Genomic DNA, 144,179 nt, shown 5'->3' with positions numbered 1-144,179 from the left:
ACTGTGTTGAGCTGTTTGGAGAGTGTCCTGCAGTATATGTTAACAACTACATTCTGGTTAGTAGCCCATGGCTTCTCGGAACCAAAGGTGACGGTGAGCGTTCGAACTGTGGGGAAGACTCAGTAGGGCTCTGCCAACTGCAGTTGTAGAAATGTTGTATAGTATGGAAAAAAAACAACTCCATAGAGGACAGCTGGACAGCTCTGAGGTAGGCCGCAGCATATTTTCAGAACTGCCCCCAGGTAGTAGCTGGCTTCTCGGAGCCATGCTGACGGTGAGTGTTTGAACTGGGGGGAAGACTCAGTCGCGCTCTTGAGTCCTGCCAGTGTTAGCTCGCTGTGTGGGGCAAGCCGCAGGCTGCCGTCAGCAGAGTGTAAAGATGGTCGGCCAGTTTTCAGTGCTACCTGGGGGCAGGAAGTCTTTGTGCCAGTCTGCCTCAGAGCTCACTTCAAGCTTCCCGTGGGTCTGATGTAGGATGCTGTGGTAAGATACTTGCACCAAACTCCTGTCGTGTAAACCAGTAGCATATCTGACCTGTAACTTTGGATTCAGAATAGACTTTGAGTGCTACCACTTTTTGTTATTTGGCTAAGGATGTTTGGTGCCACCATACTGATTTTAGGATTACCAAATCCCTCCTTGAATATCAAATTGTTCACATTGATTATTTACTTAGTAGAATAAAAAAGAGCTTAGCTTACAGGACAGAAAGGGAAATGTAGACATCTTTATTTAAAAAATATAATGAAATTAAATGTATTATAGTCGTCATTATATACATATGAAATTCAATTTCTGCATTTAACCAATCCCTAGCATATTGGGAGCAGTGGGCTGGGTTTAGTGTCTTGCTCAGGTATACTTTGGCACAGGACATGTAGCAGCCAAGGATGAAACCGCCGGCCTTGCGGTTACCGGACGACCCTCTCTACCCAATGAGCCGCGGTATTTATAATCACACAGTTGTAGAAATGTTGTATAGTATGGAAAAAAAACAACTCCATAGAGGACAGCTGGACAGCTCTGAGGTAGGCCGCAGCATATTTTCAGAACTGACCCCAGGTAGTAGCTGGCTTCTCGGAGCCATGCTGACGGTGAGTGTTTGAACTGGGGGGAAGACTCAGTCGCGCTCTTGAGTCCTGCCAGTGTTAGCTCGCTGTGTGGGGCAAGCCGCAGGCTGCCGTCAGCAGAGTGTAAAGATGGTCGGCCAGTTTTCAGTGCTACCTGGGGGCAGGAAGTCTTTGTGCCAGTCTGCCTCAGAGCTCACTTCAAGCTTCCCGTGGGTCTGATGTAGGATGCTGTGGTAAGATACTTGCACCAAACTCCTGTCGTGTAAACCAGTAGCATATCTGACCTGTAACTTTGGATTCAGAATAGACTTTGAGTGCTACCACTTTTTGTTATTTGGCTAAGGATGTTTGGTGCCACCATACTGATTTTAGGATTACCAAATCCCTCCTTGAATATCAAATTGTTCACATTGATTATTTACTTAGTAGAATAAAAAAGAGCTTAGCTTACAGGACAGAAAGGGAAATGTAGACATCTTTATTTAAAAAATATAATGAAATTAAATGTATTATAGTCGTCATTATATACATATGAAATTCAATTTCTGCATTTAACCAATCCCTAGCATATTGGGAGCAGTGGGCTGGGTTTAGTGTCTTGCTCAGGTATACTTTGGCACAGGACATGTAGCAGCCAAGGATGAAACCGCCGGCCTTGCGGTTACCGGACGACCCTCTCTACCCAATGAGCCGCGGTATTTATAATCACACAGTTGTAGAAATGTTGTATAGTATGGAAAAAAAACAACTCCATAGAGGACAGCTGGACAGCTCTGAGGTAGGCCGCAGCATATTTTCAGAACTGACCCCAGGTAGTAGCTGGCTTCTCGGAGCCATGCTGACGGTGAGTGTTTGAACTGGGGGGAAGACTCAGTCGCGCTCTTGAGTCCTGCCAGTGTTAGCTCGCTGTGTGGGGCAAGCCGCAGGCTGCCGTCAGCAGAGTGTAAAGATGGTCGGCCAGTTTTCAGTGCTACCTGGGGGCAGGAAGTCTTTGTGCCAGTCTGCCTCAGAGCTCACTTCAAGCTTCCCGTGGGTCTGATGTAGGATGCTGTGGTAAGATACTTGCACCAAACTCCTGTCGTGTAAACCAGTAGCATATCTGACCTGTAACTTTGGATTCAGAATAGACTTTGAGTGCTACCACTTTTTGTTATTTGGCTAAGGATGTTTGGTGCCACCATACTGATTTTAGGATTACCAAATCCCTCCTTGAATATCAAATTGTTCACATTGATTATTTACTTAGTAGAATAAAAAAGAGCTTAGCTTACAGGACAGAAAGGGAAATGTAGACATCTTTATTTAAAAAATATAATGAAATTAAATGTATTATAGTCGTCATTATATACATATGAAATTCAATTTCTGCATTTAACCAATCCCTAGCATATTGGGAGCAGTGGGCTGGGTTTAGTGTCTTGCTCAGGTATACTTTGGCACAGGACATGTAGCAGCCAAGGATGAAACCGCCGGCCTTGCGGTTACCGGACGACCCTCTCTACCCAATGAGCCACGGTATTTATAATCACACAGTTGTAGAAATGTTGTATAGTATGGAAAAAAAACAACTCCATAGAGGACAGCTGGACAGCTCTGAGGTAGGCCGCAGCATATTTTCAGAACTGCCCCCAGGTAGTAGCTGGCTTCTCGGAGCCATGCTGACGGTGAGTGTTTGAACTGGGGGGAAGACTCAGTCGCGCTCTTGAGTCCTGCCAGTGTTAACTCGCTGTGTGGGGCAAGCCGCAGGCTGCCGTCAGCAGAGTGTAAAGATGGTCGGCCAGTTTTCAGTGCTACCTGGGGGCAGGAAGTCTTTGTGCCAGTCTGCCTCAGAGCTCACTTCAAGCTTCCCGTGGGTCTGATGTAGGATGCTGTGGTAAGATACTTGCACCAAACTCCCGTCGTGTAAACCAGTAGCATATCTGACCTGTAACTTTGGATTCAGAATAGACTTTGAGTGCTACCACTTTTTGTTATTTGGCTCAGGATGTTTGGTGCCACCATACTGATTTTAGGATTACCAAATCCCTCCTTGAATATCAAATTGTTCACATTGATTATTTACTTAGTAGAATAAAAAAGAGCTTAGCTTACAGGACAGAAAGGGAAATGTAGACATCTTTATTTAAAAAATATAATGAAATTAAATGTATTATAGTCGTCATTATATACATATGAAATTCAATTTCTGCATTTAACCAATCCCTAGCATATTGGGAGCAGTAGGCTGGGTTTAGTGTCTTGCTCAGGTATACTTTGGCACAGGACATGTAGCAGCCAAGGATGAAACCGCCGGCCTTGCGGTTACCGGACGACCCTCTCTACCCAATGAGCCACGGTATTTATAATCACACAGTTGTAGAAATGTTGTATAGTATGGAAAAAAAACAACTCCATAGAGGACAGCTGGACAGCTCTGAGGTAGGCCGCAGCATATTTTCAGAACTGCCCCCAGGTAGTAGCTGGCTTCTCGGAGCCATGCTGACGGTGAGTGTTTGAACTGGGGGGAAGACTCAGTCGCGCTCTTGAGTCCTGCCAGTGATAGGTCACTGTGTGGGGCAAGCCGCAGGCTGCCGTCAGCAGAGTGTAAAGATGGTCGGCCAGTTTTCAGTGCTACCTGGGGGCAGGAAGTCTTTGTGCCAGTCTGCCTCAGAGCTCACTTCAAGCTTCCCGTGGGTCTGATGTAGGATGCTGTGGTAAGATACTTGCACCAAACTCCTGTCGTGTAAACCAGTAGCATATCTGACCTGTAACTTTGGATTCAGAATAGACTTTGAGTGCTACCACTTTTTGTTATTTGGCTCAGGATGTTTGGTGCCACCATACTGATTTTAGGATTACCAAATCCCTCCTTGAATATCAAATTGTTCACATTGATTATTTACTTAGTAGAATAAAAAAGAGCTTAGCTTACAGGAGAGAAAGGGAAATGTAGACATCTTTATTTAAAAAATATAATGAAATTAAATGTATTATAGTCGTCATTATATACATATGAAATTCAAGCTCTGCATTTAACCAATCCTTAGCATATTGGGAGCAGTGGGCTGGGTTTAGTGTCTTGCTCAGGTATACTTTGGCACAGGACATGTAGCAGCCAAGGATGAAAACGCCGGCCTTGCAGTTACCGGACGACCCTCTCTACCCAATGAGCCACGGTATTTATAATCACACAGTTGTAGAAATGTTGTATAGTATGGAAAAAAAACAACTCCATAGAGGACAGCTGGACAGCTCTGAGGTAGGCCGCAGCATATTTTCAGAACTGCCCCCAGGTAGTAGCTGGCTTCTCGGAGCCATGCTGACGGTGAGTGTTTGAACTGGGGGGAAGACTCAGTCGCGCTCTTGAGTCCTGCCAGTGTTAACTCACTGTGTGGGGCAAGCCGCAGGCTGCCGTCAGCAGAGTGTAAAGATGGTCGGCCAGTTTTCAGTGCTACCTGGGGGCAGGAAGTCTTTGTGCCAGTCTGCCTCAGAGCTCACTTCAAGCTTCCCGTGGGTCTGATGTAGGATGCTGTGGTAAGATACTTGCACCAAACTCCTGTCGTGTAAACCAGTAGCATATCTGACCTGTAACTTTGGATTCAGAATAGACTTTGAGTGCTACCACTATTTGTTATTTGGCTAAGGATGTTTGGTGCCACCATACTGATTTTAGGATTACCAAATCCCTCCTTGAATATCAAATTGTTCACATTGATTATTTACTTAGTAGAATAAAAAAGAGCTTAGCTTACAGGACAGAAAGGGAAATGTAGACATCTTTATTTAAAAAATATAATGAAATTAAATGTATTATAGTCATCATTATATACATATGAAATTCAATTTCTGCATTTAACCAATCCCTAGCATATTGGGAGCAGTGGGCTGGGTTTAGTGTCTTGCTCAGGTATACTTTGGCACAGGACATGTAGCAGCCAAGGATGAAACCGCCGGCCTTGCGGTTACCGGACGACCCTCTCTACCCAATGAGCCACGGTATTTATAATCACACAGTTGTAGAAATGTTGTATAGTATGGAAAAAAAACAACTCCATAGAGGACAGCTGGACAGCTCTGAGGTAGGCCGCAGCATATTTTCAGAACCGCCCCCAGGTAGTAGCTGGCTTCTCGGAGCCATGCTGACGGTGAGTGTTTGAACTGGGGGGAAGACTCAGTCGCGCTCTTGAGTCCTGCCAGTGTTAGCTCGCTGTGTGGGGCAAGCCGCAGGCTGCCGTCAGCAGAGTGTAAAGATGGTCGGCCAGTTTTCAGTGCTACCTGGGGGCAGGAAGTCTTTGTGCCAGTCTGCCTCAGAGCTCACTTCAAGCTTCCCGTGGGTCTGATGTAGGATGCTGTGGTAAGATACTTGGACCAAACTCCTGTCGTGTAAACCAGTAGCATATCTGACCTGTAACTTTGGATTCAGAATAGACTTTGAGTGCTACCACTTTTTGTTATTTGGCTCAGGATGCCTTGATTTTTGTACAATTACACTTGTTTTAACTTATATTCAGGAGGTTTTCATGTCACATAAACATGAGCAGCCTCCCCTCTCCAACCCAAACACATTAACCAATGTACCTGTAGTGTTACCTCAACAATTATGGATATAATAGAATAAAAATAAATACAATGAAATAAATGAAAGGAAATAAAGGAAAAAAGAGAGTTCTGTCATCGCCTATATTAATAGAGAGCTGGCCAACCAGATTTTAACTTGAGTTTTGTTCACAAGGCAAATTATTATTTCACTTTTGTTATGACTGCGAGTCATAATATAGGATTTTATATGCTGTGTGCCTCCCTGCCTGAGGTTGGGGCTGTGTAGTGTGACAGTTTTTTGTGTATCCTGTAGGTGACCGGTGATTGGACGGGGGACTCATGAGGCGGGACATAAGAAGGCACCTGTGGAGGCCGGCCGTCTCTCTCTCTTCTCTCCGACTCCCAACCGGACCGTGCTGCATCGGATACAGATCGGGGCGACCGCCCTAGTACATTCTATAAACAGTCCCTGTAGTGGTAGGGGTGAGCCGCTCTTTTGTTTACTCTGTTTTCTCCTGTTTTGGGTAGGGAGTTAGGGAAGCTGCCTGTCTTTTCTTTTGTTCAGTTTGGGTAGGTTAGATAGTTGATTAACGAAGCTTGTTTTGTTTATTATTTTGGGCCAGGCTCACCCTGACGTATATCGCTACCAATGGCGTCACTAATAAATATCATGGACTGAACATTGGGATAACTGGTCGTTCTTGGGAGTGGGAGAGAGAGAGGAAGTCCTTATACTGTGTTGCGTCCAGGTTCCCCTAGACCGGGCGTAACACTTTTCACAATAAAATGAACGAATGTGAAAAGCAAATTCCTTCTTTAAGCTGAAAAGGACAATTTGTCCGAAGAAGAATGTAATAGATTTCTTTTTTTCTGCATTGTAACATAAATGTACATTATTTCTGCTCTTGAGAAACATTTTAAGAACTCCAATATGTTGATACTCTTTGAAAAAAACCTGCTTTTTGTGTGCTGCCAACCTAAAGTCCTCACGTGAAGTCATTCGATCAGAGGAAACGCTTCGTCAGGCTTCACGTGACGAGTATGTTGTTTGAAATTCTGCCTCAAGTTAGTGTGTGTTTGTGTGTGTGTGTGTGTGTGTGTGTGTGTGTGTGTGTGATTGTGTGTGTGATTGTGTGTGTGTGTGAGAGTGTGTGTGAGAGTGTGTGTGTGTGTGTGTGCGTGTGTGTGTTCGTGTGTGATTGTGTGTGTGTGTGAGAGTGTGTGTGAGAGTGTGTGTGTGTGTGTTCGTGTGTGATTGTGTGTGTGTGTGAGTGTCAGTGTGTGTGTATGTGTGTGTGATTGTGTGTGTGATTGTGTGTGTGTGAGTGTGTGTGTGTGTGTGTGTGTATAGTTCTGCATTGCTATGTATTTAAATCAAGGAAATTATCATTAAACTGGTTATTGTGCTTTAGCCTACATAATAATGGTAGTATAAAACAACAGCAATAATATGTAAATATTATATGAGGCATACTTATGTATATATGTATATTATCTCTGTCAGGATCGTGCGATCGGTTGTGTGTGTGCGTGCGTCCCCATGTCTGTCCTCGGGTTTATCTCCCATTCTGCTGCAGCATAGTATTTTGGGCTTAGGGTTGTGGTGACTCACACTTTGTCAAAATATTTTGTGTTGCCATTGACTGCCTGTTGACTCCTCACTCACCACTCTACCTGGCCCCGTCCGGTAGGGGCCACTAATTATTACTAGTAGTGTACACGGCTGAGTGCATCACCAACCTACTCTGCCCGGACACAGTGGGGGACACAGTTTGCACACTTTCAGTGTGTTTGGCTAACAGCTAACGGAAGTACCAGTCCAAAAATCTGCTGAGTACCACACGGCCGCTGCTCTGCAGCGGGACACAGCGGTGAACAACAGTTTGCTCCCTTTTATTGTTTTGGAAGATGTACGCACCCTGCTGAGTACATAACCACCACTCAATTGCTGCTACTCTATGCGGGCAGACGGCTTAGGGGTTGAATTTTGTTCTTGGCAATATTGTAGGATGTGTCCCAAATAAAAAGACGATTTTGGACGGATTGCATGCATGCAAAACTGCTTGTTTTTAAGTTTGAATTAAGTTTGTGGTCGCTGCCGACACACCTGGCGGAGATCTGCACTCTACTGAGTGCACCCTTTAAATTTTAGTCATAATGCCCCAACGACCTTCACCTGTTAGGCGGACAGAGCAGCCTGTATATTGCTTTAGAGGATAAACCCCGGGCACAAGAAGTCCCGACGGGTTTGTTGTTGTTGTGTGATTTGATGAAGCCCAAGTTTATGTTAGACTATACGCTGTGTAAGTGTAATAACCAGCAGGGATGAAGGTCTTCACTGCCTAAGGACAGGTGCTTTAATATAAAATGGCACTACAGCTGCTTGGCATTCTGGTGGATGCTGGTATCCAAAGCTTATTTAGTGCCATTGGTATATATACAGTATTACTGTCATGACACACTCAGCCCTCAGTCCTCAGTGGATGACTACACTTTCCCCAATGTGAGTTTGCACTAAAGAGAGGATCCAAACAAGCAGATAAGCAGAAGCCTCCGTGGGAGTTGAGTTTCTTTTTTTCTGCCCATTCACAGTGCTAGGATTTTCACAACAAAAGCCCAGGGCCATCAGTCAGTGGGGATTGGAAACCAATTCCACTGTGTCCAATAGCTTGACACCCACAACTTTTCCTCCAGGGTTTCAACTCCTCCAACATTGGGGAGGATGGCATTGCACTCCCCAGTGGTTCATGCATGGACAGCTTTTACTCCTGTTGTTTTAAAATCATCAATCTTGTGGCAGTGGCCCAGGAGAAAAAGCATCACACAACAGGGGTTTGTAAGGTTAGAAAAGATGAAACTGCCTACAATCAATCAATGATGCTGGTGTTATGGATTTACAATTACATGTAGTAGAATGTAGAACCTAATGCCCTGACTCGGTTATCATATACAAGTTTAGTCTCCGATCTTTTAATGCCTCAGATAGAAGTTTAAAATAGCAACTCGTCACTTTTTTTTTTTTTTAAGTACCCCAAGCGGAATGCATCAAAAGTATTTTTGTCTCAAATCATTAGTCAAGGAGTGTTATGGTGCACTCTGTGATCTCATTTACCTGATATTAGCATGCACCTTGGTTGATTGTGTTGTAACCAGAAAGCACTTAACCAAAAGGAGCAAATGCACTCAAGACTCATTGAGATTGGAGACTCATACTGTTGCCCAAACCATTTCAGAAGATGATCAGGGATGTATAGTAGACCATGTTAACACTCAAATTTAAAAGCTCTGTTTCATCAGTCCGCATAGTGGAGCACCTTAAACGAGCTGGTCAGAACAAAGGTTTGTTTGTCGGGATATTTCTGAATAGAGTACAAGAGAGACAGGGTTTTGACAACAATGGTTAATGGGATCACAAACTGCTGAGGGAAGGGTTGATTCCAGGGAAACTATGACGTTACAATACAAAAGTATGACAATATTTCTCAATTAATAAAAAAATAGACAAACAAATGAAGAAATAACTTAAATAATGCAAAGTTGTATTTAATGACCTGCATGCTACTGTGGAATGACACGCTTCAATGTTGTAGTATTCAAGATCGGTCTTGACTTTTTGAACATGTTGGTGTCATCTCAGAATCGACCACATGTTGACCTGCTCTTGTCTCGTTCTCAGACAAAGAGGACTCTGGATTTAACTTCAAGACCGATCTACACCACAACTTTAGGGGTGTTAATATACTTCCTGTGCATTGGCTTATTTATTTGTTAACATCATTCCCTGCGACTTTGCACGCAACCGCACCACGTCTTAAATTCACTTTGTGTTCTGTTTGAACATATTCTTAAAGCACTATTATTAAAAATGCACAAATAAGATACAAGTGTTACTGATAAAAACATGGCTGAAATATTTTCAGTTTTGTGAACTAACAATAATCAATTGACAAAAAACAGTAATCTATCCTATATTTTCATCAAAAGACTAAAATAATCACTGTAAATCAGATTCAGGTATTAAACTAACACGATCATGGTTTGATACCTTCATATATATCTTGAGTTTTTTTGTGTATTATTATTAATGCACCCTATATCAAATAACTTGATTTGAACTACAGCCCCTCTTTCGATTATTTCAGTCAGACTCTCCTGATTGAACTGAATTGCCTCTTCTTAAGTCCCAAAACATTACTTAGATCTGCAGATCTATTATGACAAGAAAAAAGTTACTGCTAAAAATATCAATGCCAAAAATACAGTAGCTGCAGCTGTAATTGTCGTCACAAGATGAAATAAAGAAGTTAAAAGCTTTCTCGGCCTCACAACCATTAGAGATACTTCCAGCAGACTAGAAACAAGACTGACTGAAAGAGAAAAAACAAAACACTAAAACACTGCCCTGCTCTCAGTGTAAATGATCTTTCTTCTCTTCGCTGTAGTAAATCTCACTAACTGTATTGATCTCCCTTCCACCTGGAAATAAATGGCTTAGGTGAGAGAGCCTCCACCATGTTGTTGTGCTCTCACATCAGGCCGTGTTTGTCTGTTGGCTGCTTACAGCGGCAGCAATAATGTGAATGTGATGGACCGCTCTTGGCCACGTTGGCCTCATTCCCCAGTGGATGGACTTTATTATGATTATAGCCCCCCGAGGGCATCTGAGACTAAGGTCTGCTCTGCCGACATGAAAGAATATCGACGACAACAGATTCGAGGGGGATGGAAAGAAAGTCTTGAGAGTGCACAGGCATGGATCCGTAAGAGCAGAACCAGATTTGAGAGTGTAATCCAGATCAACGTTTGGCCGTTGCTCAGCAAGATGTTGCTTGCTGATCATTTTTGACTTTTTTATGCCTTTTATTTTACCCTACATAAAAAAAAAGAAAAGAAAAAACAACACTTGTCTCAAACTTCGGTCTTCTGGTTGCAATTCCTGTTTGTTTGACCCATCCACCTCTCTTCCAACCAACACAACTACGTCTCTTGTTCAGAGCGTAGCATGTTCTAAGCGGCCTTAGGCTTTCTCCGTATCATATTACGCCACACCGGGAAATGAGCGTTGTTAGGTTCAGGAAAAACATCATGGTTGGGTTTAAAATAAGTTTGTAAAGTAGGTCAAATGTAAGTACGAACTTCAAAATAACTCAACAACCGGTCTCCTGTTTGCAAGCCCTGTTTGTTTGACCCGTCCATCTCCTCTATTTCTCACTACTTCCCTTGCTCTGAGTGTAGCATATTCCCACGTATGCGTTTACATTGCAGTCGCTACAGACCACATGTCATAAGATGACAGACAAAAAGCAAGAATGGCATTTTGTCGTTGCATGATAAATTGTCGTGTCATTCTTACACAGACCGGGCTGGTCACCTGGTTTATTCAGTTCAGTGTGTCGGATTTGCGCCAAGCCTATTCTGAATTTTTGCCCTCTGCACTCTCACAAGGTTGACTCGCAGACTGAGTATAGCGCTCCGATTTGTTTCGGGCTTTTTCCTCAATGTTACAACTTCTCAAGAGCACTTAAAAGAGGAAGGGAAAATCAGTGACTACTGTCAGAGTACTGCAATTTACCGACCAACAATAAGATGCCTGTAACCCAATACCCTTTGACTCTTAAGCGTAAGGCATTCAGTGGTTCTTAAAGGCGAGCATCACTCTAAAAGCCAAAAGGCCTGACTGGTAACAACATGCCAGCGGGACAGCGGACTTGTCCTTGGAAGGTTGACAAAATAGATGCCAGCCCTTAATCACACTGGGCAACTGGAGCCCAGTGTGATCCTTTCAAATTGTGGCTTTGCTAATTACTCACATCAAACCGTGGGACACATCGTGCACCCTCCCTATCATCAGTAGAAGCTGACGAGCATTATCATCAATTCAGTATGCCAGTGTGGATGTTATCCTTTCTGCATCCGCTGCCCAAATGGGTTAGCCAGAGTCAGGGGATTTTTACAGGCAGTAAGAAGATAACACAAAACTCACATCAAAGCCGGGCTGCAAATATTGTTTGCCATCCATGAGTTCACTTTCATGGTTAAATCCACAGCATTTGAGAGAAACTGAGAGAAACTGCTCCTACAAGGCCTCTGCTGTCACACTTGTCTTCACTGAGAGGGGGGCTTCACTCTCTTGGTGTACCTCCAATTGGTGTAATGAAATACCCCTAAATACCCCCAATCTTTTGAACATGCACCACCTGCCAGGCCATGAAAAGTTGGTAGATGGCAGTAGTTGGCTTGGATTCAGTTGCGATAGATTCCAACTGCGACCCAAAAGTGCAACATAAGAGCAACGGAACATTAATAGAAACTTCTCGAGCCACTCCGAATCCACTTTGTCCTCTGTTGATCCTCATCAAGACACTCTCTGTTTCTATGGTCTCTTCGTAGCTGTGAAGTAATTTATTAGCCAAGAAAAATATAAAATAGCTGGACATACAGAATCTCATGTAATACTATTACAGTTGAGTCACAGAGCTAACCATTGGTTTGAAAATTACATGTTGATCAATGGAAAACCAGAATGCAGTTTGACAACAACTGACCGGCAATGACTTCTTGCTCTTTATGTAAGATAACAGCCCAGTATCATGGCAGGAGGTGAAATGGTTACGAGTTGTAATCTATTGTCTTGTCTTGTTTTGTTTTGCTAACTGTGCACAAAAAATAATTTTTCATGGAGGACACACAAATTCCCATCCCATGTGACCATTCAACACACAGAACAAGTGAAATAGTATATTATGGTTCAATGGTTCAATGAACAGGAATTTCAACCATGAGACCGGTAATCGACACCACAAAGTGACACATTTGTTGCAGTGTTCCTAAACCTTACTAAGTGGTTTTGTTGCCTAAACCTAACTGTAAGTAGTTATGTTAGGCCCAACCATGATGTTTATTTTCAATACCTAGCTCAGAGGTTGAACCTAACTTTGGTGTCGTAGCGTAATGTGGTCCCAAACAAAGAAGTCCTGCTAAGCGACACAAAGAAAGGGCCGAATCTTGTCGCTCGGCACAAAACCAATTGATTGCATTTTGACTAAAATACAATCAATTTGATTGCCTGTTGCTATTTTGTATGAAAATATAAAATATTAGAAAGACGCATATACCAGTTTGACTGAAACTGTTTCATGTCGTGCTAATTTATTTTTCGGAAAATCCGATGCTTGGCTCTGCGCCTCCAAAGTAATGGTTACACATGAGAGGCACAAACGGGCAGATTGATCAAAAGATAAGATGCTGCAGAAGTGGTTTGAGAACTTTCTATGGATGTTTTGATGTTTTTTCCACTAATGCTTCAGTCCCCAGCTCTCAAATCTCAGACTGGAGCTTCTTCAGGGAAGTATTCTCTTCCAAAATGCATATAATCTATAAAAAGGCATCCCGTACAGGCCTATTCTCTTAGGGAAGATAGCAATTGTCCAGGACGCCTTGGAGGGATGATACATTAGTGCACAGCGGTTGTAGATGGTGTTCGGAAGGCTGTGGGGGTTGAAGAGCAGTCCACTGGCTTCATCCATTAGACTAATGTGTTCTTTTCCACTCAATAGCCGATCCCTCCAATGCCCCAATGACTGCTTTTGTTATGTGCTCTTCTCTATTCAACTCTCTGTTGTGTTTGGGAAGATGAGACGGGACATATTGCAATGTAATGAGTTATGCCTCCTCTAACAGACAATAATGAGTCATACTCCTTTGTATCATTCCCTATTTTCCATGCTCTGTACTCTGATTAGGAAGATAAAAGATTACATGAAAGCCAGCTGTCTCATTGCGCCTAGAAAATGGATATGCATGTATCTGTTGCAGGTTTATCATTTTACTCTCTGAAGCCTGGTCCACACTAGAGGATTTGAAAAAACGTGGGAGACCACAGACACAGTGACAGAATAAACTGCTTTCTAATATTTTAATTGTAAGAATGCAAACACCAGGAGGTTAAACGATTTCAGAAAGCAAATTCAGAGAGGCGATTCCAGAGACTTTGGATCTCACAGAAACTTGACTTGATCAAACGTGACATTAGTAAACAAACAAACAAGGAGGCGGAAACTTCAATAAGAAATATGTGGCAGGTGATTGGATGAACCATCTGTCAGTCAAACTCTTGCTGAAAGCGGCAGAGAAGCGGAAAACGTATTTTCAATAAACGGACATTACCATATTTGGAATGCGGAGGAGTGATGTTGAGAAGCCGTATGCGGCTCTGATAGCAGCAGCAACCTGTCAATAACAATAAGCCCGCCCTAAAGCATACTCTGCTTTATAGTCTATTTGACTCTAAATGGACCATCATTTACTAAATGAACATCATGCTGTGTTGAAGAAGACTTGAAACTAGAGATTGAGACCATAAACTAATGTTACAATGTTTACTGAGGTAATAAATCAAGAGAGAAGTAGAGTCATTTTCTCATAGACTTCTATACAACCAGAGGAGTCGCCCCCTGCTGGTGAGTAGAGGGAACGCATTGGCTTCACTTGGCAGTACCGGAGGTTGCCGCCTGGTTGGGACACAAACGCATGACTTGAAGCCTGACAAGATGGATTGTGATCGCACATTTCTCGCGTGATGTCGCGAGAATCCAGCTGCCGTGCAAGGTAAATGTTTTGCACGGGGGAAAAAAAATGATACGGATAAAGTCATGACTGAGAAGACGGAAACAGCATGACCTTTTTTGTGCATTTTGCAGCGCAAGCTTTGGAAGAGTTGTTAGTTATTTTTATACCTTCTCTGACCTTCCACTGGGGCTTGCACGACGGTACCTGTCACTTGCTGGGGTAGAAAGACATCATGTGCACCATGCGCTCTTTCAGCGTCTATTCTGTTGCTGTACATCTTTCGCGAGACGTTACACAAGCTCTCATACATCCTCAATGCTGTCCTCCTTTTCTTCTGTCCACCTGGCTCAGGAGACAAATAGTGCTGTTGGCAGCCATATTTCTGTCCTGCACAAGTACGCAACTCGTTCTCATTGGCTGTTACTACATGTCCTCCGACACTACAGCATTTCAAGAATCACGATTCAAAGTCAGACAGACTCCAATCCAGTCGGTAACATTAGGATCATATCTGTAAAGCCATCACACTGCAGGATAATTAGGGCTAATAATCTGTTCAAATCGGGAACACCCCTGCGATTGTCGGGAAGGGAAAATCTGACCCCAAATCTGCCAAACTATCCTTGAGTATGTGGCACGCATTACTTGCACCACAAATATACTATTCCACACTGAAAGTATTTTGTTCAAATGAAAATGAAAGCAAAGTAAACAGAATCCCAGCACACGTAAGCGGTTCAATGAGAGACATGAATGAGGCAGGTGCTGGAGGAATGCAAATTTTGAAATGCATTTGCTGCAAACCAAAATCAATGTGAACGGAGAGTGGAAAAATATCAAATGAGATGAGCCGTTACAGATATTCAAGGCCAAAACAGCAAAAAAAAAAACGATCATAATTTACAGCTGCTTATTATGTTTGATCCCACAGCTTAGTTTGCTGTGAGTAATATAATTCTGCATTGGTTCATAATCCAGTGGAAGTGTCCTCGCCATCTCACAGCATCCAGCGGATGCGTCCGTGGCATCTGGCGCAGCAGCATATGCCTCACAGCTGTCAGTGCCGCTGAAAGATCCAGAGCTCAGTGCTCCAGGTTTTAAAATATGCAAACATGTGGTGATTAGCCGCGTAAAGCAGAGAAGTCGCACACGCAATGATGTCCGTGAGAAAATATCCAGCCTGCTCTTGGTTTCACAGGGAAAACGTGCGATGGAACATGCATGAATATGACAGATAACGTTGCTCTGAAAATAAAATAAAGAACTAAAAAAAAATAAAAAAGGCAATTTGGTGACAGCTGGAGAAATACTGTCATCGACATTTTACATCGTTGTAAAACTGGCAATGAAAGCAGATTGTACATGTTACTTTCCAATCAGGATTTGAAAAAGCACATCAAGACACACACACACACACACACACACACACACACACACACAGACAGTACTGCCAGGAAGTGCTCTGCCTGAAAATAACAAGTGCCCGGTTTAGTGCCCAGTTCAGCTCACCATATTTGAATCTCATCAGGGATTTCATTCTCAGGAACCTCAGGGTTTTGTACCATTTCAGCAAGCCAATTTTTGGGAGCATTGAGGTGAGGAGGACTTTCCTTGACTGAGCATCAAAGGTTGTTGTGCTGCTGTAGGCAGATGTACGGGACAGCGCTACGGATATGAGAAGCTGGAACACACCACCAGCTACTTCAATTCGTCTGTTGATCGTGAGGCTTATTCAACTTTTTGTCTTGAACCGCTCTCTTTGTCACATCTAAATGAATGTTATTTGTATTTGGTCGGCGGTGGGGGGGTTATATTAACTGAGATATTGCTGCCTTATGTGCTCCAGGCAGTGGAGAGGCATCTGATGTGCGCTTGTGTGTGTGCGTGTGTTTGTGTGTTCGGGAAGCCGTCGATCTCGCGAGCCAAGAAAAATATTCTCCCGGAGAAGAAGAAGGAACAGCTGAGACTAATTTGTCGGATTACCTGGCAGCTTGGGGAAAAGTAACACGGCAAATAACCCAAGAGTTTTGCTGTGTAACTTCATTTGCAATTCATATCTGTGTGTGTGTGTTTGTGTGTGTATGTGGAGTGTGGGGCCCTGTATTTCACAGGTGTGGTTGTTGGTTGCAAAAAACAGGACGTGCTTTTCTTTCAGGGCACTTCTCTTCACATTGCACATTACATTCAGGAGTTTTCTGTCAGTACGACGGACAGAAATCGAATCGATCGTATTCGACAACACGCAGTGAGGTAAAAGGTTGAATCTGCTTTTCTTCTTCTGACAAAAACATTCCTTTCAGTTACCCAAAGAGTAAAATAGGCGTTTTGAACAGATTTCACAGGTGGAAATGAGATTTTTTGGGGGATATTTGGAGATATTATTAGGCATAATCAGAAGCTATTCCAACAGTTTTCAATCATCGAGCATGACCACCAACTTTTCACCCTTCATAAATATTTTGTGGATATGACATACATACAAATTCAGAAATATGTGTAGAACTTGTAAAATGATCCAATAAAATTGTTTTTTAAATTCCACCAAAAACAAAGGTCTGGGTTGTATTTATCGGCATGATTCTTTTCATTAAAGCTACTACAAGGAACTCACGTATTGTTGATTTTGGTGGACTAGAACAGTAGTGTTTCCTGCCCCGCTCAGTCCTGGTCCATTCCCTCCGAAGCTCCGCTCCTTGGTGGAGCAGGAGCTGCCGCTGCTGCAGATTTCCAACTAGGTGGCACCGATGACAACCATCAAAAATAGCTATTTCGAAACAGCAAATTTTGGTCACGTTTACTTAATGGATTCAAACAGAGATCTCTCTCAAACCAAATGTAGTCTACTTGTACTGTAAACAGTGCAAACCACTGCAGTATGATATGACATTTGTCCCTTGATGCACATGCAAAAACATAAAATCTATAAAACTGAATTAGTCATACACCATCTGAACACTGCCTCTAATGTTATTATAGTAATGGAGTCAAAGTGAAGTCAGCTCCCACTTGATTTACAATACGATACAATATTGAAAAATATATCTACAGGTGTAATAGGAGTTCAGTGTTTGCGTCGACACACCAGGCTGCTTTTTCTCGTCCTCTCTCTCTTGTCTCTCACCCCCACATCAGACGGCCTGGAGTCTGCTGCACGCCTCCATCTCATGCATAAACATTTCGACAGCGGGACAGTCAGTCGGTCAGCCCACTCAGTGGTCTGGCAGATAAGTGAGATGGCCGCGACCTCTTCACAGCACATTGCGCGGTGGCGGCACTCACACTTCGCCAACCTCGACAGCTCTGGGACCTTAGAGTTTCAAAGACATGGTTTCCTGCATTCGGGAAAAATAATCAATACTCTGCAACATCATTTTAAATAGCCTAAATTGACACCCTTGTGGGAATCTCTGGTATAAAGTAATATTCATCCATCTTCTTTCATTCATTTATTGTTTTGCCCCTGCTTTAGTATGTACGTCTCTCAGTATTCCTCAGTTCTCTCTCTGAAGACTCTTTCAGCTCTTTAACTCAATACTGACACTTTGTCACGCCCCTACAGTATGGCCTTTTAAGTAACTAGAATGTAAACTCATCTGCATGGTTTCTCAGAGAAAAATGCTCAGAGAGTGTGATTACTTCTTGTAAAGACTGAAAAACAGCCACATGGGGGCGTTTGGTCCGGCAGGTCTGGCTGGTTTTGTCAGCCGTGGGCGGTGATCGTCTCAAAGTCCGCTGCACTTAATCCAATCCACACGCTTCCTTTTTCCGATGTTGATGAATGTATTGTGCCATTAGTGCTCCAGTAATAAACACGGAAAGAAACAAAACAAATTAAGACAAAGAAAGGTAGCGAAATTCATGGGAGCACCTGTCTAAGGTGCCAAAACAACATTTTGAACACATTACATGTCCCCACTACTTAATGTGCTGTTAAGAGGTCATGGCCATTTCATATTCATATACATATATATAAGCACATGGTTAACGTTGTGAATTCAAACAAAAAACTGAAAAAAACCATCAAGGTTGGCCTTGAAATAAATACATGAACTTTGGTTTAGCCCACGAAACCACTTGGGTTTAGCAAAAACATGATGGTTGGGCTGCGCAGACTATGTAAAAACATGAGCAACTCACAAAAGTGTGGAAAACACGTCATTAACGTAACTTCAAAATAACTCGACATCACTTTGAGACACGAACGTCTCAAACTCTAGTCTCTTGGTTGAAGGACTTGTGTTGTTTGACATGTTCCTAAAACCCGAATAAAATCAACACATCCAGAGTCTTACTTGGGAAATGCTGACTCGGAATACCATGCTGTTTAGATGGCCTGTATCAATTTAGAAATATTGCCATATTGGGAACAACAGAGGAATATTACACCGTCTGACTCATTTCATACTGTACTGAGACAGATATTTCTACTGAAAACCAAAGTTGTCCCGAGATTGTTTGTACCATTCATCCGTGTTTTCTCTGCTGACAGGCTGCCAATCACTAATCAGTTCACAGGTGATCCCCCCTGAGAAGCCTGCCATTCCCTCCCTGTGCTGAGCCAGTCCTCAGTGCACACCTGCTACCAATTCTCTAATCAGCTCCGCAGTATTTATAGCCCCTGTAGCTTCAGCTCTGTGGTGAACATCCAAGCTGTAGCCTCTTCGGTTCTGGGCTGGTCTGTTTAACCATCGTCTGTCCGCTTGGCTTTGTGTCTCCTTCTTTATGCCCTTTTGGACTTGACTGCTCTGACTGTGAGCCCTTTTGCTGACCTCAGCATTTTTTTATTTGTTTTTATTGAGTAAACTTTTCCTCCACCCTACTCACTCTGTGTTACTGAGCTAAAACAGCAGAACCATGACAATGATTTACTTTTGAAAATGTGTTAAATGCATTTATGTATGTTTTAATAATCTACTGTAACACAGTAGGGCTAAGGCTACCTTAAAGGAAATGCGTCATTGTGGTTTAAATGTATTTATTTATTTATTTTGTCCTGGATAAATACATTATTGTAATAATTGACTTAATGCATAGATCAACTGCTAATTCATCTCCATAAAGCCTCACCCGGCCTTCTAGATTTCCTCTAATCCATGCTGCAGCTCAACACTTCAAATCCAAATTCAGACACTTCTGTCCGCACCAAAGGAAGCAAGCAAAACAGCGAGTCAAATGCTGGATTCTGTTTGAAGGTGGAAGCTGCTTTGATATCACCCAGGGCACGCTGTCTGACCAGCATGTGTGTTTGTTTGGAGGAGCACAAGAGTACTGAATCTTTTGACTCCTATGGAGCATACCTCAGGCTCTAAAACGCATTCCTCATGAGCAAGTCCAGTTAGAAAATAACTTGGATAATGTGTGATACCACCACGAAGAGGACCTCAGGAGAGTTGAATGTGCTGTCTGATGTTTGTCAGTCCGTTTGATCAAATCTAACACAAAATTGCCACACCATTGCGTTAAATACCGATGCTTGTTCAATTCTCCTAAGCTTCAAGCTACGACGCTCTACGTTAACCTCTGGCGGTAGTTTTGTCAGGGACGGCGTGTCAATTTCATTCACTATATACATAGCGTCTATCCAAAATCAACTTCTGTCTTCACAGGAAGTTGGGTTTAGGCAACAATATCACCTAGTTAGGTTTGGGTAAAGAGCGTGGTTGACGTTAAATTGACCTGACTAGCGAGTAATGAAAGTCCTGTTTGTTTGACCCATCCTCCTCCTCTTCCGCCCGACCTATGTGGACTACCTCGCACTATATGCTACTTCAGTTGCTCCGGCCGTAATGCCGCAGGTGGCTGCGTTGTGTCTGTCGTCATCCATTTGTTTGTGGACTTTTGTCTGTCACCATCTTTGTTTTTTGCAACCAGTGAACTGAAGTGACCATATTTGGACCGGGGGTCAGGAGTGAGGCCGTGATAGAGACACCACATACGGCTACGGTAGCGACCGGTCAATCACATGGTATCCCCGCCCTAAAGCATACCCTGCTTTATGGTGTTTTTAATCTAAATGGACCATAATTTACTAAATGACCATCATGCTGTATTGAAGAAGACTTTAAACTAGAGATTGAGACCATAAACTCATGTTTACAATGTTTACTGAGGTAATAAATCAAGAGAGAAGTCATTTTCTCATAGACTTCTATACAATCTGACTTCATTTTGCAACCAGAGGAGTCGCCCCCTGATGGCCGTTAGAAAGAATGCAGGTTTAACAAACTTCCACATTTGCTTCACTTTTCAGAACAGGATGTTACCGCCTGGTTGGTAGGGAGAACCGGTTGAAATGTCATAGAGCGAAAAAATGGGAAATGAAAAAACACAATTTAGAAATTAATTATTCTTAGAAATGAAAAATATGCCCTAAAATTTGTTTTCAAAATGATTTTAAAAGCGGAACTAGCTGAAGTGTTTTGTTTGCTAAGGGAAATCGTTTCAATGTTATAAGTGTACTTTCATGACTTTTCCGACACTAATGCGGCCTGATGCAGTAAACCCAGTCTGTGCATCCCGCTGGTGTATTAGACAGGGAGGCCGTGTTTCAGCAACTTGACCTTTTGACGTCTTGTCCTCAGGGAGTTTAATAGAAAATCACTCAGTCACTATAATGCCAGCATCTGATCTATCTGGGGCTTTCTTCCGCTCCAGAGCATCAGCGGTGAAGTGAAATCATCTCAGCTGTGCATTTAGGAGTTCTTTGTAGGATCCTCTCAGCTCTGTGACATTTTTTTTAAAGAGAAGAAATTAGGGCACAGACTGAGATTTCCCACAAGCTCGAAAACTTTTACCAGCTTTCAAAAGCAGTACCGAAAACACTCTTTCTTTAATATCGACAGGAAAAAAACAAACTGTAGGAGGAGATCGCTATCTTATCACAGCAATTACCTCTCTTTCACACTTCAAAACGCCTACAAGCCATTTCTTCTCCAAGGACTGAAATAATAGCCACTCTCCCAATCTTAAACATTATTTTCTTTTTCTCTATTGTGTGTCTGTTTTCTGTCTGGTGTCTGTTTTTCTTCCGGTTCAACATGTCATCCTCCTCGATACTGCACAGAACAATTCATGATAAAAATTAGTGATAACAAAGCATAAATGTCCCAGAGAGTTCACTGGACAGAGAGGTGAGAATATGTCCGCTTACGCACAAACTGTGCCGCACGGCTTTCAACTCTCACGATGGGAGCTGTCTTGATGCCTGACAGCCAGAGGTTTTCACAGCGTGTGTGTGTATATGTGTGTGTGTGTGTGTGGTGCCAACTGGGTGAAAGAACAGGATTAGTATACTCTTTTCCTGCCTGCCATCTGTGTTTGCCGTCCTTAACATGAAATTCACACTGCATTAGCATCCTGTCTTTGGCATCCTATTGGAGCCTCATACTACTAACATGTAAAGCACGAGCATAGCCTTCTTGCTCCATCATGCTTACAGTGTTTGATTTAAAAACATTAATAATATATCAAACGTATTTCATTTTGTGTCTGTTTGGTAGGGACAAAACCAATATTTTATCACTGCTGATTTCCAATGCTCGTCCCTATAAACTATAATCACTTGTTATTAGTAGAGTGCTGTATTTACAGATGCTGAAGATGCAGAGCCACATTTAGAACGGGTCATTTTTCCTCAGTTCCCGATTTTTGGGCCTCCTCGGGTTCCTTTTTCCTCCTCGCATTGCGCCTTAGTCCCGCCCACGGGAGATGCGAGCAGAGGAGGCGAGGAAGAGAAGCTGGGAGTCGAGGCAACGGGCATTTTAACGGATGAGACGGAAATTATTTCAAAGACGAGTCAATTATATATGACGTGTGGCTCAGCTGCATCAACTGTCCGTCGTTTTGTCATAACGCTTTGTTTAATATTCTGTCAGATCACAGTGTACATGACAGTACGTGTGTGTGTGTATATGTGTGTGTGTGTGTGTGTGTGTGTGTGTATATGTATATATATATATGTATATATGTATATGTATATGTATATGTATATGTATATGTATATATATATATATATATATATATATATATATATATATATATATATATATATATATATATATATATATATATATATATATATATATATATATATGCAGCCTTTAAATATTTATTGTGTGAAGCACTAGGCCTACATGTTTAAAAATAGACCCATTATATAGATACATGATTGAGTGATATATATTATATACACAGTCTTGTAGATCTATACAACGACATGAAACGCAGCAAATTAGTGCTGAATGCAAGAGATTGAGTTTTATAAACTTAGTTCAGGAACAAGGATCACGCACAGAACACAGCTCATTTCCGCCGCGCAGGTATTTAAGCTCAACGAACCTGTTCACTCCCTCTTTGACTCAGTTTCCACATGACGTGCCATTCCCGAGCCCGAAACCACGTACCCCACTTCATGGACCCGGAGATCACCCTCACTCCTTCCGACAACGACTTGTTCGAAGACGATACTCCAGAAGTCCCGGAGATGGCACCTTCTCCCATTATCTCTCGCCGCCAGCAATCTCGGCTGAGATCAACCATCCACGACCCCCACGGCTCCCGAAATCTATCCTCGAACAATTTCCGAAAAAACTTGCAATCCGCAAGTTCCCATATTCAGAATCAGTCCAATCGGCATCGCTACTAGGAAATATTCAGGAAGAAAGAGACTCATCATAGACCTCTCTTCCCCCCACGGCTCCACCGTCCCAAGCATCAACAGCCTAATCCCCAGCCTGGACTACTCCATGCAGTACACCACAATAGATCACGCCGCATCCCTCATCCGCCTCGCAGGTCCAGGAGCCTGGTTGGCTAAAGCAGACATCACTAGCGCCTTTAAAGTACTGCCCATCCACCCTGACTACTGGCCCCTTTTCGGTGTCCTCTGGAAAGATGCTTACTACTTCGCGGTGCGCCTGACCTTAGGGTGCAAGAGCAGACCAAAACATTTTCATTACCTATCAGAAGCACTCTGCTGGATCCTGATAAACACAAACTCCCGTACGTCATCCACCTCCTGGATGACTTCCTCGCCGTCACACCACATTCCTCTCCCCCAGCACTCGGCCTCCACACTCTAACTTCCGCGTTCCAGGAACTTGGCGTTCCCCTCTCAGCAGAGAAAACCGCAGGTCCCAGTGCATTCCTGGAATTCCTCGGCATCACCCTCGACTCCGTCTCACTCCAAGCATCCCTACCTCCTTCTTCCTCAATCTCCGAAATGTATCCAATAGTCGTAGCAGCCATTCTTTGGGGGCATGAATGGTCCAAAAAGACCATTGCCGTCTACTCAGACAACAGCGCCGTCGTAGACATCATGAATAAAGGACGGTCTTGTCTAGAAATAATGCTGTTCATGCGGAGACTAACCTTGGTTTCAGCACAGCACCAGTTCATCATCCGAGCCTCCCACATTCCAGGTCACTACAACTCCATCGCTGATTCAATTTCCCATTTCTCATTCCAGAAATTCAGACGATTAGCACCAACCTCAGATCCCCTGCCGACTCCGGTCCCACCGTTTTCAGCCACCATCTTCATCTGACCCCTCAACTGGAACACCCAATCTCCGCCTCTCAAGATGCCATCCTCAACAGCGTTGCCCCTCAAACACTCATCGTACTGCCACCGGATGGAACCGCTTCAATGCTTTCCACGCCTCCTTTAACCTTCCTTTCCCATTACTCAACATTCTTACCCTCACGACCTTCATTACATTCACCCGTTCCCTCCTTAAGATAAAGTCCTCCACCATATGGGTATGGGTGTCTAAACTGTCTCAAAGGTCTCCGTAAAGCCGAACCACGTCCCGTACATAAACGTCTGCCCCTCACTTCGCACCTCCTCACCCGCTGCATCCGTACACTCCACTCAGGCTACCTTTCTCCCTTCATAGACAAAGCACTCGAGTCCATGTTCTTGCTGGCTTTCTTCGGCTTCCTTCGTTGCTCTGAGTTCACCGCCTCGAACTCTGACCGCAATCCGTCACTACATGCCACAATGTCCGATATCTCAATCCATCCTCCCGACACCGTCATATATCATCTCAAACGCAGCAAGACCAAACAATACGGACCGCCTCAGCCTATCTACCGCTTCCGACTAGATACGTACCTTAGCCTGTACGAACCGATCCGCGATTACTTAATCTCAAGATCAGTCTGCCAGACTTCTCCGTAAGATCCCCTTTTCTACTTTTTCATCACAGAGACGGGCAAAGGGGCCACGCTGTCCTGGTTTCACCACCACTTCCGCCACATATTGGCCAGATCCGGAATAACCCCCGAGTTTTACTCGGGTCATTCATCCGCATTGGCGCCACCTCCACCGCTTCGAGCCAAGGCATTCCCGACCCCGTCATTGAGATCCTCGGTCGTCGGTCTTCCACCGTGTACCTCTCCTACATCCACTCCAACCCGAACGACATTAGAAATGCTCACCGGCACCTGCCCTCGTGGGGCTATCTTTTTGGGGACTTTGCACCACCAGAGCTCCAAAGAGACGGGCCCCACCCAACAGTCTCCACCCCTCCGTTCCTGCCGGCCACGGCCACCGTCGGCCCGCCATTCGATTCACCCAACCTTCTTCCTACAACCCTCTCTTCCCTTGTTTCCTCATCCCTATCCAATCTTCTTAAATAACTACGACTTCTACGAATATAAAAAGGAACTGTTACATATGGTAGGGTCCTGCCAGCTGTGCGTCGCATGTCTTTTATATGTCATTGGGAGCCGAAAGCATGTATTTGAGGAATCGGGATGTCTTCAAGACAGAGCGCTGAGATCCATTCAGGGGTCACTAGCCGGAGGGGCGAGGAATAGAGGGGGCACAAAATCGTGACATGGGAAAGACCGAATGTGTCCACTATGATTGGTCTGCACCAACTTGTGCGGAAGACAGTGGACTCGTTAACTACTAAATGCCCCCCTTGTCAAGCGCAGCTTTAAATAACCTTTTTGACTCTCACATCCTTCCTTTTTCCTTGCTATTCACAGACTTATTATAGTTGTATTACAATCCCATTCTTGTACATTTGATTCCAACTTTCTGATCCAGAGCCAGGGAGGGGAAGATTTCTTTTTGAACTTCTTCTCCCGGGCTTTCTTGTGCTTTCAGGGCTTTCAGGGCTTACAGTTTTGCTGTCCTGTCAAAGATATTTTCAGTATGAAGGCTGAACCCTGTGACATATTCTTCAGGATTTCCTAACTGCCATTTAGAACTTTTGACTTGCAAAGTTGTCACATTTTTTACAGCGCGCCACTACCTGTCTCTGAAAAAAAAGGCAACTCGGAGCGTTCAAGCAACAAATTGTCTCCCAGCGTGGATACACACATGTCAGTTAGAAAATGAATATCTCCCCTTGGCTGTGCACGTCACTGAGGCAGAGCTCACCTGCAGCACAGACGGGGGCCGAAGCTAACAGCAGTGCAGTCGTGTGTGAACACATGGTAGGTTCTGCTGTAGCTCGTGTGCGTGCGTGCGTGTGTGTGCGTGCGTGTGTGTGTGTGTGTGTCTTTGAGGTGTTTGTGTGCTCTGTTGCTGTGAGCCAGCTGAAAATCCCTTCAAGCATAAAACTCGCTTTTTCTACCAATTGTATGTAAGACCAGACCAAGAACCCTCAACTGGAATATGTCCAGTTTGATTCATGCAAGTACAGTATGACAGTATGACACACACAGAGTGTGTGTGTGTGTGTGTGTGTGTGTGTGTGTGTGTGTGTGTGTGTGTGTGTGTGTGTGTGTGTGTGTGTGTGTGTGTGTGTGTGTGTGTGTGTGTGTGTGTGTGTGTGTGTGTGTGTGTGTGTGTGTATTTACAGTCTAGAGATTATCATATTCGTAGATTGGTAATGGGGGCCTTCGTGCATAAAGAAGTATTTCCTCTCCCCTTATCTGCGGTCGTGGATTTTATTTCCATCATTGCAACTTTTTATCTCTATAAATTAATGTTGGTTCCACAGTATGTACATACATGTTTGATTCCATTTATCATTTATTTATTATTACAGTTACAGCTATTATGAATATTAAAAGAATGCCTTTTCTGTTATGATTTTATTTTTAAAGCACCTCACAGTGAAATAAGTAGTCGCCGTAGTTGTTTGAAAACGCTAGTGTGTGTGTGTGTGTGTGTGTGTGTGTGTGTGTGTGTGTGTGTGTGTGTGTGTGTGTGTGTGTGTGTGTGTGTGTGTGTGTGTGTGTGTGTGTGTGTGTGTGTGTGTGTGTGTGTGTGAACATTATCAGGATAGTAGCCGGTCCACATAGTCATATTATGGTTTCACACTCACTCGGCCATTAGTGGACAACAAATGTATCTCCAAAAGGTGAATGGTTCATTTCAGGATTCTGACTTGGTTTCAATGTTAAAACTTGAATTAAGTTTACGTTAAGGGCTGGGGTTAGGCCTGTAGCAGACCAGGGAAAGGTTAAGGTAAGAATTTTGAATGCGGGCCATGTATCGTCACAAGGTGTGATATCATCTCTGAGAGCAAATCCAATTAAAGTGCGTGAAATTGAATTCAACAAACACCCCTGTGAACTCACAGCTTATCTGGTAAATGTAGAAATACGTATTAATTGTCTCCTTATCACTGGAAGCTCCAGCTAGAAACATACTATTCCCGTTTTTTAAAAAGACATTGCTGAGTAAAATGTCTCTTCAAAGGTTTTTTTTTTCTTTTTACCAGAGCAGAGTGCATTGCATTGTTATTCAGGCAGAATACAGAGTGGTGTTAAAATGACCCCTGGACGAAGCTGAAATAACTGCAGCTTAACTGAGAACATACCCAATATGAGCCACTGAAGAACACTCCTCACCGCACAACTTTAGATTTTATACAGTGTCTTGTGTGTTCTTATGCTATGGTTTTAGTATATATACATATTATATTTGTATTCATATTTTGTTTGTTAATTTGACCTTTTTTTATTCAGTGTTGTATTTTTTTGATTTTATTCTTTGATTTGGTGTTCATCAGTCTCTCCATCTTGGTCTCGTTTTCATCTCGTCAATCATTCAAAGTAAAGCACTTTGAATTGCATTTGATTTGTTTTGAAAGGTGCAACGTGAATAAAACTTGATTCATTGATTGACTGACAGGATTTACCGACATTCTGTCTTCTGCTCTACGCTGGACTCACTATCTCAAGATTCCTCTGAGTGGCTGCTCTGATCTCAGTCACACAAAAAAAAGATGCGAGTGACAGATTTCTGTTTGTATACTGTTTGAGCTGAATCGCCCAGTGACAGAGATCTGTACTGAACACAGGGTTTGCTGTGTTGAGTAAAGTTACACACTTAAACCCTGCAGATAATGAGGAGAGTACAATGTGTACAATGTGACATTATTGGGTTACACATCTATTCATGTTAAAATAGGTCAAACAGTTGTGTCTCTAATCACAATTCAAACGGCCTGCTGACTTCAAGCATGTTTATTAATAACCCAGTCATTTATTTTCAGATACACATGTGATTGTACAGCATTTCTTCTCTCTCATTAACACCAATTCAAAGAAGACGTCAGTCACCATTAGCCGACAGATTCTTTTTTGAAGTTATAAGCTTTAAGATTTTCATGAATTCAAACCTTGTTGTTTATACAATTTACGGCCTGTATTTTTCAGCGAGGGCAATTCAATGTATCTACATTCTGTAATTGCCTCTCTACGTGGTGGTTTTCTTTGCTGGTGGCGGAGTCCGCCATTCCGCGCTGGATTTCACGAGCAAAAGGGATTCAACGGAAACAATGCATGCGTTGCAATCTGATGCCATTAATATCAGCTTCACAGATCACTGTGCTACTGCACAATTCAGAACAGAATGGGGAGGTTGATTGCTTGTGAAAAAATATTACTTGTAGGAGAAAGACTTATTATTTATTTAATTAAAACGTATACAGTCTTGCAAAATCTTAAGATAATTACTTCAGCCACATAAAAAAATGTATATTTCCAATTTCTTCTTTTCGGGAAAACAAAAAAAGAAAAGTGTTTTTAATGATTTTCACTCGTGTGCCTACATTTCACTGGAAAAAACTTGATTTCTTTTTCATTTAGTAACATTTTGAATGTTGTACTTCCCTCTTGGTATCGCCTCTACACAAGTAAACAACTCACTTCCTATTTACAACAACTACCTTTTGCAACACCAAGTTTCTGCCTTTTTTACAGATCCTGTATCTGAGCCTCGGTTAAGTGGCGTGCCGGCTGAATCCGCACACTCACATTCTCTCTCGTCGGAGGAGCTCCACAAAGCGATGGATGATATCATCAAAACTGTTTTTTACATCGTTCTCGAGAGTGCAAAACATCAGAGGGCAGCCGGATGATTTTTCCCATCGCCATAACACAAAATTGGTCTGACTTTAATAGTCGATGCAAGCAGCAAAGCCGGGGTTTGTTGTCCAAAGGGCATGTTCATCTGATAATGATGAGCAATTAGAGGAGCGCTGATGCTTCGAATGAAAGCTGTTCCACGGCTTCGCGGGTCGTAATGGTGTTCCACATCCCAAATAATAAGACATCCAAAGCTTCAAAGAGCGGCGTGATGTTTTTTCTCTAGTTGATTTATTTGGCTTGAACCAATTATTGCTAAAACACACCAAACTGGTGCAAAGAGAAACTTTTTTTGTACTCGATACAACATAACAACACAAACGCAGCATTTCTAATGAACCTCTGACCCAAGTCTTAATGGCTGAAGTGATTCCTTCCAACATGTCTTTGTTTTTAAGCTTCGGCCTTGAGAATGGTTACAGTAGATAGCTCAGTTTTCCCTGTTACGCTACAACTGGAACCATTCTCACAGCGAGCTTTTTGTGGTGGAATCCATCCAAGCATTCTCACTCCCGACTCGTCAAAAAGCTACGCTGGATTGGCGGCCCTAAGCTTTGAACTATGACGCTCTACGTACTTGTCTATGGTGAGTTTTGGACATGTCGGAAACGGCACGTAAGTGTCCACTTGTTAAATGCATTGGTGTGAAGAGGAGGTCGGGTGGCAGAGCTGTGGGAGGAAGAGCAGGAAGTGGGAGGGGCCTGGCCTGATTAGAGCCGCTATAAAGAGATTGAATTCAGGTGTTCAGGTTTTAGGCAACAAAATAACTTTGTTAGGTTTGAGGAAAAAGAGCGTAGTCGACGTTCTAACGACTCACGTGACTAATGGCTGACCTGAGAAGATGTTAACGTTTACTTTTTTAGTTTCGCACGGGACACGAACCAGCCCCCAGGTAGAGCCCTGGGCTTTAATGCACATTTTACAAAGAGGCCAACAGGGTGGAATTACAATTGTCACGTGATGTCGTTCGGACTAAAGAATACTTCATCCCCCTGCTGACGTCTGTAACTCAGAGGACATTTGTTTTTTCACATCAATCAACTTCCCACTACCAACACTTGAATAACCCTTTTTTAAATCTTTAGCTCCTAAAAGTTGTCAAATGCACTGATAGCAGAGTCCAGAGTTATTGTCCTTCTCTCTGTGGACATGGGACCAATTGAGACCTGGTTATTTGCATCACTGTAAAGATTTAGTTTTCTGTGTTTGGCATGAATATCCTCCAGCAAAAAGAACAATACGATTTTTCTCCTCAGTTATGAAAAAGTTTGTTCAGATCACACTCTTCAAATGGCTGTAACTAAACAGTCATTTACCGGAAAAGGGGAGCGGTTTTCTTCAAAACGTCTAAGTTCAGCCATCCTGTTGATGCTCTGGCACCCTCTTCTAGCGCAAATGATAACTGCAAGATGTAAAAATACACTTGTTTGAATATAGATTTATTGAATTCATTCATACTGTTTTTTTATCATGAATAATGATGAAATTCATGTAAAAAAAACATCCCACCCACACAGTACCCCGTCATCCCATTCTCTCCAGGCAACTGGACACTTGAGCCCATTGTGATTGTCTCCGGTGGATAAGAGACAGGCGATGAGTAGACATAAAGGTTTCCAGCAACAGTGAGATTTTCACATCACGGGTAATATATCTGGTGGTTTAAAAGGCCTGTTGATTCATTTCCACCGACTCTGTTGTTGCTGCTTTCATTTCACATTTATTTATTTGTCTTTTTCTCCGTCCCACAGGCCTGTTGAGGCCTCTGCAAATCCCTGAGGTGTTGAGTCAACATCCAAACTGTCCAGTTAGCATGCAGCGGCGACGGTCCAATGGTATTCTGTCATTTGCATTTATCAATCTGAAAGCAGAGCATTGGTTTTTATGGATGTGTATTATTTCCCTCCCGTTTACGCCGTCTTCAGCAAACCTCTGAACTGCAACTCTTCCAAATATCACCGCTTTCATTTGAACAAAGTCCATGTATTGTTAGGAACTGATGAGTCAATAATGTCAGAATACTCGTATCTTAAAAATTCATACCACAGGTCAAATACTTATTTGTAGTGTTTGTCTACATTCAGTCAGGAATAGGTAGCACTAAGTTCCAAACAGACGCTGTAATATTACAACTGTGGGCCTCAGAGGGTAAATACACAGATGTCTAACTAAACTCCTTGCCTCGGTCATTTTTATCACGAGTTCACAACCAGGTTACAGGCAGGCTGAGGCAACAGGAAATGTCTTGAATATGACCTTTGACCTTTGCCCATTCGTAGAAGTGAGATGTTTGACAACTTCCAGACTTATGGGAAGCGGAAATGTGGAAGAGCTCCGGTGAATAATGAATGAAGCACCGTGACTGATGGGCAGTAAAAAGTTATGGCAGCACCGTCTCCTCCATCAAGTCCTCGGATCAATAAACTAAACATTAAATACCACTTTTGAGCACCGTATCAAATAGTTTGTGCTGCAACAATAAATAAAGTTGAAACAGGGAATGCACCACGGGGATCTGGAGATGTATCGGAATCATGGTGAGGCCAAGACGTCACGTAAAAAAGTTTTATTACATTTCTTTTTTTACAGAATGAAAAACTTAAAAATCAGATATTAATATATTAAACATTTTAAAACAGGAAAAAGTGCCCCGTCATCACTACAGCATTCTAACGGACCAGTCGCTCCCGTACAACCATCAGTACGATTGCTTTGGAGCTCATTTAACATCATGCATTAGCTAACGAGCTGCAGCTGCTGACCACAGCTGCACGGCGGACATGGACTCAGACCTCCCGCACAAATAAATCAACTGCCGGCATTTCTGGGATTTAATAATGTCAACGTAATGACATCATAGAGGGGGAAAATAAAAGGCATCGGTCAAAGCTCGGCACCTATTCCAGACAAAAGATGTACGAGGCCTATAAGATACAACTTTCATTTGAGATTTAGTTATTTTTTTAAACGCATCTTTAGTGATTAAAAGAATCTGAATTATAGAAAGAATAAGAACAGATAAAGAACCCAAAACTGTAATACAAATAAAATAAATAAAGGTTCACAGCAATACTATGTGAATTGGTAGTAACCAGATGTTATTTCAACATCTTGAAAATACAAAAAGTACAAAAACAAAAAGAATGGAATTTTCTCCAGCACTTGGGATGGATTTCACCAAATGGAGCAGATCTGCTTACAAATAGATCATGAAGCAGCTCCAGACGTCGGGTGGTCATTTTATTTATTTATTATTTATTCATTTTCTCTTAATATTCGACTTGCAACAGGCCAATCTTTGTTTAAAGGCTGTTGCTCTCCAGCTGTGCCAGTTATGTAAGTAGTATACACTGCTTTCTGTATGTTTCTAGAGAAGCTCTTTTGGCTGCTGCACTGTGACCCACTTGCAAGTCTGTCTGGCCTCGAAAGGTTTCCTCCAAGTTCAGAAAACAAGAGTTGAGGAGAGACATTCAGAAACTGCTGTTCCTTCTCCGACTGCGTTAAATAAAAACCTTCAACCTCATGAGCCGGGTGAGCCGGTCTACAAGCTTATCGTCTTATATCTGTAAAAACATCTTCAATGTGACTCAGGATGCAGTCAGTCTGAGACTTGATCCTCTGGCTGAAGAGGAGGCGGGGTCAGTAATGCACGACATAACCCTCAACGGAGCTACAATAAGTGGCAACCTCCCGTGATCCTAGACACAGATGGCAATGTTTCCTTATTGTGTTGTGAAGGATCCAAGTAAAAAGTGACACCGCCGTGTCCGTTTTCTCTGTGGCACAGTGAGCTCTGGTGGGGATCCGTGGTGCAGCAGCAGCAGCAGCAGCAGCAGCAGCGCCGTCGCTACCTGGAGGCGTCGGGGATAAGTCTCTTAAACCAGCGGCTCACGGCCACGTCCACTCGCAGCACTAGTGCGACGCCGATCAGCAGAGATGCGCTGCTCACCAGGAACCCCGAGGCCTCAAACATTAACCTGGAAGGAGAAAACAGACGGCTCTGTAGCACCAAAATTCAACTTAAAAGTCCAACTCTGTTTTCAAACATAATGTTCTGTAATCATCTCCCAACGGGCTGTGCAGTACAGCGCTGTAACAATATGACATTTCAAAAAGTAGCTATAACTCCAAACATATATTTCTCAATGTTTCTACAAGCAAAATACCATGATTAAGAATAAATAAATACAAAAAGCTAGGAATTCCACCTTTTAAGATAAGCAGGTGTAAATATGTATATCTTACAGTGGTGGTCTACGGTAAAGTAGACCCTCGCTAATGTGCATTTCCTGTGTTAGCGGTTGCACCGTGTCCACATCCTGAAAAAGCCTTTTCCTGTTAGTGAGCCTGTGTGAGCCGTAAAGTCCATTGGGGCACTTACTTGGGCGCGAAAACCTTCCACACCATTAGGTGTCTCCTGAGGATAGCAGCTGCACAGACTGACGCAAAGACCTGAGAAGAGATGCGGGAAACAATGACTCTCACAATGTGATTAGGACACGGAATGGAACGGGGCCGACTGAGCGGAGGAAAGGCGTACCTGTGCTCCGAGAATAAAGAGGTAGCGAGTGGAGAGCTGCAGGAGGGCCGAGCTGAACTGCTGGGGGTGTTCTCTGAGCCTCATCTCCATCGCGGCGTCCTCCCCCTCCTCACCGCAGGCTCTTCCTGCCCTGCTCCCACGCACCTCACACACCAGAGGCCAGAACAGCAGCAACGGGCAACCGGCTGACGGCAACAAGACGTGGACACAAATGGGAATCAGCGGGGCGCACGTTCAGTTTCATGTCCTGCACTGAGACCACGACTCTATATCATAGGATACCTTTTTTAGATCAATTCTAATTTGCTCTAAGTTTTTTGATTTCTTAAACATATTATTATTACAAATATTTAAAATGTTGTCATAAAAAGTATGCATTAGCCTTCATGTAGTCAGAATAAGAAACTTTAGTTTTTTTAGCTTTTGTACTTAATTAATAAAAGATTTCACAGTGAAAATTGTGTTTTTGAACTGTATACAACACACTTTTAGAACACTGTATTGTATGCATTTTGAATCGTATTCATATTTATCTAAAATATTCTTGAATCTTATTGTTTATAATGTAGCTTGCCTTTTGTCCAGCTCAGTCCGATTACTTTTGCAGGTGCAACAGTTGATTTGTTTTTGTAAATCAGAATAAACTCACACGTGTTGCTGCTTCTCTTTTTATATCTACCTGAGAACAAGATGTGTGAGGCGAAGGTGTTGAGGGTGACCAGGGAGGCGGGCAGCACGGTGCCCGTGTGTCCGTCGGGGAATCCCACGAAGGCGGCGCCCCACTGGATGGAGGGGAAGGTGGGGAGGTGACCCGTGGCGTGGAAGAACTGGGTGGCAGCCAGCGACCACAGCACCACTGGAGTCCAGGGCACATTGAAGCCACCTGAGGGAAACGAATCAGATCAGAGATGATCAGGACGTGTCATGATGGACGAACAAAGCACAGAACGAAAAAGATGGTGAGAATCTCACCGGGACACGTTCCGTGCAGACCACTGAGGGTGGTGGAGGAGGCGTGAATGTGCAGCAGAGCCCCCATCTCCAGCAGCAGCAGAAGGAAAGACAGAGCCATGGCCTCCGGGTGCAGCAGCAGCAGACCCAGCCCCAGCAGGCCACAGAACAGCAGCAGAGGGGCGGAGTAGACCGTCCCCAGTCCGTAGGCCTCCACGGCGGGCCTGCCGTCCGCCTCCACGGCCACGCTCGCCTCTCCGTCGTCCAGGGAGCGACGCATGCGCTGGTAGATCTGCGGGATGAGGTGGTGCAGCTCGGCTTGGGGGCTGATGCCCGTGCTGGCTCGGTAGCGCGGAGGGGGCAGGGACGCGCTGCGGGCTGAGGCCGAGGCCGCGGCCCTGGTCTTCGCGAACACGGTGAGGGGGTCGAGCCAGATCAGGGACAGCCCCAGTCCCAGGAGGCAGAAGGCGACCCTGGGGAGGGCCAGCTGGGCCAGGCCGATCAGCTCGGCCAGATTCCTGAAGCTGTCCTCTGGGGTGGCACTGACGGCCCAGTAGAGCGCTAGGCACACGGACAGCAGCAGGAGGACCCAGCGGGCCGTGAACACCGTCCCGCTTGCGGAGTTGAGGTTGCCGTAATGGCGGAGAAAGCGTCGCAGCAGATACGTCCACAGGCCCAGGGCGAAGACGGAGAGGACGTAGTGGAGGTTCTTCAGCCGGCTGTCCTGCAACCGGGAGAGGGGCGAGAGGAACGGGGACGGCTGGCAGGAGCCCTGCTCCTCCCGACAGGCGTGGAAGGAGAGGGAGAGGTAGAGGCTGCCGACGAGAAGCCCCAAGCAGGCTAGGAGGGTGCCGCTTTCCTTCCTCACGGTCGACGGGGACAGGGCCGGGGAGGGCAGGAGCCCCGCCGCCTTCAGGGGGTCGTGGCTGGGGGGCAGGAGCAGGCCGTCCCAGTTGAGACGGATGGGAATATAGAGAGCCAGGGAGAACACCAGAAAGGTCACCGCGCGGCCCTCTGCGATCACGTAGCTGTCCGAGAGCAGGGAGGCACAGCGGAGGAGCGGCACCAGGAGAGGAGGAGCGAGGAGGCGCCGCGGGGTCAGCCAGCTGGCTCTAGGTCCGTTCATTTCCGCGGCGGCGGTTCCGCATCGGCGCGCTCTCCAGAGGAAGAGCAGTTCCGAGCTGAGGGCGGCGGCAGCCAGGCACCACGACACCTCGACGTAGCCCCGCGAGCTCAGCTGACCGACGGCCGCGCACACCCCCGCCATCAGCGCCGCGACGACTGGGGCCCGCAGCCCGGGACCGTCCTCCCTGATCAGCGCGAGGGACAGCTCGGACAGGACGAAACACGTCAGGCAGGCGAACGCCAGGATGGCCAGACCTGCTGCCATCTTGAGCGGGTTGAAGCGAGCCCAGGTGGCTCGGCAGGTGTCCCTGACCGAGGTGAGGTAGGCCTGCAGCGAGGTGGCCAGCTGGGGGGAGGGGGGCCGACCCTGTCGCACCGTGGAGAGGTACTCGGAGGAGAGGCGGGAGAACTCGGCCTTCAGCTGAGAGAGGCTCTCCCTTGGGATGTCTTTGGCCATGCCGGAGTACGTCTCCAGGAAACGGTTGACCTTCAGAAACAGAACCGTCACAAAAGGTGAAATTACACACACGTACACACACACACACACACACACACACACAAGTAACATGTGAAGTCTGATGGTGTTTCCTGTGTTGGAGGCTCTTTTTAACTGAGCATTCTACCTGTTTTGCATTGATCCACAGCGCCTCCAGCTGGGTGAGACCTCCAACTGTGTCTCCCGTCTGCCCATGAGGAGGGAACACGGGCAGGAGAACCTGCCCCACACTGCTGTACGGGATGGGGACCCCCAGCAGCAGAGCCAGGGTGGGGACCAGGTCCGTCTGGGGCACCACGTCCGGTTCACTCTACAAACACGAGGAAAGAAAAAAGAAAAAGGTCTGTTATTATCAGAGATCCGTAATGTGACAGGAATACATGCATTAACTTAAAAGTAAGGAAATTCAAACTTCAGCAGCGATGAGGTGGGAAGTTACATCGACCGTCTAGTCAGATTCTTTGATCAGTTTCAAATGAAGCACAAATCATTTAAAAAGTTGAATTCATAAGAAATAAATCTAATCATTGCATTCAGGACTTAAGTCCCTGCAGCCTCACCTGGTCTGCTGTGACTAGCAGCTCATGGTGGCTAATGTTAGCAAACATGAGATAGAAGTCTGTATTACTGACATAAATGTTGTGTTGCGTTCACTGACTTTATGATTTATTTGTTTTCTCTACATATCAGCAGCTGATTTAAGAGAATCTTGGGAATTTAAGGAAAATTGTATTTACCATTATCTTCTGCAATTACCACTTGTGGCCACATGGGGGAGCTGTTCAGCTAAAGGCACAAAGCATTGGCAAAGTTCTTGTTGCTGCTGGTGACCCAGCCTTAGTTAAGAGAACAATAAATAAATATCAATTCATCATCAGCAGCAGCAGAATATTTTTCTTCCCATAAGACTTTTTTTTGTGTTTAACTGAGCAACTTTTTGTACAGTTTCTAAATTGAGAATGTTTTTTTTTTTTGCAGGCAAAGTTTATCTCTTTACTCTGAAAGATGTAATTATAGACTAAACAGCCTATAATTACAATACTTGCAAGCACAGAGAAACCTCCCAGAGACCTTTGTGAGCGACTGCACAGATCTCCCAAAGGTCAGTGGGCTCCTTTAACTGCGAGCAGTTCATGACCAGATAACCGTTAACTCAAGCGGTCACCTCCCACTGCAGCGGCTCTTAATAGAGGGGTCGTGGATTTTCCGAGGAGGCGGAGACCACCTGCCAGCATCAAATGAACGGATTTGTGGAAGTGCCCGTCCAGCCGTGAAAAGAAATGATCGTTGGTTTGACGTTTCATAATTGTACGGCAAACGCTGCCGTTCGGCAGTATTTCATGTCCGGGAGTCAAAGCTTTCTTTCTGCCAGTTATTCACAGAATATAATGACTTTGTTGTGTAAACTCTCAGCAGTCTGACACCGTGCTCATGTCTCTCACTGCAGGTTACCGGAACGTGGCATTTAGGAGCGACAGGAACAGGAAATCGGCTAAATCGGTCTAACTGAGCCGAGACTGGCGCTGTCATCACATGGTGTTTATTATAATTCTGTTCCTAGTCGTTCATAGAACGGCTACGCTTTTGCAAGACAGTGTGGTTATTATTAATGAAGACTTAACAGACCTGGTTATAAACCCTTCTTAAGTGTCAGTATATTATTTTACTCAATTAAAAAGTGGGCCAGAAGTGGAATTTAATTAGGCTGATTCTTGTTTTCTTTTATGGATACTGTACCTGGGATTCATTTTGACTACTAGCATTGTTTTTTGTACCTTTGACACTTTGTTTCCTGTGCATGTCCCTCCTTCGCACTGACTTCACCACTCACCTCACGTTCAAACCCCCCTGTGGAGAAGGCTGCTACTCTACCACTGACCTGGGACGGCGGAGCGGAAAACAGAGGGGAGGGACTGTAGAGGAAGATGGCGGCGTCCGTCTCCTTCTGACTTTCTCCGCCGTGGTCTCCGGTGTCCGTCATCCCGTGATCCCCCATCACCACCAGCAGGGTGTCGTTCTGCAGGCGGTCCATCACAGACCTGGAGGGGAATAAACATGAAGGTGGTCAGAGAAAATCTTTGTGGGGCTCCTGCTATAAAGACTCACAATGTCTCGGATGTGGAACCCAATCAGCTGCAGCCATTGTTAGATTCCCTCCTTGATAACTCAATGATGACTGCCAGATGAGAGGGGGGGGGGGGCTGGGAAAACAAGCCTGCGGTCTGACCTGATGACGCCATCCATCTGGGTGAGCTTGTCGGCCATGGCTGGGTGGTCGGGGCCGAACCTGTGGCCGCAGTGGTCCACTCCGAGGAAATGGGCGACCAGGACGTCCCAGTCGTCCCCCACCACTGTCAAAAACCAACAGACGGAGAGGTGTGAGGCGCGAGCAGAGCACGAGGACAAGGCAGAGGTAAAGGTGTGAACACGTACTGGTGGTGTAGAGGTGCTGGAGGATCCCGTTGTCCACCGTGTGCAGGTCCTTCACGTTGAAGGAAGGGAAGGGCAGAGAGCGGTGGAACTTCTTCGGGAAAAGGTTCTCCCACGTGTCGTCGCCCATGAACACCACGCGTTTGCCTGTGAACAAATCCAGACGACGTCGCTATGACTCTGTATACGTCCAACAACATCTTTAAGCTTAAATTATAAACTGGACTTATGGAAGATGTTGAGTGTGAAATTAAGTTCGATGCAAGCAGAAAGAAATCCCGTCTGTATGGGCATAGAAATAACAAGTGACAACAGTGAGATATTGAGATTTCTTTTTTTTTATGCTCATCTTTAATACTGTTTGTTTTTAATTTAGCCTTGTTTCTTGTGTGTTTTAATTAATTATCCTGTATGAAACTTGCTAAATAAATGTAATTAAATTAATTAAAGAGGTGCAGTCTTTTTTTCCTCACTCATATTTTAAACCATGGACTACTCGGGCACTTCATCTAAAATGTCGCGGACACACTGTGTCACTACTCACCCACTTGCCCGAACTGGTGGATGAGGTTGTCCTCCAGGATGGCGCTGGACGCGAAGTTATTGCCCACGTCCACAAAGGTGGGCAGGGAGCCGGTGGTGAAGCCCTTGATCCTCTGCATGGTGGTCGTGGGCGGGTCCGCGCGGAACGGGTACAGGCGGCTGTGGGCGGGCCTGGACGAGACCGTCTCCTCCAGCACGGGCAGCTTGTTCTCGTAGGCTCGTGGCGCCGCGTTGTCGGGGTCGAACCAGGCGAAGTCGATCTTGAGGGCGTCGACGATGAGGAGGACGGCCCTGCGGAAACGCGGCCGCACGCGGCAGAAGTCTGCCGGCTCCTCTCCGGGCTGCAGCACGTCCCCGCAGGTGCTGGTCCTGTTCACCTCCAGCCTCACCAGCAGGAAGCCGCCGACGAACAGGTAGATGCCCACGGCGTACACCGCGCACATCCAGAGGAGCAGCCACAGCACCGGGAGCCTCTTCATTCTGGACACGCACAGAGGTGACAGAAGTACAGGTCACACACAAAAAAACAAGCACACTTGTTTCACACAAGGTAAAGAAAAGTCAAACGAACTGTGTGTAACACCTGCTACACGAGATGCTAGCACCAGTAACGTGTAAATTGACAGAAACCTTAAATTTCCACTTAGACCAAAAAACACTAGGCACGCGCTGTTGGGACGTGACAGGTGGTGTTAACCGTGTCCTCCTCTTCACGTTAGCTTGTTAATAAGTTCACGTTTGTTAGCCGCGGCTAGCTTTGTCTCGCTCTCGTCACTGACCTTGTAGCGGTCGGGTTCTCGTCCTCTCGCGGCCGGAGGGCGGGAGTGTGTGTGCTAACAACACAGCGGGCACAGGTATCTCAGGTAAACGGAGAACTGCGCGACGCCTCCCTCACCTTCATATGGACTCCGGTACAATGAGATTAGGTGGCTGGTGACAGCTAGGAACCTCAGTGCGTATGCAAACCGGCAGAAAAACGGGGCGGGCGGTTTTCGATGTAACACCAAAGAGTATAATGTTTTGTGTGCCCTGAACTCGGACTTTCAGTCACAAATTGATAATGGATGAAAACCTAAAACCTAGCTGGCGTTTACCGGAAATTGGTCAATCCCTTTCTAAAACAACAGACTGCATAAAAGAAGTCTAAAACAGGAGGTTTTCAGCTGCTCTCTAAACCGCGGTCATTAATGTCTGTTTTCTTTCACAGTTCACATGTCTTAACTGACATTTAAATAATTGAGTGACGGAATTGTACTAATGATATTTGATACATTTCTTCTATTCGTAAAATGAATATATCGATTTAGAACGCAATAAAAAGCTACACGTGTCAATACCATCTGTGAGGCAAAGAAGAGGGCTGAAAGAGCCCGGGTCAAGAGGGAGAAAGCAAGCAAAGATGTGTCACTCTGTCATTATGTCAAGGAACCAACAAATCATCCAGTATTCAAAAGATTGTCGGCTTTTAAATACAAAGTTGTCATAAGCGACATTTCCCACGGACAACTTTTTAAAAGGTTATTTTTACTAATGCATGAAGGCATGCTGGCACAGTTCAGGCCATCACATGATTACGAATAAAAATATTTGACTGCTTCTGTACATTTGGGGATGTAACAAAAAATATATATATACATTTGTTCTGTAGGCCATTTTTTTATATATGTATTTGACACACAGACCTTACCAACTTTTAAATTTTTTTAAATTTTATGGTAAGTTAACATTGCTGAAACCCGAACTGACCCAAAACATGGAGGTCAACTTTAACATCCATCTGAGTCTTTCTTTAACAAAATTAAAGATTATTCCAGACATTACATTTGAGGACGTCCAGCTGTTTCTGATGAATTGAACACTTCTTCCTCTCATTTTATTTTTTCATTCAAGTTCATAACATCCCGTTCCACCATGTCGTAAACCTACCGAAGCACTCAACTTCATGAGAGCCTCAAATGACATACATGTGCCAAAACCTGTTAGCACTGAAGCCAATGAAATGACAAACTTGCTGTATTTGCAGATAATCATGGTATTTAATAAATATATTCCATAATAAGACATAAGGGGTGAATACAAATTTGAAGAGGAAAGGAACATTTGTCCCGAGGCATGTCCTTGTATACCAGCTAGTTATCTAGAAAAAAAAAAGTTGAATATTAGAAAATAACATTTCTTAATTAAATACGTGACCAGGGAGATATTCAATCGAACAGGCCAAATTGTGAATTAACTAAACTTTGGGACACAGCCCATCATTAAGAGGCATCCAATCAGACATCACATGTAGCGACTGAAGCTGGTCCCAACGATGCTGAAGACAGAAGAATCTTCACTGGTGTCTGTAAACAAGCCGTTTATAAACGTGTAATTACCCTGCTATTACTAATGTACCCACAGAACCTGTTAAACAGGTCGCAAGATGAAGAAAAAAGAAAACATTCAACACAATCTTACGTTGCACTTAAAGCAACAGTGTGTAAGATTTATTGGCAGAAATTGAATCTATTATTCACAACTATGTTTCTCATTAATGTAAAATGACCTGTGTTTTTTTTTTTGTTAGCATATAATGAGCCGTTTATAGCTACATAGTGAGCGGATCCTCTTAACGGAGTCCGCCATCTTGTTCTGCCGTGTATCTACAGTAGCCCGGAGCAGACAAACTGAACAATGGCTTTAGCGAGAGCCTCTTTTTCATTTGACGTTACCTGCGGGCCACCGTAGTTCTCAGACACGCCTGGAAAGGGAGGAGTGGGTGGAGGGGTATTCAGTTGGATGCAATCTGCAACTTCACCACTAGATGTCACTAAATCCTACACACTGCTCCTTTTAAAGTTTAACCCTTTACATCCAATTCAACCAGGGTCTGTGCAACAATACATACCTCAACAGATCCGATGCACGATATAAATCGCCCACAAATAATAAACGTATTATCAAAAATCGCATATTTTCTAGCATTCAATTTCTCCATTTTATCAGCCTGCCAGAGTCACCGGTGTGTGAGTATATTTGGCTGAAGCCTGCTGTCAATTTCCCAAATCTGACAATAACTGAGCATATAGAACAGTCAGCGAAGATTAAAACTCCTCTTACAAAAGATGGGATTTTTTCCCCAACACTCCCAGGGCAAAAGATCCCAGAAGTTTATGAAGTTTGCAGTTTATTCTCCTTCTGTCCTGTCGGCAGAAGGTATGTGAGACTTTACACACACACAGCGACGCCTCGGGGCCAAAGACTGCTGCTGCTGCTTCTTCTTCTTCTGCTGCTTCTGTGTCATTCTACTGTTTGGAGTTCATCCACCGAGTCCTCCGCTACTGAGACGATTGGTGCCCAAACTTGTTGCTCTTCTCTGCCGCTTTCGGGCTCGGCTTTGCCAACGCGCCGTAAATTGTCATAGCCTGAGTGCCGGGAGAGTTCCAGATGTTACCATATAGATTCAACAACAAACTTACAACAAAATACCCCGAAACATGAATAGAACTAAATGATGCGCGTGTGTAAATACCTGCGTGACCATTCCGCTGATGTCCCCGGTGTTGGAGGGCAGCAGGATGGTGTTGGAGTCTTTAGCGAGCTTGGAGAAGGCGGACACGTACTGCTCGGCCACACTTAGCGAGGCTGCCGCGTCTCCATTCTGTACGGTGCACGATTACATTTTTTTTTTTTAGATAATCAAAATTCACTTTTACGAAATAGTACTGCGATCATGGATATGTCATGAAAAAACACCCGAATCTCCTGTTCACCTGCTCAGCCAGAGCGTCCGACAGCATACGGATAGCCTTCGCTTTTGCCTCTGCTTTGGCCAAGATTGCTTGGGCCTCACCTGGAGGGAGCAAAGTAATCGATTAGTGGTGTACAACTCGTCTTCATTGGTCATTTCAGTATTTTTATTAGCCCTGCGACCTGAACTTAAAAGCTTCAAAGAAGATGCGTAAATAACCACAGAGCTAAAAAAACAACCCAGCCGGGTGTCTTAAAGTGCCACGCACCGGACGCATTGTTGATCTGCTCTGCTTTCTGGCCCTCCGAGGCCAGAATCTGAGCTTGTTTGTGACCCTCTGCGACGTTAATGTCCGCCTCCCTCGTCCCCTCGGACTCCAGCACCGTGGCTCTCTTCTTCCGCTCGGCCTCCACCTACACGGGGCGGAGTAAAAAATGTGTTAGGGAACTTTTGTTTTACGTTAAGACAAGACCTCCTCAGAAAACACATGTTTCTGGATGAAGGAGGTGACTCCCTTCTTTCATTCAGTGTTTCTGTTCGCCCCACCTGCATCTGCATGGACTCTTTGACGCGAGGTGGAACGTGGATGTCCTTGATTTCATAACGGAGGCAACGGATCCCCCACTCGTCCGACGCTTGGTTGATGGAGTGGACGATGTTGGAGTTGAGGGACTCTCTTTCCTTCAAAAAGAAATGTTAAAAAGTTAATATCCAAAGTGCTCATGACATCTTTCGTTACAAGCCTGCAGAGCAATGTGGGGGGGGAGGTTTGTCATTACCCGGAACACTTTGTCCAGTGTGAGTTTGCCCAGCTCCGACCGCATGGTGGTCTGCGCCAACTGCGTGACGGCATATTCTGGATCCTCGACGCCGTAGCTGGCCTGGAGGCCGAAACGTGGCAAATATGAAATCACTATTTCTATGATCGGACTAAAAACAACACACAGGGAGCGGACAATCATTCGGGCATGGCGTACCTTCAAAGGGTCGAGGATCCTTAAGTAAAGCACTCCGTCAATCTGTAGCGTCACATTGTCTGTAACAACAAGATGAAATGAACTGTATGTCGATTAACTCAGAATGTGATCCGATGTACTGATCCCTCACCTAGAGATACTGCCGACTGCTCCGGGACACTGATGACAATCTCTTTGAGACTCTGCACGTAGCGAATTCGGTCCAGTAGAGGTATGAGGAAATTTAAACCCTAAAAGAGAGAGAGGGGGGGGGGGAACAGGTTGTCAAGCTTTTGCTTTTTATTTCCCTCGGGAATATTTGCCCTTATTTGAACAGGAATCTCCTCGGGAAAGAAAGGGTAGATACCGGCTCTAAGATCCGGTGGAAGCGACCCATTCTTTCCACCACCCAGGCTTCTTGCTGGGGCACGAACAGGACCACGGTGTTCACGGGCAGGCTGGACGCCCATCGCTGCTGGGCTGGTGTGACCCACAACCTCGGGGCAGCCCGCTGGGTTTGCTAAAATCACACACACACACACACACACACACACACACACACACACACACACACACAGTCAAGAGAAAAATAAATAATAAATAAAAGTGCCATTAGATTGTAGAACTACTGTTTGATGAATCGATCCTCAGAACATGCTTTTCAAACCGAAATCCTTGCTACAAAGATTATGTCGCTTGTATTTAAAAGTAAAATAAATAGGACTGCAACTAACAATCATTTTCATGATTCTGTTTTGATTGTTTAGTCTATAGAATGTGCAAAATGCCCCTTAGAGTGAAAGCTGACACAGCAGATGGTGTGTTTGGACTAATCAACGGTCAAAAACCTAAATATATTGAGTTGACGGTGAAGAAAAGCAGCACATTGTCACACAGGAGAAGCTTAAACCAGTCAGGGGTGGTTGTTTTTCCTTTATAAATTACGAGCAATCACACAAATTATTAAAAAATAAATAAAATAAAATAAAAACACACATAAACAACCACCTCTTGGGGGTATGCACTAAAATATATTAAACAAAATACATTTATGTAAAAATATTTTGCTCCTGCTCACTTCATTTTTGGTTTTGGTGATCTGCTCAATATATGTATGTGTTTTAAAACACCGTATGGAATCTAGCGCATATGACGTTATTGATTATGTATTGGTTAACGCTGCAAAGGTTTAATAACGCATCATAATAGTTCATGTTCCTGTTAATGATTAGGATGTCAGTCAGTATCAGCTAAAGAAGGTGCTTCTTTTGTTAACTTATACGGATTCAGTGGCGCTTCTACCGGGATGGAGAGCGACATTTCGTGGCTTATTAACACTCTGTTGCACGCTGAATGACACCCAGGGCTGGAGAAGAACCGTCCTACAGACGGTCTGCACGAGCCAACATACCGGATATGAGTAACTACATGACTTGTATTTTACCTGCAGGAGGGCGCCGCCGGTCCGACAGAGCGTTCGCAACATCATCAAAATGACTTTCAGTGGCCGTGTAAAGGTTCGGCTCCGTAAAGTGGGCTCCACACAAACTCTGTACTCATGTGTGTGACCCTTAACCAGTCAGGAAATGAAAGTTACATCAGTGGTGCAACGGTGGAAAAGTCCGTCAGTGCGGGCGGCAAGAACCGCACGGCTAAGGTTCCGCTAGCACGATAATGGTATCTACAAATAATTATACTACTACTAATAATAATAATGACAATGACAATAATATTAATAACAATAATTGAATGGTGTTCTGTTGTGATATGACTTTACATAATCTGTGCTGAAAGTAGAGTGAAGTATTTTTTCATAAGGTGTCTATCGCTATAAATCAGTATACCTTTTGATGTTTATCTGAATATAAGAAAAATTATTATATGTATAATTTCTGGACACCTCATTACAAACTGTGAGAAGAAAAGAAGAAAAATGCAAAAAAAATGATTGCACTGTACTATGTTCCCACACAGCAAAATCAGCATAGCCACATTAAAGAATTGATTTTAACACTTTCGAAGAGTCTATATGGGTCCACACCACAAAGTGTTGAATTAACTATCTTTGGAGAGTTAGTACCGTAACACTAATGTAGTGTTATAATTGACTCTTTTTGGAGTTCAAATTGAACTCTTCTTAACACAAACCAGTGTCAGTTTTTCTCAACACTTGTTCGTAGTATTAAAAATGAACTCTCTAAAGGGATCGTTTGTTAACTATACAAAGTGTTACTCTTAACACTGTAAGGTGTAATTCTGGCTGTTTACTAAAAATGAACTTGTAAAATAAAGTTTGTGAAAGGGAAGATGTCATGTTTTCACTTTTCAAAATGTACAACAATATGGAACAATGTACAGTATACAGGTTAATGCAGTATGCTTTGCATTTAGAAGGATTCAGTTTCCAAATATTTTAAATAAGATGATATAATCTATGCATATCCTTAACAAGTGTGTCAAGGAAGTGATGAAAAACATCCAAAACTGAAGATGTATCCTCATGAAGCAGCTTCTATAGGTTGCTCTCATCTTCTGTTTAACCACAGATGTTTCTGTTGAGTGTTGAATTGTAGAGAGCGCCTAAATGAATAGAACATAGTACATAACATACTGTATGTACCAAAAGAAGTAATGCATCTGCCATTTTTAAAGAGAACCTTACACAGACCTGGGCCGGTGCACCCCTCCTTAGACGGCCTGGTGGTCCCGGGTTCCCCCAGGAGCACCATATCGATACCGAACTTAGTGCGGACACCCGATCTTCATAGTCCGCTGCAGTTTAGATCTCTTGAGCTCAAACGATCCTCCAGCCTCAGCCTCCCGGTAACTGGGATTACAGGCGCGCGTCACCGCACCCGGCGAGAGAGCTGTTCATTCACAGAGGTTTGGGCTTTCACAAACGTGACGTCATTAGGGTGATCAAGCAGAATCCCGTGATGAAAACAAAACCTGCAGCTGCAACGTTGAAGGCTGATCAGCATCTGTACAATAGACCTAAAACCTTATTTAACCTTACTATCATCCACAGTCATGCGCAGTTGATGTTTTTCATGAACTCAGCACATTGTATGATACAATAACATATTCACAATCTGTGATTCCAATATAAATAAGTTTGGCTCGTTCTGTCACGTAATAACAAGACAGTATATTGAGCTGCGTAGCTTAAAAGTGGATCACAATGTGGACACATTTTCTTTCTTTGAACAATAAAATTAAAAAGTGTCTGGTTTGGGACTACTTTTGTCTCCAACATTTCAATGACAAACGTACAACACTCAAATGTCGGTGTGATAAGGTTTAAAAAGCCCTTTCACCTGTTCTGGATTCTAAATGTCTTAGACTGATCATTTGTTATTTGTGAGCCTCTGGTTTGTTTAGTGAAGTCCGGTTCAACCACTCAGCTTCTTTCTAATTAGGCCTCTTGTCACAACTTTATACAAGCTCCTTTTGCACCTTGTGACTCTCTCCTGTGTTGTTACTTCTGTTAAGGTGGTACGATTCAAATCTTTATGATTTATTAACCCTCTTATTGTTCTGGAAAGAAATGACACCAATTATGTAATGCGTCAAAATGCCCGACACTGTTTATTAACACTCACAGACAAGCAAATGATCAGTTCAAATTAGTAATATTTTATTTGGTCTCGACAGAGAATTCAGAAAGAAGAAATAGTAATAATAATTTAGTGTATATATCGGATATATTTTATGTTATTATTATTATTTTTAAAATATACTTTTCAATTTTTGTTTCTTTTTTTCAAACTATGGCATTTTGACAATTTTCACCTCCTCTAGAGGAGCACCCTATATTTCGTTAACTTCAGGTAGCTCTAACTATCAACAGTGCATGTGAGCTGAGTGTTGAGCAACCTGATTGGCTGATCCAACTCCTGTCAGGAGAGTGTTTTGGTTGGGTTAGCGCATCACGGATGTGAAATGAACTTTTGTGCTGACTGAACTGTTGCTGAAGTGAATTCTGTGTATTGAAATATATGGAAGCACATGTCAAAAACTGTAAGAGAAATGTTGGATTTCAAGGTGAACACAATGATGTATTTTTGTTAAATAACTTTGTTGGAACTCAGTTTAAGAAGTTTGTTTGTTCCAACTTCTATGAATTCATCAAACTGTCAGCTGATCATTCTTTTGTGAATTTCAGGTGAGTTTTGAGACTCATTTAACAGTTATTTTCAGTTTTCATAGGCATCCTTTTATGTTTGCAAATTGAATTACACTTCATTGAATCATAGAGAATGCAGCACATCCACACCTGGATCAGTGAGTAATGATTAGAACTGAACAGCATATGGATTCAATTCTAGTCATAGAGAGGACCATGTGACTCATCTGAGACACTTGCAGTAAAATATACATTAAAAGCTCTCCATTATAACTTTCCCCAAATTAGTATGAACGAGGTTCTGTGGAGAATTTAAACCCACACACAATGCATGCTGGGAAGTGTGCTAACAACCTCTCGGAATAAGTTGATTTGATGACTTTATTTCCAGAATTAGTTTTACATTCACTCAAAAATGCCTTGTATAAGTTCTGAAATGGTTCAACAACTAAGGAACACAAGTTAACAAAACGTTGTGCAGAGAGTGATGGACTTTATTGAGCTTTGAGAAGAGCATGGAGGTGAACGTGGAGGATGAGGAGGAGGAAGAAGCATCTCTGATGCACAGCTCTTGTGTCCTTGGTCTTGATCAGCTCCTGGCAGATCTGGAAGTCTGTGAAGTCCACCAGGGCCTGAGGAAAAAACACAAAGAAAATGTGTTGTGTGAATATATCATACAGCTCCAAACCTCCATTACATTCTAAATATTTGAGTTAATCCTCAGATGTTATTTTACAAATATATCAAACATCCCTGTTTAAATCTAATGAAAACAGGTTTAATCATTGCTAACATGCATTTAAAATCAAATGAACTAAAAAGACATGGACAGATATTGAAACATCTCATATAATTGTGCATTACACTGGTAACAGTACATTGGGTGCAAAGCATTGTGGGAGGAAGAAGAGCTCTTTCTGGTGGACGAACCGTCCCGTTCTCCTGATTCCTGTTCTTCCTTCACTCAACATGATACCTGTGAGGAGAAGAAGGTGGTGTACATTTAAACATGAAGGCAGCTTAAATTCTTCAGGCCAAGCAGACTATTATGACACAGTTAACTATTTGCAACCTAAAAGGGTATATTTACCATTCTGAGTGCATCCTTGGCCTCTGCTCTTTCACTTATAGGTCTTCACATGGCAGTATAAAAGCTCCTCCTTCACATCATCAGGATACAGATCATCTTCTCAAGTCCATTCGCGATCGAAAAAACTACAATTATCTGTAAATATTAAGAGGGAATTTGTACTTAGGTCATCAATACGGGTACGTTTAATGAATTTCTGTTCATCTGGCAATTGTGGCAGAATCTACCGGTGAGGCAGCGATGCAGGTCAGTGACGAAGGCTGAAGGCAAGATCTGGAACAGGTTGTAGGTGAGTTGAAGCTGTCTCTCTGAATTCCCTGGTGAACACACTGTCTCCATGGGTCAGAGAACAGTTTTTGTTTTTCTCACTTTGGCATCTGGGTAAAGCCCATATTATCCCCAAATACAAGAAGCTACATCTTTTTTGACACAAAGACAAAGTTTTCCATGATGGCATTTCCCTGACGTGCTGTGACGTAACACCCTCTCCCACTCCGCCCCCTGGCGATTGAGATTGCCTCTTGACGATCTCGAGTAACCCCAAATGGATGATGTGAAAGTGGAAGTGATCACCCAACCCTTATCCGATCCAGTTTGGGGAACAAAAGGTAAATAAACAGTAACCAGGCAACAGCTTTCCTCCTGTTCAGGGCTCAATACAAACTAGGTTTTGACCTCATATGTCAGCACAAAGGTTGTGCTTTGTTTTTCTTCTACCGTGTCATCTTAAAATAGCTCAGATACCCAACAAAAGAACGGCATCCTGGTCAGGTTGACCCCATGAATTCACAGTGATGGGATTGCGTTCTTCACTGGGCAACACACCCCCAACAAAAGAGCAAAGAAAAGATAAATAGAGGTTTGCTGGCAGAGGCTGTAGGTGGAGGTTTGGGTTGCAGATGTCTACCAGAATCTTCAAGTGGAGGTGGAGTTGCAGGTTAATGGCAGAGACCATAGGTGGAGGTTCAGGCAGACTGCTAGTATTTGAAGGAGTAGACGGAGGCTGGAGGTGTCTGGTGAAGAAGGCTCAGGGCTGGAGCTGGACGAGGCTGGAGGTGGAGCAGGTTTCCAGGGCTGTCTTCCAGGATCGTCAGGTGGAGGCCAGAGATGTAGATTGCTGTGCATAGACACTAGAACATTAGGACAACTTTGAAATACCCACAATTGTTCAAGTTTTTGTATCCACTCTTTCGATTAAACGATTCAACGAAGTCCAAATGTAATGACTCCCTAATTACACAGGGTGGTGCTGTTGGTTTTGTCTTTGCTCTCTTACAGGTGTACTGCGTAGTAAACCTTACTCCCATTTACAAAATGTAACTTATTGTTGTGCGGGATCCTTTGGTTTATATCATGCATGTTCATAAGGCCCCTTTGCATGGGGCACATGTGTCAGTCTACGTTTGATCACTAGGTGGCTATATATTTTTTTTCTTCTTTAAATTAGTTGTTCATTATAGTGGGCTGCTTTTTTGTAAATCTCTTTGTCAGGAAGGAATTGATAATCCTGACCTGACTTGACACACATTTTTTTTGGATTTGGTTCTTATAGTATGCAGCAACTGTAGCTCTATGCAACAATTTCCAGTAATATGTGTGAATGATGCATTGATAAGATGCATTAGAGAATTGTGAAACTAAGAAATCAGTGCGGTTATGTGTGGTGCAGATATTATAAGTAAAGTCAAACGGGAAAAAAGCAAGTTATGAATGAATATAACTAATTTTGAAGCCGCGGGTAAAATTAAACAAGACAAATGGCAGCTATCTTAATAAAGTTACAGGAGTTTGGTCTCCTTACAATTTGTTCACGTCACCCGGTTTCTTCCTCCAACCTTGTCCCTCACAGCGATTGGTCAGATTTCTGCTGATTCAAAGGGCTCCGCCCTCCAGCGCGACGCTGCATTCTCATTGGACACCACGGACGCCAGTAAGCAGGTGCCTCGACCCCGCCTTTCCCCTCTCCTCCGTGCCCTCAGGTTGTTCGTCAGTCTGTGAAACCTGTGATGAGAGTTTTAATAATGGCGTGGCCGTGGCGGGGGGCCGCCGCTCTCTGCCCAAGTCCAGCACCGGAAAACCACCTGTGAAAACACCCGTTTGGGAGCTTACCGGCGGTTTGAAAAAAGTCATTTAACCGCGTGCAACGATGCCGGACGGAGTAAATCTCAGCTGAGAGCTGCAAAACTGTGCGAAACTACTGGAAGAAGCGCTTTGCCATGTCGCTACTGTGTGTCAGAGGTGAGTTTAACTTCTCTTCTTTTAGTAGTTCTTCAAGCGGTTAGAAACGACACGAAGTGTTTCACACGTAAAAGTTACAAGTGGAATGTTTTTATATTCAATCTGATAATATCAGTGAAATCTTGCAGAGCAGGTTCTCTGGCATGAGGCCCCCCTTCCTCCCCCCCTAAAGGGACAAGAACAGTGTCTAGTAGCCTACATTTGTCCTGTCGTGATTTAACTTTTTTTTTTTCATTTTTAAACGCAGACTGTTGGCGAGGACAATGTAAAGCATTAGTCGCATCGCTGTTTCTCTATGTTAGCTCTATTTATCGGAGCTTTCAGCAGACTGCCACACCAGCTGTTAACGTTAGCCCATAAGTGATCCTGCTGTATTGACTTATAAATATCACAACAACAGACCGTAGCCACGAGTATACTTTATGATCAGTGTAGGATGATGAGTTTAAAGTAAGAGTTATGCATCAGGAGACGAACAGTTATGATATATTGATGGCTAAATATGAAGGGTTATTTGATTTTGAATTAGTCAGCAGATGCTTAAAGGGACAGTTCACCCTGAAATCAAAAATACTTATTTTGTCCTCTTACCTGTAGTGTTTTTCATCGAGGTACATTGTTTTGCTGTGAGAGCCATCAAGATACATTTTAAACCATAAACCTCGTAGTGAGCGGGTTCATGGAGGAACTATTTTCTTTCCACCGTAGTTGCTCGTGGAACTGTCCCTTTAAAATCACATCTACATCAATGGTAATAGAAGTAAGGGTTAGTGTACCATTGCTGGATATTTTATCATGTCTGACAAAGATATACAAAATGTAATATATGATAACAATAAGAGCAGTTGGGGGTCCATGCTGTTTAGTTCAGAGGATGACTAGAAGACATAGCTTTTACTATTCCACCAGAGAGAGAAAACTATGTTTATTATGGGTTATCCCCTCCTCCAAAAAAATGATACTATGTTTTTCTTTAGGGCTCCAAATGATAATAACAATGTAACTATTGACCTTTAGCTAGATTCAAAACCAGTTCAGAGTCTCCCTTCCATGGACATGTTAACGGTCAATAACAAGACTAAAGCTGTCTGGGTTAACACTAAATAGAAGACGGACACTCCTAGCATAGATCTAGCATCCTTTACTGCAGCAAAGCGCATTATGCAACATCCTGTTCTGTGCCAACGAGACCAATGGCCAGCATTTTGGTCCACTCTGTAATGATGGAGCCACCTCCGACAAACAACGTATAATATCTTTTTTTTCTTTCATATACATTTTGGCACAAAGGGTTATTGTATTTGTTTAAAAAAGGGCCTAAATATAGAAGAACGTTTTTTTTCTCTTCTTTTTTTCACCCTCTTTTAATTTTTTGTAAATGAGGATAATATTTATTTTAAACTCTTATGAAACAAAATAAATCTTTTAAACATAATTTATATATGAAGTATTTTTTTTGCGGCGCCCCAGAACTCAAAATGATTCCACCACAGGCGAGCACTGTACTGAGACTTTTTGGGGGGCGGTCAAATACTAATTCTTTGATCCGTAATGTGCGCTGTCCATTGATATCAAGTTTAACATGTGGATTGCTGAAGCATTAGCGGTGACCACTTTAACAGCACAGAGCTTAAAGCAGCAGTCACGCAGTCAGAGGCTTCTCTCACGCGGAGCGCTGCGACACGCGTCCTTTGCTTAATCAAAGGCGAACATTTTTTAAGGATTCTGTTATTCTCCTTTATTGATGCATGTAGCGTTATTTTTTTATTGAATAAGAAGCATTTTCCAAAAGGTTTTGGTGTGCGTTTGTAATCCCAAGGGGTTAAAAAAGCAGCAACAACAACAACAACAACAAAAAAAGAGAATATCCAAAGTCAAAAATCAAAAACCTACCAAAAGAAACAAATCTTTGAATAGTGGAATATTTGGGTCCAGTACTAGAGATATTATTGTTCTTATTATATAGTTTGTGCCAGACATGTATGAGTGAATAACTGAGGCCTTTACAGGCATTTACACCCCCCCCCCCTCCCCCCTCCCCTTCAAATATCCTCCAGATACCTCCACTCATGCATGCTTGCGAACCAGCAAACACCGTCTGTCTTAGAGATGGATAGATAGATATATACTTTATTCATCCCCAGGTAGAAATTTGTAAAATCAAATGATCAGACGTTTCTTTAATGCTTTTGCAACATTGTCGCTCTAAATTTATAGCTTGCTTGGCTCGGTTTTACCAAGAAAACAAACGCATTAAAACCACATGTCGACGCCATTTGGGGTGTTTTTCAGTACGGTTGTCATCAGATGTTACCTATTAGTCTCAAAGAAACGTCGCAAGTTCAGCGTCGAGCCTCGTCTCTTTACTCGGCCAAGAGCTGTCTCCGTACTCTTTGTTTTGCTTGGGGCAGCTCTCCGTCTTCGTCCTCTCCTGTTGGACCGGGACGCTACAGTGACTCACCGTCGCCTCATCAGGAACAAGTGGTATTGCATTACAAGACGGGGCGGGGCTAGCTGGTTGGCACGCTCATTTCAGCAGATATCTCTGCAACGCAACACATGGTCTTTGACGTAACATCAACACTTCCAAACTCTTCACATTCTGTTAATGGTTTTAGTTCATTTTTATATTTCTATATGTCACACATTGCACCTTTTAATCATTGAACGGTGCGCTACCTTAGCGCCGCACCTCGTTCTCCCTGACCCTTAAAATGCCTTATATTATATTTCATAAAAATGTGATGCTGGAGGACACTTTTTTTATATTTCAGAATAGGCATGGTGCCTCCAATTTAAAAGGCTGCAGGAAGACTTGGTATTTACATTTTTAAAGATATAATTAAGACTGACCGCACATCAGCCACTCCACATGTGGCACTAAAAGAAACTGCAGTGATCAAAGCTGCAGCAGGTACACAACACATGTTGTGACTGTATGGGGAACACAAAGTCCAACAGAAAATCATTGAACCTGTCTGCTCCTTTTTGAAAAAGAAAAATCAAAGTACATTTCTGTGACGCCTTTAAACAACAAGCCTCAAAAGAGATCTTGCATCAATACACCAGGCTGAGAAAGAGAGAGGCTCCTCGCAGGGAAAAGGTCACAAAAGAGGTAAGTCAGCTCGGCCCCTCTTGCTTCAGAAAGTTCAGCCCAATGGCGCCGACAATCCAGAGTTATTGTACCAAACGGGTCCTCGAGCTCGCGCTCAGTCCGTTTATCGATCGCGGTCGTCACAAACGTGAGCTGGCACAGGAGCTATGCAGCCCGGAGATAACGGAGGGAAAGGGTGCTTGGGGAAAAAAAGGGGGTTGTGTGATTAGCCGATGACGTGACTCATCCCCCTGATTGCACAGCTTTACAATGTTGCTTATTTATTGGGAGTCGAGATGCCCTATCACCAAGGCGATGTCTTTGCACAACAGATAAGTGGTTGTGGGGGGGACTCCTGCTGCCGATCAGGCCAGGGCTGACTGGACGCGTGGTGCAGAAGTGGGGGAGCTGTACAGAGTCAAGACACGTGACCGCTCCAGTGTAGAGAGGGGTAGCTGGAGTACAGTTTAAGAGCTCGTACACGGCAGCTTTTGTGGGTGGTCTTGGTCTCAACAGGGTCTCCTGCAAGTTTTTTTGAGGGAATTGGTCGTGGATTGAGTAGATGGCGGTATTTCCTCCACAGGAACAGCAACAACACACATCACTCGCTACCCGATCCGTACATCCTGCCCGGTCGGTTCAGCACATGTGCAAGCTAGTACTACGCACCTGTGGGTAAACAGTAGGGGTGTTTTTTATGCAAGGACATGGTCCCGCTACAGACAGTCGAGAAAGACGGGCTCACAGCAATGATTAAAACACTGGATTCAAGGTATGTCTTACCGGGGCTAAAATACTTCAGCCAAACTGCTATCCCAACATTATACGAACAAACGAGCAAACCCTACAGTAAGCAAAGCCTTTATACATGATGACATTAAAATGTTTTTATATTCGATGTACTCCTGACAGTAGAGTAAGCCACTATAAACCTATATAAAAACCCAGTCAAGGGAGAAAAAAAATACTGTGAAACCGCCAGAATCTTAAAAAATACCGTGATACAAATCTTTGGTCATACCGCCCAGCACTAGTTGTTTGTATTAGTTGTTTATCGGCCGATACGCAAGTTCAGGTATCAGGAATGGAAAAAAAGGTGTTGGAACATTCCTTGTTACATTACATAAGTGTTTGTCAAGAGAAGTTTTTAGTCCTTGTTGGTGCAAGTAAACTAGCTCCATGCTTCCTACATTGGTCCTAGGGTTTTATTGGCTCAGGATGTTTCATGCATCACCACGCCCTTTGTGTGCTCATTCTTCTGATTTAATAAGAACACATTAGTTATACTCCAAAAGGGATGTAGCAGTTCTTTGTCCCGGCACACGCTCCAGGATTAAGAACACAGCAGTAGTCAACACAATTGCAGCAACACTGTTTGCGTGAAGCCTGCTGACTTTGGCTCCGTAGTTAAGTGAGTAGTCGAGGAGATACCTCAAGAAAACAATGTAATAAAGGATGAGAAACGTAGGCCCCCGCAGGACCGGAAAGGATAGAGCTGCAGGCAGAGTGGTTGAGTGTAGCGAGTGGCAGAGTAGTGGAATTATGAGAGACGGAGGCAGAGAGAGCGCTTAGAGATTGTGGGAGTAATCCCCTGGCCATCTGTTGCTCCCTCTCTGCCTCCTACACTGATCAGATCCCACAGCCAGCACGAGCGGAAGCTGACTGCAACAGTAGTAGACCCATGGTGTCACTTCCTGTTCCTATTGTTTCCTGTTCTCTGCCTCACCTTCTAGCTGATGATGTCCTTTTTAAGTTAAAATAAAATATATATGTTGGTTGTTGTCCAGTTTATGTAAGTAGTCAGACGGGGCAACATTTATTCTGTCCTATGCTGTGGTGAAATTTCAACTTTTTAATCAAACAGTCAAAGTAGAACATTTTGGGAACTATTCAAAGTTTTGTTTTGATCCGTGTGACTCCATGGTGCGTCTGAACCCACAGACCTTTTCCCCCGCCGAAGCTTTGACTCGACATGGTAGGAAAAGCACAGATGTTACTAATAACGTGATTGATGGGGCAGGGTCCCCGTAAACCATGACGGTGTACCAGTGAGCCAGTATGCACAGCACCAGGACCGTGAAAGGACGCAGCGGAATGTAATTCAGTCATCATTTATTTTATAATTTACACCTGTATGACGTGCCAAAAATATTTGTCTAATGTGAAAAAGGCCCAGGATTATTTTTTTTTATACTGATGCTTCAATATGACCTACATACATAAACGAGACCATCAGCGAGAAGATTGGCTGTTATGTTTAAAGGAACAATATACGACATTCAGCGCATCAGTATAGCAGCAAACAACTATTTGCTATCTTAAGTTGTAGTGGAGTAAAGTCCTCCGGAGCTCTTCCTGACATCGTTGAAGGGTACCATCCACCCTCCGGTTCTCCCTCAAGTTAAAAAACGTTATCTTTGTCAGCACGTTTGCCCATGGTTTGTACCGTTAGCGCTGTTAGCACCATCCCTCAGCCATCGCCACGTTGAGAGCCGTTGTGCCGCAATGCTCCCAATCTCGTATTATGCACCTTTAAAATAAGGTGTAGGCACATAACCGTTAAAAGCTCCAGGGCTATTCCAGAATTGACGTCATTCGCTACATGTCTGAAGTTGAACAACCAAAGGAGTGCTCCAGAATCAACTGACTTAAAACATGCACATGCTTTAAATAGGTGGAGGCACAGTAGGTTAATAGGTTATTTGTGCAACTCGCCCTGCCAAATAGTGAGCTAAATGGCCTCTAAAGCCATGGATGGCCCAGCACAGAAAATGATAAGCATCAGTTTCCACTATTATGGCCCCCCTGGTTTATTGCCCTCTGCTCTGTGTCCCACAGTGTGACCCATGGCTGAAAGGCCTTAGTGGAAAGCCAAACAAAATATCACACCGCCAGTTTCCCCTCCACATTTCACTGCTCCCTTTCCGCTTCACAGTACCAGACAGGAAATGCTTTGGAAGAAGTGACGAGTTCCTCTTTTTTTTTTTTTTTCTCCTCCTCCTTTTGTGATAACGTTTTTTCCCACCACCGTTATCCAGAAAGACAACACTGGAAAAAAAATGTTTGGTGAATGTTTGTGGCTAAAATTGTAAATCGCTGTTTCAGGAAAACCAATAACTACTATATGATGATTTTAATGTAAAGTGTCTTTGAGTATTATGAAAAGCACTATATAAATAAAATATATTATTATTATTATTACTTCTCTCTCCTGCGTAGTCGTTTTAAGGCATGTTACATGAAAATATGAAAGCTTCATTTGTGCCTGCCTCATCCCGTCCTGCCCATCTGCTGCGGCGGGGCTCCGGAGCTTTAGGAGTTTATATGCCTGAACACATATCCCGGCCACAGCAATCACAATTAATCCCCTGCAAAGCGCTCCGCAATCCCTTAAACGTTATTGTATGCATCAAGGGGCTAAAGATGATCTAAATATACACCCAAATACACCACGAGGCTTGTTTTCCTACTTAAATAGTTTTTTTTTATTTTATGTTTTATGTAATGGCCGCTTTTGCCAAACATTCTTAGTTTTATATTATTTATTTATTTTCTTATCTTAATACCCATCTGCCCTGGCCCACTTTCGCCATTGTTTTTTTGTGTGTTTTCTTTACCAGCTGTTGTGATACATCTGCCTGGGCTTATGCTTCTTTATTTCTATTAAAGTTGGTATTGTTCAATCAGATCAAAATGCATTCGTCATGATCAAATGTGGGCGACTTGTGAGCTCTAGCAGAGGCTCCGGTTATAGATGCAGGGTTTTCACTAAGGGTTGCATTTATAGAAGAATAGATAGTGTATCAGTGAAGCAGAAGTTCTGGCTGTATTTTCTCTTTTTTTTTAAATATATATTTATATATAACGTTTTGAAAAACAAAGGGCTCATCCATGTTGATGGAGCTTTGTCCGCATACAAATGAATCGGTCGGGCCTCAATAACACGACATCCTGTCCGCTGTTCATGACTCACGGCCAGACGTGTTTACAATTTCTGGCCTGTTTTTTTTTTCTTTTCTTCTCCCACCGTTGCACTCGAAACATCACATGCGAGCGGAAGAATCACGTTTCAGTGGACCCCCCCCCACACACACACACACACACACACACACACACACACACACACACACACACACACACACACACACACACACACACACACCGATTGGCCTAATCGTTGTTTTTGTTTTGTGTTGCAGTGAAAAAAGCCAAGCTCCTAGGACCACCAGGTGAGTGCTTCTGTTTTCACACGACCCGTTTCACTTCTGTTATGAATGTTTACTGTGTTCGTCTGTCGTCCTCGTTTGAATTTTGGAAGCCTTGAAGCTTCCCGTTCAGGAGCCGCATGAATCAGGAAACGGTGTCAGTACGTCACGTGCGCTCCCAATGCGGGTTTATCAGTCGAAATTCTGTCGAGTCGGCGAAAGCTCTGGGTTGATTTTTGCATTATGTAACCCAGTGTCCTTCGACACAGGTGAGCTTAGATTGGTGGCCTCTAAATCCAAATCCACCTAAGCAAATCCCCTCTGGTGTTCAGCCTCCCGCCTCCCTCTAAGCCCCGAGACAGGAAACGCTAAAGTTAATTAAACTGCAGGTGTCTGCATTTAGTCAGTGTGGGACTTTCCTTAGCCCCTCCTCCTTCACCTTTTGGGAAAACGTAATGATTTTAATTTTTTTCGGTGCCATCACGAGCACTGAGATATAGTTTTAGTTGTTTTAGATTGTCGGCCTCTGCTGGCCTTCTCTGCCCTCCCCCTCCCTCTGGGCCACGCCACATGTGACACCTGTCCCAGAGCAAACATCAGGGGACTTCAGTTAAGCCTGTTGTCTCCCTTGGGTGAAATGTATAGTCAGGCTCCAGGACAAAGTCAGAATGGCATGATGTTTAGCATACCAAAGGTTGTACTTCTACTGTTAATTAGTGCAAATATATACATGTTGCCATGTGAGTGACATGAGCACTGTGCGTATGAGAAGCCGGTCTGGGGCTGCCTTCTTGCTTTTTTAAATTTGTTGGGCCATTTCTTCAGAATTCGGGCACGGTGACAGGTTCCACTGTGTTGTGATGCTGCATATTCCTGCTGCCTCGGGTTCAGGTGAGAACATAAGAACATAATCCGGGCACTTGTGATTCCTGATCACCCTGACTCTGCAAAGGGCGACGTAGGGATTTATTAGAAGAGGCCTCAGAGTTTACACAGGCTTGGTCTGGGATGTGTGTGTTTGCCCTGCACTTTTCACCACACCTTGGGTTGGACAGCTCTCAGGCCTCACGCTGAGCCCTTTCTCCAATGACCTGTTTGTGGAGAGTACTGCGTGTGAGGAAGTGAAGGTGCCCTCTGATGGACTTTCCACTGATTGCCACGGGAAACTGGGGGATTGATAAGGGCCGTGTGTGTCGCTGGATTTGTGTCGGGAAGTCCGAGTGTTTGCCTGCACCCCCCCCCCCCCCTCTATTTAAGTGTCCTGTTCACATTCTGATCAGTCCACAACTGTTGTGTAGTGAAGATGGAAAAACGTCTCTGTAGGTGGTCCCAACCAAAACAAAAAGTCCTCCTAGGTTGATGTTCTTGTGTCACATGCAATATAGATGAGCGGTCTGAATTTGAAATGTCAACCTTCCAGCCGCCTGCGTTTCTTTGACTAATTTATTGAAAAACTCATCATCGCTCAATAATGGATGAAGACGCTCGACCGAGGGCTGGGGGGGCGAGCGGGTGCTTCACCAAAACATGAAGAGCGCAAGCGGGGCGCCGCATCATCCCACAACTCTGCCTCCTCTTTACGTGTGTGTGTGTGTGTGTGTGTGTGTGTGTGTGTGTGTGAGAGATGGAGAGAGAGAATGTGTGACGTCATGCATCTCAACACGTGAGGTTACACATTATTATGATCATATTGTTATTAATATTATTGGCATGTTATCAGTCACTTCTGCATTATTATGGATATATCCGTATATAATTATGAAGTGGGCCTGAATGAAGTACGATAACATTGTTCAACATTGCTCTGACGAGATGACGGGCGATAAATACACAAAGATGAAAGTGTTTGTATATGAGATTTACTTTCCTTCATTTCAGTCTGGTTATCTTAACTGGATTATAATTGCATCATTTAACTATAACTTGGCTAAATGTTGAAGTCACGCTATGAACTTATTAATATTTGTATATCAATCCTGAGTAAAGTTAGGAAAGAACAAAGAACACAGACATCGGTGGCTATCAGTCAATATTATGTGAGGATCATGTGATCGGTCGTGTGTGGGTGTGTTTGTTTACAAAGTTTGGAAAGCAATGTTTAAGTCTGATCCCAGTCACTTCCTCCAAGTTAGGCATACAGCTTATTACTGACATGGGTGATAATCGGTCGATGACCAAAGCCCGGGTATCGGTATCCGGACTGAACACGTTGGATCTCTGCATCCCCAGAAAAGAGTTTCCAGCTAACAGCTAACTCAACCAGTATAAGATGACGTAGAGAGAACTCAAATTATAACCGTTACAATGCCAGAAATCATAAAAGAGAAGAAGAAAACAAGTGGAATCTATACAGCCAACATTTTTACAAGTGTTACTGATGTTTGAAAAATAAAAGAGGCTCTACGCGCTATATATATATTGAGCTATTCACATTTGTACAACCTCTCCTTCCAGCCTATCCTTTCCTCAGTGCTCTGTGTTCAGCAGCCTGCAGTTCAGTCCATGTTTCACAGAATTGTTGTCACGTGACTGTTGCTCTCTGGCGAGTCAATCATGTCTTCCTAGTAGCGCTGAGGAGCTCAGAGTTTAATGTTTTTTTACAGGATCTTGTTAAAGCAAGAGGTTTATTCGGGGGCGATCATTTAAATGAGTCATTTCGAATAAAAAGTTGTTGATGAAATATCCCAATTTTAAGCTTTGTTTCGGTCTTTTCTGACCGAAGCGTTGGTCACACATGATGTGTTCGAGGACCCTCCGAAAGATAAAAGTCGGACGATTGTGACAGTTTTTACAGCTTCTGGCTGTGATAAACGGTTTAAAGGAAACGTGCTTTTTCCAGGTTTTGGGCTTCAGAGGGTTAATGTGATGTTTTTGCTGGACAGATCCAGTATGTCAGGCTTTAGTGTGCAGGCATACACTACACAGTTATTGCTGCTTTCTCCTCAACAGTGCAGATTGTATCAGCCACATTGTGGGCAGCACCTGCTGGAAACGTCCCACAGCCACTAAGTGGCTCTTATCTAATCCATACATCCTCTTCCCTTATCTCATCTCCTCTAATCATGGGAGCCGGCCCAAATGTGGCACAAGGCACGGACTATCTAATTAGGGGGAAAGGGTTTGAGCATCCCTCAGGCTCCTCTGTAATAAAGCCTGTGTTTTGTCCCAACGTCCCCCTCGGGACACTAATAAGGTCTGTCTCCTTTCACTCAGGGTGCTTGTAGCAGGGACCTTCTTTGTAGTTTGTTTTGGGGCCTTGTTGAATCTTTATTTATGTTGCGTGTCAGCTGACTGTCGTCAGAATCCAGCTGTATCAGTTGTTTATTGTCTCATTGTGACGAGAGTTTGCGTCGACTTATCTGTCTGCAGAGTAAATGTTTCAGCACGTCGCCGGGGCAACCGGGGGAAAAAAATCTTTGTTTAGTGTGGTCAGGTGATCGGTCAAAGGAACAGCTGATGCCTTGCTTTGACTTCCCATAGACCGTGTGTGTGTGTGTGTGTGTGTGTGTGTGTGTGTGTGTGTGTGTGTGTGTGTGTGTGTGTGTGTGTGTGTGTGTGTGTGTGTGTGTGTGGTGTTTTTTAAAGCAGAAAAGATAATTGATTTATTATGAACTATTTTGATCGTACAGCTCCAAAAACATTCTCGCTGCATCTTTTCAGTGAGGACTTGCTGCTTTTCTTTGTCCTATGTGACGGTAAAGTGAATATTTTTGGGAGTTTTGGACTGTTGGTCCGGTACAGCAAGCAATGGGAGGACCTCACTTTGGGAAACTGACAATCTGACAATTTATGGACCAAACAATGGAGAAAATAATCAAAATAACCACTAGCTGTAGCCCTGATGATTTTACTCACTGATATTTTTGGAAGTGCAAATCTGAAATGCACTCATTGAAAACTGAAAAACAACAACTGGTGAGTTGTTGTTTGTAGGGCTGGTCATTCCGGCGGTATACTCTTTTAACATCACATACAGACAGGAACATGGATGGGAATTGACCACAGCGTTTAACCCACGCTAAGCATTTTGAGGCGCAGCAGTGAGCTGCTTTGAAGTGCCTGGGGAGCAACATGGGGACACGCCGGGGATCGATCCGCCAACCTCGTGGTTGAAGGAGGTCCCGCTCTCTCCCCTGAGCCACTGCCGGTTTATTAATACGCCTTCCAATAAATCCGACCTTCAGTAAGGCAAAAATGTTCTTTTATCTAGTATTGGAATGTTTCGGAGGCTATAATGTCTTAAGAACGTTGTGTTCTAGAATGAGAAGGTCTTCCGTTACTAAGCTACCCTTGTTGATAGAAGTGTGGAGACTTTACTACGACCAAGTTATCTGTCCCTTTGATACCTCTGGGTCTGTTAGGCTGCCCTGTCCCCCAACATTCACAGTGTTTCGTGCCTGCTTACTTATTCATTCCAGTCCAATGTTTCAGTTTATTTGATACGTCGTCTATTCAGGTGTATGAGTGACACAAGCTTGTTTAGTTTGATTTATGGGTCGTTGTTCTGCCTCAATGAGGTAGAGTGTTTTCCCTCATTATGTCCTCTTAGCAGGCGCTGTTACGATGCAGGAAGACAGTAAAGCTCATTCCCTAATAGTCTCTGTGCTTGTTCGGTAGACGGGCGCCCGTAGAGTAAGTTAGAGATCTCAGGTTACTGTTTTGTTCTGTGTGATTTGGAGGCCTGCTCTGTTCGGCACAGCCTATGCTGACCTGGGCAGGTGGTACGTTCCAGTTAGTCGAGGCTGAGAAGTTTAAGATCCTCATTCACTGGAGTGGGGGGGGGTTAATGGCATTCCCGGTTTCGTTCTTCTGCCCTTTGTTTCAGTAAACCTTTTGTGAATAAAGGACTCTTGCAAATCAGTGAGTAGCACCACGTTGTCCTGATTTGCCATGTAGTTCAGTTGAGACGCTAAAAACGTCCCTTTCTCGTTATTTCCTCCATTTAGAGTTTGACATTTTTAATAATATAAATATTTATCACAGTATAAAGGTGCATATAGTGTGATGGTAGATTTGATCCTTACTGCCCATCCCAGTCTGCCGTACAACCCAAACCCATACTCAAGATCAGCATTTCAATCTAAGCCGTTTCCTCCAGCTGCATGCTCTTGTGCCCCATAGGGGGTCGGGTTTATGCTGCTGGAATGGGGGGGGGGGGGGGTCGCAGGGAGGACCACCAGCGGCGCGGTGAGGTGGGTTATCTACCAGAGCGAAACGGAGCACATCGGCAGGCATGTGTCGACGCTCCCTCGTCCTGAGGGGAATGAAACAGTGGCGGCTGTGTCGCCGGCCGTCTAATCCCCCCCACCCCCCTCCCCCTCCCTCCCCTCAGCCATCACCCCGCCCAGGGCTGACAGCTGGCGCGGGCGATTGTTTTGCGGCGCCAATGATGGAGATCACCGGGTGGGGAAGTTGTCTTGGCAGTGCCAGTTAAACGAAAAACAAATTGAAAAAAAACCAACGGAGTTCATTTCCTACTCTGTTTGTAAAGGCTGTCACCTTTTGACCTCACTGAATGTCGCCTTCTTCAGCCTTGATCGTATCGGGGCTGACGGAGACCTTTTCCGCAGCAGTAAGAGGTCAGGAGGGACTTCCACTCCGTTGCATTACCAGCGGACCGTCTGCCTCTGAGACGTGTGTGTGTTTGGTGGGCAGTTATTAGGAGTCCAAGAGAGGCTGTGATCCGCAGCGCAGGAGAGTCATAACAGGCAGTTGGATCCTGTACTTGTATCCGCTGCGTGGGGCTGGCTCTCTTTGGAGATTAACGGGGTCAGTTTGCTGGCCTGACCCGGCCTGGCTTGGCGCGTGTGCGTGTGTGTGTGTGTGTGTGTGTGTGTGTGTGTGTGTGTGTGTGTGTGTGTGTGTGTGTGTGTGTGTGTGTGTGTGTGTGTGTGTGTGTGTGTGTGTGTGTGTGTGTGTGTGTGTGTGTGTGTGTGTGTGTGTGTGTGTGTGTGTGTGTGTGTGTGTGTGTGGGGGGGGGGGGGTGGTTAGGGGAACTGGCATGGTTAGTATTACTAAGTATTGAATGTTTTTTTCCTGCAGATATGTTCAGGCTGTACCAACAGATCTGTATCTCCTCTACTGCTCATCTACTCATTCCTCTTCTCATAGTCACACACACATGTCTCTCTCTAATGCCGCCCTCTCTGCACGGTCCCAGTTTAAACTGCAATCTCCCTTTTCTCTCTCCTTTGTTTCAGACAAGTTCAACACCTACGTGACGCTGAAGGTGCAGAATGTCAAAAGCACAACCATCACGGTGCGGGGCGACCAGCCCTGCTGGGAACAGGATTTCATGTTGTAAGTTAATAAACACGCACACGGCGGGGTCATAAATAAATGCAAAGTTCACTGTTGACTAAGCAAATGCTACACGGATATAAAACACTCGCAACTCTGCACGCGATGCTGGACTTGTCTATTCAAACAATCGGCATGTTGCGTCCTGTGTCGTCATGAAAATCATCCCACATGGCCTAGTGTAGAGCACTAGTTTTTCGGTATTTTTATGAAATTTCAGTTTATCAACATGCAATTGTCAAAACTCTTTAATAATGGAAATGGTCCGGGAGCTCTGAAATCCAATATGAGCTCTACGTTTTTCATATATTTTTATTTCCCCACCCTTCTTAAATCAACAGGGGAGGTATCTTGTTTTTCAAGCTATGCGAGTATCGTGTTAAACAGCTGCCGTTCATTTCCTCCCAGTGATTCATTGGTTTAATTTCCTCATTTCACTTTCCCCGTGAAAGGTATCTATGGCGACGAGGGAGCCAGCTCGTCGTTGCATGTGTGTGTCATTGTTTGTCTTTTGTGAACTCCCTCATTGCAACGCTGTTTGTTTTTCCAGACCTTCATCCTTCTGCTGTCCCATTAATGATGTGTCAGCGAGGTGTTACCAAACATAAAACATAACCATTCATCGGCGTTTCCGGCCAATTCTCAGTACCACCTGTTACAACCAAATGCTTGTATTCAAATGTAAATTCTATTAAAGGGAACTCCACATTTCCAAAGCGTGAGCCTCAGCAGCTAACTTGCTGACGCTGCATTCCCATGGCAGACGGCAAACCAGATATCATTTCTGTCCTCAGTGACTTGTGAGAATCCGGCACAGTAAGCCCTGGTTCTGAAGATCAAAGCCCAAAATACCGAACTGGAGCAGTCCACAACCCAATGGGTGGCGAAGACGTCCACATCGTATATACAGTCTGTAATGCAGATGTTTTATCTTTGGACTGAGTGAAGCTAGCTGTTTCCCCCCTGTTCCTAGCCTTTGTGCTAAGCTAAGCTAACTGGATGTAGCTACATCCAGTTGGGAGGGGGGGGGGGGGGGGGTTGTATTGATTAAATATTGCAGTTGCAAACACACCTGGCAGAGATCTGCACGTTTCTAGTTTATTCTGTGGTGTTTTGAATGAGCACATGATTTAGAAAGACTGCTGTGTCGTTCTGCACCTGGACCCCCCCCCCCCCCCCCCCCCCCGCAGTTCTCTCATTAGCTGCTGTCTTTGATTATCTTTCCTCTCATCTTCCTTTTGTTTGGCCCAGTCGATAGTTGTGAACTGCCACAGATGAGAATATGCAAATGGCCTTGTCAAGCGGCTCCTTTCACGATTTGCTGTGCCATTTTGTTGCTGTCATCAAGCTGTTTTTGAGCCCTTTGAATTGCACGCTGAATGACACAAAACAAGGCCTGAATGTATTATGACAGCTATTACACAACAAAAAGACGAGGTAGCCTTTGTTATGAGCCGCTGGTCGGGCCTGCCAGTAATTATGGAGACACTTTCTGCCTCAGTGAGTGCGAGTCGAGTGACATATTAGTACGTTTTCTAAAAAACAAATGCTGATAACAAAGCCTCAAACTAGGCAGTCCTTGTTCCGCTCTTTTATCCTCTTACATTTCCCACGCTGTTTATAAGTGAGGGCTTTTTAATGTGTTTTTATGGAAGCTTGACATTACTTGATGCATGAATGCCACCCCTACTTTACCCTCAGCGAGATCAACCAGCTGGACCTCGGCCTCATCGTCGAGGTGTGGAACAAAGGCCTCATCTGGGACACCATGGTGGGGACGGCTTGGATGCCTCTGAAGGGCATCCAGCAATCAGAGGAGGTCAGATCAGCCACCCACACACAATTCACATAGTCAGCGCAAAAGTACAACATGCAGTGGGAAGGACTTCCTTCCAAAACACTGATTGATTTTTTTTCTTTTTTTTTTTACAAAAGAGGCATTCATATTAGCTTAGAAATAATAAAAATGCTCAAAGATATATATTGATTTATATATTTTACATAGTCTGCATGCTTGTCTAACAATGCAGCATCATTTTGTCTTTAGTCCATGTTTCTATTAACATAATTATCCCTCATTTATTTGCTTTGCATGTGTTGTTTTTTCAAGTCTTCCTACTTGAAAATGTAGAGTAAAGGTGTCCTGAATGATGTTTCTACTTATATTAATTGATTAATTTAGATGTATTAGTTTCTGCATGCTTATAAAGGACAAACGATGAATAACTTTGTTTGTAACTCATTTTCATGTTTTCTTAGGTTGACTTTGCAACATCTGTCCAGAGACTACAGATATAAAAAACTAGCCTCTTGGCTAACTCTGGTGCATTTACAGTGATGTGTTAATAATGTGCACTGTCCCTACCGAATAAACCGATACAAAAAAATGTACGTATCTCAATTGCAGGAGGGCTCGGGTGACTGGATCTTTCTGGACGCGGAGGTCCTGATGAAGGCGGACGAGATATACGGCACCAAGAACCCGACGCCCCACCGCGTCCTGCTGGACACGCGCTTCGAGCTGCCTTTTGGTGAGACATCAAGTGTTGCCAATCCGTTATTTATTTCACTTTCTCTGTGTTTTAGCTGCGAATCTCCAACGTACGAACCACACTTTTGAAAAGTTCAGTTGGTTACGTAAGACGTCCCCCCCCCCCCCAGCTGTCACCTCAAGTACCTGCTCACGACAACAGTGTACGATGTAGAGGGGGGCATTAGTGATTCCGGTTCCCTCGGGGCGAATCCAAACCTTGATCCGCGGAGTTACACAAAGGCCACGCGTGTTTTTCCTGCCGAAATGTCAGCGGCCGCTTCACGAGGCTATGCTGGGAAGAGCTACCCAGCCCGGAGCGCTGTCTAACTAACTGATGACGTCCTGTAACCCGGTGTCCCGTAGTCTTATGCAAGCATCACCTCAAGTAAAGAAACAAAAGGACCACACAGACAACAACGTGCACGAGTAGAGGACGAGGTCACAGTTTTTCCTGAATGAAATTGAATCATAAGAAAATAACATCATCTCATTGGGTGATGTGAAGGAGGACACTTGAGTTGAACAGCTAAATGGCGCTCTTAGATATTCGTCTTACAGTCTAATGTCTCTATCTGCTTCCACTGGGGATTAGGACTGACTCATCAATGGCAGATCTCCCTTTATTAACTTTGGTTCAGTAATATCATTTTGTCTTTGCCAGGTTGTTCCATTGTGGCCAACAGGATTAAGGAACCATTAAGAATGATTTTTTTATATATATATATATATATATATACCACAAAGAAGTGGAGAGTATGACTGTGGGACCGTTTAAGTCATTTCCTCACTTTTTTTCTGGAATGATCCACAGCAACATTTGTATATAACTAAAGTTTAAAACTAGGTTTTTCTGCCACTTGGGGCAAGAGGAAGTCCACAAAACCCTGGCATGTTATTGTCTCATACATTTGTAACATGTTGGCAAACAATTGCCTTTTTAAATGTCCATTAACATGAGCCTTCATTTGGCGTCGGGCTGGGCGATACGGCCTAACAAATCAAATCTCAGATTGAATTGAATTTGATTTAATTCACCAAACTTCATAAAACCCTTTTATAAATGAATAAAAGATGCCTCTTGAAAATACAACACTTCAGCGTACAGAGTTTAGCCTGAGCTCGGTGAGGAGACTATGACGTTTTATCTTTTGGGAACAAACTCTTCACTTTTACTAGCTGCCGCTAAAGAGAATTTGTGCATTCACTATGAACTGTAAGAACTCAGGGAATGGTGGCAGTTCCGTATTGTACTTACCCAAGTTTAAGTGTAAACAGATGTTCTTTTTTTTTTTTTTTCTCCACAAATTTGAATTGATTGATGAATGATTTGCATCTAATTTTGGAGTCGTGTTTCCGTCTGTATGATCCATATAAGTCCATCTAATAAGTCCGATATTCATCCTCCTTATGGCTCTTGTTAGATCTCCATCAACTATAATCCAAAATGTCTCGCTCTTCAGCTGCTAAGATGTTCCACTGCCTCCTGTTGATTAGAAGAGCTTTAATGTTTTCCAAGGTGGAAGTCACAACGTACTCACTACACCTTGTTCGGTTTTCAGACAGCATGCTAGACCCTAGAAATTAATTCATTTAACAATATAAAAAAAAAACAACTATGCCTTGGATTTAATTAGACTTTATTGTTTCCCAGAGGACAATTCAATGCTCTGCGAGGTCTCCTCCTGCTCTGTGTGTGTTTCGACCACCGGCTACAGCATCTCTGTTATCGGCGCTTCATATCGGGCTCAAACGTTTCGATCAAAAGGCATCAAAGCCGAAGCAGAGCTGCTGCGTTTTCCGTTTTTAAGAGGAGGCCTTTCAAGGCAGCAGGAGGCCACCGCGACTCTCTGTGGCACCAGAGCCATTCATTAAAGCTGCGGTCCGGTGTGTCTTTGAAGCCCCGGCCTTTGTGCGCGTGGCCTTTTTAATGTGCGTCTGTCTGCAGCGCGGGACTGGTCAGAGCACCCGGTCTGATACTTCTTCCTTTCTTTTTGTATTTATTCATATGGGACTTGGTTTAGCTTAGCAGCACATTTTTGCCCCGACACAACTAAAAATTACAAATGATGAAAAGCCTTTTCTGCACGATACAGTTTTAATGAGCATTTGAAAATGAATAAGGAGATAAGAAGCTGAAGGAGATGTAACACATTGTTGACAACGTTAAATGAACTTTTCAGTCAGACGACTATGAAACACAATCTCAACCATGCACACTATCCTAAAAGCTGGAAGCTCATACACAAAAAGACTCAAAGCACATTTCCACTGTTTTCTGTCCAATAGAAATTATACATCAGCCAGGCCTGATGTAAAAACATCGGTCCTGGCTGATTCATAATTGAATGCAGTCCATGACTGAGTAGATGAAGTTGTTTATGCTGTGCAGATCCTTCTTTCCAGAGGGTTTCTGCTCTCACAGAAAAGGCTCATTCTTCAATTTGTCTGCATCTAAATGGCACAATACAGTCTCCTCATGCCCATGTCGTCCTGGAAGCACTGTCCATGAATTCATCAAAACAAGAGACACAACAGTACACTAGTCTCAGATATGGTTAGAGAGGTTAGGTTCAGAGGGAAACAAGACCACACACTCCCGTCCTGTGCTTGGATGTGTCGGTTGTGAGACAAATATACACTTAATGTTCTTTATTTCCCCAAAACGTGTTGTACAATGTGTATACTCTAACAGTGTTAGGTCATGTTTCAAACATCAGAAACAAACAGATACCCACCTCAACCATAACGACAATAGATATGTGATGGAGAAAAGAAAACAAGTAATAATATATAAAATAATTACAAATAAAACAAAATGAATAATAATAATAATGAGATGATATTATTATTATTATTATTATTATTATTATTATTATTATTATAAATTGTAATATTATTATTATATTAGTGGTAGTAGTAGTAATATTAGTAGTATTAATCATAATGTTAATATTATTAATAATAATAATAATAGATGAACACATTGTTTCAGAGTCTTTGAGTTCAGTGTATATATATATATTGTATTTTTAATGTGTTATAAACTCGCTTGTAATACCTGTTTTCTCACCTAAAGTCTCACCTGTAGCATCTTTGGACATTGGTTCTCTGTCGCTGTGCTGAAAACGTCCTATAAGTTTTGTGGCCATTGCTACAGTAACTACCCCCCCAAGAGGCTCATGAGAAATTGAATGGGACGTTAACGTGTTATGAAGGCATCCTGGGATCTAATGCTTGAGATTAGAGGGAGCAGGGTGGTGACTTCAAACTTTACATCCATGTTTATCTGCTGTGTTATACACATTTCTGTACCAGACATCCCAGATGACGAGGCACAGTACTGGACGGGCAAGCTGGAACGCATCAATACCATGGGAATCCACGATGAGGTGAAGTGCAACTCAACAACGTTTTACTGCTGATAAATACTGATAAATGTCAAAAAGGACGCGCTTGTATGTTCCCGTTTCCTACTTGCTCTAATGACTTAGAACTGCTACATTTATCATGTTTGTTGTGAGTGTTGATGAAGCTGCGCTAGTGAACTACTGTGAGAAGTAACGGCAACATGAGCGACGTGCTTGACGCCTGCTGTTTGTCTCCTCTGTAGTACTCTCTTCAGGAGGACGTTCAGAGTCGTCCGCTGCCATTTGCGGCCTCCCAGTGCTGTGAGTGTGCCCGCCCGTTCTCCCCTCGGCCTCTAGAGGGAGCCGGCTCTCCACCGTTCTGGCTCTCAGGCTTTGATATTATTTCCTCTTCTCTTACTTAAACCCTGTTGGGCTGCCTGATGTTGTGACAGTTGAACACTCTTACTCAGAGTTGAAAAATGAGGACTAGACAAAGTTGATATTTTTTTTAGCAAACACAACCGAGAGCCCATATGCATGTTAAACATGGTCACTGTTGGGCTTCCCTCATCCTCCCACTATGACGACACGGGCACTCTTTTCTTTGTTTTCACAACCCCTGCATCCTCTGACTGTACCTCTCACTTTGTAACGTCTGCACTTCCACCAGGCAACTATTTCGGATGGGCTGACCCACTGAGTATGTAAAACAACACTTTGATGGCATTCACTCTCCCTGGCCAATCCTCAGTGCCCTCTGCATGTCCCACTGTCACCGTATTCCCCAATAACATGTCCTCGATAAGGCTTCCAAGCATTTTGTTTTCATTATTTCGCTCTTAACTCGTGATTTTCCTCAGTGGTTCCCTTAATCCCCCTTTGGCCTTTTTTGTGCACTTCCAATCCCTGCTTTCGCCGTTTTCCTCTTTACGCTCTGTGCTGATGTCATATAAATCTCATTTCAAATATATACTTTATCCTTAAATTATTGGTTTAGCACGCGCCCTAGAAAATGTCGGGACAACTCGTCAAAGCAGTGATGTTTTTGTTTTTTTCGCCCTGAAATCCACGCATGTTTTTAAATCCAATGATAATACTGACATCAATAATATTAAGATACAATTAGCAATACCTGTAGAAATATTTCTAGCAGTCCGCTTAACAACAGGAGCCCTTATCAAATATTAAGGAGCGAAAGTGATGGGTGGCAGTCTTTGCTAAACTGTATTCATGCTGCGCGTCACCTTGACATTTGTTGTCCTCCCGAGAGATATCAACAGAATCAGTTCATCCTTGGCCCTCTCACTCTATCGCTGTGAAAAGATAAAGTCTGCTGTCCCCTCCAGCACGCTGCAAACCAGCTCCTGAAAGAAGTTTTCAGGGACATTATTAAGGTCGGCAAGGTCACTTTCAAAAGAGTGTGTGTGTGTGTGTGTGTGTGTGTGTGTGTGTGTGTGTGTGTGTGTGTGTGTGCGCTCTTCTTATGAGCGACACGAGTGTAACATAAGTGTAGCACAATACAAACGCTGTCAAAGTGTCCCGTTTGTAGCACAACACACAGTTGCCTTTTCTTTAAAGTAATGGTAAAACTGCTAGATTTCTGCACACGCTCCTCCCGGACTGCTAGTCGAAACTGTTTTGCCACATCCGATTTCTATGAAGCTATTCTTGTGTCTGAACTGCATGTGATGAAAACATGTTGTCCCTATCTTTCTTGTAGAAAAACAAAAGAGCATCAAATTATACATAACTGAAGCTATATCTGTGAATTATTGATGATACAGCAACAGCATCTATAGGAAAACGCAGATTAACAGCAGCTCAACGTCTGCCATTAAGCAGGAGAGCGTATAAGGGAATATAAAGGTGCACCACCTTTGCCCTCTCAACCCCCCCCCATGAACCTGGCATCCGCTGACCCCAGTCTGTTTATTTCTTCAGCTCCTAACGGTTTTGTTATGTTGCCAGATTTTAAGTAGGTATGCATCCTCAGCTTTTAACACGGGTTGACGATTGGCAACGATTATTTAAATGTCACATGAAACGTCCTGAAGTGTCAGTGTCAGGCCTCATATATTGAGCGCACCCTGTCTGCATGTTGCAGCTCTGGATGACCAGGACAGCGCCGTGGACGACCGGGACAGCGACTACCGCAGCGAGACGAGTAACAGTCTGCCTCCGCGTTACCACACAACGGCTCAGCCCAACTCCTCCATGCACCAGTATCCCATGGGGCCTCGGCAGCAGCAGCAGCAGCAGCAGCACCACCACCCGGACTCCTGCACAGACTCGGTCCACAGTCTAGACCTGGACTACAGGGACCAGAGGGGAACCAGGTAGTCGCAATATCGAAAGTGCAGACAGCCAATGACCACTTGTTAATCAAATATGTCAGGCATATCTTAGTTCACACAGTATTTAATACCTCACTCTATAAGATATACACATCACAGACAACTTTCAGATTCACAGTGGCAGGAGAAGTCATTTTAATTCTCATGCTTCTTACATTTTATGTCTCGATAGTTTGCATGACTAAGAATCCAACTGATGCCTGATGATTTCCTATGCGCCATAGTAGACGGTTCATTTCGCTGCTTTAATCGACTAGGAGGGGTTTGTTCTGTCCAGGGGAACAGCGTTTTGTCACTTCCTGTTTCCAGCCTAAGTGCCGGAGTGCATTCGTTCGTCCACTCACTTGCACGTCACAAGGCATTGTCAGACTATTTGTTTTGTATGACTGAAGTCAGAATGTAGTTGAGATGTCCACACGTGTGTGGTGACTGTTATGAAAGGTTATTTATATTCAATGAAAAAAAGATTTTCTATTTAAATAGAGAGCAAAGACGGGAAAAAACAATATTAGTGACACTATTGCTGTAGAAATAATAATACATCGTTGTTACTACACAGCTATTTTGAGGCCAATTTTGGCCAATAAGACAAATGGTCTCAGTGCATGGAATCTACTTTTGTGCTTTCATGGATTATCACAGAATACATGTGTACCAGTGAGACTGCTGCAAATCTGCCTGTGTGGACTGATAGGAAGTTGATCCGGGTAATTCTGCATCAGAAAAAAAAGAGGGATTACAGCCAGGGAAAGCTCATTGTTGGTGTTTCTTTTTGTCTTGGGGGTCTGTTGTGTTGGTTGAAGTTCGGTAGTTAGAAAGGCTTCGAACTTGATTTGGCCATATCACTGATTATCCCTCTGGAGGGAGTGGGTCGGTGACACACACACACACACACACACGCACATTTCTTTGGTGATTGAAAACGGCGTATGGTGGTGACTTACTGTAGCATGCTTTTCTCATGACCACTGTCGCAGGCTGAGTGTTGAAGCACTGATAAGCATGACTGTTGCTGTAGGGATTTACAAAGATCTAAATTCACAGAGGCACATGCAAACATAGGGACACACAAACACTCATGCACTTCCATACACATACAGTCTTATTTAGCATTTTACCCAAGCACACAATAATGTGTAATACGGTCATTTTTTGGCAGGTTCTGCTTTTCTTTTCTTATATTTCATTTGCAATTTTTCACTCTAGCTTTGCTTTCTGATGAAATGACGGTGTCTTAAAACCTCACAAGATTAACAAAAACTGCTACATATTATTTAGCCTGCAGTCTATGTAAAGAACATTATAATATTATTACAAAATGTATAACTAAGCTGAATTGTGTCTATACATTTGCATGAAGTGTTTCTCGCCTTGAATTTAATTTATCGTTCTGCTTCATTTATCATTCAGCTTAACTTTTGTTTGCATTTTTTCTTCTTTGTTTGTTTGCTTCTTCTTTTCTGTCCCTCTATCCTTTCCCACCCTTTTGTTAAATCCATTCTTTAACCTAAATTAGATCATTAAACCAGAAAGGAAGGGTCAGAATTATACCTGTAGATTCCGGCATGGGGGTCGAAGATTGGGAAAAAAAATACAGAGGGCATGGCAAGCCCCAGCTGAGTGACTTCCTGGATGATCAGGAAGACAACGTTATCCTTCGAATGGGGAAACCCTACCCTGAGCCGTCACATACCTCTAGCCGTCTGAATTCACAACACAGCGGCTTTCTGCCCCCGACCTACCCTGAATGCTATGACACTATTGATCGGCGGCGAAAGAAAAAGATTAGGGACCCAAGGGGATTGCTCAGTACAGAGGCAGACAAAAACAGGGAAGAGGCTTTTCCTTCTGACCTTGCACTGCTCCGTGAGAAGAGAGGGGAGCTGTTTATGCGGCAGGTAGTTGAGATGCAGGAAGAAGAGGAGCGTATTACACCATGCCTTAGGCCACACCAGAATGCGCTTCTCTACAAGACACGGATGTGGGCGAAAAATGAGCTGGACAACACTTTGGAGAATTATGTGGCATACAAAAAAGAGCAAGACGCTAGAATGAGGGCGAGGTTTGACTTTGATTTTGAGAACTCTGAGGATCTGCACTACCCCATTGGAGCAGAGGAGGACATTGATGACATTGCTTTTATAGCAGAAGACCCTCACCCAGATAACGCAAGGCATTACAAAGACAGGTATTCTTACTCCTGTCACATAGAAAATTGTCAGGGCCCTCGAGAGAAGAAGTGTGGGAAAGCTAAACTTGGAGGATGGGCTCCAGAGGCAATGCTTTCTCCTGTAGAGGAACCAAGTGATGAATATGTAGACCCAATGGATGAGCTGCAGTGTCTAGTTGAAACAGTTTCTGAATACCTTGCTGAAAAAGAGGAGGAAATTAGCAGGTATGGTTCCCTTCCTAAATCAAGCAAATCAAGGCTATCATCTCTGGGTAGCTATCGAACTGATTCTTTTGGAGAGGACCAAAATAGTTCCTCAAAGGATCCTAGAGGAGAGACCCAATCAAACACTCCTTCTGATCAGGGTATATCTGGAGTAAAAAGTGCCATGAGCTCATTATTTAGTTCTCTCACTGACAGAGTTGGAGGTGGATCCAAACAGCATGTCCCGTCTCCACAAGCATCCCCTGCACAACCTTCCAACCAATCTGGACTAACAAAACTGTTGTCCTTTATTCCAAAATCAAATAGCTCAGCTCCTGTAGCTGTTGTATCTCCAGTAGAGAGTTGTCATGACAAATCATCCAGTTATTTGCCTACTCAGCCACCACATGAAACCAAGACGCAAGGTCAAGAAACAAAAGCTCCAACAAGGAGTCAGACTCAAACAACTACAAAAGAAGAACAGAAGTTTGTAACGAGACCTCAAAGTGCTCCAGGAAACTCAGTCTTGGGGAAATTGAATCCTTTGAAGCTTTTTTCACCAGGGGATCATGAGAACTCAGCTGAACAGGCACCAGAGTCCACGTATTCTCAAGGCCACACACAATGGGATGAGAAATGTGTTCGTCAAGGTAAACAGTCAGTGAGGGAAGAGGGAAATACAAAATCTGAAACATTAAGAAGTTCCTCACAAGAGAAATATTTGGAGCAAAAACAAAATAAAAATTTGTATGGCAGAGAAATTCCGATGATTTACGACAAAGAAAATGTGCCGGCAAGGCCGACTGGCCAAACGCAATCAGCAAACACTGGATACTTTAGCCCTTTCAAGAAGTCATTCGGTTCATTGATCTCACCTGCTGTCCCCATTCCACCTCAGGGAGCTCCACCTGTAGCAGTTTATCCAGTGTTTAGATCCACAGAGAATCCCCGACTAGAGAAACCAGTGGAGGAGCCATCATTGAGCAGTAAGCTTAAACTGCCTTTCCTCTCCTCTGAAAATGTCTCCACTCAGCAGCGTCCCAAATCAGAAGGAGGAATGCTCTCTGGTTTTCTAAAGTTTGCATCCAATGAAGATGTTAGTGCCTCCATAAACACACAGAATCCTGTGCAATCATATCAGGATTCAACAACAACCACAATTTCACCAAATCTTGGTGTGCCCCAGGAAAACACTGAAAAAGGATGGTTTTCCAGCCTATTTAATCCTACCTCTGCTCCCTCTGGTTCAAACCAGAATAGTAATCAGCAATGTCAGAACATCAACGTGTCATCTGGCTCACATGGACAAAACACATCAATTCAGAAACCAATAGCAGAGCCCCATGGAATGCAGCATCAAGCTCCCAGTCAGCCTGAATCAAGTTTTTTGACAGGTCTTTTCAAAGGAAGCTCAGCTGAGGACATCTCTCCCATGGGCTCTAATCAACCCAAACAAGGACTTCTATCTGGACTTCTTAAATTTGGCTCTACCAGTGACCTATCTGGCAATTTGCCACAGCAGGCCTCCCACAACAATCAACCACCCAGGAGCAGTAATTCCTCCCAGTTTCCCAATCAACCTCTCCCACAACAAAGTTATTCTGTACCACGGATGGGGGGCCTTGTCTCGGGGCTATTGAAGTTTTCATCCACAGAAAATATACCACAAAATGCACAGCCTTCTGAAGCTGAAAAGCAGGGGAGCATCGCTGGAAATTACTCTCGTCAGCAGCAGACTTCAGATGAAACTCAGCAAACGCAATCTCAGCAAAAGGGGTTGTTGTCTGGCTTGCTTAAATTTGCATCCTCTGAGAATGTTTCAAGCAGCCAAACAGTTCAGCACCAAGAAAGCAGTGCTCAACACAATCAACAGGGTTTCAACCAACAGAATACTCAAGGTCCAAACCAAGGGCCTCATTTTAGGAATAGAGCATCAGGTCAGCAAGTTGTCCAACAGGAGGAAAGTAAACCAGGCTTTACTCGACAACAAACGGTTCCACTCCAGCGAACACCATCTCAACAAAGTGGTCTATTATCTGGTCTTTTTAAATTTGCTTCAGCAGACAACATAAATGCACAACAGCAGCCATCAGCTCAACAGCACGGAATTATGCCAAGTAGATCCAGCCATGAGCAACCAGGAGCAAGGAATATCGCAATTTCCAACCAAAATCAACCACAAAATAGCTCAACACAGAAAACTACTCAAGCAAGTGGTCTACTTTCTGGACTATTTAAATCTTCATCAGAAAATATAGCTCAACAGCCCAACATCATCCATGAGACACAACAACAAATCAAAGTGCCAACCAGCCAGACCACTGCAACACAGGTGGAGACAGCAAGTCAATCTGGAGTGCTCTCAGGGTTGTTTAACAAGTTAACAAAATCATCTGAAAACGTCCACACAACCTGCCAAACAATGACGGGACAATCACCGCATCAGAAAGCCAATGATAATGCAGTTACAATTAAGACCCCACTACAAAGACAGTTACACACTAATGTAACACAACAATCCTCACATGAACGTGCAGAGAAAGAGAAGAGGATTCCACGACCTGCCCAACAAGGGTTTTTATCTGGACTGTTTAGCAAAAATGTTACTGAGGACCCTTGTACTCATAGACAAGTAGAACCACCAGGTCAGATTACAGAACAAGAGATACCCTCAAACTCAGGCATATTAAAGTGTAGTGCTTCCTCAGACTTTGGAAGGGACAGCTGTCAAAGAGTTGTTCGAGATTCTCTTAATCCAGGACAGAGCAGACATGCTTTTATCAGTGCACCTGTCTCCATTGACACTGAGAGTCTAGACTTAAGAACATCAGCTACTTTTGCAAGATCTCTTCAGAGTCAGGCACCATATTCCTCAATTAGCACAGGTAATTTATCTCAGTTATATTATTCTGACTCACTTCAATCAGTTCACCCAATGGCTTATAGTACAGGAAATATTCATTCCCTTTTACAAAGCCATACACCTCCCTCAGTAATGGCCGTGTCGCCATACATTTGCAGAAGCACTTCCTCGTTATTTGGAGCAACAGGGCATAATCTTTACCAAGGTCAGTTGTCCCCTTATGGAACAAGTCCCTCTTATGATGAAAACCAGTGGATCCGTGAAAGTGCTCTCTGGCAGTATTTTCAGAACGAGTCACTGAATTATCAATTCCAGGGAGAGGATCAAGTGTATAGACAGAGCTGTGAAGGTGCGTCATTACCGGCATCTGCTATTCCCAGCCCCTCAAATACATATCAGCCATTTAACTCCTCCACACCATGGCAAGATGTCATTTGCCAAGAGCAAATTCAACCATATCAGTTTGAGGGACACATGAATGACATTCAATATCCCAGGAGGAAATTATGGAACAGCCACGAAGACTTGGGAAACCTAGAATATTCACCTAATAAGGAGGGAGCATTGAACTTAACTAATAAACAAAGTAATGCAAAGTTTGGGAAATGGCACTCGTTTAGTGATGGCAGCACTTACAGCTTGAATGGGGTTTCATATCACGAAGGTTATTATGAGGAGACTGCACCAAGCTTATCTCTTTCAGCTAACTGGCAATATGGAATGGATAATGCAGTCCTACACAATGTTCATACTGATCAGAGTCAGTTTAATTTGAATAGACCAATAGATTCAAACTGTCTCCCAAAAACTGAGACAGAAGACTCCCTGTATCTCGAAGACACTGAATGGTATCAGCAGTGGCTTGCACTTTTGGAGCAAGGAATGTGGTGGCCAGCAGAAGATGGTGACTGTGGATACTTTGTTTACACAGATCATGAGTACATCTATGCCTTGCTTACAGATGCAGCAGGGGAATATGTGTATGCATGTGCCCCTGAAGGCGAGTCTTGGGGAAATGCACAGCAATTAGATGGTTTTCCCAGTGCTTGGCTACACAGTGAAATGGTTTCAGTGTGTGGCTTTAAAATTCCACTTTACAATGAGGATGAGCTTCTTTGGCTACCTGGTCAAGAGCACAGTGATTCTCAACTTCTTAATGCACCCTTAGATTTGTCTGCAGCCTACAGAAAAGGAAATCAGATTATGAATTTAAATCTTGAGCAGTTCTCTCAAATGTTTGAAAATTCAATTGAGTCACAAGGGAAACAAGGTTTAGATTTCACATCTTACAGATTAAACAAAGTCAGGATGGATCCAGGGCAGCACAGTTACATCTATGAAGACCAATGCACAGATGTTATTGATCTTTCTTGTCATAATAAAGACCACATCGGCCCTTATTGGAACAACCAGGAAATGAAGACATTTCTTTCTCAAAAGGTTGCAGTTTCCCTGAACTCTACTCCAACTGCAGATTATAATCAGCAGCTGCTTCACAACTGTTACCACCCTTGCCAACGGCGACGTTCATCCACTGGGGTTACAGTGAAGCATGTAGATGATGTATCAGAGAAGGAATGGAAGGACAGAGTGTTTCCAGCAGTGGAACAACCGAATCGTCAAGTCAAAAATATTTCTTCCCTCATATCTTCTTTTGTGGGCAAAACATCACAGACAGAGTTCAACAAAACTAGCATATCCTCCTGTGAAAAAGCTCCTGACAAAAATGCAAAGAACATTCTTACATCAGGTTTCCAAAGTCTGAAGTCAAAGATAATCAAAGAGGAATCTCCTGCTGGCGTGACTCAGCCAGATTTAATTGTTAAACAACAAAAGCAAGGACCAGCTACCGCACAGAGAAGAATTTTACCCACAGTACAAACAACTGCTCAAGTGACTCAGCCCTCAATTCAATCACATACAGCTTCACAGAAACCTAGACTTTCACGTCAGACTACCTTGGTACAACAAGCAACCCCACAAACACAGCCCAATGTCACAGTGCCTTCAGGATCAAAAGAATCTCTTATTAAACCTGGACAACTTGCAGCTGGTAAGCCAGTGGATATACCAGTGGATAAACCATCTGAACAGCCAGGCTTCATGAACTTTCTGAAATCTGCAGTGGGAATAGAGGAACCTCTGCCAGATTCACAGAAATTACCTCAGACATCTTCAAATGAACAGAGCAAAACTGGCAGTACTGTTTCCTTACCAGGCAGTGCTCCCACAAATAAAGAGGCCACAGGAGTGTCGAATCTCTTTGGATCAATTAGCAGCCTGTTTAGCACGGAGCCCTCTCCACCACAGCAACAGCAAATGAAACCTAGTTTTACAGAGGGCTCACTGACATCAGCATCTAGACCCAAGGGTATACCGAGACAACGAACAATGGACCAAAGTGGTACATCTCGGCTCATGCAGAGCCAACCCCCAAACAAAAGTCTATCCCAATCATTTTCCCCCAGTCCTTCCACAGGCCATGCTACAACCCGATCAGAAACTATGCCACTTACTGACCAGACAAAACAAGAAGGAGGAACTAAACCATCTGGTGGACTGTTTGGATTTTCAATTGGAGACATGCTTGCTGGATCAACAGCAGCTGCTCAATCTGGACCCAGCCCTCAATCGCCTGCATCAGCTACAGCTCCACAAGAAGAATCACTTGGTAAAAGTATATTATCAATCTTTAGTGGGCCAAATCCTACACAGGCTGCACCTAAAACTGGGCCCTTGCCTCAAGCACATCCACCAAGTGCAGCTCCACAACCACCTCAACAGGAATCACTCGGTAAAAGTTTATTATCAATGTTTGGAGGATCAAGTCTTCCTCATCCTCCCCCTCAAACCAAGTCTGCTGCTGATGTACCACAACAGGGAACTGCTCCGCCAAAAGACCCCCCAAATACTGGGTTCCTTTCAATGTTTGGTGGTCCCAGCAACCAACAGCAAGCCCAAACAGGATCTCTTCTAGGGGGAATTCTGCCTGGGTCATCAGGTTCAACTGAAAGCCCAATGAAGGGACTGTTTTCAATGTTTAGTGATCCCAGTCCTCCACAACCTCAGCCACCAACATCATTAAATCAACAAAGAGGACCCAATTCACAAACTAAACTACAAGGAGAATCTCAGACACAATCTAAACCACAAGCACAAGGGCAGCCAGCCACCTCTGTTCTTGGGGGAATATTGGGTGGTTTGTCTACCACTAGTGAAAGTCCAAGAAAAGCTTTGTTTTCCATGTTTGGTGGCCCCAGTACTCCTCAAACACCAGGACCTGGTGGAAGTGCAAATTTGTCTACTTCCCCAGTAACTGCAGCACCCAAAGAACCTGCAAAAAGTATACTCTCTGTATGTAATGATGTTGTGTCACCTCCACAACAAACTCCTAATTCATCATCTGCTGCTGTTGCTGATACTAAAGAGCCACTATCAGCACAAGGTTCTTCTCAAATGTCCTCTGTTTCCAGTAGCCATGCCCCAGTGGAAGCAGCTGCCCGTGAAATATCGAGTGAAGTGAATGTTAGCTTATCCACTGGGACTACTGTAGATACTAAACAGGATGCCAAAATTAAAGTCACTGATATTGTATCTATGGACCCAAATTCTGAATCTGTCACTATGCAAAAGAAAACTGGCACAGAAGGTGCACCCCAAGACCCTGTTCCCTCTAAAGAACCACCAGCTGCTGGCCTTCTGTCTATGATCAGTGGATCAGGCCCACAGGCTCCATCCTCGCATACAGCATTTCTTTCCGATGGTTCAGGAAAAGGTTTGCTTTCATTATTTTCTGGCCCCAGCACAGAACCTAGTGCTAGCCAGATAGGTCCTTCACCTACAGGGTCTGAGCCTGTGTCATCAGGCCCCAAGGACCCACCAGCCACAGGTTTGTTCTCTCTGTTTGGAGGTTCTGCCCCTCAAACCTCTTTGCAATCTGGAAGTTCTCTATTAGGGGCAGTGTTTGGAGGCTCTTCACCCCAAACACCAGCTTCTCAAACAGGTGGGTCATTACTCAGTGGTTTATTTGGAGGGTCTGCTCCTCAGGCTGCTCCTCAAGTTGGTCCCACTAAGCTTGGAGTATCTGCTCCTCCGACAGCAGGCCCTCAGGCAGGGGCATCCTTACTTGGAGGCTTATTTGGTGGATCTGCTCCCCAGGCTGCTGGATCTCAGACTGCAGGGTCTATTTTGGGCGGGATTTTTGGAGGATCAGCAGTTTCAACAACAGCACCTCAGACTAGTGGGTCCTTTGGTGGATTGTTTGGAAGGGCTGATATCCAAACTTCAGCACCCTCAAAAAGTATCTCTATATTGGAAGGTATTTTAGGAGGATCATCTTCTCAAACAGCTACAGCGCAGACTGGTACATCTCTTCTGAGTGGCATTTTACCTGGAGCTTCAGCTCCTCATGAGATACCTGATAAAAGTTTGCCTTCTATGCTTGGAGGATCTGTTCCACCCGCAACACCCACTACAGCAGCCGTACCAAAATCCAATGATGACAAGAAAACTTCAATTACAGCTGTTATCGACACTACTTCAGATGCAACTGTTCTACCAAAACCCGGCGATGACAGGAAAACTACTCAAGTGCTAGCTGGTCCTGAAATTTCTGTAATTGATACAACTACCAAAAGCAAAGAGCAGTCAGAAACACTACAGCGACCTGACAGTACAGTCCAGTGTCTTGAAGCAAGCTTAGCCAAAACTGATGGCAATTTCACAGAAGAAGTTCATTGTCGAGATGCTGACAGGCCAACTACCTTAGCTAATGATATTCAGTTTAAAGAATCTGAAATCTGTACACAAGCAAAACAACTTGAAGGACCAGAGCTTGTGAGTGGCCAGTTAAGTCAAGATAAAATAACTCCTACAGTAGAAGAGGGAACATCAGCCACTCAATTAAGTACTGTTGTACAGGGACAACAAAAGCCTCCAGAGCCAGATAAATCTGTTGGTGACTCAGCAGCAGAGACAGTTACAGGCTTTATGTCATCCCTTTTCAAACCAACAGTTGCTCCTACTGAAGGTCCTCAGCAACAGCAGAAGAACTCACTTTTTGGACTGGGAGGAATTGCACCCCAAGCTGCTACTGGTCAGAGTGGAGCATCCCTATTAGGAGGTATTTTTGGAGGGTCCAACACCGAGACAGCAGCTCCTCTGACCGGGGGATCATTATTGGGAGGTTTATTCAAGGGGTCTGGTCCTCAGTCTGGTACTCAATCCACCGCCCCCACCACTGGAGGGTCATTATTAGGTGGGATGTTTGGAGGAGGATCCCCTGCAAAGTCTGTAGGTCCCCAGACTGGTGGATCGTTACTTGGTGGGATGTTTGGAGGATCTGCGGCAACAGCACAGCCTGGCGGTTCTTTACTTGGAGGAATGTTTGGAGGAGTCACTGCTCAGACTGCAGGATCACAGACTGGAGCATCAATACTTGGGGGCATAGGTGGATCTTTATTTGGGGGTATGGGACAAACACCTAAGCCATCTGAACAAATGCCTGCTGAGCCCAAGCAAATGCCCGGCACTACACCACAGTCACAGATTAAGAATGAAAGTGTCTCACCAAAAGGGGCACCATGTGGCACTGAGACTAGCACAAATAAAAAAGTGGACTCAACCTTACCAGATAACGATCAATTAAAATGTAGCAGCCTAACAAGTTCTGGTGCTGTAGCATCTGAAGCAGTTAGTCCAGAAACGTCTGCTGTCTCAAATGCTTCAAGAAGCACTACATGTGACCTCACCCATCAAGTAGAAAATACTAAAGGAGAGACGGAGGCAGAGACGATACATGAGAAGCCCATGGTCATTAAAGGAGACCTTGATAGTAAGGAAAGTGACACATTAGTACCACCTGATACCAAGGAAGCAGATACTAATAAAGCATCTCCAGTTAATCAGTTGCCCAACAATGCAGAGCCACCTCAAGCTAAGTCTCTGTTTGGTTTTATATCGACACAGAGTGATGCAGGAAAATCTCTTGGATCCCTATTTTCACCAACAATGTCGTCAGGTGCTCCATCAATGCCTCAAACAGAAGGAGTGAGTGGTCTGTTTTCAGGATTTAAAACCCTTTCTGGAGGCCTATTTCAAGAGGAAAAACCTGTTGCCGGAAAACAAGAGCCACCCACCACTTCATTATTTGGGACAAAAATAAGTTTTCCTTGGCAGACTGAGCCCCCCAAGCCACAGGCTGTCCCAGTTGTAACATCTCAACCTAAAACTAACAAGCCAACGAGTGGTCAAACACATACTGTACAAAAGGTTGCAACATCCGATACCCAAAAAACTGAATCGGTAGGTCCCACTGATGATATAGCAAACCCCCAGATTTGCGTCTCAACTCCTGAAGTAGATCCTTCAGCATCCCTCACCCCAAAGGAGAAGGAAGGACTTGTAGAAACATACCCCTCTGCAGGTCCTACCTCAGGAGTGCAGCTGGACAACCAGTCCAAGAAGGATCTATTGAATGCAAAAAGGCTAGTAGAAGCATAATAAATGGCATTCCCCCTCACCATTTATGATGCATTGATATTTTGGAAAAAAATGTATTCCCTGTTCAGCTGTGCAATCTATCCTCACTAGACCACTAGATTTAATATTTAGCTTGAGCGTATGTCTATCTGTGTGTGTTGCGGACAGTCTATAGAACTGTGTGTGTGTCTGTGGGTGTGTGTGTAGCATCTTCATAATTTTACATGTCATTTCCAAACAGAATTCCAAAACAAAATTGACATATTTATATATTTATATATTCATGGGCAATTCACAAGTTAATTTATTAATTATAGTTCATTAGTTTATTAAAGAGAGGCAATTTCTTGTGCTGCTCCTTTTATACTGATTTATTTGTTTGCCTGAACTTCTATACTTAATGATGTTCATTTTGCTTGTAGTCCTCCATTGTTCTGCTCTTACTAATCATTTAGTAATATCCTCTGTAAATGCAAATGTCTCAGCGGATATTTGGAAAATTTAATTTCCTCTTTAGTTTGTTGGGAGACATATTTATAGCTTCAAATATAAGCACGAATGCCTGCAACATTATAAATAATGTACATTTTGTTTGAGCAAGGAATTCTGATTTGTGTTATTTTATTGTATGTTGTCACAACTATTTTACAGTTACCTTTTAACATATTTAGCTCATCTGCATTCTGCTCCTAAAAATGTGATGAAATGACACATAAAATGTAGAATTTCAAACACTCCACATCCATCTGCTCTTCAACCCCTCGTCTCTATGAGCTTACTTACCGTCATACACCGTTTTTATGTGTTTCCTCTTGTGGACCGGTGAAAGTAAAACATTGACAATAAAATATGCAGGTGTATGTGTGTGCAGAAATATACTCTTTTTAGTAATGACTAGCAGTAACACACCACAAAATAGAGCATGCTTGTATCTGTGCCATTTCTATTTGAAAATGCAACTTCAATTTAGGAAAAGCATATGCCGAGTATAATGCACATTTTATTATTTTATAACAGTCTCCCTGCAAGGTTGGGTATCTTTTTAGGGCATGATGTGGTGTGTGTAGATTATCTGTAGATGGCCTAAAAAACTAAAAGCATAATTATTGTGTTCATTGTTTTGTATTATATAGCATTGATAAACTAGAAATGAATAGTCTCTAGTTTTTTATGTAACCATCCCCACTTATCTGTCCTAAATATATATAAATATAAACTACAAAATTATTTAGAAATCATCTTTCACCCATGTTTTAATCGAAACAATCTGACATTGAATATTTTCCTCACTCCTCTCTCACCATTGTAGTCCAGTGGAAAGTAGTCGCTTTGGGTCATCAGGAAACCTGAGCCAGACCAGCTCCCAGCTTAGTGAGACTGGCCAGGAGAGCACTGGAGGGTCCGAACTGGAGGAGTCCTTCCATGCCTACCACAGTACCAGCTTTCATCCCTCCACCAATGGGCAACCACGAACCAATGGACACTCTACTGTCGGTGAGCAGCAGAAACATGGGCTATCCTCTGAAGTAGGAGGGGGCGTGAGAAAGGACACTCCAGCAGAGCGAGGTTCCTCTAAACTCCTAAGGTACGTTCTATGCACAGAATTCAACTCGGTTATATATGTGCTATAACGAAGATGCATGGCAACTGAGAAATTGTCTCCATCTCTTTCTGCGACCCTATTCTTAAATCCATGTAACCCAGGTTCCATGATGATGGGCCGCCTTTACCATTTTCCCCATCCAGAGTTTGTTGGTTGAAGGCCATCAATAAAGTCAGGGTTCAGCTCCGGGAGGTAGGCAGCGCTTCACTTCAGTTCCTCCACCAATATCTGATCTCTCATCACCTCCTGAAGTCTGACGTTCTTACCCTCTTTTTTTTTTTTTTTTTCATACCCTACCCTACCACACACAAACACACACAAGCAGTTGTTTGTAAGTGGTTGAGTTTGACCTTGTTGGTTGTTTAAGACGATGCATAAAATGTGTAAAGACACAGTACACAGGCAAACCGTTGATAGCCTCTGGGCAGCAACAGTGGAACTACTTGGGATTCAGCACCTCAGAGGCACCCCTCAACCAATTTTCAAGTTAAGGATGAGTGTATTTCATTTAGTTTCACCCACCCAATTTTAATTGCAAGAGACTTGTCATGAGCTGCCCAGCAGATATGTGCTCCTCCAATAGAGAGGTGAGGTAGTAGTGTACGGCTGTCCATATTGTTATTTGTTACTGAATAACAAGCACGTTCCGAAAGGTGTGGTGTGCTTAATTCATGTTGGTAATTCCAAGGGATAAAGTTAAAGGTTAAAAAAATAAATATCTGAATACTAAAATTGAACCAAATACCTATCCAACAAACAGAATAACCAAATAGTCGAATATTCGGGTCCAGCCCTATGATACTGTCCAGTTTTTTAAGTAACTGGCACTGTGAGGCTAAAGTATAGTGTCCCTCTGTTGACTTGAGTCCATCACTGGATGCCTCAGGGGCCTATAATTTGCCTTAATAGATGGTTCACTCATGGCAGTACTCGTGTTCTACTGTGAATGGTGACTCAATGGTTGTCACTGAGTAATGTATCAGAATTGGTTAAAACAGAGGGTTTCTTTTAGGGAAATGCTTGATGAACCAAAAGCAGTGGTCCAGGGACAACAAGCTTGTATTATCAGACAACGGTGTTGACTCCCATCAGTGATGGATGATAATTTGAACCCATTCAGAGACCCTCCTTTCTCAAAGAAATACACTTGTACTTATAGGAAATCATATGTCATTGTTTTGATCTCTATCGCGTCATATTTGGCTTTTGGTGTCAGAATTGGATGCCACGTAGCCTCATATTAAACCAATACCAATCTGGAGAATGTGTATCCAGCGCATGTAAACTGATGTTAAATCTAGTCCTGCATCTAATCGGGAATCTTTACAGGGTGGTCATGATAAAAACATGGGAATCTCTCAGCTCTAACGGGGATTCATCCCCTTGATTAAGCTTTTTATGGCACAGCAGTAAAGAAGTATATAGAACCTGGATTGGCTCCATTATAATGATTGGTTTGCACAGAAAGTGATGGTTGATCGAAGACATGAGTATAACTAGAAAGCAAGGTGAAAGCTGTCTAAGTGCCATTTATTACAGGATGAAGGGGAACGACTGTAATGAATTCAATAACAGTCACCAGCATAATGAGACACTGTAAATCAACCTTGCATGCATGTTTAAATCCAGAGAATAGAATGAGATGAGATAGCCTCTGGTACGGCATTTTGGTTGTCGCCATCTTGTTAGAAGTGACATGACGTACAACCAAATGCTGAAAAATACCTATTTTGGCAACCAAAATGTTACAATTAACTCTCATGAACTAGAAAACACACTGTGAAAGGGTTAAAGTTCTAAGACGGTCACACGGACAACTCCCAGACCGGACAACGGCGTGGTAGCCACCTGTCAATCACCAGGTTGCCCCCGCCCTAAAGCATACCCTGCTTTATGGTGTATTTGACTCTAAATGGATCATAATTTACTAAATGAACATCATGCTGTATTGAAGAAGACTTGAAACTAGAGATTGATACCAAAAACTCATGATTACAATGTTTACTGAGGTAATTTTCTCATTGACTTCGATACATTTTCTATCCATTAACAAGCTAAAAGTAAGCAAGGAAATCAGTAAGTGCAGGTAAACCAGTGGTACTGATATATTGATCAGGGGTTGTTTTCACTTTTTTTATGAATAGAAAAGAGAATAATCCAGAATATCAGCAGCCGGCAGATATGAAAACACAGAAAAGGAGTAAATGTGACTGAGAGCTGGCAGTCTCACAGCCTCAGATCAGCTTTGTGCTGGAATTCATTGCCAGAGGACAGAAGGAGAGAGAGCAGAGAGAGAATGCGAGAGGGTGGGAGCTGGGAGAGGGAGTAGGGATGGCTACTTAACCGAGAGTGAACTGCTGTGTGATCGTGGTCTGCTACTGTCACGCTTGCCATTCCAGTGGCAGAAATGAGTGCATCTCTGTCAATTGAAGAAGATCTGCTGGTAGTGATTGAGGCAGAGCACCGCTTTTGATACTACGCCCGGGGATACATTTTGAAGATAAACAAGGAAGTTGCTATTCCTGATCTGCCGAGCGACCCTGATATTGCAAGATCACATCTACAGGTTGTTCTTGATTATCATTTTTTCCCCCTATAAGGTAAGGCTTACACTTCAATACATCTTTTTTTAATCATTTTCATCACTTAGTGTCAAGTTTGTGTAGACTTTGATTAAACAAAAAGCAGAAATGCATGTTATACTGAGCACATTTTATGTTTGGCTAATGTACATAGAAAATATCTTATGTGTTAACAGAATTTTGGTTTGCTAATCGACTTAAAAACCTCAAAAGAAAGATGTCCTCTGTCACAGACTATTTAGTAAAGAGAGAAAAGAGACTATTGCTCTGACTGTCCTGAGAAAATGAGCCTGACCCCATCACCCCTTCTAGGTTTCTTTACCCTGGACAGCCAACTAATTAATCACCGACTATCTGTGTGCACCCATAGCAGATCACGGCTGTCTGTAAAAAGAGCCAGTGACCCTCAGAAGTGAAGCTAAATGTTTTTATTGTACTTGGTAGGAAATGTGTTATACGGTCCAGATATTCCTATTCATATTTGTTAATCAGAAATGCAGAAAGGCTCAAGTGCTTATTGGAGACCTCCAGTAGAGGGTAGGTTAGTTTAGTATGTATCATAATATAAATATATATCATCATGTTGTAGAATAAATGTACAAAATATGTGTAGTGAGCTTGTTAATTTCAACAGAAATCAGATTGCATCCTTCATAATCCATTATGAGGCAGTTGATAACGTGTGTGTGTGTGTGTGTGTGTGTGTGTGTGTGTGTGTGTGTGTGTGTGTGTGTGTGTGTGTGTGGTTTAAGGCTGTAGTTAAAGCCTCTAAATCTGAACATTTGTAGGAGACCTTGCTAAGGCTGTAGCCCCATTTTTAGTAATGGAGATAAAGCATCTAAAGAAACAAAAACAGAGATTAGTTAACTTTTGATATTTAAAGTCTGGGTAAAGTAAAATCTGAGATTTATATATGATATTCTATATTTATATACTTGCCAATTATTATTATTTTTGGTCTTTTGAATTTGGCTAGATGGTTAATAATACATTTTTCTGTGGTATGACAAACATTTATTTTTTGCTTTTCCCAGATTGTTGTAATCTTGACATTTTGAACAGCGAGTATAAGTGTCAAGAAACTCCAAGTGCTTCATAATCACTAGTTCTAACCAATCCTACTGTATCCACTTTAAAGCAGCAGTGATCCTACATCTCTCTGATCTTTAGGGGCGATCAGCAGGAATTGTCCACGGCACCATTACAATGAAGAGATTCTCCAAATTTCTGATCTGATTTTCAAAATGGCGATGCTCAATGGACAAAGTTGATATCACTGAGCTGTGCCTAATATATACTCTGACTAAATGGAAGGAGCACGTAAAACATATCCATATAATTGCTAAACTTAAGACTATTGTATGTTTTAGATGCATAAATTAATTTTGATGCACATTTATACTACGAATATTCCTGCAATGTTCCTGTAATGATTATGTAATGCCATCAGATAGATCTAAGTTGCATTTTTGGGGTATTCGATAATCCCTTTAGTGTTTACACTGTAGGCAATGGCTCAGCGCTACACTGTCAAGCCGTGCAGCTGGTATGGGTGTGAAAGAATGACATGGCATGAGAGGAAAGAATTGATCTATCATCTAATTACCAAGCTGCCTTTCCAGAGCATCCTAATTACAGAGCTGTAAGCAGCTGCATGGTGTTGCTACTCTGACTGAGCGGTCAGTTATAGGCATTGTCTTTGCTACTTCTATACTGTACTGAGTAGTGTAGACTCTTCAATGTGACCTCAAATATCAGCAAATGCATTTATAGCCATTATTTAGCCAATGTAGCAGTTTTTGCTACTTAGTAATCAGAGTGTTGTGTGATGATGGTTACCTTTTTTTTTCTTTCACAACTGTCTGGTCTGTTTGTCATAGTCATAGGATTTTTGTAAATTCAAAAGAAATGAGAAATATGAATTTAATAACTGTGAAAATGCATTTCTCTTTATAAGTAGCACATAAAAGATTAACACTTAAGTTTGATTGCTATTTCATGGCAGACACATAGCAGAGTAATGGTTTAGCAGAATCAACCAAATGAGATTACAATAGTAACACACAACAAGCGTAGATGAGTTTCCACTGCTTTTTCAACCAAATAACTGTTTGTTTGTTTTCGGTACAGGTACTCAGTCATTTGAAGTTTAAAATATCGGCTTAGGCAATGCTATACACCACCCTGAGGAGGAGTCACTGAGGCAGTGTTTTGTCCATGTGCGGGGACAGCTGACAAAGAGTGCCACTTCTCAGGGATGCTCCCCAGAGGACACCTCAGTGGACAGGATGAACCCTACAAATCAGAGCTACTCCCACCGTCGCCCAAGAGGCGAGAGCTGCAGGAGAAGAGATCACAGAGCCCCAAAGTGGGGCGAAGCCTGGGCAGGAAGCTGCAGAAGTGCCTTCAGGGACCAGAGGACAACTCCCTTCATGACCTGTCGTCAGTGGAAACTATCTGCACCAAAGCTGACCACAGCAGTTTGGCTTACCAGGATGGCATTGGGGTTGTGGAGGATACTCTACCCAGGCTTATTGAAAAGATCAGAAACATAGAAGAGAAAAAGGAGAGGGAGGATGCGGAGCCAGAGGAAGGCTCTAGTAACATTGTGGAACATATTTTTAAAGAGCTGAAAGGCATCAACAAGATCCAGGAGGAAATTTCTGACCTGAGGCAGTATCTAACATCTGTGCGAGGCTCGGTGGATGAAGTATCTTGTTGTGTCGATGCGGTGCTCAGTGAGCTCTACTGTGGGGCTTCAGCTGCACCCCATCCTAGTCCTGTTTCAAAAACACCACACATCAGGCGAGGAAGCCTGGGTAGACAGAACGCCATCACATCTCTTCAAGGGAGAGACACCAGTCCAATGTTGGATCGCAACGATTGTGGAAAAAATTCAGGACATACGCCATCTCACAGATCACCTAAACAGTGGCACATTGACAGAGTCACCCTCCAATCAGACCAGCAAACCGACCAACAGAACTCAAAGCAGAGTTCAAACATGCGCATGCTAGGCCCTACAAAACCTTTCCCCTGCTACTTGGACCTTCATCGTGGCCATGACTACCAAAGCGACTGTTCTTTGTCATCGTGCCACAGTTCCAATTGTCAAGGAGCAAGCCTACTCTCTGGTGACACAGAATATGACAGGTGGCCTTCCAGTGATATGCAGCACAGCGTTAGTGGGGAAGGAGGTTGGAGTGAGGAGGACATCTGCTCGAACAGTGGAGAAGAGCTAGAGAATTGTCTCGGTGTTTGGAACAGGTGCACCACAGAGGAGACACAAAGCAGCACACCGGGTCATTCTTCACACACCAGCTCTGAGCATCTCTCATTGCTGTTTGGACACCATTACAACTCTCCTTCGAGTTCTTCCAGTATGCTTGACTGGAGGCCCCCCAGACTACCAACTGAAGAAGAAAACCTGGAGTGTGACTGTTCTGCAAACTGTCCGTACTCCCGTAGTTCTGGTTACCACACCATGGATGCCTGTGCAAATGAACTGGATAATGAGCCCTCCAGGAGTCTGAGTTGCTCCACTGTGCTGTTGACGGACTGTGATGATGGTTACCTGGAGCCACATTCACTGTGCGATGACTGTCCATCGTCCGGTGACACTCTTGATCTGGGGTCTGCTGACAGCTTGGACAGGGAGTGGACCGATCACAGCATCTCCAGGGATGAAGCAGAAGAATCTTTGTCACAAGAATCTTCTGAAATAGTTCCTGATGGTGCAGCCAGTACCCCCAATGTAGGTTTCGACATAACAACTTTTAGCAAGGCTGTACTCACTTTCAGGTCAGCTTTGAAAGGTGCTATGAAAAAGTTGGAAGGATCCAACCCTGAAAGTGTTAAAGATGATGGTGGATCAGAAGCACCTCCATCCCTGGTCAGAGAACCCAGTGTGCCCAAGGAGGAGGAGGGTGTTTCAGATAACACAGAGGGAGATGTCGGTCTGACAGAGAATCCCACTCAATTTGTCTCTCCAAAGGAGCAGAGTGAGGCTTCAGTCTCCGTGGATTGTGGTGAGACACATGAGGACAATTCATGCTCCCTTCAAGCATCCCCCCATGAAGCAATCCCCTCTCCCTGCATCCTGACTGAATCTCACTCTGTAGGGATTTCCCAGGACGAAGGACAATGTCCAACATATGGGGAACTGTCCACCCTTGACTTAACACCAGACAGTTGTCCAGCAAGGCAGGACGAGACTCCGCTGGGCTCAGGGCTCAGTACAGATGAGGTGCGGTTAAGTCCAATTATTGAAAACCACGTTCTTGACGAGGAAAATCAAGGAAAGTCTACGGATGCTAGTCATAAAGAGCGTATAGCTAATTTCCAGCGCATTCTGAGGGAAAAGCGGCAAACCCGTCATAGACTATCCAAATCTGCTCAGGGGTCTCAGGGGTCCCAGGGGTCCCATGGGTCCCATGGCTCTCAAGGGTCTCAGGGATCGCAATCTCAAGACGAGTTTATCCCAGGTATATTCTATACTTCAATCGCTGGCAAGCCCAGTAATAACCGCAAAAACATACATCTTAAAGCATGTAATGATCCGATGAAATGTACTTGTATAGCGTTGTTATTAAATGTTTGTGTCATTATAAATGTATCTGTTATAAACATTCGTACTTTCTAATCCTACTGTGATTTTCTTTTTTTTTGCAGAATGTGGGGGAGAAGATAATCAGGTTACTCATATAAAATTAGCTATTTAAGTTACTGTTGTTTTGCTGTTGATTTTGGTCGTTGTGGGATAATTGTGTATTTTATTTTTTTCCATTGCTTGTCTTTGTCAAAGAGAGTGCTTGTGTGCACTCCAAAGCTTAATACACAACATGCAAATTATACAGGTTACCATAGGGTTGATTTCGAATTTCATCCTGCTATTCTGGAAAGGATATTTGTCCCATCACTTTAGTTTTTCTTTTTATTATGGTTTCATTTATGTTGTAGCTTTAGAGTACAAATCCCCATTTCTGTTTCTGGTGCTAGCGTTAGCGCAGCTGCTTCCCCAGAAGTTTATCAAACGATATCAGAAACTCTGAGAGTTAACCCCAAAGGGATCTCCACAGATACACAGATGAAAGACTTTTCCTTTGAGGGAAAAGTAAATGAACTTATGTACATGTGTAGTCCCCCCAGTCTTAATGTTGGTGGTTTTATGAAATCCTTGCAAGTGATTTATCTGCTTCTATCTGGGGTGTCTGTTAAAGCAATCCACGGGCAAACCAATTTTACTTGCCCCACTTACTTACCCTGTAAAATTGAACTAATTCTGTGGTATTTTGTCTCCATAATGTTGGTCCACCATTGCATTTTACGTAACATCTTTTACAATTAAAGAGTTCAGCCACATTTGTTTGATCTTGTGTTGTAAAGGCATCATCACTTTTTCTTTTTTTTTTACTTTACATGTTCTGTAACACCAACAAGGTCAAACTCAGCCAAATACAACTTTCCATTATTCCAACTTCCCTCTTCTCATGCTCTACTGTGCAATATAATGCAAACACTTTTTTAGGTCGTCAGCCTAAATTCTCACATTTTAATTCTTGTAGGTCCGAGATGAAGAACCCAATGCCAGACAAGCCTGGGTCAAACCAGGGTAAGTCATGTATACAATACTATATATCATTTGGTTTGCTTAACGGTTATCATAAGTATTATTTTTGGGAAAATGTAATTGGTAATATGTAGCACAACATTAACTTTTTGATACCATAGTGACTATAATCATTTGACCATTGTGATGACATTGGAAATGTCCTGCTGTGCTATTGTATGTGGGAACTTTTTATTCACTTTTATTCTATCATTGTCGGTGCATAGTGGCGGATCTGGTCTGTATGGGATTGACAGCATGCCAGACCTGCGTAAAAAGAAGCCCATCCCATTGGTCAGCGACGTGGTCAGTACTAACTTGTCATTCATTATTAATACCGTACGTCATATGTCATCTTGTTTTGTTTTTGTTCTTTGTTTGTTGAGTGCACGTCTTTCTATTTGTGCGACCACCACAGAAGTCGCAGTTCTCATTTTGGAGACAAATATGAAATCAGCCTGCTAATTTCTCTCTCCCTCCTCTCTTAAACCCAAAACTATTCCCCACAACTCTCTTGAATGCATTCACTCTCCTTGGTCAGGCTATGGTAAGTTAATAGAACCCAGTTGCCACTCCCTTTTCTCCTGAAGCTCAAAATATCAAGTAGGACAAATAAAACAGTAGTTCCCTCGAACACGTATGTCTACAGCATGTTGATCTCTTTGATCGCAAACCTCTTGTTTAATACAAATGAAAGCATTTGCATGCATCTTGGTCACGGGTAGCTTTTTCTTCCTACTTGATATTATCATTGCAAAATGTCATCAACAAATCATTCCCCCACCTTTTGGTTTGTATTAACACTTAACATGAAAATGTGTGGCTGATGGTCTTGGTATTGTTTGATACGCTAACATTTTAGTAATCTCCTCTTCACTAGTCTCTTAATTAAAACTAACTACTACTAGTACTACTACTACTACTCACATGGGTCTTCTGATCATCTGGTAAGAATTCCATCAGTGGGACAAAATAATAACCCTACTCACCACCCTCACAACTACCCTAGCCACCTTTTTAACCATACTGACCTTCATTGCTATTGTCATATTTTGAGCTGTGCTTGGTTGTGGGTTGTGTATGCGTTTGATGAATACTAACTTGGCTGAAATTTCCTGTGTCACGCGTTGTTCAGTCTCTCGTCCAAGCCAGGAAGGCGGGGATCTCATCTGCCATGGCCGCACGGTCCTCAATCAAGGATGAGGAGCTGGTGAGTATAATAACGCATTACACTTTTAGTTCCACCCAAGAAAAAAATAGTATGATTCAGGCCTCTTATGTTCTTCTAATTCCATGCAGTTAAGGGTGCTATCACAGCTGTAGTTGGGTTCATTTGGTCCACACCAAAGGTGAAAATGATACATTGTTTTTCAATTCACACAAAGCATATTACTATGGGATAGCTGTCACGTGCTTTTCAATAGAGTTAATGAACTGTTCAAACGAACCGTACTTACCGGGGGCAACCGGACCAGAGTTTTTAGTTAGATGTGAAAACTCCCTAAAAGAAAGTGTCCCCCTTCTGTAGAAAAACCACGTGTACAAGAAGACCCTGCAGGCTCTCATCTACCCCATATCCTGCACTACACCACATAACTTCGAGGTGTGGACCGCCACGACGCCCACATACTGCTACGAGTGCGAGGGGCTGCTGTGGGGAATAGCCCGCCAAGGCATGCGTTGCTCCGAGTGCGGGGTCAAGTGCCACGAGAAGTGCCAAGAGCTGCTGAACGCCGACTGCCTACAGCGTCAGTACTGCCCAGAAAACAATTAAACGTCACATGCGCTACTACAGGTAGTAGTTTTGAATGGATTTTAATCTGTATACGTTTTTTTGTTAAATGCATAGGTGCTGCGGAGAAGAGCTCTAAGCATGGAGCTGAAGACCGAACTCAGAATATCATCATGGCCATGAAGGACAGGATGAAGATCAGGGAAAGGAACAAGCCAGAAATCTTTGAACTCATCAGGGAGGTGTTCATCATCAGCAAAGCCATCCACGCGCAGCAGATGAAGACCATCAAGCAGAGCGTTCTAGACGGCACTTCAAAGTGGTCAGCCAAGATCACCATCACAGGTGAGATTCGATGAAATCCACCACAACTTAGAAAGTGAAATCCTCAGCAGCAGTCACATGTGCTTCTTGTTAATACCAACGGATGTTCCTCATGTCTTTGTTCCTCTTTCGTCGCGCTAGTTGTTTGCGCCCAAGGGCTTCAGGCAAAGGACAAGACGGGATCCAGCGATCCATACGTCACCGTTCAGGTGGGCAAGACCAAGAAGAGAACCAAGACCATTTATGGCAACCTCAACCCTGTCTGGGAGGAGAAGTTCCACTTGTAAGTCACATTTCTACACACATTGTACAACCCTTTCTTGTGCAAGTGACTTTCTGGTGCGAGTGCTATATAACAGGTCAAAGTCTGAAGTTTGAACTCTGAAAAAGTTGATGCTTGCCCTTCATAAACACTCGAGCAACTCTATTGTTTTCTATGAAATTGTACCCTATTCTTTAGTTTATCTATGTGTTTATTTCTTCCGCTAGCGAGTGCCACAATTCCTCGGACCGAATTAAAGTGCGCGTGTGGGACGAGGACGATGACATCAAGTCGAGGGTGAAGCAGCGTCTGAAGAGGGAGTCCGATGATTTCCTGGGCCAGAGCATTATTGAAGTGCGAACGCTGAGCGGAGAAATGGACGTCTGGTACAACCTGGGTCAGTACGCTGTCTAGTCGTGGACTCACAGTAAGACGTATACTGTTGGTACAACCTAACACTTGATAGAACTAGGCGATAACTCAATCACAAACCTAGAAACTCACTCAGAGCAGTGCAAGTAGAATAACGTCCTACAATCCCAACCTTCATCGCTTCATATTGTTCAAAACTTTCAAAATCATAACAATTAGTTTTGTTTGAAATTACAACTAAATCTATCTACAACAGTTTACACTGTGTGTGTTTAGGAAGTAACGGTGCACACTCACACCATTATGCCAGCAGAGTTACAGAAGTCTATAGCTTTGTTTTACCTGCTACTGTTGGAAGAAGACTGAACATGACACATCGCAACTTATTTTGTCCAATATTTTACATTGGAGATTTTTGCAAAAAAAAAAAAAAAAAAATTTTTTATGATTATTCCGACACCACATTGAATGCAGCAAAGATCTTACAACATTAATGAAATTAATGAAAGTGGAACATAATGCGCGTAAAAAACTAACCGATAAACCGATCCAAAAACAAAACCTCCTTGATGGAGGTAACAAATGTTAGCAGATGTTTTTTCTTATTGGAACTGAGATTGAAGGGGTTGCCTTTCGGTTGGTTTTGGTAGACTGCTGCCATCCCCTCTTCCAGCTACTGAGTCTTAGTGGTATGGAAAACCAGATCGTCACCGCACCGGCCTGCTTTCACCCCTGGCTGCATCTTCTTCCTCATTTACCATGTCTGCTTCGATTAGTTCCACTTCCTCTTAACGAAGGATTGATCTACTTCCGAAGAAGCGTGCATTCTTTTCACAAGTGTGCGTTTCCAGAAAGTCCAGTCAGATGTTTGTTTCAACCTCATTAGCCACGTCTCCTTTGCCTGCAGGTAGCTTCTTTTTTTTTTTACACAGGCATTGAGTGGCCCCAAGGCTCAAATAAACCTTGTTTCGTGAAAATCCCCAGCTCTATTCCACCAGGTTTAAAGATGAGCCCTGAGGCAATATAAAAGTACACAGGAGCTGATTTTATCGGTCCCTTGTGCTACAGGTTGGACCCCCCCCCCCACCCCGGATAGAATCTCTTCCTAATCTTTTCCTTTTTCTCACGCAGACAAACACACTTGTCTTTGGACCCCCCCCCCCCCCCTCTTACATGATGTCATGTTGCTTTGATTGATTGCTATCCGTTAAAAGCACTCCATCCTCCCACCCACGTTTTATGTGAGAGTGAGGCGTTCACTGTCTTGTTTCCACTTGATTAAAAGTGCTGGAAATGGCACTGAATACGAATGTGCCTAATAAATCTGCCGTTATTTCTTGTCAAACCGGGGAGACATGAAGTGCTCGATTTTAATATCCCTCTGATGATCACATCAACAAAACATTCCCAGTGTTAGGAGCCGTTAGCAAAATGAATGATGATCAGTCGCGTAATGTGCGCTTTGCCATTTCTATCTTCTTCCGTACAATCTCCCCCCTCCTACCGATGTGTGATTATCAAGAAGCAGCACTCCAGCAGTTCTCCCCCCCCCCCCCCCCACGACACGTACAAATTACCCTCAATGATGCGCCTGTCAGGGCAAATAGCAGGGGTGAAGTGTCTTTCTGCGATCAGGAGCACACCCACACACCCCTCTGCCATTGTCTCCCTCACTATCAGCCAGAAGACTTCTATTAGCGTCACCGGCTCTGTGCTGCCGTCAAACCCCTCCCCCTGCTGTAATAGAGCTGCCACAGTAATAGTCTGTAATTAGCGTTATGTTAACAAGGCAGGCTCCCGCGGGCCTCTCATGTCACAGATTGGTACTGGGTGTTATGAGTCGTATCTGCATGACGCGTCTTTATGTTTGAATTACAGAGAAGAGGACGGACAAGTCGGCCGTGTCGGGGGCCATTCGCCTCCAGATCAACGTGGAGATCAAGGGCGAGGAGAAAGTGGCTCCGTATCATGTGCAGTACACCTGCTTGCACGAGGTATTTGACTCTCACATCGCCGCAGGGTTGTGGCAATGACCTAAACACTCGGCCCCTGTGTCAGTAAAGCAACAGCCATCTGTGATGTGGACGGCTAGAATTACATGTAATCAGAATCTGGATCAGTGATTTAAGACGGGATTAAAATCATAAAAATACGCTTGGAACAGTTACATAATCCCACTTTTACCCTGGAATTTTGCATAGGTTTTACTACCTCACATATCCTGTTTAAGAACCCCTGAGCATAAACCTCCACATTCTATATCGTATTTTGTTCAGATTTACAAAAGTCATTCAAATGATCCAGTGTCTCTGTCTGTCGCAGAACCTGTTCCACCACTCGACCGACATGCTCGGCCAAGGCGCGGTGAGAATCCCGGAGGCCCGTGGGGACGACGCCTGGAAAGTGTACTACGACGACGTGGCCCAGGAAATAGTGGACGAGTTCGCCATGCGCTACGGGATCGAGTCGATCTACCAGGCCATGACGTGAGTTGGCGAGTCTCTCTAGCTGTCTGTGTGTTTGTCCCTCCTATTTCCCGTCGGCCTCCAAGTGAAAGAAAATCAATTACAAATGTGCTGAGGATGGATTTGTCTCCATGAAATGTCACGCTCCGTGCAGATGCCTGTTAGCCGGGGCCCATTATTCACAGAAATCACACTCCAATGGGGCCGCGCCCTTCAGCCAGCTAAGCTGACGTGCAGATGAAACGAGCGCTCCTAACAAGACCCCCGAGGGGACACAGGGTTCCACCGAACAAAGGGGGGGCGCAGCTCCTCGCGGCGTCCCTCCCACATATGCTTTGACAAAAAATGCAGACGAAATGTCTTTGTGAAGAGTGACAGGAGGAAAAGGACGGCCTGTCGCCCGGGTCTTTATCAAGCTGTCTCTGTGCTCCCCTGTCTCTCCAGGCACTTTGCCTGTCTGTCGTCTAAGTACATGTGTCCCGGGGTTCCCGCCGTGATGAGCACACTGCTGGCCAACATCAACGCCTTCTACGCCCACACGACCGCCTCCACCAATGTGTCCGCCTCCGACCGCTTTGCTGCTTCCAATTTTGGGGTTTGTATTATTGTAGCATCACACACACACACACACACACACACAGGCAATAAGTATGTCTTGTCTCTGTGTTTCTGTCTCTCTGTCTTTTTCCTTCCACTTCCTGTTCTCACTGTTTTCTTTTATTCACCACACAGAAAGAACGCTTTGTCAAGCTTTTAGACCAGCTACACAACTCCCTGCGCATCGACCTCTCAACCTACAGGGTAAGATTGGGATTGCATTCAATAAATATCACCGCCATTAATGACTGGTATTGTTTCTCAAAAGTCATATTGTTGCTCTGACGTTTAAATATATCGTTATCCATGTCGATAATATCGGATTTATTTTCACTCGATATGCAAAGTACCTCTGCGGTCTCTTGTTTTCATGAATTTTGGGGATAAATTACCCCATTTCACCGTAGGTTATTGTGTCTGCTTGTGTAAAGTTAAGCAAACGCTTACATGGGAAAAATCTAATGTTTTATTCTACATTTTGTTACTCACATTTAAATTTGTCATCATTTCATATCACTTAATGTCCGTCTGCATATACAATCCTATTTACAGTTAATAAACAGCAGTGGGGATGGCCTGCTGTACACCTGTAATAATTCTTAATTCTATTCAATTGTATTTAAGTGAATGTGTCTCCTCTGTAGAACCACTTTCCTGCCAGCAACAAGGATCGCCTGCAGGATTTGAAATCCACTGTGGACCTTCTAACCAGCATCACCTTCTTCAGGATGAAGGTAGCTAACAGCGTTTCATGTAGATTCATTTTTTTCTTTTTCTACTGTAGGATCTCAGCAAATGTTTATCAAATGATTTTTAAATGGAACACTTTGCCATAGCTCATTTAGATGAGCTAGGAATTAGTGTGTGTTAGAGTGTCAATAATCATTTTTGCAGTCATTCACCGCCAGTGTTGCTATCTCCCGTCTGGTGGTCAGGTCCAGGAGCTGCAGTCTCCGCCGAGAGCCAGCCAGGTGGTGAGGGACTGCGTCAAGGCCTGCCTCAACTCTACGTACGACTACATCTTCAACAACTGCCACGAGCTGTACAGCAGACAGTACCAACCCGTCGACGCGGTAAGTCGCCGACCAGCCGCCCGGCTGTGTGTCGGTAAGTGAAAGCGGCGCGAGGCTAGATCTCTCTCTGACCCGTGTTGTGCTGTCACCCAGAACAAGGAGGACCTCCCTTTGGAGGAGCAGGGTCCGAGCACCAAGAACTTGGACTTCTGGCCAAAACTCATCATGCTCATCGTCTCCATCATCGAAGAGGACAGGAACTCCTACACGTCTGTGCTCAACCAGTAAGTATTGGGCTCACACCCCCTCTTATCTTTTACTGCTTTTATTTGAAATTGCAGGAAAAACACTGAAAAGTCTGAATACATCTTGAGTTTTCCTGGTATCCAGTTTTTTTAAGATTTCTTTTAAGGCTCAGTTCCAAATGTTCACAACACTTAATCATTGTCAAATTTTCAGGTTCCCCCAAGAGCTGAACGTAGGGAAGGTGTCAGCGGAGGTCATGTGGACATTGTTCGCTCAAGACATGAAGTATGCTATGGAAGGTAAGTCAGATATCCATCAGCCCACTCATGACCACTTGTTGTGTTGAATCGACCCAAATCTTTCTTTATTTTCGGCACCTTAAACCTCTTCCTGTCCCGAACACACCCACCACACGCTGCAGAGCTCAGTTCATCTCTGTCCTCCTTGTGTCAGACCCGTACGATGCGTGAAGGCGGTTTTGTGGGTCCGGTCGGGTTCGGGTGGCTCCTTATCGCATTTTTTTGTTTGTTGCCGCAGGAGGATTGGCAACTTGTATTTTTGCTTGAAATTCCCATCCTTACAATGCTGCCTTCTTGATCATTCAACCTGTGTTAAAAATCTTCATTTTGTTTTAATCTTAATTTTAATTCATCTTAAAATGTGAAATAGGTTGCTCGACTAGCTTTACGGAAATATTCAATTTGATGAAAAAGGACATTTGACACGGGACAAGGACTAAATGGAGAAAAAGCTGACAAAATTAAGAGAGAAAACATTTGGACTAAAAGTTGACTAAGATGTAATGACTTTTCATCGACTAAAACTATGAAGGATATAATTGACTAAAATCTGACTACAAGTAATAAGCATCTTTGTCTTAAATCTGAAATAGACACGGTGACTCACTAATTGAAATATGATAGTACTTATAGTATACTTATTATTCGGCTGTGTTGAATTGTGGTGGTAAATGGACTTGTACTTGTACCGCACTTTTCTAGTCTTCCGACCACTCAAAGCCCTTTAACACTACATTCTACATTCACATGTCACACCTATTCATGCACTGGTTGCACAGCCTTCGGGGGTCAAGTGTCTTGCCCAAGGACACGTCGACATGGACTCGCAAAGTCTGGGATCGAATCGCCGATCCTCTGATTGAAGGACGACCCGCTCTACTGCTGATTCAGGCGTTATTTTTTATTGGGAAAACATTGGGGGGTTGGAGGGAAAGAACAAGTCGAAGAGAAGAGAAGCTCTGATAAAGCTGGAAATGAGAAGAAGACCGGTTCCTGGGTAGAAACAGTGAAAGAGGGAATTAATAAGCGAGCAGCGTGTGAAAGCTGCTTATGTCTCCCAGGAGCCTCTCTGTGATTTCTCTCTGCTCCACTGTACTGTTCAGCACCATCGGCCCCCAGAGGCTTTGATCCCAGCCCCCGTCCTCGGGAGGAGACCCTCGCTGTTAAATATCTCTTTCACATACCACAGCACCAAAGTGGCGGTCCCTTCATTTCCAATCCGCATGAATATAAAAAGAGACGGAATGAGTCCTGAGAGATTTTGCTGAAGAAGCACTACCAAGGAATACTTCAAATTTAAGAGCAGAAGTAGTTTTTAGTGGGTCACAAAAAAAAATACTCAAGTGCCTGGTTAGAATTGAGCTGAATGTTACTATTGCTGCAGGGCTGCAGTCCAAGACCAGGTCCAGTCCGAGTCAAGACCAAGTCCAGAGGCAGTTAAGACCAAGACCACGGACAGAAGTGTAGACATGATACACAAACTTTCTTTGATCAGTTCCTACACTGCAAGCCTCTACTAACAGTGACAAACAGAGTGACAGCTACTCGTTACTCATAAATTCTGAACATAGGGTCACACCTCTGGTCCAGGCACCGTCTTCTTGCATGGAGAACTACTTCTCTTGCCGCGGAGGCCATAACTGCCTTGTTGAATGCAAATAAGAGAAACGCTGTGTCGGTACAATTAAACAACATTTTGTACAACTGATCCCAAATCAGCAGCCAGGAACAACTGGACCTGTTCTCGATAGCAGAGCCCAGGACCAACACCATTCCAAGTCCATCAAGGGCACGACACCAGAACAAGTACAAGACTTCTCCAAACCGGACTCGACTACTACAGCCCTGTTAATGCTTATGCTAAATTTTTCTAATTACTTTGAGCGAGTGCATCTTTAGCTCATGTGAGCAGAGCTGAAGGTTTACTCACGTAGTAAGAGAAGATTCGCTTCTAAAAGCAATGCCTGGTATTAGCTTTGGCAAAACTTTGGAATTCATTCTCTTTGCAGCCAGTACAGACATTACTTTCAATGCATCTACGAGCATGGGAGTATTAAAGACATACTTTAGAAGAATGTGAACCTATCATGTCGTCTTGAAATTAGGTGCACTCTCGCAATTTAGCCGTGCACGACCATTAAGTCGGGAGGCCTGTGAGTAACACATTAAAGAAAGCGTGTTCTACATCCTGATGCGGAGGTCTCCTGACTTCTAGTCCACAGTTACGGCACAAATACCCTCGATGTTCCCCATGATGCAACTCAATGCTGTGACTCTCTCCCACTCTCTGGCACAACCTCATCACAGGCTCTTATGTCGTTTGTATCTGCAGAGCACGAGAAGCAAAGACTGTGTAAGAGCACCGACTACATGAACCTGCACTTCAAAGTCAAGTGGCTGAACAATGAATATGTCAAGGAGCTGCCAAACTTCAAGGCCGTCGTTCCCGACTACCCGTCGTAAGTGCTATTGACTTATTCGCTCATTGGCACAGGGAAAAATTACATTCATTTTGATTGATTGATCCCTAACTTAGGTAATAGTTAAGGATATCATACCAATAGAAATGAATAAAAAGAAATAACTCATGTTGTCTTTATTTTCCCTTGCAGATGGTTCTTACAGTTTGTGCTACAGTGGTTGGAGGAGAATGAAGATGTATCCATGGAGTTTATGCATGGAGCCCTCGAGAGGGACAAAAAAGATGGAGTAAGAACATTAAAATTGCCCCTATATATATATATATATATATATATATATATATATATATATATATATATATATATATATATATATATATATATGTATATATATATATATATATATATATATATGTATATAATATATATATATATATATATATATATATATATATATATATATATATATATATATATATATGTATGTTGTTCCCTCTTCTTCAAGAACTGTTGAAAGCATGGATGTTAAAACGCCCACAATCCAGCCAACAGACCCCAGTAAACTGTGATTGAGAACCACGATTGTTGTCGGTTGCACTGCACCACATCAGTCTGGGCTTTTAGGGTTCTAGATCAAAGCCTTGGAATATAAAATGGTTCTCGGTAGAACCCCATGGAGGGATTCTAGATGAAACCTTTGGAATTTACAAGAATTTTCATTAGAACCATCTGGGCGAGTTCTAGATGCAACCAAGGGTTCTTGATAGAAATGCCTCTATGGATTCGAGGATGAAACTCTTGGAAATTGAAAGTGTTTTTTGGTAGAACCCCCTTTGTGGGGTTCCATGAAGTGCCTGAAAAATGTAATTGTTGGTAGAACCCCCTCTGTGGGTTCGAGGTAAATCCTTTAGAATACAAAAGGGTTCTCGGTAGAACCCCTCAGTGTGGGGTATTGTTAGCAGTCTTAGAAGGTGGAAAGGTTCTGGATCGAACCTCCAGAGACTGTTCTGGGTGGAACCATTTCACCAAAGATGAGGTCTTTGTAGATCATCTCACAAAGGTTCCTAGATGGACCCTTTCACAGATGGTTCAAGGTATAACCCTTTAAGTTGGGTTCTATGTAGAACCCTCTGAAAGTGTTCCAGGTGGAACCTTTCCAAAAGGTTCTACCAGGATCCAAAAAGGGTTCTCCTATGCGGACAAGCCAAAGAACCCTCTATGGTTGTAGTAAGGACCGTTACTTCTCAGAGTGTAAGTGCTGTTAATGTAATTGTTTGCGTTTCTTTCCCTTGTCTCAGTTCCAGCAGACGTCTGAGCATGCTCTGTTCTCCTGCTCTGTGGTGGACATCTTCACCCAGCTCAACCAGAGCTTTGAGATCATCAAGAAACTGGAATGTCCCGACCCTAACGTCATGGCTCAGTACAGTCGCCGCTTCTCCAAGGTAGACCCACTGCACTGCATGGTGACACTTTAAAAGCTGCTCCCAAGTACAACACACAGGACTTGACTTTGAAAACCGCACAGAGCTCTTGTTTGTAACTCAGGAGCTTCATGACACGTGTTGTTGATTTGTGTCTTAAATTTCCATAATTGATAATGAATTGACTGCCAATGATCACAAAGCAGCTTCTCACTGTGGTTAATATTAGAAACAGTATGAAGATATGAGGTGAATTACAAAACAGCATTGCCTGGCCTCTGGAGGGACATTCGCTTTTCTTTTTCTAAAGGGAATTTGATATTTCCTCATTAAAAAGGAATGTTGAGTTGGACATAACACTCCCCTCCCGGGGGACGGAGGGACAGCACAGTTTTGTGCTTTGGGATTTTCTGTCCTGCATGTCAAAGAAGAGACTACAGGACGTTTGGGGATGTTTGTAATATAATAGTTGGGAGAGATCTTTCGGCCATACTCTATAGTCCCCACTGGGAACGGTTTTATGATAAATAAGTAATTGGATTTTAAATTGTTTCAAATGAAATGTTGTGTCATTGTGTTTTAATGCATTTCTTCCTCTTCACCTACAGACTATTGCCAAAGTTCTTCTGCAGTACAGTGCCATACTGACCAAGAACTTTCCTACTTATATCGACAAGGAGAAGATTGTAAGTTGTCAACACCATTACCATCAATGTGTGATGTACATACTAAGATCAGGCATTTTAAAGTCACTGCTGTGGTTTAATTATGAATTCACATTTCCATTTTGTTGACAGTTTTTACACTTGACAAACCCTCCAGTGGCTCCACCATTACATTAACAAACTTCTTTTGAAATAATACTTGTTTCCAAAGTATAATATTACACAGCAGTGATTGCATCACTTGAAGATACTGCAGAGTTCCTGCTACATGTGTGTAACATCTCTGTGTATTCTATGTCTGTCTCTTCCCGTGTCCTCTGGCAGCCATGTGTCCTGTTGAACAATGTGCAGCAGTTAAGAATCCAGCTGGAGAAGATGTTTGAGTCGATGGGTGCCAAACAGGTAAGACAAAGGGCGTGTCATGGATCGATGACAATAACAGTATGAAATTATCAATCCCTCAATGGCTCAAACAAAGAACCATAAACTGCCTAATCAACTCAACATTTCTTACTGAAGCATGAAAAGTGTGTCTTCTAGAGGTGGTTGCTGGTACAACAGCTGTATTTGTGTCTCTGGTGTATCAGATTGCAACAGAAGAACTGCTGGTATGTACAGTAGTGGTAGTTGAGACCATGTGAAGTAGACTCGTAGTAGTGGAAGTTGTTTGAAAGCTCTGGGTTCTAGATGAAACTTTTGGAATATAAAAGGGTTCTCGGTAGAACCTCCTGGGTGGGATCTAGATGAATCCACTAGAATTCTAAAGGGTTCTCTGTAGAACTCCTTAGGTCGGATCTAGATGAATCCCTTGGAATTGTTTATTATTTAGATTTTTATTTTAGTATGTAGTGCTCTATGCTATTTATTGTAGCTGCAGTGTTTATTATTTAGATTAATTTATTTTAGTATGTAGTGCTTGGTCGGCTGTAGGATTGTAGCGGTTGGATACTGTAGCTAAAGTTTCAAGCAATGCATTCACTTTACAATTAAAGCAAAATGAAGTGGTGGAAGAAGAGGAGGAGGAGGCAGGAGAGATGGAGGAGGTAGGTTTCCATCATGGTCCGAGCAGAGCAGATATTTGTTCATATTAAAGCACATCTTTTGGATGATTAATCAGTGTAATGGTGCGCCGCTGTATTGATTATCTTCCTCTTGCTCTGGCTTTGACAGCAGGTCGTGACTGAGGATGAGGAAGCGAAGGCTCCGGTTGGTACTATGGGTGGTAGCAGATTAGCTTCACTGATAGTAGACTAGATCCACAATGTTACATAGACAACCCCTCTCTAGCATTTACAGAAGCCTCTTATAGTCTGTTCTAGTCTAGTAACTTTGCTGACGTTGATGGGAGTAAACCAAGTATTGGACAGGAAGAGCTCTGACCTGATGGTGGCGATGGATGGAAAGTCAGAATTTGCATAGCAAATTTGAAGGCACTCTATCCAACAGTTGTTGAGATATTTTATTCGGCACCACGAATGTCAGCTCCATGGTGGTGCTGGCGGGAAAAGTCAGGGGATGAACAGATTGCTGCTTTCAAAATTCAAAATACAAAAATATTTGAACAATGGCAGGAAGTTGCTGATGTCGCTAGCTATCCCACACTGCACTCCCTGGGTCATTTATCAGAATAGTTTTTTTCCTTTCCTCCTTTCTTTGACTCAGTTTCTCTCTAATTTAGTAATGTGGGTTAACAAACTGAATTACCACGACGTCAGTAGTCCATCAAACTGATGGTCATTTGTTTTTTTGGATGACGCCTAAATGGAAAAAATCAATCTACAAATGTTGTTTCAGCTGGTGCTGAGGCAGCGCAGAGTATCTACACTCCCAGGGTCCTGTGTGACACACCAGGGGGACGTTTCAATGTTGTTATGTTGTCGTCTTATGATGGTTTCTCACTACGTCAAATGTTCATTGGGTCAGGATGTTAAAATTACCCGCTTGGCTTATAGCTCACTGATGTTATACTCCTCCGTACGCCCTCAAATGTGCGGGGAAAGGTCGTTTTCTTGACTTCTGACATTGATATCTCCGCAGTGGCTGAAAGGATTTTTACCATTTGAACTGTGAAGGTAGCCCATATTAACCTCTTCCAAAGTTGGTTTATATCTAGAGACACACATGCCCTGGGAGCCTATGGCTGTAGCTAGTTTGAGTGTCTCTCTGTGGCAGAGAGTACAACGGCAGCTTTTAACTCAAGTCTCACTGAATATGTAGTTCCTGCGTTTTAACCTTGCAGGGCCTCATAAACTTAATTGTATTTTTTCTGGCAGAGTAAAGTCACAATCATGTTTTTTTTTTTCCTCTCTTTTCTAGCACAACGATAGAATGCTAGCATGGCAGGCAAGTTCACCGTACATGCAAACATGTTTCATGAAGCATGTTTGCATGCACTCAAATGTCCGTCTCTCCGAATGAAATATTGCATCACTCATGTAATATTTAGTTTCTGGAAAGAGACGCGTTGAAGTCACCTCGAAAGAGCAAACTTTGTTGAATATAGTTGTGGCTTTTTTTGCGGCAGCGAGACTAAATTATGTTGTGTTGTCTTTTCGCTGCCACGCCTAGTTTGAGGAGAGTGAGGAGGAGGAGGAGGAAGATGTAGGGGAAGATGTGGAGAAAACAGAGGTTGAGGTTTGTTGCAGTCATCCTCAGGAGTCCCAGGTCCTTCTCGTGTGCCCTGTTGTTCCCACTCACAGCAGCATCTCAGTGACACAAGACGTCCCTGTGGTTGTCATGGTTTATTTGAACACGTCATACGTGGTGATTTCCACCTTTTTCCCGCTCTTTCCGTGGCGTTTTCCTTCCTCAAAACCGGTCACTCATTTTCCCTGAAAAAAAAAAGGTTATTTCTGAACTTCTTGTTGTTCTTTTTCTTTAATTTGTGTTCCCTTTCTTTGTTGTTTTTTTGCAATAGACCGACAAGGAGAAGGTGGGTGTTACAAAAACCTGCAGTATTTGTTCATTTCAGTTTTAATTCCAAGTGGTTTAGAGTTACAACAGCATATTATTTTGACAGTTGATCTTTTATTTTTCCTTTTCTTCTTTTTAAAAAAAATTAAATCTCAAAACATTCCCACCACGCAAAGATGGATGAACCAGTGGCAAAGGTAGGTCACAGGCATACCAAGCGTCTGCTGCCACAGCCCGTTGTGTGACGGCCGTGGATCCTCTGTGGTTCTGTCTTAATGTGAATTCAAGTTAATCTCCAAATGGGAAACGAGTTAATTGAGGATGTCCTGTGTTGCCCTCCACCCCGGCCGATCTGTCATTCAGAGACAGGGAGTAGAGTTTAGGCGCACAGACTCATGAGTATTAATTCACCCCCCCCTGTGCCCGCACACACACACATATACTCTCAGGACCAAACAAAACACATCCAGCACATTACAAACAATCCATTTGTAGCTGCCTTTGCCCCCCTGAAGCCTTCCCTTTGTGCTGCGCAGCAGAAACCTCTCAGTCTCTCCTCACTTATGCCCCGCCCCCCCGGCGATCCTGACAGGCCATAAATCAAAAAGGCCATTGGATCTTTCGCTTAATGAGGCGCAGCATGGCTTCATCCGTACGGCTTAGCTCTCCTGCAGGCTGTGCTTATTTAGATGAAGCCACCAGTATACCTCTTGGAGGTAGTTCCCTTTGTCCCCCCTGTCCCCTCGCCCTGTGCTTGTGAGACTTGTAAGACGCACGTCTCCTGCGGTATTAAACTTCAATTTATAAATTTTTTTTGCTCCCTTCAAAAGTTGGAGACTGCTGATAAAAAGGTGGGTTTGCTCAGATGTATGTGTTGAACTTTATTAATTTTCTTCTACTCTTCATGAACCACAATCATGGTGTTTTTGCTCAGTAGTTTTAAACGGATCACCAGGAAATACACTAATTATGTTCACTATTAAAGGATAATTCCTGCCATTTTGCAATTTGGACCTTTTTTTTTTTTTGACCACAATGAAATTTCTTTTTGCCAGGAGCATAAATTAGTTTTGATTTGTGATAAATTAAAGATTCAGAGCATTTCTGTTGCCGCTCACCATGGTAGCGGCTGAGCTTGTACGACTGGTAATTTTAATTAATAATTATTAAAACTTCTTTTTATTTGTGTTGTGCTCCCTGCAAAAGTTGGAGTCTGCTGGTAAAAAGGTGGGTTTGCTGGGATATGTATGTGTTGTATTTTTTATTTTTAAGAACTACAATCACAAAGTTTGTGATGGACATGTCTCTGCCACAGGAGATTACAGTACAACCGGCCTCTCATCCCTTTGGTATCCCTCGGTTTGATGGTTCTTGTTTTTTCTCTCTGCCATTTGTAGCCTCTAGCTTTTGCGTTGAAGTGCTGATTTCTAGTTAATTTGGGGGCAAATATGAAATGAAAGCCTTTTGTTAAATTGCTGTTAACGAGTTGTATGTCCTCGGAGGACTGGAATATAATATGATATATGTGATATTATACTTATTTTCCCTGCATTTTAAAGAGTTTCCAATTAACATATTTTGAACTCTTTGTCTTTAGATGCAATAAATGCCGCTCAATCAAATTCTAACAATTGGCCTGCTTGGATTCTGTCTTCCTGTCTGTCTGCAGATGGACCCCGAGGCCAGTGACTTACTGAACGACCTGCAGGTGAAGCTGAACAACGTGCTGGATGAGCTCAGCAGCACGTTCGGGAACAGGTAGCCTGATCCCGACCGCCGCGCATTTTCGGTCAAATCGGTATCCGCACGCACGTTGGTTCGGACTGATCGTTTTCTTTCTTTTTCTGGTAGTTTTCAGATCCGCATCAACGACTGCATGCGACAGATGGCGTCGCTGCTCTACCAGATCAAAGGGCCGCTCAACGACAACAACAAGAACCAGGTGGATGCCGACTCTGACAACACGCTGCGGCCGCTCATGGATTTCCTGGATGGAAAGTGAGTGGATCGAGGTTTTCACCTGCTGTTCTCTTGACAATGATGTTCTGGATGTTCTCTATTCATTAATGTCCTTCTTTTTTCTTCTGTGTCCTGTGCAAATCAGTTTGGTGAAAATCATAAATTAGAAGTTTTTAACAACTTTCAACAATACGAGCACCAGTTAGGGTTAACACACCTCAGCCCTTTCTGCGGTCCACGTGTCCCATCAACTTTGTGTGTGTGTGTGTGTGTGTGTGTGTGTGTTTGTTTGCCGCAGGCTCACACTGTTCGCCACCGCGTGCGAGAAGACCGTGTTGAAGCGTGTGCTCAAGGAGCTGTGGAGGATCGTGATGAGCAGCCTGGAGAAGACCATCGTCCTGCCACAGGGCAACGATACCTTTGTAAGCGCAGCGACGTTTGACACTAATTTGGCTTTTAGGAGCAGAAAAAAAAGAAACGGATGAAGAGCAGCAACTCAGTTTCCTTTCTGTTTTTTTCCCTCAGGGAGCACAGATTCTCTCGGCTGCGAAAGAACTGGGCCAGCTCTCCAAACTCAAGGTATCACAATGTCTTTGTACGTTTGACACCGTGTTAAATTCCCCTGGTGTTATACAAAGATCACTCATCTATGGTTGTGCCATCTCTTTGCTCATCCTTCGGATGTGCAGGATCACATGGCAGGGGAGCCTAAAAGCCTGTCTCCCAGGCAGTGTGCTGTCATGGACGTGGCACTGGACACTATCAAGGTCAGTTTATACCGCGGGCTTTGGTTTCATCAGGATGCCGGGTAGACGGGTCAAATTAGCCTCATCAACTATTCATCCATTAATCAGGTACCCTGAGCGGTCATGCAGGCAGCTCGTGACCATAAGTTGTCTGATTTAACAGGCCGGGGAGGGAAGTGTGTGGAGGGTAAAGTGGAGGAACTGAGGGGTGGAGAGAGCCAGATCATTTTGGACAAATGTTAAATTGGTTCTGTTGTTTTTGCTACTATAGTTTAAAATGGATCACCAGGAAACACAGTGATTGTTTGCACAATTAAAGGATACTTGTGGCCATTTTACAATTTCTACATTATTTTGAAAGTTTCTGCTGCCGTGATTGAATTCATTTTTGACAGGAGCAAAAAAACAACTCACTTTAATTACTTGAATGAACTTGTTTAGATTTTCAAATGTGCTAAATCCAAGATTGGGAGCATTTCTTTAGCTCCTCAACTGCTCTCAACATGGCAGCGGCTGAGCCGGCAGGCTCGCAGCTAATGGTGCTAACAGTGCAAACTAGTGCCAACAGTGTTTACCTGGGGGAGAACCGGAGGGTGGGAGATAGGGTATAAAGCAGACCTCCAGTTGTTCCTCCAGATGTTTATACGGCCGACTCGCCCTCTTGTTTCCGCCGTAGCAATACTTCCATGCAGGAGGCAGTGGGCTGAAGAAGGCGTTCCTGGAGAAGAGCCCCGAGCTGTCCTCGCTACGCCACGCCCTGTCCCTCTACACCCAGACCACGGACACACTCATCCAGACCTTTGTGACCACCCAGCATGCACAAGGTAGTTCAGACCGCTACCTAGTGGCCCATCTATAAGCGTAGAGGAAGAATGCATTTCCCACGGTAGACCAGCAGAGGGCAGTATGTGTGCATGATAAACAGAGGCTGAATAGTTCCTCTTTCTTTTGGTTTGTGTTTGGATTGCTGGACATTTCTTTGACGTGTCATTGTTGTCTTTTCTTTATCTCCCGTGCTGCCTCTGTGCCAGTGCACAACGGGAAGGGAATAAGGTTAACCCCCAGTGAAAAAGTACAGCCAAGCAAGGGTAGGTTTGTCTCAATTGGAATCAACCGCCAGCCCTCCCTCTCCCCCGCCCCATCCTACCCCGCCCCACCCTCTCTCGTTACACAGTTTCAGTTTTGTCCGTCTTTGCAGCCGAGGATGGTGAGGTCAATCCCGAACCCAACCCCTCCCCCTGCATCCCCCTCCTCATCCTGACTGCATTATGAATCAAAGTGTATTTTGCTGCCTGCAGCGGGCCACATGGAAGCTCGCTGATTGTGTGTGTGTGTGGGTGTGTGTGGGTGTGCGTTTGAACCAGGTTCAGGCGTGGACAAGCCGATAGGAGAGGTGTCCGTCCAGATCGAGCTGCACTCTCATCCTGGGAACGGGGAGCGGAAAGTGAGCGTCAAAGGTCCGTTTGAGTTTTCTTTACCTGATGCTAAATATGTGTCTTTTTATTTTACTCGCTTTCTGATTGCGTTCAAACACGTTTTTTTGCTCACATTTAGTCATGGGAGCCAACGACTTAAAGTGGCAGACGTCCGGCATGTTCCGGCCCTTCGTGGAGGTCGCCATGATCGGGCCTCACCTCAGTGACAAGAAACGCAAGTTCCAGACCAAGTCCAAGAACAACAGCTGGTCTCCCAAGTACAACGAGACCTTCCACTTGTAAGTGCTTTGGTTTTGTTCGTCCATGAATGTGGAAAAGAACAAACAGAAAAATGTTTGCAATCTTTCATTTTCATTTCTTTGTTTCATCATCATGTTTGTGTTGCTATCTAACAGCAGATATGTTGTTTCCGTCTATTTACAGTCTACATGTACAGTTGGGTTTTCACTCTCTGTGAATGACACTTTTCCACTGTTTATAGGCTATACTTATTATTTATTGTTTGATTGTGGACGTATACAGGAAAATATAAGGCGTTACGGACCAAACAATGTGTTGTTTTCAACCACTAGAAAACCCCATGTGCCATAACAAAAAATATTTTTTTATCAAAATAACAGATAACAGTTTACCGTTTGACATTACATTTGTTTATTGGTGTTTGCACAAAGCTTATCTGCCGCTTCTAAATTTAAATCAAATAATTAAAATGAATCTATAATACAGTGCAATTAAAATATTATTATATTATGTGTAAATTTGTAAATAAGTACATTTAAAACTGGCAGAAATGGCCAAATATTGGTTTCCCTTCAAGGCCTAAGGGCCGTCTTTTCATACATTATGACGCTAATGTAAATCTAAAGTATTATTATGTAACAAAAGGAACAGGTAGAAATATAGTTTTTTTGTGCCAGAAGAGATCATTTCACTGAATATGTATCTAGTGTTTACACCAGGATGTGCAATGTACATCTAGTGCAGTACTGTAGTTTATTTGAAAAAATTCACTTTGGGCCACCGAAGATAGATCCAGAGCGTCCACAGTAAGTTGCGGCTGGTGTGCTCATCTACGCTCGGGGTGCGTCCATCTAGTTGAGCAACCTGCTGCCGTGTTGAACAACTGTGTTGCTCAAACCTCTGCGTTCTCTCTCTCTCTCTCTCTCTCCCCCACAGCGCCCTGGGTAACCAGGACGGCTTCGAGTGCTACGAGCTGCAGGTCTGCGTCAAGGACTACTGCTTCGGCCGCGCGGACCGAGTGGTCGGCTTGGCCGTGATGCAGCTGAGGGACATCGGGGGGAAGGGCAACTGCGCGTGCTGGTGCCCGCTGGGCCAGCGCATCCACATGGACGACACGGGCCTCACGGCCATGCGCATCCTCTCGCAGCGCTCCAACGACGACGTGGCCAAGGAGTTCGTGAGGCTGAAATCGGAAACTCGCTCGGCCGAGGAGGGCAGATGAGGGGGAGCTGGAAGAGGGGGGGGGGGGGTAAAGACAGGAGGGACGGGAGGTCTCCTGGCTTCACGATAAGAGAGGAGGACCTCATGCAACGGCCTTTTTTGTCGCCGTAGATTGGCCACGTCGACTCTTTTCTTACACCTTTCGTGTGTCTGCCGCTGACTGTTTTGGCGGCGCAGACGCACTTGTCACCTTCACACTCTGGGTATTTTTGGACAAACTCTCACTCCTCGTGGTCCCCAAAACACTCGCGTTATTCACCGAGCTACTCACCAGGCAGTGGACCCCCCCCCCCCCCCCCCCCATCCACTGGAGCGGTGCAGCGTGTGCACCCCACAACCTCGGAGGAACGCAGGACGGCAGGCCAAACAAAGTCCCCACACCTCCCAAGTGTTGTTGTGCAATAACCAACCCCCCCCCCCCCCCACCACCTGAACCCCCTCAAACCTTGGCCGTGGGTTTTTATGCCTTACACTCTGCAAACTGTGAATGTGTGAAGTAAAAACAAAAGTGAACGCCCTGTTCTGTAGTTTCCACTGTGACGCCGTGTGGTTTTATCTCATAAAAGGGTTCTTTAGGTCTTTAGGTTGATGAATGAATGGCTGGTAGAAAGGAGACAGTCTGTCTGAAGCTGATGAAATATCGTACTGCTTTCACGAGTCATGTCTCAAGAGAAGGTACTAAACGTAGAACTCCTTAGTCGAACCCCTTAGTTTAAAGGATTCAGTTAAATGTGTGCCTTGCCATGTTCCCGTTTCCCCGGGAAACACCACAGTGATGTGATCAGTATGTAGTCTAGTCTGCGGCGATATCGACGACGTTATGATTTCAAGCGAAACCTCGTGAACAGCGACACCACCAGTGTTGACCCATGATGTGAGAGGTGAACCCTGTTTCGGCCAAATCTACGTCCAAACTCTGAGCTCCGTTAGCGGCTCCGGTGTGACCAAGACGCTTTATTTATTTATTTTTATACGTATTTATTTTCGTCCGTGCTTTTTCGAAGACGGCGGTTTAAAAAATGTCGTTTACCGCCGGGCGGTCAGTCTGACTCGAGCTGTTACGGCAGTCAGTCACGTTAAAAAGTGTCCAGTCAGCGTCTGTTGGCGGCGACTCGTGTCGTTGACCGGCGATAGCGACAGATGTATTTTACAACAGTTCATTTATAGTGAAGAAATATATGTTAAACTTTCAGGTAACGTTTTCTTCCAAAAAAGAAAGGATATCTGAACATTGAGTGTAGAGTTACTTCTGGTTTACATTACTGCTCCGTCGATGAGTGGCCTTACTTACGGGGAAAAAACAAACAAATGATGTTTCTCTTTTTTAATTACATTTTTTATTTCCTTGTATCTCTGCAATGAGGACCCGGACAGTTTAGTTTTTTTGTCTTTTTTTTTGCCCATAATGATGTCAAATACGTTTTCCAAGTGATGTTCCTTATCATTTTTTCTACTTTTCATCTTTGACGATATTGCAAAAGCGTCGTAACTGTTACTCGGCGGGTTTCTTTGCAGCCATGTTGTTTATTTAGTGTCTGATTGTAAACGCTTCCTGTGAATCCTCTGTCCTGATATACAGTGAGACGTGTGCCAGTGAAGTTGCTCCTAACTGATGGAAGAATATTAAAGTGTTACTTTTAATGAAGGATGGATATTACGGTTGTGTGTGTGTGTGTGTGTGTGTGTGTGTGTGTGTGTGTGTGTGTGTGTGTGTGTGTGTGTGTGTGTGTGTGTGTGTGTGTGTGTGTGTGTGTGTGTGTGTGTGTGTACATTTTTAAACCGCCTGTAGAGCCGCTCCTCCTCTTTGTTACAGGAAATGACCCGTTGTGAATACAGACGTCTCATGGCCATTCTTTGATAAACACGTTCCTTGTGCCAAGCTACAAATGTTCTTTACGTCTACATTTTCTAAATGTGTTAACCCTTGCACTGCCACTAAATCACTGCAATAGTTAACAAGAACAGTATATCGGTCATTGTAACTGCATCCGTGTGGTGTTTTCTTTGTAAATGTTGTCGTCACCATGTTGAGCATTGTCGTTAATGAATTTTGTATAAAGTATTTGAGAAGTATCTCTAAATGTTTTTACCCGTTTGTCTGTTTTCCCAGTGCAATACCACATTGACTGCTGATTGTTTATGGAGCCGATCATTTTGATCATCTGAAAAAACTTAATTGAAACTGAAAGTTCAAATTTTGGTCTTCAACTTTGACAAATACAACAATGTATTCAAACTAAAAATAAGTGAAAGCAAAAAATAAGTGAATACGGCTTACTTACGTACTTACCTACAGGTGTACTTACTCACTACTTTCTTACTCATCCTTCTTCCTACCAAACACCCTCCCATCCATTTACTCCCCCACCACACACACACTCCAGCCCCACCACCACCGCACAGACTCAAACACACACACACACACAGACTCAGACACACACACACACCAGCCCCACCACCACCACACAGACTCAGACACAGACACACACACAGACACACACACACACACACACACACACACACACACACACACACACACACACACACACACACACACACACACCCTCCTCCGTGAATCGCCACCTTAACGTGGTGGAGGAGTTTGAGTGGCTCAGTGATCCTGAGGGAGCTATGTTGTCTGGGACCCTGGTACGGTCTCCCAAGGCAAACAGGTCTCAGGGGAGAGCCCAGACTAAGAGCGGTTAGAAAATGATGGCATAATAATAATAATAATAGCAGCCCACAGACTTCAGCCACCTCGCCCGGACCAGGGAAACCGGGGCACCCTACCGGAGCCAGACCCAGGAGAGGAGCTCGTCAGCGAGTGTCTGGTGGCCGGGCCTTCGCCCTTGGGGCCTGGTCGGGCTCAGCCTGAAGAAACATCATGGAGCAGCCCCCCTGTGGACCCACCGGCCACAGGGACAAGCATCGGGGTCGGATGCAATGCAGACCGGGCGGCGAGCCGGGCCGGGGGCCTGGGCGAGTTTAAACACTATTTCACTGAATAAACACTAAAGAGTCCTCAAGGGCACAAATTTATCAAGGCTGCGAAATACTCTTCTCATTTTAACAGCAGTTAAAACATTTAGAAGTGAATGCATCTTATCAATGGATTTGGATTTTTATCAACAATAAAAATCACAGGTGATTAGTGACATCACCTGTCTCTAATAGCTAACGGTGGGGTGTTTAATTTAAAGAGCTTTTAGAGGCTTCTCAAAGAGGAAAAAATGCAATATTTCATTAAATAAAGAAATAAAACCTTAGATAAAAGTCTGAAAAATATAAACATAGTTTGGTCTAACAGACATGTTTATTGATACTGCTTTGAACATCAAAATGTTTTATCAACAATATAACTTACATGTGGACCACATGTTTGTAAAGAAATATCAGGGTTGGAAAGTAACTAAGTATGTTTACTCTCTTTACTCCACTACATTTAACTAACAGCTTTACTTTTCAGTTTTACACATAAAACCTATGAGTTGCTAAAATGATGTATTGTTAAGGGTTTAACTACTAAAATAGTATACAAAGTAGGGTGATAACACTATCATACTAATATCAGGCAGCAGAATGGCATGTTAATGGTACCATGAGTACTTTTTCTTTTAATAATCTAAGTTATATTTTGTCGACGACAACCGACAAATGTAGCCTACATTTTTTGGTCTATTATGTGTAAGATGAGCCTCTTTTTTTCAAACACAGGAACCTTCCTCATCGAGGAACCTTTTGTGGAGCTCATTGCATCTCGCCCTCAGGTACCAGAGTCCAAATTAAGGCCCAAAAAGGTTGATGCTTCAGGTCGTGTACCACTTAATTAATAAAACAGTACTCTAGTAGCGATTTAGGACCATGTTAAAATGAGGGTAGAACATCCGTCTTTGTTTGATAGCATTAAAAGGTTGGCGAATGCAGACAGCATTGCTAATCTTGGAAACCTATTTCTGTTGTACAGTGCTGGAGTCGAGTTCACAGAATGAATGTTTAGCTGCAGTCAGAGAGATGGAGGGGAAATGACACAAAGCTGAAGGTATTGTTCATGTCACTACATCTTGTGTAATCATATTTTCAGTGGTGAACACTCATAATTAGGAGTTGCATGAAAACTAAATTGAATTGAGGCTGGGCTGAATTGTGGCTAAATGAACGGACCTGACCCAAGATTACATGACTCTAATGAGCAGCAGCATGCACGTATGACGGGTCTGCGCATCGTTCCTGGTTCTTAAAAACTCTCAATGTCGTCAACGTAAATTTAACACAACTAAAATCTAGGACTTTGAGTAATTTCATTAAAAATGTTTAAAGGGAAACTCCGCTGATTTTACACATCTAATTCAGTTTACTCATCGTGAGGCGTACGACTCTTACCTGTGAAGACTAAATTAAGAATGAATTACTAAACAAGTCTGATGTGACTCTGGAAGAAACAATGAATCATTTAAAATGCTGGTCGATTGAAATTTCCTTCAAACCCAGTACTGTGCTGAATCTTTATCACACAATGTCACTGCATGCTATCAGAGGTCTATTGAGATTGTTGCAACTGACAATTACTTTCATTACTTCGATTATGCTGATAAGCAAACATTTAAAATTGATTATCAAAAAAGTTGCAGCTTTTAGATAAAAGGATGATCTGAACTCTACTCACTGTAGAAAATGCTACCTGTAAAACAGTGATGTAGCCTTTGAGGGGAGCAGTCTTGTCCTCTTATGTTAACATTCAGAAAACCTTTGATTTCTTAAAGATCACTTTGAATAAAATGTTGTTTCAGCATGCAGAACAATGTAGACGACTTGAGTCCGCACTTCTGTCTCAGTTCTTGATCTTCCTCTGTAGGCGGATACTAATACTCATACTCATAATGTCAAACACCGGCCTTATTCAACGCATCCGCAGCCCCCAACCCCGATACTAGGTGAGATCAACTGAAGCATACACATTCCTGTTATAGTTTCATTTGGTTTTGATTATGTGATATAAAAGTCAAAGTAAAATACGCGCGCGCATGGATCTCATTTGCGCTCTCGGATTTTGACAGTGATTTGCCTTCATAGAAGTATCATATTTCACTTCTTGTGTCTGTTTTCTTGAAGAGACACACACTTAGTTTACTTTTCATTCACCGTTACATGCTTTAATCAGTATAAACTAAAGTCATGTAGAGTTATTGCACCAGACTTCCTAAGTCTAATGAGGAAACGACAGCATGAGTTCTCTTCTTGGCAACAACTACAAACGTTATGAAACGCAATATGTTCTTTGATTCTCATCACACTGGCTTTCTTTCTTCTTCTTTTTCCATTTTGAATGTCTGTAAATTGATCCACGTGACATCGTTGTTGAGTTCCATCTTCTCACAGGTTTATGTGTGTGTTGTACGTGGGGCACACACACACACACACACACACACGCACACACACACAATAACTAATTCAGCAAGCTGTTCGTGTTGAGGTCCCCTGGACGTCACACAGCCCTCCCTTTGTGTTCTAGTCCAGGTATTAAATTCCATTTCTGTCAGCCATGAAGTCACAATATTTAGAGTTGACATTTTAGTAAATCCCCAAAAAAAAAATCTCGGTCCTTCAAGTAACAGATGCCTGTGAGAAGGAGAGAGTCCTGGGTCCGAGCATGCGTACCCGTCACAGGGTGTGTGCTACCTGACCGCCGTAACGCTGGCCCCTGATTGGCCGGGGGCCCGTGCACCTGTGCTGTTTTTTTTTTTTTTACAGCCCCTCTTTCCACTCCTGCGCCGCCTCTGCATCCAGGTCCAAAGATCGCTGCACTGTTTGCTTTAGGCCTGAGCTGTTAGGCGTCATGGAGCGGGCAGCTCTTCCTGCTTCAACCTGAAACCGAACCACTGTTAGTAGGCGCCTCTCTATCACCACCACACCGCTTCACCTGTCGTCCATCCTGCGTGTCTTTCATCCCTGCTGGAGGGCCCCCGGTCAAGCCCTGTTCTCCGGCGGTGCCTGGGAGTCCAGACAGAGCACAGACAAAGTGGGGGGGGGAGACTGGATTTATTTCACCTGAGGCGGAAGCAGAGGGAGGATTGAAGTTTGTCTCTATTGTTTTCCGTTGAGGCCCCGTGTTCCTGTGTCTCTATGTGTGTGTGTGGACTGTGCACAGGAAGTCACTTTTTAGTTGTTTGAGGTATGTGGCTGCTTTTTCATTTGTTTTGCAGACATTGGAGAAATGGTGGATGTACAGCACTTTAGGGGGGAAAAGAGACTCACGTTTCAAACCCTTTTGTAATACGAGTCACATTTTAAATCAAAGTCGGAGCCTATTTGTTTTCCATTTCATTAGTTATGCGAGTGTGAGACACTTGCCCGACCATTCCCTTTGGCTTGGAGCAGGCTTTAGTGGTCTGAGCTGTACATAGAGACAAGTCAGGATATTGCTAAGCAGCACAGTGTAACGATGACAAAGTATGTCCCATCTACTGTACCTGAAAGAAGACGACAAACAATTCTATTTGTCTTATGTTGAGAAGTAATACTGGGGAATAAGTTGCTATGTATTCAGGGCGAGGATCGGCCACCGATTACTTCTTAATGTTTTATTCTTATGGATTTCACTGTAGACATTTTGCATTCTTCCTGTTCCGTTTTTGTACTTATCCGCAGGTAAAAAAAACCACAAACACCAAGCAAAAACTATAGATTTTCTGCTGCGTATTCAAAGTTCATTGTGACCAAGTCAAACGTTCACGGTCACATGGCTATCTTGATCTTTGTGGTTATGGATTATCCGCCGTAGACTTCCCTCTGGTACAAAGGGTTGAGAAGGGAGTGCCTCCGTGCATTTACAGCTCTGCAGCGCAGATAAAAAGAACGTCTCAAGGATGTCGCCCGACATCACCTCATGCAGGTCTTTGTTTTCTCGCCTGGACGTCATGTGGCCTTCAAGTGTTTATTGAAACATACTTTCATTTTTTGTCCTTTTTTTTTTACGGCTGTAAGAGCAAACTAGAGTCTTAACCGTAATCGCACGCAAACAAGACCTCCAATAAACAAACCGGTTCCCCCTTTCAGTCGCTGAATCTCTTTTTTTTCGGTCCAGCTAAGAAGAAAGGTCTCTTGGCCTCGCTGGCTATATCCGTCCCTCTGTGATCAGTGAACACGATGCTCTTTCTCCAGGCGTGAGATGTGGAGACGCTGAGCTAGAGATGGAGTCGCTGACGTCGTACTTTGGCCCGTTGTGCGGGAAAGTGGAAAAGGCAGGTGAGATCTGGAGCTCACAACTTGCACATTGAATGTTCTTAAAGGGTTCTTCTGGTAGCACACAGTGGACAAACGCTGCATGTTGTCCTTAACAATTAAAGAGACCCATTTGTCCCACCGTTACTTTTTCTCACAGAGGAGGAGAGACACTTTCGAGCGAATGACAGACCTTTCAACCTGTCTTACCACTATGCCGTAAGTATGGACGTGAGACGGAGAACCGCTCGTCTGCTTTTTGCCACCTCTCATCTGTCACTTCCCTCATCCTTCAGGACAACGCCATCAAGACCTCCAAATACAACCTTTTCACCTTCCTGCCGCTCAACCTCTTCGAGCAGTTCCGGAGGCTCGCCAACGCCTACTTCCTCTTCCTCATGGTCCTCCAGGTAGACACTGTGACTTTGTTTCGGGTCAACGTGGACTGTGCATCACAAATGTAGGCAGTGGGGGATTATGGGTATGTATGCTAACTGATAGCGGCGTGATAGACCGATGTCTTTGCTAAATATTCGGGGTAGGACTTTGACCTTTGACCTAACGGTATTTAGCTTCCAGAATATATGATGCACGTGTAAAAAGAGGATTATATAATGCAGAGCATTATAATATAGATAATGGTATTAAAGCATTTTAAATGTGTGCGTTTGGTGCCGTTGACAGCTCATCCCACAAGTCTCCTCTCTGTCCTGGTTCACCACGGCCGTCCCTCTGTTCTTGGTGCTGACCATAACGGCGGTCAAAGACGCCAGCGATGACATAGTAAGAAGGAATCGATCTCCTGGCGCCTCGTGGGGATTCCGCTCAAACATTGAAACAGAAAGTAGTTCAAACATGCGAATTTAACCGCAAATGTTTTCACTGTTTTGAGTAGAACCGGCACAGAAGCGACAAGCAGGTGAATAACCGCATGGTGGACGTCCTCATCGATGGAGAGTGAGTCATTTGCCATGCAAATTCCACACTATATTCATCTAATAAATGATTAAAAAGTACAAATATACAGCTTGTTGAGCTTCAAAGGGTCACGTTTATATTGTTTTTCTGTAGTGTCGTGATCTTGTCGTGTTTTTTCATTTTTCTGGCAGACTGAGAAATGAAAAATGGATGAATGTTCAGGTTGGAGACATAATCAAGCTGGAGAATAATCAGTTTGTCACAGTGAGTATGGAGATTCTTTTACAGCACCTACACTTTGATGATTTCAGTGATAACAACAGGGCCGCTGAGCCCAAGACAAAGTTCTTTGTTTATCTACGATCTACTTTCTCTGTGTTCAACGCTTTCGTTTTGAAGGCCGACCTCATGTTGCTGTCCAGCAGTGAGCCTCTTAACCTGGTCTACGTGGAAACGGCTGAGTTGGACGGGTAAGTGTCGTGTGCGTGGCTGACACACTGGTCTTGGATTTCCCCCCTTCAGTCGGGTCCTGCTCACGTGCTCTCCGTGTCTCCCCCCAGTGAAACCAATCTGAAGGTGAAACAGGCCCTGACTGTAACCGGAGACATGGGGGACAGCACTGACTCCCTGGCCGGCTTCAAGGGTGAAGAAACAGTATTTATACGGGATATTTGGTCAAGATGCGGGGATTTCTCTGTATTCATTTTCATTCAAATTCATCCTTTTTGTGTTGGAGCTGTGGTAAAAAGAAATGAGGTACGAACAATGGAAATTACACAATGAAGTGTAGAACTAAATAACTGCTTTTCCTCATGAATACATCACACTATCAAAGTGTTAACTCAGCTGTGATGTCTCTCTCTCTCTCTCTCTCTCTCTCTCTCTCTCTCTCTCTCTCTCTCTCTCTCTCTCTCTCTCTCTCTCAGGTGAAGTGCGGTGTGAGCCTCCCAACAACCGTCTAGATAAGTTCAGAGGAACCCTCTCCCTGGACGGACAGACCTACTCTCTGGACAATGACAAGGTGCTGCTCAGAGGATGCACCCTGAGGAACACAGAGTGGTGCTTCGGTCTGGTCATCTTCGGTGGTAAATTATTGCTCCCACCGAAATATTATGCTAACAACAGAATGTGGTCCCCAAAAAAGAAACCTGCACGGGGGGGGGGGGGGGGGGGACGCATAAACTAGGGGCGCACCACGCACGTCTGCAGGGGCCCAGCAGAGGGCGCTCACGCTACACAAGACAGACCAGTTCCAGTGTGTGTGTGTGTGTGTCTAAAGAAGACCAACAATAACAAAGTCATGAATTGACATGACAGTAGAATACGGCATTGAATAAGAATTAATAACATTTGCAAAGATAATAGCAAGTAATGGTTAGTAGAATAGTATTGGTAAGTTAAGTTAAATACAGAAACCAACAGACTGTTGAAGTGAGTGCAGTACTGCACTCACTTGCAAACATATTGAACCTAAACGAACCAGGCAACAAAAAGAGATAAAACGACTCAATTAAACTATCTCCACTGTAGCTTGCATTTAACAGTCACTGAGTAAAGTGCAAGTTATAGTTCGTTACATTGTAACGTTATAGGCCTACATGTGAGAATGTGAATAAAAGTACAAACTTCACTACGTATTAATGACAGATCAAGATGTTCCCTTCAGCGTATGGATAATAACAAGTGATGGAATCTCTGCAGGTCCCGACACCAAGCTGATGCAGAACAGTGGAAAGACAACATTCAAACGGACGAGCATTGATCACCTGATGAATGTCCTGGTGTTGTGTGTGAGTTTCATGTCCGTGCCCACTGCCACATAAATACACATATATATATATTTTATATTGAGATGTGTGATATCTTGACTCTATCAGATCTTCGGCTTCCTGGCGTCTATGTGCGCCGTTCTGGCCATCGGCAATGGCATCTGGGAGATGAGGGAGGGCTCAGTGTTCACAATCTTCCTCCCCCGTGAGCAAGGGGTTAACGCCGCCCTCTCCTCCTTCCTCTCCTTCTGGTCCTACGTCATCGTGCTCAACACGGTGGTGCCTATCTCTCTCTACGTCAGGTGAGTTCCGGCGAAGAACGACGACGTAATCGGAAAAGCGACGAAAGATATCGCGACGTAAGTTCAAGAGTCCTCTTCTCACACTCTCCCCCCCCCCCCCCCCATGTGTGTCGATGTCAGTGTGGAGATCATCCGTCTGGGGAACAGCTTCTTCATCGACTGGGACAGGAAGATGTATTACCCCAAGAACGACACCCCGGCTCAGGCGAGGACCACCACGCTCAACGAGGAGCTGGGCCAGATCAAATACATCTTCAGCGACAAGACCGGCACCCTGACGCAGAACATCATGACTTTCAACAAGTGCTCCATCAATGGGAAAGCTTACGGTGAGCTGCTCTGCTCACATACAAAGTTCAGTTGCATGGACGCACCAGCACGGGCTGAATGATTGATTTAGTGTGTGTCTCTGTTATTCAGGGGAGCTGTTTGACTTTTCTGGACAAAGGGTAGAAATAACGGAGGTGAGAGGAGAATACTGACACACCGTTTGTATATTCTTGTGAATTGTGTGTACCACGCCAACTCTTTTGTCTCTCTTGTGTGCTTCTTTTAACCCGCAGAAGAGTGAGAGAGTGGACTTCTCCTGGAACCAGCTGGCCGATCCAAAGTTCTTCTTTCACGACCACAGTCTGGTGGAGACGGTGAGAGAGGGAAACCCGGAGGCTCAGGCCTTCTTCCGCCTGCTGGCTCTGTGCCACACCGTCATGCCCGAGGAAAAGAAAGAGGGTGAGCGTCCTCCAATGGAGCGGCTTTGTTGCTACATGGATGCAGAGGTTTAAAACAGAAGAATTACACGGTGTATGTTCTGTCTCTGGTGATGAAATGTGTGTGAGCTCAGCCCTGAGTTATACAGATTCCTTCTCTTTCTTTCTTTTACAATGCAACCCACTGCACACATGTTCACACCTGAACTTTCTCTCTCTTCCCTCCTCTCTTGTCTTCATCTCCTGGCAGGCGAGCTCTTCTATCAGGCTCAGTCTCCCGACGAGGGCGCTCTGGTGACCGCGGCGAGGAACTTCGGTTTCGTGTTCCGCTCGCGCACGCCAGAGACCATCACGGCCGTGGAGATGGGCCGACAGGTGGACTACGAACTCCTGGCCGTTCTCGACTTCAACAACGTACGCAAGAGAATGTCGGTCATAGGTGAGAGACAGCAGTGGTTCAAACTATGTCTGTCATGTGGCCAGAATATGGCGTTTGAGTCTCTATAGATTCTTTAAGAGAATTATCCTGAGTTATTTAAGCCGTCATACAAAGTCATTCGTTGCCTTCGTGGTTTCAAATCCCCATTGGTGCATTCAAGGACGATCAGATAACTGAGATTTATGTGTCTTTTACTTGTTTGCATGGATTTATTTTAATTCATGTCATCCTATAATGAAAGTCTATGCGTCGCCTCACGACTTCCAACATGTGTTCCAGTGCGTAGCCCCGAAGGCAAGCTGACTCTTTACTGCAAAGGAGCCGACACCATCATCTATGAAAGACTGCACCCGTCCTGCAACAAGCTGATGGAGGTGACCACCAGACACCTCAACGTGAGTGATGCCGTCGGGGGGTTTTCGCACCGTGTTTGCCGATCTTAAACTAAAGTTTTTTAAATTCAATTTTTGATTTGTCCAACTGGAACAGGAGTATGCAGGAGACGGCCTTCGCACGCTGGTCCTGGCCTACAAGGACTTGGATGAGAGCTACATGGATGAGTGGAAACTGCGCCACCACGAGGCCAGCACCGCCATGGGGGACCGAGAGGAGAGGCTGGATGAGCTTTACGAAGAGATAGAGAAAGACCTGCAGGTTAGTCCACCCGCTGAATGCTTCGACACGTCTCAGCATAGTTTGATTTGCTCAGCAATAAGTTTATATACAGAAATAACCAACACCGAGTAATTATGAAAACCTGCCTCAGACCACCACAAATATCTCAGATGCAGATTTAACGGCAAATTAAACCAGCATTGCTTCATTTAAATGAATGTGTTAATGAATGTTTTAATTCTGCCAGAGAAAGAACAAGAACATTGGAAATATTGTTGCATTTCTACACACAGAATAAATCGTTTTTGACACGTCCACCCTGTACTCCGTGTTTTTTAGCTGTTGGGAGCGACGGCTGTGGAGGACAAGCTGCAGGACGGCGTTCCACAGACCATAGAGCAGCTGGCTAAAGCTGACATCAAGATCTGGGTTTTAACTGGTGATAAACAGGGTTAGTGTCACAGAGTTCATGTTCCTCCTATTTCTCTCACTGTTGATCTAATCATGTGTCAGGAACCCTAACCAGAAAAAAAGCTGTTTCATGTGTAAATGAACCAGAGTCACGGAGTGAATGTCTGGCTTGTCTGACCGATGATTTGCGTCACAGTAACTGTTGTGGACGGTTTGAAACAGAGACGGCGGAGAACATCGGCTATTCCTGCAACATGCTGAGAGAGGAGATGAAGGAGATTTTCGTTGTGGCAGCCAACACGGCTGAAGGAGTCAAAGAGGAGCTACGGTGAGAAAGAAATAACAAATAGAAATGTATTTTCTCCAGAGAAAATGGCCAATGTCAACATATTTAATGTAACTAGGACAACAAAAGTTAAGGACTGATAATGTATTCGACACAAGTTGACATACATTTTATTTTTGTATAGTGACTGATATGCTAAGTGCTGCTCTTTATGACAATGCCCCGCCCCCCTTAGTTACTGTTCAAATATGCAGTTTACTATGATAACTGTACTTGAAGCAATGGCTCCTTGATTTCATTTTCATTATGTTAACAAACACCCATGAAGAAGAGGAGTGGCTGATTAAAGTCTACCATTGAACTCTAAGCCCTGCTGGCATCGTGTTTTAATTTTTGGCAAATGACTTTTGGCTAGTAAAACAATTTGTTTACATCCCAAATGAAAAAGTAGAGTTCGTGAGAAACAAACACAAAAAGAGCTTTTCTTTAACTCAACCGACCATCCCCATGTTTTCAGGAATGCTCGGAGGATAATGTGTCCCGACTCAGCGGAGGAGCCGTCTGTGATCAAGGCTCGAGCCGGCCTGTTCTGGCTTCAGAAGACGGAGAGAGTGGAGGACGAGAAGGTGGACGGAGATTATGGCCTCGTTATAAATGGGCACAGTCTGGTAAGAAGGCTTTTTTTAAGTGGGGTTGTGTTGACTCATGACCTTGTCGCGGTCCTCTAATCCCGTCTTCCCTTTGGCCCTCAGGCCTTTGCACTGGATAAGGACCTGCATCTGGAGCTGCTGAGGACAGCATGCATGTGTCAGACAGTGATTTGTTGCAGGGTCACCCCTCTGCAGAAGGCCCAGGTGGTTCAGCTGGTCAAGAAATACAAGCAGGCCGTCACTCTGGCCATTGGTGACGGGGCCAACGACGTCAGCATGATCAAGGGTGAGCTCATTCATCTCAGGGCACTATTACCAGAACCATGAGAATCAGACAGACGTATTCGCAGTAAAAGCAAACACTTGGTCAATAGTTAGAACTGTGTCTTTCTGCTTTCTGTCCGGCCTCCAGCTGCTCATATCGGTGTGGGTATCAGCGGTCAGGAGGGCATGCAGGCGGTTCTCTCCAGCGACTACTCCTTCGCCCAGTTCCGGTACCTTCAGCGCCTCCTGCTGGTGCACGGTCGCTGGTCCTACCTGCGCATGTGCAAGTTCCTGCAATATTTCTTTTACAAGAACTTCACCTTCACCTTCGTGCATTTCTGGTACGCCTTCTTCTGCGGCTTCTCTGCTCAGGTGAGGGACATGTTTTGGTATGATGTCACATCATGTTAATGGGTTACATGCAGAGTGAAAAAAATGTGTGATCTAGTGAGGCACACGATTCACTCTAAGAAGAATGCATATTGAAAGAAACTTTAAAACTTGTAAATATATTTTATATGTAATAATATGCCAATATTAAATACATTTTATGCATTCATAGCACAAAAACGTCAGTCCACAAACCAATAGGAGTATATATAACATAAACATATACCAATAAAGTCTATGGGAACAACTCAGCAGATATGCTCTATAAACTCAAATGAAATTGGAGAGACCTGTCTGGACACTTGTACATCAGCAAAACAATAATTTAACAGCACAATACAATGAAATGTTCCCATATTTAACAAATGTTCAACCTTAATATATACAATGTTATTAAAGCTGTATTTACATGTTTAATGTCCTCTTTGTTTTTCGTGTTCATAGACTGTGTATGACGAGTGGTTCATCACATTGTACAACCTGGTTTACACAGCACTTCCTGTCCTCGGCATGAGCATCTTTGACCAGGTATGCACTAAGAGAAAAGTAATATTCAACTACTTTGAAATAGCTCACCGACTCAAATTCAACATGTTCTTCTGATCAATATCATTTAATGTCTCAGTCCTTCACACCCCACCTGTATCCTCTCCTCTTCTCTCCTCTCCTCTGTGTCTGCAGGACGTGAATGACCGCTGGAGCTTCCAGTACCCTCAGCTCTACTCTCCGGGCCAGCTCAACCTGTACTTCAGTAAGAAGGCCTTCGTGCGCTGCATGATGCACAGCTGCTACAGCTCCCTCATCCTCTTCTTCATCCCGTGGGCCGCCATGCACGACACGGTCCGAGACGACGGCAAAGACATCGCCGACTACCAGTCCTTTGCTCTGCTGGCGCAGACCTGTCTGCTGATCGTGATGAGCGTGCAGGTGAGGAACACCGAGAAGCAGCACGGCACGCTGAGGCGGCACCGTTTCTGTATCAATAACCGGATTAGCCCGGATGTGCTCATTTTTGTGTATTTGTCAAATTGCCATTTCTGCTTGCACCAAAGTGACTTGTGCTGCGGTGCATTTTATTCTTAGCACCCGCCCTTATGAATGAATGAACATGTGCGGCTGAATTTAAAATAGAAAGTGCTTTTGCATTGCTGCAGCTGTGTCTGGACACCTCTTACTGGACAGCAATGAACCAGTTCTTTGTGTGGGGCAGCCTGGCCGCTTACTTCGCCGTCACATTAACCATGTACAGCAACGGCATGTTCCTCATCTTCACCTCCTCTTTCCCCTTCATCGGTGAGTACATTCAGCTCATTCAGAGAGGCAGCTTGGTGCTGCCCGCGTCTTTCAAAAGACAAAAAGTCACCTACAAGCCACGTGCGATATTATATGGTTGGTGGTAATAATTGCTACTGTGTGATTGTTGCTGCTGGTCTGATGCTTCCAGGCACAGCAAGAAACTCTCTGATCCAGCCCAACGTCTGGCTCACCATCCTCCTGACGTCCCTCCTCTGCATTCTGCCCGTGGTGGCGTTCCGCTTCATCCTAATTCAGCTTCGGCCGACCGCCAACGACAAGGTGAGACGACACATGACACGGGAATCTGTTCTCCCTCAACACATAAAGCTTTCTGGGTGATAGAATATGATATATGGCAATAATAAGGTCATTTAACTATCATGGATAAGAAGAATACCCACAGTCTTCTGTGGTCACATTTACTTGGTTTAATGTTCGTGACCAAAGTCTGGAATATGTTTGAATGTTGAGACACTGGAATTTTAAGGTTCTATCATTCAGTTTTACTTTTTTTTAATACATAAAATCACCTGTTACTGAAGGGAGTCATTCAGCTGTAGCTACATGAGATATACACAGACACCAGTTAGCATCATGGTAGCGTTCACATCAGACTACAGAAACGTTCAGTAACTATCTACTTATCTCAGATTCCTACATATAAAATGTTGGCCTTAACTGGTGTAATCTATGAGGTAGTCACAGTATCAGACACAGTTGTCACTTGTATATTATGGATATTTAGATATAGACTAGAGCCTTATAATAATTCTAAGGTCACATGATGGTATAAGCCAGGAGTAGGTGTGTATGTGTATACTATCATGATAAAGACAAAACATTAGAGGGAGGTGCACCCTGACAAAGCATGATGATTAATAGCAATAAACCATTCTGAATGAGCAAATGTGCCCATATTAAGAAGTCTGCAGTGAAGACCGGTCCCTCTGTCCCTCCTCTAGGTGAGACATAAGGTGCGGAAGGAGGCGCTGCCGGCGCCGGCGCCTCGCCGCCCCCCGACCAGGCGGATCAGCACCCGTCGCTCCGGCTACGCCTTCTCCCACGCGCAGGGCTACGGCGACCTGGTGACGTCTCGGAGGTTCCTGCTGAAGCTGCCGCTGAGGAGCCGCCCGGCGCTGTTCACGCAGACGGACTCCCCGCTGGCTCAGAACCAGCCGCAGCACTACCGCACCATCGCAGAGGAGGCGGAGGACTCGCAGAGCCCCCCGCGGACCGGAGGGGCGGCCGCAGCACAGTGAGCGGGAACCCGGTCGAACGTTTACACCTAAAACTGAGTCTGACTCCAACTCAAGTTGTATTGAATCTAATGGATGAATATCACTGTGAAGATGTTGAACTTGACAGCACAAACAACCTTAAAGGACCACATGGGTGCTTCTGTGTGTTTCAGCAACACTCATACAGTATATATGCTGCAGTCTACATCACTGCTGAGCATTTTCCAAAGCGTACCACAAGGTTTTACATTCTTCCTCCCAGACACATTTTGGCTTCAATTTATTCTATTATAACGACAATCAACAAATGTGTTTAAGCAGGGATGCAAACTTGAATCTCTCAGATGCTGAAAAGCCCTTATTAATTGCAAAAAGGAGAAATTCCAGTTCATTTCAATTCAACTTTATTGGCATTACACTGCAAATCAGTCTTTCAGGATCATGCAACCTGTGAAACATGTCTCTACTCATAGCTGCCAGAGGAGACTGATACACGACCTATCCCAGAAATAATCAGAAACATAAGCCTGGAGGGGTCAGACTTATGGTAAGCTTCATGAAACGGCCAGAAACATTGGATACAGTTTGTCCTTAACAAGCTCAAATATGTAAAACCAGGAAACTGCGATGAGATTAACTCTGTGTCATGAACACCAAATTGTTGTGATTTTATAGAAAGTTAAGTTGAAATGAAATGTAAATGAATGAATGTAAAAGGTTGCCACTGGCTGATCTGGAGAAACTGTATCACCACACTGCCTGCAACATGAAGTTGCATTTTGTACCTTTTTAATAGTTTGTTCTCAGGGTGTCATTCTTAGAAAGCATAAAACTGTGATTTCAGTAGAAATCCACGATGAACCTATTTTCACTCTGTTTACATAATTATATATCATGAAGATTTTTTTTAAATGGCGTATTATTGCTCTGCTCTGTTTCTGTCGCCTGTGAAGAGATGTAGCTCTGCAGTATTCTTTGTCTCCGTATTAACATAAAGGTGTGATGGTTTAAGTGTCATACGAGGGACCAGCAGGCAGCACACGATATTCATAAAATAACTCCTTCTTTTTTTTTTCCAGTCCAAGCACATACTTTGCCATGATGTCATTCACTGTATTATGTAACCCTTTCTACATCTGTGAATAAAAAACCTAACTTGATTGACCTCTATCGCTAGACCACATGATCTTACATCTCTTATCTTATAATGACATCAGATGGAGACACACCTCTCCACACACACACACATAGGAGCCTCCACGGACAACACATCACTCAATACAGTGATACAGGAAGCAAAGAGAAGGAAATGCATCAAGTACAAGGAATGCCATATATATATACATCTTATATATACATTTTATATATATATATATTTTTATATATATAAATATATACTGGTTTGATTTCAATGTTTTAAGCTCCAAACATCACTTCTTGATAAACGAGTCTTTGTAGGTTTTGTAGATGAACTGACAGAAACACGCATTGAGTACAAGTCTGTACACAGACGTTAGAATCTGTATATGAAGGACAAAAAATGTCTGATTATTGTAAATATTTGATAACCTGGACTCTTTCAGGGAGCCTCAACCCTCCAGATTTGTTTGCATTATGTATGTGGCAGTGAGCACTTTTACTCTCTCTCTCTCTCTCTCTCTTTTTCTCACACTCTCTCTCTGTCTTCCTTACACATCAGGTCACGTCTGCACGACACACACACACACACACACACACACACACACACACGTACTGCATTCAGCCCACAACTGCAGTGTCCTCGGGACTGCCAGCAATGACATCACCGGTGGAGGGGCTGTCCCAGCATGGCACGGATCCAGAAAAGCTTCTGGTCTGCTTTGTGATCCACAAGAAGAAGAACACAGTTCATGACTGCAAAGGTTGATAAAAAAAACCCAGTAACTCAAAAATAAAACCCTTGCTCCTCCCCTTTCTGTCCATGCAGCACAGTGAGCAGGCACCACGGTCTCCGGTGAAGGTCAGAGGACTGGTATGCTCTATATATAGCCTGCCTGTGTGGCACACCCATACCACAACCATTGGCTTGATCATTTAATCCTATTTCTGATTACACAGACAATTGTTGAACTTTAATCACACATTTTACATTTTGTTTTCACAAAGTACATTTTGGCCTAATTAAAAAACTAAAACTAAAACTAAAACTACGCCATGCGAGTGAAACTAAATGGCACTTTGCAGCCGTTTTGAGCTGTGACTCTTTAATAAAGCTCTGTATAAGCTGAGGGGAGCTGAGGCTTCAGGTGATAATTCTCTGTAGGTTCATCACCTTTTCACGTTGTCATTTGACAAAGATTTATTTAAAAAAAATAGATCTAATAATGAAAGTCACTCATCAATACTTTCATTAATCATCAATACTTTCATGTTGTGATGTGTAATGCACATTGCAGCCTCTAGGGGTCGTTCAAGGCCCCTTAGACGTATCTATTCATTCTTTGATGGACATGAAGTGGACGTAGTCATCGTGATGTCACCCATTGGTTTGTGGACTGCGGTTTTGAAGCCTCGAGTTTGGCATATTTGGCCGTTTGCCATCTTGGTTTTTTTTTGCAAGTGACCATATTTGGACTGCGGTTGAGTAAGGTAGAGACGCCGTAGACAGCTCAGGTAGCCCCGCCCTAAAGCATTCCCTGCTTTATGGTCTATTTGACTCTAAATGGACCATAATGTACTAAATGAACATCATGCTGTATTGAAGAAGACTTGAAACTAGAGATTGAGACCATAAACTCATGTTTACAATGTTTACAGAGGTAATAAATCAAGAGAGAAGTAGAGTCATTTTCTCATAGACTTCTATACAACCAGAGGAGTCGCCCCCTGATGGCCAGTAGAGAGAATGCAAGTTCAATGCACTTCAGCATTGGCTTCACTTTTCAGAACCGGAGGTTGCCGCCCGTGGATAACCGATGTCCCCCCGTGGCACATGATCAGCTATCACAGCGAGACACGGGAACAACAGCTGAGTAACCTTTATATAGGTGTTGATTAGAAGGCCGGGCTCACTCCAGACAACCTGACTCTGCATGTGTAGAGCCGTACTCAGCGTTAAGACTTTAGCCTTAACAGGGGTCAAACATCAATTTAACTGTTTTGAAATGTTTGACAAATGGCTTGTGTGAATGTCTGTGTGAGATGAAGAGAGAGTTATCTATAAGTGGAGCGTAGGTGGTGTCAGTTGTGAGGCTCGTGTCTAAATAAAGGATTACCTTCAACCTTAAAAAGTGCACCAGCTCCCAGCTGCCACATTAGCACTGGTGTGCTGCGGTCACACGCCGCATAACACTCATGATAACACGTTAGTGTTTTACCAATAACCTTTCTATGATCGGGGATCTTATCAGTCTGGTCTGGTCGGTTACACACAGGGATAGAAAATATTCCTGACATCAGAGGCTTTTGGTGTCAACAGAGCCTCTCCATAAAATCTGGTTTTGTTATATTTGGCTCTCTGCACCGGGGGCAAATGGGCAACAAGTTCCCTGAACTCCTGTTTTTGAAAATAGATCACGCGACACACACATGGGCAGAGACCCCCCCCCTGTTTGAGGCAAGTCGAATGAGTCCAGGAGACCTCGTTTCAGATAAAAAAGCTTCGCAAAAGGTTCAGGGTTCAATACCAGAGGGGAGGCTCCTGTAAGTATTGGTCACTTTAGGAGGGTGGTGGGGGGGGGGGGGGGTCTTCCAAATGTGGCACCGTGGCAGGGATCACATTTCAGACGGTCACATTTACATGGGGGGGCATGTTAGTTACCTCTGATTCCTATTAGCTTGCAAAATGTGTGTGTCATATTCTTCTTACTATTTAATGAGCCGTCTTGTTCATTCACACGGACAGTTTTATTTGCCTTTGTGAGTGACGATTCCTTTCCTTTCTGAGTAATGACTGAGCATGACTTACTCTGAACTCCTTTATTCGCCGGACTGCCCATGAAGCATTAACATCTCATTTACCGATCGTAAAAACTCACTTTCTTCCCGTAGTGCATCGTCCCCTCCCCTCCTTCAGCACTGCTTACGTTTTGGGTTTTTATTCTCTGAAATAACCTCACATAAACCCTCCCGCTCTCTGCAGTGCAGATTAATCATTTATAGAACTGGCAAAACATTGCACTTGTGCGTGCGAGTCTCTGGACTGGGAGATGAAGAGCACCCCCTTTTCAGACGCGGTGAAGTCACCTTCTGTACGGTGCCGACAAGCTGGCAGGAGAATACGCCGGCTAACGAGGCCTTCTCTGCACGAGCCACCTCTGCACCAGACTGCACTCGGAACAAGGTCACGGCCTCTGCTTTTGGTCCGAACCACGCACGGAAAATTGCATCGGGTTTAAGCATCAGGTCGAAGGTTTTGAGGCCACACAAGGTTCAATGCGTCTGTTTGTTGCAACAAACAGAAATTCAGATGACATCAGCAGATCGTGCGGCTGCCTGGTTGAGAAATAATAGTAATTTGGACTGAAGATCTGCAAATATCTCTTCAGTTGATTAAACAACTTCAGTACAGACACAGCACAGTGCATTTTGGTTGATATATCCTAAATGATACATTCAGCTCAGTGGGGGGGGGGGACACAAATACATTTGTGCATCAAATGATCCAGTCCATAATTAACATTAAGATAATTCAAAATGGATTTTTAATTAATCTATTTAGTGAGTGAGAAACTTGTTTTCCTCCCCAAACTCCTGTTGGAAGTAAATTCTTCAACTAGCTCTGAACGCCCAGTTGTTCAATGAATGAACATGTATAAGAAACATACCAAAACCCCAGATTTGACAGACTTGGAATATTTATTTATTTGGTAACCAACTCCACGTCAATGACATTAAAAGTAGCATCATCTTCACAGTATTGCATAACTCTGCCATGATCTGAGGTATAGAGACCATAGCCTGCACCGATTAAGAACTGAAACTTGACCCAAAAACAAGTGACAGCTGTTTTGAGAAAATAATCAACATAATGTAAGAAACTAAACCGTAAGATGATGGCCAGCAAAGCTGTTTTAAAGAGAAAAGCCACATTTGTTTTGACATATTATAACACATTAATTGAAAAAAAGAAAAACGGTTTTAAAGGCACATTCATAGAACAACAATGGGACAATATTGCATGCACAGTCCCAGCAGATAAAAGCAGCATCAAAGTTACAACTATATCACAGTTTAGTGGTAAACTCATTAGAATACCTGCACCAGTCATACCGTTTACAATATACAGTTATTGCTTTCATTATTGCTGTAGTAAAAGTGAACCATGTGCATTTATTCTTATAGATCGCTGGAGAGTATTGAAGCAGCATACGGACATTATAGTAAAGTCGCCATTTACACAAATTAACACTTGCATTTAGTCACCCTTTTTCTTAAAGAGGTGCGATTTGCATAATTGTAGATACAACCACGGGGGGGGGGGAGAAGACATCCTATGTAACGATTCTGTATTTTGATGATAATCTTTTCAGTTCCCTGAAAGATCCACTTAATCACTGGCTATCGGAGAGCAACCCTCGAAGAAAAGTCAAAATACGTCCAGGCGCCTGGTCAAAAAAAAAAAGAAATGGTTAAGATCATCTGTAACCTTGACATCCAAAAACATACGTATCCTCTTGATGAACCCCACATTTACCAAATCAATGCTAGGATGCATGTATGACATGATACAGTGTTAGTGGCCATTCTGCATGTGGGTCTTGTGACGGGCCGTACAAACAAACTTTACCATCAGGTTCAGGATCCGGTACCAAAGGTCCCTGAACACACCACATCCCGATCTCCCTCTCGCCTCACAAGCGAGCCCAACATTTGTGCACCAGCAATTCGTCCCCAGAGCCCGTGTCGAGGAGGCGGTTGCTGCATTCCTCCCAACGGCACACCTCGCCCTTGTCCACCACCACGAACTTCCACTCCACGTGACTCTCTGCGGGCAGGCTGACCACCGTGGCCCAGTGCCCGCCCTTGGCTCTCTCCAGCGGGACGAATCCCTTCCAGTTCCCTAGCTCCCGCTGGTTTCCCGTGATGGCCACCGTCTGGTACGGCGATTGGGTGAGGTAATGGACGCGGAAGGTCACGTTGACATTCTGGGGCATGGGCTGGACATTTTGCATATGTTCTGTATCTTCGTCGACAAGGGAAAGAGTGTCGGCTTGTAGGACTTCAGCAGAAGGTGGGGAATCTGTTGTGTCCGTACAACGGGTGTCTGCTGCAGCAGATCTGTATTGGCACTCTTCAGTGGGAAACTGGTCGTTTTTTGCATCGTCTTGGGCAAAAGATGGGGCGGAAAGATTCATCCAGGGAAAGGTTTGGTAGTTACTATCCATGATCCATTCATTATGGTCCATAGTTGCTTCCATGATACTGATTTCAGTCTTTTCGTAGTCCTCTTCTTTCTCCTTCTCTGCTTTGGTTGCCTCTTTCATGTCAACACATCCTCCTTTCTTCTTCTCCTCCTCTTTACTCTCCACAACCTCCGCAACAACTTTCATGTCCGACTGCTTTTCGGCGAAGCAAGTAACGCTGTCTGCAATCTGCGCCGCAAACTGATCTATCATTTTGTTGTAACTGTCTTCAATCTCGTGGCCAAACATGTCCTCACGATGCGACGGGTAAGGCCCGAGCGCCATACGCGCCGTATCCTCTTCAATGACGGATACGGCTGCATCATCAGCCAAGAGGCCGTTTTGAGCCTCCGTCTGTCCCTCACTCTTCAGATCACAATCCATCGCCTGAAGCACCATTTTTTCAAAGATCATGTCACACTCGTTAACGGCATCAGGGCTGACGGCCATGCTTGAAATCCCACTCTCTTCGCCAACTCCAGCAGATGATATGTCATTATCCCTCAGCGCAAATTGCTCAAAAGATGGCAAGTACATTTGACACGAGGGAGGATGCATGTCCTCAGACAGGACGGGAGCAGCGGTCACTTCGGAAAAATCTTCCTTATTATTTGTTGTTTGGTCGCTCTGTTGGTCTTGAGAGGAAGACTGCGTGTCAGGAGATAGTTCTTCAGGCATTAAAAGTGCAGTGCGGCTAGTGTTGTTGCAAGCAGCTGCATCAGTGGCAGAATCGACCCTCGTCTCGTCGGAAGTTTCATTCTTTTCCACGTGGTCGATTTGTTGGTCTTGGCAAATGGATTGCAGGTGAGGACAAGATATATCGTCAACTATTACAGAAGGTACGTTTGCAGCTCTATCTGGAACAGCAGCGATACTTGCCTTGTCAAAAGCTTCCTTTCTTATTGTCTGTTGGTCTTCGTGATGGGATTGAACATGAGGGCAGTACACTTGGTCATTGCGTTCTTCAGCCAACACCACGGCTGTGCCATGTCCGTTGTTTTCAGGCAGATTTTCTGTCTTGTGTGATGGCATTTGAGGGCCAAGAATAGTAGAATTAGTGTCTTCATCAAGAGATGGAGCTGTATCATCTTCTTTCTGTGGGGGCTGACAATCCAATGACAAATCAGCAATGCCTGAGGTACCTGACAGAGCGCCATTGTGATCATCTGCCTTTACAGGCGCGTTCAAACAGATTACAGCAGGGCTGAGCGCCACACTTGAACTATCACGTTCTTCGCTGCAGGCAACGTCGTTGCCGCCGGTCGGCATTCTCCCCTTCGCCTGATCAGCACCATCGTAAAGAACACTGACCTCTTGATCACACGTAAGATCGCTTACCCCCTCCGCACCTTGCTCGTCGAACTGTGCCGAGGTGGCGTCCGACTTGGCGGCTGTAAGTTTGTTGAAGGGTACCTGGTCTTCACGACCAACTTCTTCACCAGCTAGACCACCATCTTCATCCCGATCACTATCCCGAATGGGCGGCGTCACCTCGTCCGTCGCACGGTCACATTGCTCCTGCTGCGTAGGTGGCAGGTTTGACTCTCGTTGGAATGTTGAGGACGAGATCTCAGCTGGTTGACCGATTGGCAGTTGGTCCAAACGGTGCTCTTCTGCCTCCTCACTCTCCTTTCTACTTTCCCCCACTGGAGAGAGGCGAGCTTTGCCGGAAAAACTACTGAAATCAATGTCATCTGCATTGTCTCGCTCAAACTCCTCATCTTTGCCACAACAGACGCTAGGAACAGATACACCTTCAATATGAATGACGGGCTCTTCCGAGTTAGACTCCACGCTACTTGTGGCTTCATCACCGTTTTCACTCATATGAGAGGTTTGTTGGAAGCACACCGGATCGTTCGAAGCACACTGAAAGTTGACCTCTTGTCTGGGCATCTCGTCAAAAACATCCTTCTCCGGGGTCACGCCCTCATCTTCTTGGCATTCTGCTGTTGACACCTAGACAACACGAACAAAAAATGTTAATATCTTCGGGTCTAACTGTAGATAAAAATACATACAAGATTGAAAATACCCTGCACTTTTCTGAAACTACAGAGAGAATTAGGTCTGAGGGAAAATGGGTAAATGTAGTCGAGAGAGAAATATTCCCACAGGGTTGGTGCTCCAACTCCTTGAAGAAATAGTTCAGACAAATTTGGAAATACGCATATTTTCCCTTCCTTGCTGAGAGTTCGATGAGAAGAGAGATACCGCTCTCGTATCTGTCTGCTGAACATGAAGCTACAGCCACTGATTAGTTGAGCTCAGCATAGCACACAGTAAAGTAACAGCTTGTCTGTACAAAAGGTAACAACATCAACCTACCAGCACTTCTAAAGCTCAATATTTTAACACTTTTTTTTCTTTCTTAAATGGACCAGCTATGACGGATGACGTTTAAATGTGTCTGTAGCCTGCATGTAACCTCACACAGAGAACAAGTGGCTGCTTACCTCCTCTCCCCGCTCGTGGTTCTCAGCATTAATCGGCTCAGGCTCCTTCAAGCAGCTATCGTGGAACTCTTCCAACACATCCTTAATCGCGTCACCGCTTTCACACCGGTGGCGATCGACAGCATCCTCCGACACCATTTCAGCCTCTGCGCAAGCATCACTCTGCGGGCTCCCATTGGCCTCTTCTGCTTGGTGAGAGTCCCACACGACTGCGGCTTCCTCTGTGCCGTCCGAAGAGGCGCGCTCAATGTCTGGTGATCGGTCGTCATTCTCTTGAGGGGAAGATGGTGCAGGTGTCTCCTCAGCAGCAGCAACACGACGGTGCCTGATTCTGAGATCACTCTGAATCAGATCCACATCCTCCTTCACGTCTGATGAGCCTTCAACATTCACGTCTATTATGAGATAAAAAGGGGGGGGGGGGGGGGGAGTAATTCAAATGATATACACTTTTATTGAACTTTTTTTTACAAATATAAATGTACTTTTTTGACTTTATAACTAGAAAAGCAGAATAGGTGAATAGAGAATAGTTAATGTTAATTAAATGTCTTTAGGTTCATTATAATTGATAAATTAGTATCTTTACTGGTTTACAAAGGATCGATTTATTGGTTTTTTACTTTGCCTTATCCACCTTTGTACCTTTTTTTTTTAAGTGACAACACAGCAGAAGATCTAATCACAGCAGGAGTAATCAATGCAATCAGCGTAATTGTTTGTTGGACTTATTTGACCTGGCAAAAAAAACCTCCCCTGTACCCTTTTCAGTCAATTTGAACTGTGTGTCAGTAGATTAACCCCTTATATAAAATTAACTAAATGCACTCAAAGTACCAAATTGTCCCCGTTAGTGTTCTTTTATTTCATATTAAAATACTATTATTCTGGATGTAGCCTAATCATAAGCAGCAATTTACCATTATAGCTGGATGAGGGTGAGCCAATCAGAACCATTGTATTTACTGTGGGGCAGTTTAATTTATACCATATTTTATGTTCTCATTAAACGTGTCGTTTGTAAAATCCCAATCTTGGAAAGAAGCGCAGCATAAAATGATTTCCCTCTGATCCGCTGTGGAATAGAAGTACAGCAGCAGCGTGGAAACACTCGAGTAAAGCAGGTTTTAAGCAGCTCAACATTTGTTCAGGACTTTGTAGTTAATGTGCGGAGTCACATTCAATCACAGCCAACATGAACAAACATGAACAGCTACTTTAACATGCATTTGGATGAGTAAGAGAAGTCAGCTTTTACTATAGTCCAGAGTTATAAATGACTTTTATAATACGGCATGAAGGCCTATTTATATCTCCCACAGTCTCACTGGAACATAACTCACACCAGATATGAATACTAACGCCCTCGTGCTATAAATTATCATAGGCAATCATATTGAAAGGATATGCCTCAGCAGTTTAACTAGGGTCACGGTTTCTCCCTTTGGATGAATGAATCACCAACATCACCCACACGGTTACAACTCACACTCGGGTTATTCCACCTGGGGATGAATAAAGTATACATCTATCTATATCTATCTCTTTTTCTTTACCTGTTGACTCCACGGAGCCGTGAGGTTCCCGGATCACCGACTCGTCTCCCTCCGGGCCACCGCCGTCACCGTCAGCGGCGGCCGCGGCCGTGGCCTTCCTCCGCTTCCCCCTCACGGTCCGGTAGATGACGAGACCCGCCACCACGGACACCACCGCTATCACGGCCAGAGCCACGGCGGGACCGTGGCGCCCGATCATGCAGAAGAGCGAGGCCAGGTCCACGCGTCTCTCCACCGCCACGGTGTTGCCGTTTTTCAGCGGCATGGCGCACCAGTTGTGGAGGCGGAAGAAAAAAACAAACAAATCACGAGCCGCTCCTCCTCCTCCTCTTTCCCAGCTTGTCTCTGTCTGTGCGCGTGAAGAGGGCCCCGAGTGGCGTTGCTGCAGGCTGTCCGCTCACTGCGCGTGCTTCTCTCTGTCTCCTCTCCACGCGTACGGTCGTATATAGTGACCTCTTGTTGCTGCAGAGCTGCGGGTTGAGCGGTGCAGGTTGCGAGCTGCTCATTGGCTGGGCCGGATCACGAGGTCTCGGCATTCATTCATAAAAAAAAAGGGGGAAAGGCGCTTGTTGTTTGCAGCCTGTCTCTCTAATCGCCTCAGATGTGAATCAGGTGTTCATCACGTTGATGGGATTTCAGGTCGCAGTGAAACCACCGGGACACCGTCTGATGAGACCCTGTCCTCCACGATCTGATAGGATTTGTCCCATTAAAGGCCTCTTTTACAGCCGGTTCTCTGTGCAGCCTGAGTGTAGTTCCTCCATCATGAGGGCAGCTGTAGTGAAATCACATCATCTCCTGTGATTGCATCAACACACAATATGTGATTGGCCACAGTGGAAGTTTGGGATCTTAATTATATTTGTAAACGTTTCTATCAGTTTACAATCAGAGTGGATCACACCAGTTATGTGCTGGAAAATGTACATGTCATGTTAAAAAAGTAAAAGAATATAAATATAAAATATAGTTAAATGTTTAAAAAAACAGTATTGAATTATGCTCATGGTAAGCTTTTGTATATGTGTTCATATTAAATAGATATATTCGGCAGTTGAACTACGTTTTCCACATTTTTGTTATTTAATGTCTTAGTTGGTGTAAAAAATAACAAACTTGGTAGAATAGAAATAACACTTCCTAGTTTTTCACCCTTAGATTGAAGACTTGAATCTATCACTAACTTATGTAATCACATCTCACATGAATGGAGCTACAAAGTGAGATATGATTACGACTTGTCTGTAGCAGTTTATTAAATGTTGTATGTGTGATTTACTTCTTTACTTCCTCTCTTGTATAAAGAGATTCTATTCACTCTCTCTTCTTTGACTTGTTTCACATTTAGTTTTACATCTTTGAATCACAGCGGATCAATTGTGCTGCTTTTATTGTAATGTTGACATATTGTCTCTTTGTTTAACTTATACCTGGCATCTATTCCTATAATATACTATAGTATAAATCTGATCCAATTCATTTCCATTTCCCTGCCGTCTCTTTAAACCGGCCGACAGAGACTAATCAATTGTTGCTCAACCTGCAATTACAACATCAGAACCCAACCACTGTTCAGATTCTACTCCCAGTCGAGCTTAAAGACGACAAATAACTATCAAATCACAAAACTACAATAAAAGTTTTAAAATAGCATACATCCATCCAAAAAGCAGTATGCAAAGCATGTAAACATATTTTAATATTGGTGAGAGAATATTTGGTGAATTATTGCAAAATAAAAATGAATAAAATAAATACAATTTAATAAAATACTGTAAATAAAACGTTAATGATGAAATGGCGTTGGGACTATATATATATATATATATATATATATATATATATATATATATATATATATATATTAGTGTTATAATGATCAGTTGAAATCATTAGCAAGGCCTAAAGAGGTTCTTCAGAAATGGTTCAGATCCGTTTAAAAGCTAGTAATGACAACCCATCTACAACAACAACTAAAGAAACATGAGCATGTATGAAAGTAATGACAGCTCTTCCAACTCTTTGATTTCCTTACACATTTATTTAAATAAAGTTAACAGCTTTTAGATTCCAGCTGGAGGAGTTCCAGAGCTCTCCACTGGGGGGTGCTCATGCCCCCCCCCACTCCACCACTGGATCACTAACAGTTGTTTGTTGGACTCACGTTCATGCTCAATGGAATCAATGCCAAGATTAGAGACATATATTAAGAACTGTTTTCACAATATTTTCAGGGGGTTTAATCTGAATGAAAGCTGGAGTTTTGATAGTTACTGGTGAAACATGTTCTTTATTATTTGCAGATCAACATGTCAGTACTCTTCCTACTTGATGTAATGTTGTGTTCACCTGCGTCTTCACCGCTTTTCAATCTGGAAATTTAGATTTTAATTTGTACTTTTGTATAACTACAATAATTACAGCTGGCCAGAAGTTAGAGACCAAAATCATGTTTCATTATATGTGAAGAAGTTCATGAGGTCAGTGAGGTCAGTAGCTTTAAGGCTCAACATGTGTCATTTAGATCTAGACAGACAGTATTAGAACCGCTGTCACACTATGGTCTGTCTCCACATCCTGAAAACTCTTCACATTAAACTTGGTAACTTTAAAGATGTAAGAACCAACGGCACGCTGCCTTCACTAGAAGAGAAAGTCATCCAACGACGTAAAGATTCAAATAACATACACAAGTAAAAGTCACAGAACTTTATGTAAGAAATAAAAATGTATTATAGTATCCACTACGAACAATGTGAAGATGAAGTTTTATTTTATTCTGAGATTTTAGATGAAGAAATGTGCACTTGAATACAAAATTAAATGAACAAAAGAATACAAATATAACACAGATCTTCTTGTTATCTGAGGCAATAAACTAAATAAAACACAA

General features: G+C 43.8%; 6 protein-coding genes across 7 annotated transcripts; 3 read left to right on the top strand and 3 right to left on the bottom strand.

The window, feature by feature from the left end:
- Nucleotides 1-31,102: 31,102 nt before the first annotated feature.
- pigo (phosphatidylinositol glycan anchor biosynthesis, class O) lies at nt 31,103-39,476 on the bottom strand. Its single transcript, XM_079179495.1, has 11 exons — nt 39,354-39,476; nt 38,576-39,054; nt 38,035-38,178; nt 37,829-37,952; nt 37,481-37,640; nt 35,729-35,911; nt 34,002-35,592; nt 33,709-33,912; nt 33,030-33,214; nt 32,871-32,941; nt 31,103-32,466 (listed from the first exon to the last, which is right to left on the bottom strand). Exons 2-11 carry the CDS (start codon nt 39,051-39,053, stop codon nt 32,337-32,339), a joined length of 3,270 nt encoding a protein of 1,089 aa, XP_079035621.1. The 5' UTR covers nt 39,054; nt 39,354-39,476; the 3' UTR covers nt 31,103-32,336.
- Nucleotides 39,477-41,082: 1,606 nt separating this feature from the next.
- On the bottom strand, nt 41,083-44,831 carry LOC306710813 (stomatin-like protein 2, mitochondrial). Its single transcript, XM_079179509.1, has 10 exons — nt 44,705-44,831; nt 43,628-43,780; nt 43,412-43,511; nt 43,282-43,340; nt 43,084-43,185; nt 42,851-42,985; nt 42,573-42,717; nt 42,327-42,406; nt 42,086-42,214; nt 41,083-41,978 (listed from the first exon to the last, which is right to left on the bottom strand). The coding sequence occupies exons 1-10, from the start codon at nt 44,747-44,749 to the stop codon at nt 41,892-41,894; spliced, it is 1,035 nt and encodes a 344-aa protein (XP_079035635.1). The 5' UTR covers nt 44,750-44,831; the 3' UTR covers nt 41,083-41,891.
- A 13,169-nt stretch (nt 44,832-58,000) lies between these two features.
- On the top strand, nt 58,001-114,389 carry unc13bb (unc-13 homolog Bb (C. elegans); the record flags this gene model as incomplete). Its single annotated transcript, XM_079179264.1, has 40 exons — nt 58,001-58,037; nt 64,214-64,313; nt 66,015-66,132; nt 66,721-66,844; nt 70,162-70,235; nt 70,457-70,514; nt 72,298-72,529; nt 85,574-85,849; nt 85,969-86,059; nt 94,014-94,060; nt 94,285-94,363; nt 95,193-95,267; nt 95,586-95,805; nt 95,907-96,134; nt 96,255-96,396; nt 96,603-96,772; nt 98,626-98,741; nt 99,070-99,233; nt 99,657-99,807; nt 99,945-100,013; nt 100,454-100,543; nt 100,745-100,882; nt 100,976-101,106; nt 101,282-101,367; nt 103,700-103,826; nt 103,980-104,076; nt 105,086-105,229; nt 105,817-105,894; nt 106,198-106,275; nt 106,866-106,916; nt 110,456-110,544; nt 110,638-110,784; nt 111,044-111,167; nt 111,271-111,324; nt 111,435-111,512; nt 112,168-112,315; nt 112,523-112,579; nt 112,856-112,948; nt 113,046-113,205; nt 114,104-114,389. Coding segments are annotated over 40 exons (4,827 nt in total), but the record flags the coding sequence as incomplete, so codon positions are not given.
- LOC306710319 (uncharacterized protein) lies at nt 90,707-93,500 on the top strand (the record flags this gene model as incomplete). Its single annotated transcript, XM_079178781.1, has 2 exons — nt 90,707-92,933; nt 93,448-93,500. 2 exons carry the CDS (start codon nt 90,707-90,709, stop codon nt 93,498-93,500), a joined length of 2,280 nt encoding a protein of 759 aa, XP_079034907.1.
- Nucleotides 114,390-120,526: 6,137 nt separating the features above from the next.
- LOC306710442 (putative phospholipid-transporting ATPase IM) lies at nt 120,527-132,063 on the top strand. The gene is made up of 28 exons (XM_079179004.1): nt 120,527-120,557; nt 121,547-121,630; nt 121,767-121,825; nt 121,903-122,016; nt 122,291-122,389; nt 122,502-122,563; nt 122,716-122,788; nt 122,924-122,994; nt 123,085-123,167; nt 123,451-123,609; nt 124,226-124,314; nt 124,402-124,595; nt 124,716-124,924; nt 125,016-125,059; nt 125,159-125,324; nt 125,553-125,741; nt 126,021-126,136; nt 126,231-126,395; nt 126,696-126,807; nt 126,990-127,095; nt 127,571-127,721; nt 127,806-127,989; nt 128,116-128,339; nt 128,802-128,885; nt 129,039-129,284; nt 129,512-129,650; nt 129,802-129,932; nt 130,616-132,063. The coding sequence occupies exons 2-28, from the start codon at nt 121,576-121,578 to the stop codon at nt 130,910-130,912; spliced, it is 3,621 nt and encodes a 1,206-aa protein (XP_079035130.1). The 5' UTR covers nt 120,527-120,557; nt 121,547-121,575; the 3' UTR covers nt 130,913-132,063.
- A 3,684-nt stretch (nt 132,064-135,747) lies between these two features.
- stbd1 (starch binding domain 1) lies at nt 135,748-141,670 on the bottom strand. 2 transcript variants are annotated; one of them, XR_013767507.1, is made up of 4 exons: nt 141,287-141,670; nt 139,731-140,125; nt 136,659-139,233; nt 135,748-136,476 (listed from the first exon to the last, which is right to left on the bottom strand). XR_013767507.1 is itself a non-coding variant. In XM_079179741.1 (3 exons), exons 1-3 carry the CDS (start codon nt 141,549-141,551, stop codon nt 136,723-136,725), a joined length of 3,171 nt encoding a protein of 1,056 aa, XP_079035867.1. In that variant the 5' UTR covers nt 141,552-141,670; the 3' UTR covers nt 135,748-136,722. The 2 variants fall into 2 exon arrangements, 1 of the variants encoding a protein (XP_079035867.1); XM_079179741.1 differs by having other exon boundaries at nt 135,748-139,233.
- Between the last annotated feature and the right edge of the window lie 2,509 nt (nt 141,671-144,179).

Source organism: Pholis gunnellus (assembly GCF_910591455.1).
Source record: "Pholis gunnellus genome assembly, chromosome: 18".
In the NCBI taxonomy this organism is placed as follows: Eukaryota; Metazoa; Chordata; class Actinopteri; order Perciformes; family Pholidae; genus Pholis; species Pholis gunnellus.
This window is presented reverse-complemented; position numbering and strand designations above follow the sequence as displayed.

What these genes read in the sequence shown, in the direction of transcription:
- pigo (XM_079179495.1), bottom strand. Translation starts at nt 39,053, where the DNA reads ATGAAGAGGCTCCCGGTGCTGTGGCTGCTCCTCTGGATGTGCGCGGTG. An exon ending in CCACCAGTTCGGGCAAGTGG is followed by an intron (nt 38,179 to 38,575) that starts GTGAGTAGTGAC and finishes ATTTGTTCACAG; the next exon opens with GCAAACGCGTGGTGTTCATG. An exon ending in TCTGCACGGAACGTGTCCCG is followed by an intron (nt 33,913 to 34,001) that starts GTGAGATTCTCA and finishes CGTTTCCCTCAG; the next exon opens with GTGGCTTCAATGTGCCCTGG.
- LOC306710813 (XM_079179509.1), bottom strand. Translation starts at nt 44,749, where the DNA reads ATGATGTTGCGAACGCTCTGTCGGACCGGCGGCGCCCTCCTGCAG. An exon ending in GCAGTCGGCAGTATCTCTAG is followed by an intron (nt 43,341 to 43,411) that starts GTGAGGGATCAG and finishes TTGTTGTTACAG; the next exon opens with ACAATGTGACGCTACAGATT. An exon ending in AAGAGTCCATGCAGATGCAG is followed by an intron (nt 42,718 to 42,850) that starts GTGGGGCGAACA and finishes CGCCCCGTGTAG; the next exon opens with GTGGAGGCCGAGCGGAAGAA.
- LOC306710442 (XM_079179004.1), top strand. Translation starts at nt 121,576, where the DNA reads ATGGAGTCGCTGACGTCGTACTTTGGCCCGTTGTGCGGGAAAGTGGAA. An exon ending in GAAACGGCTGAGTTGGACGG is followed by an intron (nt 122,995 to 123,084) that starts GTAAGTGTCGTG and finishes GTCTCCCCCCAG; the next exon opens with TGAAACCAATCTGAAGGTGA. An exon ending in GGAGTCAAAGAGGAGCTACG is followed by an intron (nt 127,096 to 127,570) that starts GTGAGAAAGAAA and finishes CCATGTTTTCAG; the next exon opens with GAATGCTCGGAGGATAATGT.
- stbd1 (XM_079179741.1), bottom strand. Translation starts at nt 141,551, where the DNA reads ATGCCGCTGAAAAACGGCAACACCGTGGCGGTGGAGAGACGCGTGGAC. An exon ending in CGGCTCCGTGGAGTCAACAG is followed by an intron (nt 140,126 to 141,286) that starts GTAAAGAAAAAG and finishes ATCTCATAATAG; the next exon opens with ACGTGAATGTTGAAGGCTCA. An exon ending in ACCACGAGCGGGGAGAGGAG is followed by an intron (nt 139,234 to 139,730) that starts GTAAGCAGCCAC and finishes CGTGTTGTCTAG; the next exon opens with GTGTCAACAGCAGAATGCCA.